This window comes from Mobula hypostoma, chromosome X1, assembly GCF_963921235.1.
Source record: "Mobula hypostoma chromosome X1, sMobHyp1.1, whole genome shotgun sequence".
Taxonomy (NCBI): Eukaryota; Metazoa; Chordata; class Chondrichthyes; order Myliobatiformes; family Myliobatidae; genus Mobula; species Mobula hypostoma.
The window spans coordinates 25,912,899-26,036,554 of NC_086128.1; the positions used below are offsets into that span (position 1 = coordinate 25,912,899).

Consider the following 123,656-nt stretch of genomic DNA (forward strand, 5'->3'; position numbering starts at 1 on the left):
GGGGTCAGGGTTCAGGCCGCAGCTTCTTTGTGCCCGCGTTGCCGCCGCCATTTCTCTCCCGCCTCCCCGAGTCCCGAGTCCCGGCCCCGACCCGACCTCCCCGCCCAGGCCCTCCCCGCCCGGACCTGGAACAGGTGAGGAGGGCTGGGAGGAGTGTGGTGGGTGGTTCGCGGGGTGTATTGAGATATGGAGTGCGTAATTGTGAGGAATGGATCGGACTCCAGGCGGAGGGAAGAGGAGTAGGCCGGAGGCCTGCGAGTGGCGTCACTGCCGTTTTCCCACTGGGTCTCTTCTTGGGAATGAGGAAATAGTGAGGGACGGTGAGAGGGAGGGAATGATGAAGGAATGGCACACGGGATGGAAGGGGAGAGGGTGTAGGTTAAGGGAGTTAGGGAATAGTTTGTGGGGAACAGAATCGTTATTGAGGGGGAGGGGTAGTGGTCTGTAGGAGAGGACGCAAGTGGAGATGCAGAGGGAAGTTTGCGAGCCGCTGGAGAGGAGAGGGGATGGGGGTGTTCTGGTAGACTTATGAGGGTTGTGTCCTGAGGGAGAGAGGCATCACAGTGGGTGGGAGAGATGGAGTGAAAGGGCCAGGGAGGGAGAAGTTGTGATGAAGGGAGGGACAAAAGTGGGGAGGGGGTTTGTAAGGTATGGAAAGATGGAGGCTGGGGTGTTTGTATGGGAGAATTTTGGTTGGATTATCCCATTCCTGAAGTTCCTCTGGTTTAATTCACAGTTCCCAGCCGTCGCTGGTCAGAGCCAGGGTTATCGTTCCAATTCAGTACAACGGTGAGGGGTGGCTGCATCCAATGGAGAGTGGGGGGTCACCACTTCCCCCACTTTCTCGGTTGCTTGTGATGGTTTTTAAGTTCAGTGAAATGAGGATAAATTGGAACTTTTTCTCCTGAGTGTAGGACACTGAGAAGTGACCTTATCAAGCTTTATAACATTGAGAGCATAAAGATAGGGTTACGCATACACAGTAGTGTAGGGTTTTTGCAATTCTCGCTGCTGCCTGTAAGGAGTTTGTACGTTCTCCTCGTGACCATGTGGGTTTCTCCTTTGGTGCCACAGTCGAAAGACATACCAGTGAGGGGTAGTAAGTTGGCATTGGAAGCATGGTGACATTTGCCCACCGCAATCCTTGTTAATTTGTTTGTACGTGTAGGAGTCTAAAACTAGAGAGCACTGGTTTAAAGTGAGAGGGGAGCAATTTAAGGGAAATCTGAGTGGCAACTTCTTCCCAAGGGGATGGATATGTAAACGTGTGCAAGGGTAGGACACACCATGAATGATGTGCTGAGGAACAGGAACTTCGGTATACAAGGGCTCAACACACAGTTAATGGTGGGGAGTGTTGAGTGTTTAGTATACAAGGATAGGGCGTACACTGTGGCAAGTATCAAGGGACAGATAGACATCAGTGTACAAGGGTAAAACGCAAACAGTGAATGGTAGGGTGTGTTGAGCAACGGGGGCTTCAGTGTTCAAGGATGGGACACACTGGTGGGGAGTGTTGAACAGAGGGAGTTCTGTGTAAAAGGGTAAGATATTCGGCATCAAACGAGAAAATCTGCAGATGCTAGAAATCCAAGCAGCACACAAAATGTTGGAGGAACTCAGCAGGCCAGGCAGCATCTATGGAAAAGAGTAAACAGTCAACATTTCAGGCTGAAACCCTTTGGCAGGAGGATATTCAGCATGACTGGTAGTGCCCTTGGGTGTGTTGAAAATTCAGTGTATCGGGTTTATGATCACTGACGTATGTCATAAGATTTGCTGTATCTTGTGGCAGCAGAACAGTACATGAAAAATTTCTATGTTGCAATTTTTTTTAAAAAGTGCAAAAAGGCAGATTGAAGAAGTGTTCGTGGGTTTGTAGATTGTTTGGGAGACGGTAAGAAATTTCCTAAAATGTTGAGTGTCTCTCTTCAGGCTCCTGTATTTGCTCCACAGTGGTCCTAATGAGATGAGGGCATGTCCTGGATGGTGAGGGTCCTTAGTGACAGATGCTGCCTTCTTGAGGCATCGCCTCTTTAAGATGTTCTTGATGATGGTGAGGGTTGTGCCTTTGAGATAATGTTTGGTATTGTCAAGCTACGATTAGTCGAAGTTCAATCTCAGCTCTGATAATAATCAATTGGTAATTCCTCTTTCCCACTCTCCTATCAAATTCCATCTTCCCCAGTGCTTTGCCTTTTTCACTCATCACTTCCCAGCTTCTTACTTCATTCCCCTTCCTCCCTCACGCCCCCCCCATCTTATTCTGGCATCTTCCCCTTCCTGTTCTGATGAAGGGTCTCGGACCAAAACATTAACTGTTTGTTTATTTCCATAGATGCTGCCCAACCTGCTGAGTTCCTCCAGCGTTTTGTGTGTGTTGTTCAGGATTTCATGCAGAATCTTGTGTTTATTCAATTTGTAAGCTTGCTTTTGCATACAGATCATTTAATCGCATCAGCACTTCAATTCACTGTGCAAATTTTTCACTATACCTTCATTCAGGTAACAATAATAAGGGAAAAGCGATAACAATGCAGAATACTGTTAGAGGAATTGCAGCGCAGAGGACATCATAATGAGATGCAGTACTGTGCAAAAGACTTTATGCTATGTCTTTCCAGTTACCAAATAACACTTAACACTACTGAGCTAATACAAAGCTAAGTACTCTTATTTTTTTCTGTTTGCCAAACCACCTTCATGTTGTAACCAGTATACAGTACTGTGTGAAAGTTCTGAACACCCTAGTTATAGATCTTTGCACAGTACTGCAGACTGTGAGGTCAGGAGTTGCAGAGAAGCTGTCCTTGCTTTCAAACTTTCATATCTCCATCCTTACGGGTGGGGACGCAGAGAATACCTGAGCGGTGAGGTCTTTAATGATTCTGGCTGCTTTGCTGAGATAGTGAAGTGTAGACAGAGTCCATGGAGGGGAGGCTGCTTTCCGTGATGTGCTGAGCTGTGCCTATGACTTTACAGTTTCTTCCCATCACAGGCAGAACAATTGTGATGCTTCGTGATAGGATGCTTCCTGTGGTGCTCCAATAAAAGTTAGTGAGAGTCAATGGGGTCATGCAGAATTTCCTGTATCTCCTGTTGCCATTCACTAAGTGACCAGACGACCCTTACAGCAGGGGTGCTATGGGGGAGTAAATGTCTGCAGTTAGCAGGAAGGTTGCTGAAGAAACTATTTTGTGTCACTGTAGGAACATCTCTGATTCACCGGAGAGAGCGTCAGACTCCACCCATTTCGATTCATCGACATGGACCCTGGTGTTGAAGGAGGACTCAACGTCACCCTGACTCTCAGGCTGCTGATGCACGGGAAGGTTTGTGTTTCTCCTTGGTGGGTGAGGTACAGGTGTGCTTAATGGAGGAAGGCTCTGGTTCAGCGAGAGAGGTCACAGGAAAGGTTTGCAGGAATGTTGACTGAACTGGAGGTCTTGAGTCAGGATAGGCTGGGGCTGTTACCCTGCAGTGTAGGGTGACCAGTATGGGGATTATAAAGTGAGGGGCAGCCACAGGGTAGATAGTTGGGGTTTTGTCCCCAGGGGTTGGGAGTCCAAAACTAGCAGGCACAGGTTTAAAGTGAGAGGGGAGAGACTTAAAGGAGACTTAAAGGGCAAGCTTTTCTCACATGGGTATAGAAAAAGGAAGTGCTTAAGGCAGGAACATTAACAGCATTTAGAGGACACTTGGATAGGAAAAGTTTAAAGGGGCATAGGATAAACATGCACGTGAGACTGGCTCAGGCAGGCCCTATGGTCAGCATACACAATGGGCCTGGTTCTGTGCTGTATTTTTGACTGTGTGGTGGTGGGATGGTTCAGAACAGAGAATGCAGAAAAATGCAAGTATGTGGTTCCCTGAAAGTGGAGGCACAGAGTGGTGAAGAAAATGTTTGGCATGCTGGCCTTCAGTCAGGGCACTGACTACAGGGGTTGGGATGTCGTGTTCCAGCTACACAAGACGTTGTTGTGACCTCACCTGGAGTACTGTGTACAGTTCTGGTCTCGCAACGATAGGGTGGATGGGATTGAGCAGGAGAGGGTGCAGAAAAAATTCACAAAGGATTGGAGCTATAAGGAGAGGCTGGAACTGTTTTCCTTGGATTGCAGGAAGCTGAAAGGTGGCCGCCTTGTACCATTTTGAGAGGTACAGTTAGGGTAGGCAGCTAGTGCCTGTTAACCATGATATAAAAACTGAGGGTATAGGTTTAAGGTGGGAAAGCACCTGAGGGGGAAAGTATTTCCACAGTCTGCTTGGGATGTGGAGTCAGCTGCCAATGGAGGTGGTGGAAACAGGAACAGTAATAACGCTTGAAAGGCACTTGGATAGGTGCCTAAATGAGTAGAGAGTAGGGCAAGTGAGATTAATGCAGGCAAGTGGGATTAGTATAGAAAGGCACGATGGTCAGTGTTATGGTAGACCTAAGTGCCTGTTTCTGTGCTTTACTGCACTGACTTGAGCCTTCACATTAGCCATAAATTCCTAAACAAGTGAAGGCAGGTAGGAGTGGGATCTGCCTTTGATTATCTTTTCAAGCAAGTTTGCTCCATTTTGCAAAAGAACATTCCTTGAGTGATTTGTTTCTGTTCTGTTTGCAGGAAGTGGGAAGTATCATTGGGAAGGTTAGTGGCTGTGTGACAGGTAATGTCTTGCATCTTCCTTTTCTCAGTGTTTTGAACAGCAGGTAAACATTTTTCCCTCTTTTCCCTCCTCCCACCAGAAAGGAGAGACCGTGAAGAAGATGCGAGAGGAGGTAAGGACCCATTTTCCAGTCTCAGCAGTTTCTGCTTTCATGTTGGTGCTTAATCTGAAATTTTCTCTTTCACACACAGAGCGGAGCACGAATTAATATCTCTGAGGGAAACTGCCCCGAGCGGATTGTCACTTTGTCTGGCCCTACCAGTGCCATCTTCAAGGCATTCACCATGATCACTCACAAGCTGGAAGAGGTCAGTTTGGGTTGTGGCTAGAGTCTCTGCATGGGTTAGCAGTTGTGCTGGGTTTGAAATTTTGGGAGGCCCCCCTCCCAATCTCTGTCTCTTTCGTACCTGCTATTATCTCCTCTCTGCGGTTGTGTCTTTGGGTTTTCCATCGTTAAAGCACATGTCTGACCATTCCCTGAACCCTTTCTCCTCAGGATATCAACAGTGGCATGGCGAACAGCACTGCCTCCAGCCAGCCTCCAGTCACCCTGCGCATTGTGATCCCAGCCAGCCAGTGTGGATCGCTAATTGGCAAAGGTGGATGCAAGATTAAGGAAATCCGTGAGGTGAGCTGTACAATTGTGTCAGCAAGTGGGGAAGAGAAAGGGACTTGCCGTGTGTACGAGAGGAGGTGAAGTGTAACGTGAACGTCTGTGAGGGCCTAGTCTGTGACGTTGAATGTAAGAGTAAGGAAGTCGTTGCACCATCATTTGGAGTATTTCATTCAGTTTTACTCTTCATCAGGACGCTACCTGGCCCAGAGCACATGAACTGTAGAGTAAGGTCAGACAAACATGAGTTATTATCTCTGGAGTGATGGAGCTGAGGAGAGAGTTGATACAGGTTTAGAAGATTATGAGAGGAATAGATAGGCAGCTAAGATCTTTTCTCCAGGGTTGAAATATTTCCTTTGAACTTACCCCCTTCTCACCTTAAATGCATGGATATTTCAACACTGGTGGGTGCCTGCAGTGTGCTGCCGGGGTGATGGTGAAGAAAGATATGCTGTTAGATAAGTGAATATGTAGCAAATGGAAGGATATGGACATTGTGTAGACAGAAGGGATGAATTTAATTAGCTCAGCACAACATTGTGGGCTGAAGGGCCTGTTCCTATAGTGCACTGTTCAGTGTTCTACGTACAGGTAGGCGGGTTAGGTTTAATTTTGCACTGTTCAGTGTAGCCTGTAGCTATGCTGTTCTGTTCTATGTACACAGAGGTGGGGTTTAGTAATTGTATTGCATTCGGCAGGACCTAATTAGCTAAATGGCCTGTTCCTGTGCTGTTCTGCTCCAATCCATGTGACCGCCTCCCCTCTCTCTGTTTCTCCAGTCAACTGGAGCCCAGGTCCAGGTGGCTGGCGACATGCTGCCCAACTCAACCGAGAGAGCGATCACCATTGCCGGGACCCCACCATCTATCATCGAGTGCGCCAAGCAGATCTGTCTGGTGATCCTGGAGGTACCTGGGGCTTACTGACAGGAAGATGTTGTGGGGTGGGAGGAATTGGGACCTTGGGTGGGGCAGTCGAACCTTTGCTGTTGCTGCCTTCTGGGTAGTGTTTTTGCAAGATGGATGGGTGACCCCAGCCATTATCAATACTCTTTCTGAGATTGTCTGCCTGGCATCAGTGGTCATGTAACCAGGATTTGTGATGTGCATGAGCTGCTCATACAGCCATCCACTACCTACTCCCATGTCTTCTGATCTGGGGATGGGGGTTGGGGGTGGGGAAGAACGTGCTACATCTTGCCCAAGGGTGACCAGCAGGCTAGTGGAGGGAAGGAGCACTTCACATCTCTTGGTAAAGATGTGTCTCTGCTCCACCATCCTAAAACACTTAGATATTCAGTAATAATAATGGTAAATACTGTATGTGGTTTAGAAACAAAATTAAATAGTGCCAAAGTGAGGTCGTGTTCATGGATTCATGGACTGCCTAGAGTTCTTATGGAGGGGAAGAAGCTGTTCCTAAAACATTGTGTGAGTCTTCTGACTTCTGTACCTCCTCCCCAGTGGTAGTAATGAGAAGAGGGCAAGTCCCAGATGGTGAGGGTCCTTAGTGATGGATGTTGCCGCCTTGAGGCACTGTCTCTTGCAAATGTCGTCTGGCGGGTAGGGTTGTACCTGTGATGGAGCTGGCTGAATCTACAACTCTAAGCCTCTTGTGATCCTGTGCATTGGAGCCTCCACACCAGGCGGTGATGCAATCATTCAAAATGCTGTCTACGGTACATCTGGAGAGGATGTGTCTATCAATGGGAGAGCTGTGGATCTAATGGCACAGCCACTGAATGAAGCAACATCCCTTTGGAACTGAGATGCGAAATCCCTTCATCTAGGTGGTTGTTGCAGAGGCTTGTAAACTCAGCCAACTCCATCACATCGAGGACTAGAATTGATTAGAGTGTTTAAGGTAAAAGAGCCCTTGGGGGAAAGTGATCATAATATGACCAAATTCAGCATGAAATTTGAGAAGGACAAGCTCAAGTTAATTGTATCAGTATTATAGTGGAGTAAAGGAAATTAGAGGCATGAGAGATGAGTTGGAAAAAGAACACTGGCAGGGATGACGGCAGAGCAGAAATGGCTGGAATTTCTGGAATCAATTGAGAAGGCACAGAGGAAGAAGAGACAGATGATGCAACCATGACTAACAAGAGAAGTTAAAGCCAGAGAGGGCATATAATCGAGCAAAAATTAATGGAAAGTTAGAGGATTGGGAAGTTTTTACAAACCTACAGAAGACAACTAAAGTCGTTAAGAAGGTAAAGATGGGACATGAAAGTAAGCTAACCAATAATATTAAACCAAAAATTCCTTCAAATACCTAAACTGTAAAAGAGAGGTGAGAGTGGATATCGGAGCACTGGGAAACAATGCTGGTGGTAATGGAGACACTGAAATGGCGGATGAACTGAATCAGTATTTTGCATCAGTCTTCACTATGGAAGACACTAGCAGTATGGTGGAAGTTCCAGATGTTGGGGCATGAAGTGTGTGAAGTTCCCATTACTAGAGAGAAGGTTCTTATGAAACTGTAAGGCCTGAACATAGATAAGTCACCTGGTCCAGATGGTGTACGCCTCAGAGTCCTGAAAGAGGTGGCTAAAGAGATCATGGAGGCATTAGTAATGATCTTTCAAGAATCACTAGGTTCTGGAATGGTTCCAGAGATTGGAAAATTGCAAATGTCACTCTACTCTTCAAGAAGGGAAGCTGTAGGCCAGTTAGTTGACCTCAGTGGTTGAGAAGATGTTGGAGTCGATTATTAAGGATGAGGTTTCGGTACTTGGAGGCACATGAAAAAATAGGTCATAGTCAGCATGGTTTCCTCAAGGGAAAATTTTGCCTGACAACTCTATTGAAATTCTTTGAAGAAATTACAAGCAGGATAAACAAAGAAGAATTGGTTGATGTGTACTTGGATTATCCGAAAGCCTTTGACAAACTGCCACACGTAAGGCTGCTTAACAAGCTATGAGCCCATGGTATTACAGGAAAGATGCTAGCATAGATAAAGCAGTGGCTGATAGGCAGGGGGCAAAGAATGGGAATGAAGGGAGCCTTTTCTGGCTGAATGCTGGTGACTAGTGGTGTTCCACAGGGGTCTGTGATGGGACATATTATTTTTAAGTTGTACAGTGGTGCTGGAAAGCTTGTGAACCCTGTAGAAGCTTTTGTATATCTGCATAAATATGACTCAAAATGTGATCAGATCTTTACGCAAGTCTTGAAGTTAGATAAAGAGAACCCAATTAAGTAAATAACACAAAAACATGTTCATTTATTTATTGAGTAAAAAATGATCCAATATCACATGTGGTTTGTTGGAAAAAGTACGTGAAACTTTGCTTTCAGTAACTGATGTGACCACCTTGTACAGCAATAACTTCAACCAAACACTTTATGTAATTGCTGATCAGTCCTGCACATCAGCTGGCTTTGAGGAATCTTGGGCTATTCCTCCTTACAAAACTGTTTCACCTCTGGGATGTTGGAGGGCTTCCTTGCATGAACTGTTTGCTTCAGGTCCTTCCACAACATTTCTATAGGATTAAGGTCAGGACTTTGACTCGGCCATCCCTAAACAGGGATTTTCTTCTATTTAAACCATTCTATTAATTTACTAGCAGGGTCTCGGCCTCAAACGTCGACTGCGCCTCTTCCTATAGATGCTGCCTGGCCTGCTGCGTTCACCAGCAACTTTGATGTGTGTTGCTTGAATTTCCAGCATCTGCAGAATTCCTGTTGTTTGCTATTAATTTACTCTTGTCTTTCAGATCATTGTCTTGTTGCATTATCCAACTTCTATTAAGCTGCGGGTGATGGACTGCTACCCAGATATTCTCCTGTAAAATGTCTTAATACAATTTTGAATTCATTGTTCCCTCTGTCCAGGCCCCGCTCCTTCCACCACACTTCACAGTTGGGAAGAGGTTTTGGTATTGGTAAGCAGTGCCCTTTTTTCTCCAATTGTGGCAATGTGCATTTCTGCCAAAAAAGTTCAACTTTTGTCCCAGAAGCATTGTAAAACATCCAGGTGGTCTTTTACAAACTTGAGACATGCAGCAATGTTTTTTTTTATTTGAAGAGCAATGGTTTCCTCTGTGGTGTCTTTCCATGAGCACCATTCTTGCTCAGAGTTTTTCTTATAATGGACACACGAACAGAAACTTTTATCAAGTTTTAGAGATTTCTGCAGGTCTTTTGCTGTTACACTTGGACTCTTTTTCACCTCCTTCAGCATTGCATATTGTGCTCTTGGTGTGATCTTTGCAAGACGCCCACTCCTAGGGAGAGTAGCAATAGTAATTGAGTTTTCTCCATTTGTAGACAATTTCTCTTACTGTGGACTGATGAACACTCGGATCTTTAGAAACGCTTTTGTAGCCTTTTCCAGCTTCATGCATCTCTACAATTCTAATCTCCGCTGAAAGTTGTTTTGATCGAGGCATGGTGCACATAAACAGATCTTTCTTGAGAAGAGCAGGCTCTGTCAGTAACCTGACTTTGTCACTTTTTTATAGGGCAGGGCACCTCTACAACCCACACCTCCAATCTCATCTCACTGATTGGAGTACCTGACTCCAAATAGCATTTGTAGAAGGCATTACCCCAGAGGTTCACTTACTTTTTCTAACAAATGCATGTAATATTGGATCATTTTTCTCAATAAACAAGTATGTTTATTGTTATTTAATTGGGTTCTCTTTACCTAGTTTTAGAACTTGCGTAAAGATCTGATCACATTTTAGGTCACATTTATGCAGAAGTAGAAAAAATTCTACAGGGTTCATAAACTTTCTAGCACTGCTTTATGTCAATGGTTGGGATGATGGAATTGGTGGCTTTGTTGCAAAGTTTGCAGGTGATCCAAAGATGGGTGGAGAGGCAAGTAGTTTTGAGGAAGTGGAGGCTACAGAAAGACAGACAGATTAGGAGAATGGGCACAGAAATGGCAGATGGAATACAGTGTCAGGAAGTGTACGGTCATGCGCTTTGGTAGAAGAAATGAATGGATTGTCTATTTTATAAATGGAGAGAAGATTCAAAAAAACTGAGGTGCAAAGGGATTTGGGAGTCCTTGGGTAGGATTCCCTAAAGATTAATTTGCAGGTTGAGTCTGTGGTGAGGAAGGCAAATGTAATGTTAGCGTTCATTTCAAGAGGACTAGAATATAAACTGTTGGCGTGTGGCCAAGTGGTTAAGGCGTTCGTCTAGTGATTTGAAGGTCGCTAGTTCGAGCCTTGGCTGAGGCAGTGTGTGTGTCCTTGAGCAAGGCACTTAACCACACATTGCTCTGTGACGACACTGGTGCCAAGCTGTATGGGTCCTAATGCCCTTCCCTTGGACAACATTGGTGGTGTGGAGAGGGGAGACTTGCAGCATGGGCAACTGCTGGTCTTCCATACAACGTTGCCCAGGCCTGTGCCCTAGAAACCTTCCAAGGCGCAAATCCATGGTCTCGTGAGACTAACGGATGCCTATAAAGAATATAAACTCAAGGATGTAATGTTGAGGCTTTATAAAGCACTGGTGGAGCCTCACTTGGAGTATTGTGAGCAATTTTGGGCCTCTTACCTTGGAAAGGGATGTGCTTAAACTGGAGAGAGTTCAAAGGAGGTTCACAAATATGATTCCTGGATTGAATGACTTGTCACATGAAGAGTGTTTGATGGCTCTGGGCCTGTATTCCATGGAATTCAGAAGAATGAGGGGTGACCTCATTGAATGAGGGGTGACCTCATTGAAACCAATTGAATGGTGAAAGGCCTTGATAAACTGGATGTGGAGAGTCTATGGCCAGAAGACAGCCTCAGGATAGAGAGGTGTCCTTTTAGAACGGAAATGAGGAATTTCTTCAGCCAGAGAGTGGTGAAGCTGTGGAGGCCAAGTCTTTGTGTATATTTAAAGCAGGAGTTGATAGATAGTTGATAGTTGAACACACAATGAACCTGTGAATGCCATCTCAATACTTCTCTCTTTTTGCACTACTTGGTTATCTTTTTTACATAGTTATTTCTTATAATTTATAGTATGTTTTGTGTATTGCATTGTACTGCCACAATGCAACAAATTTCAAATTGTGTATTGGTGGTGATAAACCTGATTCTGGAGAATCTGGGCTGTTGCCACGGAGGATGGTGCGAGGCTAAGACAGTGTGTTTAAGTCAGAGTTGGGTGAGTTCTTAGAGGCTGCGGGGAATCTGGAGCAACAAATCTGGGGGGAATGAGTGGGTCAAGCGCATCTATGGGGATGGGTAGTGGAAGAGGAATTGCCGATGTCTCAGATTAAAGCTTTGGTTCAGGACCAAAAATGCAGACAGTTCTCTTTTTCACCCCCCCCCCCCCCCCCCACAGATGTTGGAAGTCCAGAGCAACTCACATAAAATGCTGCAAGTCAAGTAGCATATATGGAGAGGTTAATGTTAGTGAGTCCTGATAATGAGTTTCAGCCCGAAATGTTGACTGTTGCACTCCATAGATGTTACGTTTTGTGTGTTTATCAACAGATTGTGGTGGAGGGTGCTATAGTTAGGGTTACAGGGAGAACGGAGCTGAGATAAAAGGATGCACCACAGTTGAATGTGTGGAGCAGGGTTGGTAGGCTGAACAGCCTGGTTCTATTTCCTTAACTTGCAGTGAACATGTACCAGCCTTGCATACTGAGTGGGTGGTGGGGGATATCTGACTTGTCTCTCTGTCTTCCAGCAATCTCCACCGAAGGGTATAACCGTGCCGTACCGGCCCAAGCCTGTCTCAGCTCCCGTCATCTTTGCTGGCGGGCAGGTAAGGAAGCTACAGTCTTCCCCAGCCCCCTCGTTTGCTCCTGCTGCTTTGCCAATGGTGATCCTGTTCCTTCCCTAACCCCCCCCCCCCAGAGGTTGGTGGTTTTGTGGATAGTGCAGAACATTATCGTAAGTTTTAACAGGATGCAGAGCTGGGCTGAAAAGTGGCAGATGGAGCTCAGCCGAGAAAAGTGTGAAGTGATTCACTTTGGAAAGTCGAATATGAAGGCGGAATACATGGTTATTGACAGCTTCTTAACAGTGTAGAGGAGCAGAGGGATCTTGAGGTGCACATTGATACATCCCTCAGTTGCTGCAGAAGATGATAGAGTGGTGAAAAAGGCATGTGTTGCCTTCATTGGTCATGGACTGAGTTCAAGAGCTGTGAGGTAATGTTGCAGTTCTATAATACTGGTTAGACTACACTTGGAGTATTGTGTTCGTTCTGGTTGCCTCATTATAGGAAGCTTTAGAGAGGATGCAGAGGAGGCTTTATAAAGGATGCCCTTTGGATTAGAGAGCATGTTTTATGAGGGCAGGGGGAGCAAGCTAGGGCTTTTCAGTCTGGAGTGGAGGAGGATGAGAGGTGCCTTGATAGAGTTGTACAAGATAAGAGGCATCGATAGAATGGACAACCAGTGACTTTTTTCCAGGCAGAAATGGCTAATACCTTGGGACATCTGTTTAAGGTGATTGGTGCAAAGTATCAGACGTAGACGGGGTGGTGGTAGAGGCAGATACATGAGGGACATCTAAAAGATTGTTAGAATGAAGGACTACGTAGAAGAGAAGGGTTAAATTGATCTTGGGTCAGTGCAACATTGTTGGCCGAAGGCCCGGTACTATTCTATTTTTCCTCCCTCCCTGTCTCACGCGGATCAATTAGAGGCTAAGGTGATCCTATCTGAAGCAGCTGAACTGCAGAAATGATCGGGGCTTGCTTGCTCAGCCTTTCAGTGTGGGTTGGGTTGGAGATGGTGGTTGATTCACTTACAGCTTCTTTCTTCCCTCAATCTTATAGGCTTACACCATTCAGGGACAGTTTGCCATTCCACATCCTGATGTAAGTTCCTTTCATTTTTGATTTTTCGAATCTTAGAAGTTTTGCAATATATTTTAAAGGATTTTTTAAGTTCAAACTTTATCAAACGTGGGGTCAGGTTGCATGTGGTTCTTGCTACTCCATTACAACAAGGGTGTGGAGACCTTGGAGAGGGTGCAGAAGAGGTTCACCAGGATGCTGCCTGGATTAGAGAGCATGAGCTGTAATGAGAAGTTCAATAAACTTGGGTTGTTTTCTCTGGAACGGTGGAGGCTGAGAGGAGACCTGATAGAGATTGATAAAATTATGAAAGATTTCGGTTCTTTATTCCAGAGCGAAAATGTCAAATACTAGGGAGTATAGCTTCAAGGTAAGAGTGGGAGGTTAAAAGGAGATGTATGGAGCAAATTTTTATTTGCACAGAGTGGTGGATGTCTGGAACGTACTGCCGGCAGTGGAAGTAGATGTGAAAGCAATGTTTAGGAAACATTTTTAGATTTGTGAACGTGCAGGGAATGGAGATGTAGCATAGACTTGGTGGGCTATAGGGCCTGTTCTGTGGAGAGCACAAATGAGTAAAATGTGTTTTGGAGTGTGGGTTGGAAACAGTGGGTTATTTTAAGAGTGCTATATGTTGGGTTCTTAAAGGCGTAGTTTAAAAATAGAGTTGCTGCAGTTGTATAGGGCTTTGGTGAGGCCATGCTTGAGGTTCGGTACTCAAGTTTTGGTCCCCTGAATTAAACAGGATACACTGACATTGGAAGGAAATTCATCAGGGTAATTTCAGGGTTGAGGTGGATCTCCCGTCAGGAGAGGCTGGACAGTTTGTGTCTATCCTGTGGAGTTTAGAGGATTGAGAGGTGACCTTATTCAGACACCTCCAATCCTGAGTACATGAAAGAGTGCAGAGAAAATTTGCAAGGATATTGCAGGGACTGGAGTTATGGGAAAGGTGGAATAGCTTAGAACTTCATTCCCTGAAGCGTAGGAGAGTGATAGGTTGGCTTCGAGCTATAGAAAATTGAGAGCTGTAGATAAGATGAATGCATGCAGATGTGTTCCTCTGGGTGAGACTAGAACTAGAGGTCAGAGGTTTAGGGGGAATTTGAGGAGGATTCTTCACCCAGTATGGTGAGTGTGTGGAATAAACTGCCAGCAGAAGTGGCAGATATGGGTTTGATTGCAACATTTAAGAATTATGGATGGGGTACAGTTTGAAGGACTATGGTCCGGTTGCAAGTGGATGGGACTAGGCAGAAGGCCAGGCCAACATGCACTGGATAGGCTGAAGGGCCCAATTATGTGGGACAGTGCCATTTATTGAAGGCTGTTGGAGCTCGCTTCCTCGGACAGCAGAGTCTGTGGATGTCTTTGAGGCAGAGGGTGATTGGTTGCCTAGAATAGGGGTTTGCAGTTTAGTTGATTGGGCTGCCACTGTTTGAGGATTCCAGTGTCTGGGATGATAGAGTTGAGAAGGTCTCCACTATCACAGTGGGTCATGCTGGCTTTTGCTAGTTCCTTGCCCCAGGTAGGTATGTGTCGTTAACAGTTGGGCAGGCTAGTATTAGTTTATTATTACCATCTATACCATGATACAGATGTATAACTGTGTATTCACTGTTATTGCTCTCTCCCTTCTGTTCACACAGCTCACCAAGCTCCACCAGTTGGCCATGCAGCAGACACCTTTCACACCGGTGGGACAAACCAGCCCAGGATATTCTGGTCAGTACCTCAGCGTCCAGTAAATGGTGGGTCAGGGATACTGGGTTACACATCATTCCACACTCCCCAGTGATGCCTGGGGATACTGGTCACAGATATTCTAAACCTCGTGGTTACTTGTGTTAGAATCAGAGGAGCTTAATGTCACATCCACAGGTGCAAGGAAAAAACTTAATTGCTGCAGCAGAGTCTCAGGCACTGAGCATTGTTGGAAAAGCATAAGTTAGGCATAAAGCTTACATGATTTTTGTGAGAAAACAATTAGAATAAACGTTGTGCATTTTAGTGCAGAATGATCAAAGTGGTCGTAGTGTTGCTACACTGCAGTGATTAGCGTTTTGCCAGTTGGTTCAGGAACCGAATGGTTGAAGGGAAGTAGCTGTTCCTGAACCTGGTGGTGTGGGACTTCAGGCTTCTGTACCTCCTGCCCGATGGGAGCTGTGAGAAGGTGGGATGGCCCGGATGGTGGGGATCTCTGACGATGGATGTTGCCTTCCTGAGGCAGCACCTCCTGTAGACACTACCAATGGTGGGGAGGGAGGTTGCCGTGCTTCCTGCGGTAACATAGCATGTCCACAACTCACTAACCCCTTTGGACTTTGAGAGGAGACCAGAGGAAGTGATGCATTCACTGAGAACATACAAACTCCTTACAGCAGTGGGAATTGACCCCGGGTTGTTGATGCTATAAAGCATTGCACTAACTATCCTCTGTAAAAGATTTATAAGCCAAGTTTATTTTAAAACAGAGGTAGGTGCCTGGAACATGCTGCTAGCAGAGGTGGTGAAAACAGATGTAATAGAAATAGTTTCTTCCCCTCAGACATTAGTTTTTTGAATGGTCCATGGACACTACCTTGTCATTCCTCCTTTGCATTGCTTATTTATTGTAATTTATGGGAATGTTTGTCTTGCACAGCATTCTGTATGTCAATGATAAACCTAATTTTGAATAGCAACTTTAGAGATCTTTAGACAGGCATGTGAACAGATGCAGAATGGAGTTGTGGGAGGGGGGGCGCGCACAGAGAATACAGACCACATTCAGGTAAGTCGCATTAGGTTAAGCATAGACCAGTTGGGCCAAAGGGCCTGTGTTGTGTTCCTTTGGGTCTTGCACAACTTTTGATGCGATTTTTAGTAACTGGTTAATATCTGTTGTTTCCAACAGGTCTGGACTCCTCTCAAACCAGTTCTCATGAAATTGCCATTCCCAACGATGTGAGTACCTTCTTCCTGCTTTGGACCCCTTCCTTCCTCACCTCACCCCACCCCCACTTCAAGACCTCCCATCCCTGACAGCACCAGAGGGCATTGGGGTGGCCCTAAGTGGTGCTATCATAGACAATTCTGCTCAGTAGGTGGGAGCTCCTTGTTCCATGTCGTTAACTTCATCCTTTCTCCGTGAGACCAGTGCTGCTGAGTTTGTGGATTTCTCCCTCCTGCTGTGTTCTGGCTTGAAAGGGTCAGCTATTCTCCGCACCTCCTTGGTACTTGCTGCCGGTGTTTAAAATATCCCAACAACTCCCTGCCTCCATGACTGGGCCTATGACTACTGTCTACTGTCTCAGCCCTTGGTCACTGTCCCCCCTTCCTTCCAGCTGTTCTGTCTCCCGGCAATAGGTGATCATCTCTGATCCACTTTCCTTTCTGTGTGACACTCAGTGTATATCTCTCTCCTCCCTTCCTTACCAATGACCCCCCCCCCCAAATCTCCTGTCTCTCAGCCCTCAGTGACTCTCCTTGCTCTTTGACTTGTCTCTCTCTCCTCTATGATCTCCATCTCCTGAGGCACCCTGTCTACTCTCCCACATCTGTCTATGGTGCCCCATTTCCCTCTCCCACCAGTCTGTGACACCCCATCTCCCCTCTCTTATCTCACAGCTGATTGGATGCATCATTGGACGACAAGGCAGCAAGATCAACGAAATCCGGCAGATGTCTGGGGCACAGATCAAGATCTCCAACCCTGCTGAGGGTTCAACTGACCGACAAATCACCATTACTGGTTCACCCGCCAACATCAGCCTGGCCCAGTACCTTATTAATGCAAGGTAAGGTGTTCGGGGAGCCGAATCTCAGATTATCTACTCTCCCCCTACAAACCACCCTGACAGGAATTCAACGCAGCTCTGTCCCTGTGGTGTGACTTTTCCCTTCCACCTGTTAACTATGGCGTCCTGTTCAGTGGTTTGCAGGATGGACGTGGATGTAGGGCATAACTACCTCAGTGCACTTAAACAATACCCCAGTCCCTGAGACTGTAACTGGTACAGCTTATGGTTGTCATGGCTTGGGGGGAGGGTGGTGATGGTAGAGGGGATAAACTCCTGCTACCTATTAAATGCTGTCAGTGATGTGTGTTTCATATAGCCTCTGACAACCAAGTCCACCTCCTGGCCTTTGCATTTGGCTTAGCTACTAAGCCAGGTGGAACCATTTCTACTGACAGGAGAACGGGAAAGACAGGCTACTGGCACTTTAAAACCAGTCGCTTTGGGCAGCTGTGGTTGGCAGCTTATCTAGGAAAAGGAAAACTGATCTCAAACTTCCGCTGCTTTGCAGCTATACCCACTCATGGGGAAAGCTTCAGGAGTAAACCCTGAGGAAAAATCTGGAAATGGACTCCCTAAGGCAGTCTTAGTTGAGTTCAACGCTAACTGCCAACTCCTATAATGCTGCTGGTGCCAAGCAGCATTAGTCTCTGCTGTTCCTTCTGATTGATTTACTGCATAGACAACAGCTTGCTCTCCATGTTGTACTTCTCTGGCTTGTGTATGACAACTAGGATGCAATATCCATGATCAACCCCAACCAATGGAGGACCTCAACAACTACACTGCAGTCCTGGAGGCTGTTAACAGAATTTCATTACTATACCTCAGTCCCTGAGACTGTAACTAGGACAATGCAATAGGTTTGACCAGGAGGGAAATTTCAAACTGGAACAGTATTGGATCTCAGACTTGGAAGTCTGTCACTGTGAGGGAAGGGACAGGCAAGCCACCTGTCCTGATGTCTCCAGAACCCCCTCCCCAAACCAGGGCTGGCTGCATTGTATTCCTGTGAGGATGGCAGTTTCCCCACCCGTGCCGGGCCAGGAAAGGGTTTGGGGGTGGTCGTGTCACGCATGTGGGTAGGACTGCTTGTTGGAGTGTGCCCTGACTTCGTGTGTGTATGCCTTTGCGCTTCACTCTGTGTCTGCATATTGTCTGGTTCTATTGCAGTGTGTGCAACTGTACCAGTGTTTGTGTGGGTGCGTGGTTGAATTGCGGTGTATGTATGTGTCTAACTGTACAGGTGTGCTTGTGTGCCTGACTTCACCACCACCACCATCCCTCCCCCTCCCCCTTTCCCCCTCTCCCCACCCAAACAAGTGCCCAGTAGCGTGGCTGTCGCGTGGTATGGTTTATACACCGCTTACACACGCCTTTCTCCTTCATTCCCTGCGTTCTAGGTTGTCTTCCGAAGCGTCGGGAATGGCGAGCCAGTAGTACAGCCCCCTCCGCAATCCTCGACCAGTTCCACGCCCATGCAGTTTGTAAATTTGTACCTGTCACCTGCCTGGCGATTTAACCCCCTCTCTCCTCCGACCGATGCACCCTCACCCAAATCCATATATTTTCCCCCCTTCCCTTTCCCTCTCCTCCTCTCCTCTCTCCCCTCTTTTTATTGTTTACGAGGATTTATTTTTTGGCTTCTGATTTGAAAACCGGCGTTTAAGAAAGAAGGACGAAAGAGAGCGATCTTGGGGACAGTTGTATCCCGAATGGACCGACTTCTCCCCAGTGTCAACCAAAACTCTGTAATGTTGGAATTTTTCTAATAAATGAAAAGACAAGCAGAACTGGGGATCGAATCTGTGCCGAGCATCCTTCCACTGCCTCTGGAGCAGAGTGGGTGGTGGTGGGTGGGGGCGGCAGGGGAGTGGGGTGTGGGTGTCATTGGTGCTGTTTCAGTGCTCCAAAGACCCAGGTTTGATCCTGACCTCCTGTGCTGTGTGTGTATTTGTGCGGAGTGTGAGTGAGTGTGTGTGTGTGTGTATATACATGTTGAGTTTGCACATTCTTCCCTGCACATGCTCGTGCTCCGTTGCTCTCCTAGCCTTATGAGGGGTAGCTGTGTTAATTTGGGACCCCAGACTGGATTAGGGGTAGAAACTGAGAGGGGGGAATATGGGAGAATGGAATAGGACCCTGAGACTGTATTTGGGCCAGTACACAGTCAGTGTACCCCAGCCCCTGAAGTTAGTACACTTCAATTGCACTGCACACCACTCAGTGAGACAGTAACTGGAACAGTACACTAACTACATCCCCACTTGCTGAGGATATATCTGGGACACCACACCCCCAAGACCAAGTGGTGCAACTTGTTGAAACTATGCGTGTGGTTTGTACTTGGGCAGCACATTGTAACCACTGTGCCTTTGAGTTATTGTAACTGACCCAGTGTTGGAGGTGTGTTTACTACCCAGGACACAGTGCTTGTAGCCTACTCAGTAAATGACAGCACAAACAGCCAACTGAAGCAGGTTGTTCAGCCCACCAATGTTCATGCTCCTGTTCCCTGTACCTCAAGTCTCTGAGGGGCTGACCCGAGAGATCAGTCTCCTGACTTGCAATTGGCAATGAAATTAGTCCATGTGTGGGGTCCAGAATAGAAATCATAGGCGCCTTGGGGCAAGGGTTCAGACAAGGAAGGGGTGAAGAGACAACATTCAGGTAGAGTGTGTCATGAGCACAAATACACAGAGGTATAGTCTCAATAAAAAAAAAATTGCAGCACTGTCACAGACAACACAAGGATATAACTACACATCAGTAATACAAAGAAAAAGTAAACTGCAAACAAGTCGCTCGCAAGATTTAAGGGACCTGGGGCAAAGGGTGGAATGAAATGAGCTGCCAGAGGAAGTGGTTGAGGCAGTATCATTTAAGAAGCACTTAGAGTGATATGGGCAGAACACAGGAAATTACGAATAGTGGGGTAGACATCATGGTCAGCATGATCTGGTTGGGCTGAAGGGCCTGTATCCCTGCTGTTTAGGGCCATTCAGCCCATCGAGTGCTCTGCCATTCCATCAAGGCTGATTTATTATTCCTTTCAACCTGTGTGTTAAACATACCTAATGACTTAGCCTCTACAGCCATCTGTGGAAATCAATTCCACAGATTCACCACCCTCTGGCTTCTTGTCTTGTTCCAAAGGGACGTCCTTTTCTGAGGCTCTCTCCTCTGGTCCTAGACTCCCCCACTATAGGAAACATCCTCCCAATCTAGACCTTTCAATATCCTATGGTTTCAATAAGATCTTCTCTTCTGACTCTCCCTCCCAGCTATTTTTCTAAGCTCTAGCGAGTGCTGGCACAGCAATATCAAATGCTCCTCGTATGTTAATCTTTTCATTCCTGGGCACATGCTCATGAACTTCCTCTGAACCCTCTCCAACGCCAGTACATCTTTTCTCAGGTAATGCAAGTGCAAGAGTGGCATTGCTGAGGTGGTGATCAGGGATGTGTTGGTTGTTTCAAGAACTGAATGGAAGTAGCTGTTCCTGAACCCTGTGATGTGGGGCTTCAGGCTCTGTACCTCCTGCCAGATAGGAACTGAGAATATGGCATGGCCCAGATGGTGGGGATTTGTATGATGGATGTTGCCCCCTTGAGGACATGCCTCATAGATACTACCCATGGTGGGGAGGGAAGTACCTGTGACGGATCTTGATGTGTCCATGACACTGCTTTTTCTTGCAGTGGGATTTGGTATACCAGACTGTAATGTAACAGTACATCTGGAGAGGTTTATGGAGTATTTGGTGACATGCCAAATACTCTTCAGCTTCTAAGAAATTACAGGCACTGAGATACCATGGAAAAGCACAGGAACCAGTCTTTCTACCCATAAAATGAGTTTCCTAAACACCTGCATCGTATCTGTGTACACCACCACCTCTGACAGTGCATTCCAGGCACTTGCCACCCACTGTATAATTAAAAAGAAACACTTGCCCTGACCCCTCTTACCTTAATTGCATGCCTCTAGTATAAGGCATATCTACTCTGGAAGCAAAAGATACCAGCTGTCTGTCTATACCTTATAAATAATATCTTCTCTCACCCTCTGCTGCTCCACAGAAAACAACCAGAGTTTGTCCAGCCTCTCCTAGTAGCTCATGCCCTCTCATCCAGGCAGCATCCTGGTGAACCTCTTCTGCATCCTCTCCAAAGCCCTCACACCCTTCCTGTAATGGGGTGACCAGAACTCTAGATAATACCACCTCTGTTGGGTGGAGGTATCTGTCTCCAGTGGTTTCCTGTCTGCAACTGGTATCATACAGCTCAGAAATAGGCCCTTTGACCCAACTCATCCCTACTAACCATTGCCAGAGAGCTAGTCTCATCTGTCCATGTTTGACCCATAGCCCTCCAAACTCTCCTGCCCATGTACTTATCTATATAGCTTTCAAAACATTAACATGCCTGCCTCAGCTGCTATTTCTGGCAGCTCATTCCAAATCTGCAACACCCTTTGTGTGAAGAAGTTGCCCCTGGTGTCCCTTCTAAATCTCCAACTTTTGATCTTAAACTATGCCGTCATGTTTTTAGCACCCCCCCCCCGGGGAAAAGACTCTGCTTACACCCTGTCTATGATTTTATACACTTCTGTCAGGTCACCCCCTCAATTTCCTACATTCCAAGCAAGAAAGTCCCAATCTCCCTGCAAAAAGCAGCATTCTCGTAAATCTCCACTGCACTCTTCCCAGTTTAATGGCACCTTTCCTGCAGCGGGGTGTCCACGGTACCCCCAGTGCAGCTTCACCAGTGTCTTGTACAATTGAACATAACTTCCCAACTCCTGTACTTGTTGCCCTGACTGATGAAGGACAGCTTGCCAAAATACCACCTTCACACCATGACTGCTTTCAGTGAATGATACACTTCTACTCAGAGGTCCCTTTGTTCCACAGCACTCCCGAGGCCTGACCATTGATTGTATGTCCTGCTCTGGTTTTGATCTTCCATACTGAAATACATCACATTCATCTGGATTAAAAAGCCATTGCTAATCTTCAGCCCAGACACTGAGATGATCTAAATCCCCCTGTAATTTTCCACAATGTAGAATCTACAAAATCACCTATTTACTACATCTGTGAACTTAAACACTGTCTCTTGAAAATTCACATCCAAATCGTTGATGTAAATGAATGGCCGAACATTTGCTGCTGCTCCAGTAATTAAGCTTTCAGTGGGCAGGGGATGCATGAGGCATTGGGGGGGCGGGGGTGATGTCTGATTGCCTGTTTGTTCCAGTGTGGCCTGAACAGGGTCAGAGACAAGCCTTTGGTGGAGGGGTCAGATCCCAAACTAGTAAGTCAAATCTGTCTCCAGACCTCCTCCCACCATGATTTCCCCCAACCACCCCCCACATTCCCTTTAACCTGATGTGTAAGGAGGGTTCGTGTCACCTGTGTGATAGGACAGTGTGTTTGAGAATGTGCACACGAACTGAGTGTCTGGCTTGGTGTGTACTTGTGAGCCTAACTGTATATCTGTATACTTCACTGGTGTTATGTGCGTGTGTGCCTCGATGTGCACCTGACTCTGTGTGTGTGTGTCTGTATGTGCATCTGATGCTCTGTGTGTGTATGTGTCTGTATGTGCACCTGACTGTGTATGCCAGAGTCTCTGTGTCTGTATGTGCAGCTGACTCTGTATGTGTGTGTGTGTCTGTTATGTGCATCTGATTCTGTGTGTGTGTATATATATATGTTTCTGTGACTGGTATTGCAGTTTGGGCAAACAAACCAGTGCTATCATAATGAACAGCAGGGCTCAGGCGTGTTGTAGAACAGAGGGAGCTCGAAGTACAGACACACATTGAATGAAAGGGGAGTGTTGTAGAACAGAGGGAGATCAGTAAATGACGGGAGTGTTGTTGAACAGAGGGAGCTCGGAGTACAGATACACAGACAGTGAATGACGGGAGTGTTGTAGAACAGAGGGAGCTCAGGGTACAGGTACACAGAGAGATCAGTAATTGACAGGGGAGTGTTGTAGAACAGAGGGAGCTCGGTACAGGTACACAGAGAGGCTGGTAAATGTCAGGGGAGTGTTGTAGAACTGAGGGGGCTCGGAGTACAGATACACAGTAAATGAAAGGGCAGTGTTGTAGAACAGAGGGAGCTCGGGCTACAGCACAGGTTCCCTGAAATTAGTGTCACATTGGCCATCATCAGTCAGGGCCCTGAGTATACGAGTTCCGATGTTGTTTTGCACTTGTGTGAGACGTTGCCAATCCCCCACAAGGAGAATTGTGTACTGTTGTGGTAGCCCTGCTATTGGGAAGATGCCATTGAGCTGTAAAGAGTACAGAGGGGATTTTAGATACTGCCGTCTGGATTTGAGGTAATGAAGAATTGAGAGTGATTGGGCAGGTTGAGACTATTTCCTGGAGCGCAGGAGATGGGGGTGACCCATCAGAGGCACAGATAGGGTGAATGCACAGTCTCTTTCCCATGGCTGGAGATTCAAGAACCAAAAGCCTCAGTTTTAAGGTGAGAGGCAGGAGATTTAATAGGGACCTGAGGGGCAACTTGCTCACTCAGAGGATGGTCCGTGTATGGAAAGAGCTTCCAGAGGTAGTGGTTGAGGGAGGTATATTAACAACATTGGACAGGAACAGGGATAGGAATGGTTTGGAGCAATAAGGGCCAAAGATGTGCAAGCGGGATTGGCTTAGATTAGAATCTACGTCAGCGTAGATCGCTTGGGCCGACTGTGCTTGTGTGAGTGTGTGTGTGTGTGTGTGTGGGTGGGTGGGTGTAGGCGTAGGGTTGTGTTGCGGATCCTGGGGAGTGTTTCGAACGAGTATTCACCCTTCTCTATCTCCCTTTGATCTGCCCCTCTCCCCCGCTAACTGTTAACCCAGTGATTCTAATGTCAGACTGTTTGTCGTGTCTCTCCCTCCTCCCCTTCCCTCTCTCTCCCACCCCATCCAAACCACTCCCTCTCTTCCCCGCTCTCTCCTCTCTCTCCCACCCTTCTCCCCTCCCCTACCCTCTCCTCTGCCCTCCATTCTCCCCAACCCTTTACTCCCCCCTTCCATCCCCTCTCTCCCTCCTGCCATCCTTTCCCACTCTCTCTTTCTCTTCCAGTTTAGAGAATTCTAAACCCACCAGCCAGAAACCCTCGGCTGCCCCCCTTGGTCTGGACACTCCCGTGGGTGAGGCCCCCAGTCCTGGACCCCCTCAAGAGCCTGCGGAGAGCCTGCCCCAGCCCCTCCCCGAACCCCTTAGCCCCCAGGCTGAGCCGCACCAGCCCCTTAGGGCAGTGGGCTCCTCGAAAGGGGGAGAGGAAGGGACGTCGGCCTCTGTGCTACAGAAGGGGGGTAAGGTCCGTTTCTCCCCTTACTGACACACCCCCACCCCCAGACATGGAAAGGTGGTGGGGGGCGCGCATGCAGACCCTTCAGCTCATTGGGTCTGTGGCTTGAAGGCGGTCCCTCATTAAAGCACTTCAAAGTGCCGATTTTCGAGTGTATCGTTGCGAGCTCCTGCAGGCGTGCAGGAAAGTTATGTCTTTGCAGCAGTAGCTGCCCAGGGTAATGAAAACATAAAGGTCAATTCACAAAGATTGCACGTAACTTACTCAATGTCACGCTGTGAGAGACAGCGGGAGAGAAATTCAGTGCGAGTTCGTGTTGGGGTTCTGCAGGTGGATTCAAGAATCGGTGGCATTGGGGAAAAACCTGTTGTTGAACGTTGAGCTGTGGCCTTCAAGCTCCTGTCTGACAGCAGTATTGAGAAGGGTTAGAGGGTTATAAGCTTATGAGTGGCGTAGATAAGGCAAGACAGACTTTGTCCTTAGCACAACAGAGTACAGTACAAAATATAAGAACAGAACATGACAGTACAGTACAGGCCCTTTGGCCCGTGTAACTGTGGTGACATTTTAACCTATAACTTTAAGATCAAGCTAACCATTCACTCCTACATAGCCCTCCGTTTTTCTATCAACCATGTGTCTATCAAAGTATCTGCCTCTACCACCACCCCTGGCAAAGTGTTCCACACACCCATCACTGTTTTAAAAAAAAAATATATATATATATATATATATATATATATAAAATTCTACTTCTGACATCACCCCCTAGTTTCCTTCAATCACTTTGAAATATGCCCCCTCATATTAGCCATTTCCATCCTGCGAAAAAGTCATTGGCTATTCATTTAATCTATGTCTCTTATTATCTTGTACACCTTGATCAAGTCACCTCTCATCCTCCTTCACTCTAGAGAGAAAAGCCCTAGCTCACTCAACCTATCCTCATAAGACATGCTCTGTAACCCAGACAGCATCCTGGTTAATCTCCTCTGCACCCTCTCTAAAGCTTCCACATCCTTCCTACAATGAGGTGACCAGAACTGAACACAATACTCCAAGTGTGGTCTAACCAGAGTTTTACAGAGCTGCAACATTATCTCACAGCTCTTGAACTCAACCCCCGATTAATGAAGACCAACACACCATACACATTCTTAACCATCTGATAACTTGTGCAGCAACTTTGAGGGATCTATAGACGTGGACCCCCAAGAACCCTTTGTTCCACCACACTGTTGAGAATTCTGTCATTAACCCTATATTCTGTCTTCAAATTCAGCCTTCCTAAGTGAATCACTTCACAGTTCTGAATTGAACTCCATTTGCCACTTCTCAGCCAGAACAACCCTCTGCACTATCTACAATCCCCAACTGTCGTGTCATCTTCAATTACTAATCCACCCTCCCACTTCCTTAACCAAGTTATTTATTAAAATCAGAAAGGGTCAAGATCCCAGAACAGATCCCTGCTGAACACCACTGGTCACCAATCTCCAGGCAGAATACACTCCATCTACAACCACCCTTTGCCTTCTGTGGACAAGCCAATACTGAATCCACACAGACAAGTTTTGCTGGATCTTATGCCTTTTGACTTTCTGAATGAGGCTGCCATGGGGAACCTTCTCAAACACCTCACTAAAATCCATATACACCACATCCACTGCTCTACCTTCAATGTGCTTTGTTACTTCCTCAAAGAATTAAATCAGGCTCATGAGACATGACCTACCCCTCACAAACCCATGCTGACTATCCCTAATCAGACTGTTTTTCCAAATCCTTGTAAATCCTATCTCTTAAGAATCATCTCCAATAGTTTGCCCTCCACTGAAGTAAGACTCACTGGTCTATAATTCCCAGGATTATCCCTACTCCCTTTCTTGAACAAAGGAATAACAGTTGCCACCCACCGGTCATCTGGTCCTAACCCTGTGGCCAGTGAGGATGCAAAGATCGTCAAAGGTGCAGAAATCTGCACACCAGAGATGATCAGGAGCCATTGGATTGTACATTGTGGGAGCAAGTTTTGGAAAAGCCAGTGGGGCCAGTCAGGCCATTTTGTATGCCAGAGATCACAGGGGTAACTAGAGGCTTGGCAAGGGCCAATAAAAAGAAGCTAGGTTTAAGCAGATCGGCCATTCTGGGAGCAGTCATTTTTGGAGTGGGGAGCTTGAGGCTTTGACATGAAGAGGCCTCGTAGGTTTTTGGGTAACTTCCTTTCTTCTTATGGCACAGTCAAAGTAGTGGGAATACCAGGCAGGGTAGAGGAATTTTCCCCATTCAGGATGTAGGAAGGCAGGGAGACCTCCCTTCTCCCTGACGACTACTCCCCAGGAAAAGTATCTGGCTGCAGCGTCTTGCAGACCATGTTAGGGAACTGGATGAACTCCAGATCATTTTGGTTGATTGACAAGTGATACAGAGAGGTAGTTACAACTAAGGTGCAGGACACGGGTAACTGGGTGACTGTTAGGAGGACAAAAGGGAAAAGTGGCGAGTGTGGGGTACCCCTGTGGCCATTCCCCTCAATAATAAGTATACCACTTTGGATACTGTTGGGAGCGATAACCTCGTGGAGGGAAGTCACAGTAACCAGGTCCGGCCCTGAGTCTGGCTCTGTGATAGTAGTGATAGGGGTTTCATTGGTTAGGGGAACAGATAGGAAGTTCTATGAACGAGAATAAAATTCTTAATTGGGAGGGTGAGCAACCAGAGGTTATGCCATGTGCTAGTGAGGCCAGAAATAGGAAGATCATACTGTTTTTACATGTGGCTCAGGAGTTGGTGCAGAAGGGAGGACTTCAGATTTTTGGATCATTGGGCTCTCTTACAGGGCAGGTGGGACCTGGAGGAAGACTAATATCATCGTGGGAAGGTTTGTTAATGCTGCTCTGGGGTGGGGTTAAACTAGAGTTGCAGGGGTATGGGAACCAGAATGCCAGAACAGAGAGTGGAGAGATGGTGGAGACAGGTGTTGTTTAGACTACATGCAAAGACAGGAATCAAAAGGTTGAGTAGGGTGGGAATAGAGTTGTTTCTATTTCAGTGCAAGGAATATTGTAGGTAAGGTGTTGAGCTTAGAGCATGGATCAGCATGTGTAAGTAATGAGTATTTGGCTAGACATGGATAGTCAGCATGGCTTTGTGCATAGTAGGTCATGTCAAACAAATCATAAGAGTTTTTCGAGGGGTTACTAGGAAAGTCAATGAAGGAAAGGCATTGGATGTTGTCTACATGGACTTTGACAAAGTCCTGCATGGGAGGTTAGTCAAGAAGGTTCAGTCGCTTGGCATTCAGAATAAATTGGATTAGACATTAACTTACTAGAGAGTGGTAATAGATGGTTGACTCTCTGACTGGAGGCCTGTGACTAGTGGAGTGCCACAAGGATCAGTGCTGGGTCTGTTGTTGTTTGTCATCTGTATCAACGATCTGGATGATAATGCAGTAAACTGGATCAGCATATTTGCAGATGACACCAAGATTGGGAGTGAAGTGGACCGCAAGGAAGGCTATCATGGCTTGCAGAGAGATCTTGACTAGCTGGAAAAATGGGATGAGAAATGGCAGATGGAATTTAATGGAGACGAGTGTGAGGTGTTGCACTTCGGGAAGACACACAGTAAGTGGTAGGGCACTGAGGAGTACGGTAGAACAGAGGAATCTGGAAATACAGGTCCATAATTCATTGAAAGTGAAGGTTGATATGTTTTTGATTAGTCAGGGCATCAAAGGTTATGGGGAGAAGGCTTGAGAGGGCTAATAAATCTGCCATGATGGAACAGCAGAGAAGTCTCAATGGGCTGAGTTGCCTAATTCTGCTCCCATGTCTTATGGTCTTATGAATGTGCCATCTCAGGTAGACAGGGTCATAAAGAAATCTTTTGGCACATTGGCCTCCATAAATCAAAGTATTGAGTACAGGAGTTTGGATGTTATGTTGAAGTTGCATTAGGTGTTGATGAAGCCTTATTGTGTGCTGTTCTGCTCACCTCCCTACAGGAAAGATATCAATAAGATTGAAATAGAACAGAGAAAATTTTCAAGGATGTTGCCGGGTCTCAAGGCTCCTGAGTTATAGGGGAACGTTGAACAGGTTAGGACTTGGTTTTCTGGAGCATAGGAGAGTGAGGGGAGATCTGATAGAGGTATACAAAACTATAAGTGGTATTGATAGATAATTGCAGGCTTTTTCCACTGAGGTTGGGTTAGACTACAACTGGACATCAAGAGTTAAAGGTGAAAGATGAAATGTTTAAGGAGAACATAACTGGGAAGATTTTCAGTCAGAGGGTGTTGTGAGAGTGGAACGAGCTGCCAATGGGAAGTGGTGAATGTGGGTTCAATTTCCAGACTTAAGAGAAGTTTTGATAAGCACTGTACATAAATGGGAGGACTGGAGGGGCTATGGTTCTAGTGCAGGTTGATGTGACTAGGTAGAATAATAGTTCGGTATGAACTAGATGGACCAAAGTGCCTGTTTCTGTGCTGTAGTTCTCTGACTCTAATGTCTTCTCTTGTTTCCATTAATAACCTGGGCTATATCCCGTCCAGCCCCAGGGTCTTATTTTCCCAAATGTTTTTCAAAAGTTACACACCTTCTTTCTGCGTCGACAAGTTCCAGCCCATCAGCCTGTTCTATGCTACACAGTCGTGTGTAGAGAATAGAGCAGGGGTTGTGTTTAGAACAAACAATGCAGAGGAGTTGGTCCTTTGACCCGCAATGTCTGTGCCAAACACAATACTGAATTAAATTAGATCTCTTCTGCCTGTGCATTTCTACATTTCTCCATTCCTGCACATCCATGTGGCTGTCCAACAGCCTCTTAAACACCTCAATCATATCTGCCTTCACCACCATTCCTGGCAGTACATTACAGGCACCCACTTCGCTCTGTGTGGAAAATTTGCCCTGCTCATCTTTAAATCCACTCTCTCTCACCTTAAATGCATTCTCTCTGGGATTAGATATTTCCACTCTGGGGTAAAAAGATACCGACCGTCCAGTCATAGTCATAGTCATACTTTATTGATCCCGAGGGAAATTGGATTTTGTTACAGTTGCACCGTAAATAATTAAATAGCAATAAAACCATAAATAATTAAATAGTAATATGTAAATTATGCCAGGAAGTAAGTCCAGGACCAGCCTATTGGCTCAGGGTGTCTAACCCTCCAAGGGAGGAGTTGTAAAGTTTGATGGCCACAGGCAGGAATGACTTCCTATGACGCTCTATCAATGCCTCTCATAACCTTACAAACCTTTCTCAGGTCTCCCCTCAGCCACCACTTCTCCAGAGAAAACAACCCAAGTTTGTCCAGCCTCTTATTATAGCTCATGCCCTTTAATCCAAGTGCAACACACACCCCAGAATGCTGGAGGAACTCAGCAGGTCAGGCAGCATCTATGGAAATGAATAAACAGTTAACATTTCAGGCTGAGACCCTTCATCAGGACTAGAAAGGAAGGTGGTAGAAGCCAGAATAAGAAGGTGGGGGGAGGGAAGGGAGGACAAGCTGGAAGGTGATAGGTGAAGCCAGGTGAAGAGAAAGGTGGGTGGGGGAGGAAGGAATCTGATAGGAGAGGAGAGTGGACCATGGGAGAAAGGGAAGGAGGTGAGACACCAGGGGGAGATGATAAGCAGTTGAGAAGAGGTAAGAGGCCAGAGTGGGGAATAGAAGAAGTGAGGAAGTTTTTTTTACTGGAAGGAGAAATTGATATTCATGCCATCAGCTTGGAGGTTACCCAGACAGAATATAAGGTGTTGTTCCTCCACGTGAGTGTGGCTTCCTCTTGGCACAAGAGGAGGCCGTGGACCGACATGTCAGAATAGGAATCTGAATTGAAATGTCTGGCCACCGGGAAGTTCTGCTTTTGGCGGATGGAATGGAGGTGCTTGACGAAGCGGTCCCCTAATTTATGATGGGTCTTACCAATGTAGAGGAGGCCGCATCGGGAGAACCAGATGTAATAGGTGACCCTAGCAGATTTGTAGGTGAAGTGCTGCCTCAGCTGGAAGGACTGTTTGGGGCCCTGAATAGAGGTGAGGGAGGAGGTGGACGAGCAGGGGTAGCACTTTGGACACTTGCAGGGATAAGTGCCAGGATGGAGATAAGTGGGAAGTGACAAATGGACAAGGGAATCTCAAAGGGAGCGATCCCTGCAGAAAATGGAGGGGGGTGGGTGGTGAGGTAAAGATATGCTTGGTAGTAGGATCCCTTTAGAGATGGCAGAAGTTGCGAAGAGTGATGTGTTGGATGGGGAGGCTCATGGGGTGTTAGGTAAGGACAAGTATCCTGTTGAACAACTTCTGCACCCTCTCCAAGCTTCCACACCCTGTGATGGGGTGACCAGAACTGCACACTACATTCCAAGTGTAGCCTGACCGTAGGGCAAGTGTGCCTGTACACCTTCTTTACCACCCAATATAATTGTGTGGCCTCTTTCAGGAAGCTGCGGACTTGGTCCCCAATGTCCCACTGTACATCAACGCTGTTAAGGGTCCTGTCATTAACTGTGTACTTTCCCTTTATATTTGACCCTGAAAGTGCAACAGCTCACACTTGCCCAGCTTAAACTCCAGCTGCCGTTTCTCTGCCCATGTCTATAAATGATTTATATCCCTTTGATAATCTTCTACACTGCCCACAACACTACCAATGTTTGTGTCATATGCAAATCTACTACCCCACCGATCTACGTTTTCATCCAGGTCATTTATATACATCACAAACAGCAGGTCCTAATATGGATCCCTGCGGAACATTGCTAGTCACAGACCTCCAGCCAGAATAAGTCCCATCAAGCACTACCCCTCTGTCTTCTGTGATCAAGCCAATTCCGAATCCCAATGGCCAAGTCACCATTCTAATCTTGTTAATTAACCTACTGTGCCTTGTCATCAGCATCCCTTAGAGTCATAGAAAAGCACAGCACAGAAACAGGCCCTTCGGCCCATCTCGTCCATGCCGACTAATTTGAACTGCCTATTCCCATCGACCTGCACCAGGACCATAGCCCTCCATACCCCTTCCATCCAGGTACCTATCCAAATTTCTCTTAAACATTAAAATCGAGCACACATACACCACTTGTGCTGGCAGCTCGTTCCACACTCTCACAACTCTGAGTGAAGAAGTTTCCCCTCATGTTTCCCTTAAACTGTTACACCTTTCACCCTTAGCCCATGACCTCTAGTTGTAGACCCACACAACTTCAGTGGAAAACGCCTGCTTGCATTTACCCTCTCTTTACCCTTCATAATTTTGTATACCTCCATCAAATCTCCTCTCAATCTTCTATGTTCCAAGGAATAAAGTCCAAACCTATTCAATCTTTCCTTATAACTCAGGTCCTCCAGACCCGGCAACTACTGTACTGTTTCAACCTTATTTACATCTGTCCTATAGGTAGTTGACCAAAACTGCACACAATACTGTGAATTAGGCCTCACCAATGTCATGCAATTTCACCATTACATCCCAACTTAAACATAACATTCCATCTCCTGTACTCAGTAGTTTGATTTATGAAGGCCAATGTGCCATAAGATTTCTTTACGACTTTATCAACCTGTGACGCCACTTTCAATGAATTATGGAACTGTATTCCCAGATCCTTTTGTTCTACCACACTCCTCAGAGCCCTACAGTTCACTGTGTAAGACCTACCCTGGTTGGTCCCACTGACGTGCAAAACCACACACTTGTCTGCACTAAATTCCATCTCCCATTTTTCAGTCCCTTTTTCCAGGTGGTCCAGATCCCACTGCAAGCTTTGATAGTGTTTCTTGTCCACTACACCCCCAATCTTGGTGTCATCCACAAATTTGCTGATCCAGATTACCACATAATCAGACAGATCGTTGATACAGATGACAAACATCAACGGACCCAGCACCAATCCCTGTGGTACTCCAAGTGTCACAAGCCACCAGTCAGAGAGGCAACCTTCTACTACCACTCTGGCTGCTCCCATAAAGCCAATGTCTAATCCAATTTACTACCTCACCTTGCATGCCAAACGATTGAGCCTTCCTGACCAACCTTCCATGCGGGACCTTGTCAAATACCTTACTAAAGTTCATGTGGACAACATGCAGAGCCTTGCCTTCATCAACTTTCCTGGTAACTTCCTCGAAAAATTCTATAAGATTGGTGAGACACGACCTACTACAAACAAAGCCATGCTGACTATCCCAAATCAGTCCATGTCTATCCAAATACCCAAGACAGGATTTAATTGCTTCAGGTGTGATAGAATCGGAGGGACAAGAGGGGAAGTGTTGCATTGCTTGTCAGAGAAAATATTACAACGGTGCTCTGGTAGGATAGATTAGAGGGCTCGTCTAGAGAGGCTATTTGGGTGGAATTGAGGAATGGGAAATGTGTAGTAACTCTTATGGGGGTGTATTATAGACCACCTAATGAGGAGCAAGAATTGGAGGAGCAAATTTGTAAGGAGATAGCAGATATTTGTAGTAAGCACAAGGTTGTGATTGTGGGAGATTTTAGTTTTCCACACATAGACTGGGAAGCCCATACTGTAAAAGGGCTGGATGGTTTGGAGTTTGTAAAATATGTGCAAGATAGTTTTTTGCAGCAATACATAGAGGTACCAACTAGAGAAGGGGCAGTGTTGGATCTCCTGTTAGGGAATGAGATAGGACAGGTGACAGAGGTATGTGTTGGGGAGCACTAAGGGTCCAGTGATCACAATGCTATTAGTTTCAATATAATTATGGAGAAGGATAAGTCTGGACCCAGGGTTGAGATTTTTGATTGGAGAAAGGCTAACTTTGAGGAGGTGCAAAAGGATTTAGAAGGAGTGGATTGGGACAAATTGATTTATGGGAAGAATGTAATAGAGAAATGGAGGTCATTTAAAGGTGAAGTTTTGAGAGTACAGAATCTTTATGTTCCTGTGAGGTTGAAAGGAAAGGTTAAAAGTTTGAGAGAGCCATGGTTTTCAAGGGATATTGGAAACTTGGTTCAGAAAAAGAGAGATATCTGCAATAAATATAGGCAGCATGGAGGAAATGAGGTGCTTGAGGAATATAAAGAATGTAAAAAGAATCTTAAAGAAATTAGAAAAGCTAAAAGAAGATGTGGGGTTGCTTTGGCAAGTAAGATGAAAATAAATCCAAAGGGTTTCTACCGTTATATTAATAGCAAAAGGATAGTGAGGGATAAAATTGGTCCCTTAGAGAATCAGAGTGGACAGCTATGTGTGGAGCCAAAAGGGATGGGGGAGATTCTGAACAATTTCTTTTCTTCGGTATTCACTAAGAAGAATATTGAATTGTGTAAGGTAAAGGAAACAAGTAGGGAAGTTATGGAAACTATGCTGATCAAAGAAGAGAAAGTACCGGAGTTTTTAAGGAATATAAAAGTGGATAAGTCTCTGGGTCCTGACAGGATATTCCCTAGGACCTTGAGGGAAGTTAGTGTGGAAATAGCAGGGGCTCTGACAGAAATATTTCAAATGTCATTAGAAACGGGGATGATGCCGGAGGATTGGTGTATTGCTCATGTTGTTCCATTGTTTAAAAAGGGTTCTAAGAGTAAACGTAGCAATTATCAGCCTGTGAGTTTGATGTCAGTGGTGAGTAAATTAATGGAACGTATTCTTAGAGATGGTATATGTAATTATCTGGATAGACAGGGTCTGCTTAGGAACAGTCAACAGATTTGTGCACGGAAGGTCATGTTTGACAAATCTTATTGAATTTTTTGAAGAGGTTACTAGGAAAGTTGACGAGGGTAAACCAGTGGATGTTGTCAATATGGACTTCAGTAAGGCCTTTGACAAGATCCCACACTGAAGGTTGGTTAGGAAGGTTCAGTCATTAGGTATTAATATTGAAGTAGTAAAATGAATTCAGCAGTGGCTGGATGGGAGATGCCAGAGAGGTGGTGGTGGATAACTGTTTGTCAGATTGGAGGCTGGTGACTAGTGGTGTGCCTCAGGGATCTGTACTGGGTCCAATGTTATTTGTCATATACATTAATGATCTGGATGATGGGGTGGTAAATTGGATGAGTAAGTATGCAGATGATACTAAGATAGGTGGAGTTGTGGATAATGAAGTAGGTTTTCAAAGCTTGCAGAGAGATTTAGGCCAGTGAGAAGAGTGGGCTGAAAGATGGCAGATGGAGTTTAATGCTGATAAATGTGAGGTACTACATTTTGGTAGGACTAATCAAAATAGGACATACATGGTAAATGGTAGGGCATCGAAGAATGCAGTAGAACAGAGGGATCTAGGAATAATGGTGCATAGTTCCCTGAAGGTGGAATCTCATGTGGGTAGGGTGGTGAAGAAAGCTTTTGGTATGCTGGCCTTTATAAATTAGAGCATTGAGTATAGGAGTTGTGATATAATGTTGAAATTGTACAAGGCATTGGTGAGGCCAAATTTGGAGTATTGTGTACAATTTTGGTCACCGAATTATAGGAAAGATGTCAACAAAATAGAGAGAGTACAGAGAAGATTTACTAGAATGTTACCTGTGTTTCATCACCTAAGTTACAGAGAAAGATTGAACAAGTTGGGTCTTTATTATTTGGAACGTAGAAGGTTGAGGGGGGACTTGATAGAGGTATTTAAAATTATGAGGGGGATAGATAGATAGAGTTGACGTGGATAGACTTTTTCCATTGAGAGTAGGGGAGATTCAGACAAGAGGACATGAGCTGCGAGTTAAAGGGCAAAAGTTTAGGGGTAACATGAGGGGGAACTTCTTTACTCAGTGGTAGCTGTGTGGAACGAGCTTCCAGCAGAAGTGGTTGAGGCAGGTTCGATGTTGTCGTTTAAAGTTAAATTGGATAGATATATGGACAGGAAAGGAATGGAGGGTTATGGGCTGAGTGCAGGTCGGTGGGACTAGGTGAGAGTAAGAGTTTGGCATGGACTAGAAGGGCTGAGATGGCCTGTTTCCGTGCTGTAATTGTTATATGGTTATATATATTTGGTCTCTTAGAATACCTTCCAATAACTTTCCCACAACTGATGTCAGACTCGCTGGCCTATAATTTTCTGGTTTATTCTCAGAAACTTTCTTAAACAGTGGAGCAACTCTGGCTCTCCTCCATTCCTCTAGAATCTCACCTGTCACTAAGAATGATTTACATATCTCTGCTAGAGCCCTGACAATTTCTATGTTTGCCTCTTACACCATCTTGTCAGACCCTGGGGATTTATCCACCCTAATTTGCCTCTAGACAGCAACCACCTCCTCCTTTGGAATCTGTATGGAGTCCATGAAGTTGATTCCATTTTGCCTTACTTCTATAGCCCCTTTGTCCGTCTTCTGCGTAAATACAGATGCAAAAAAAAAAAAATCAATTTTAGATCTCCCTCATATCTTTTGGCTCCACACATGGATTACCATTCTGAAGTTCCAGAGGACCAATTGCTGGATGCACTTCTCACAGGTGTATTCGTCAAAGACACTGGAGGTCTGCCTACTTTCCCATATCCCGTAAGAGGAGCATTCCACTATCCTGTCTGACATCTCTACTGTTCCTAACTGAGCAACTATAAAGAAGGAGAAACAATAAACTGGGGCAGAAAATAAAATTCTACCTACTGCTTTTTTTGCCTTCCCTGACTGAAGCCTCTGCTTGCTGAAGCCTCGGAGCGCTAAAGCCTCAAAAAATCCCACTCCAATGATGGCCACTCCGCTTGCCCCTGCCTTACTTCAATTCGTTCTTGTCAATCGTTCCCAAACACCGATTGCTCAAAGCTCAAAGCTCCAAACTGCTGCAAGTTGCTGCCTCTTTCTACTCAGTCAGAGGACCTGAGTGAGCTATGTCTACCCAGGATTCTGATCTCTGATCTGCTGCTGCTCAAAGCTCCAAAATGCCGCGAATTACTGCCTTTTTCTACTCAGTCAGAGGACCTGAGTGAGCTATGTCTACCCAGGATTCTGATCTCCAATTTGCCGCTGCTCAAAGCATCAAACTGCCGTGAATTACTGCCTTTTTCTACTCAGTCAGAGGACCTGAGTGAGCTATGTATACCCAGGATTCTGATCTCCAATCTGCCGCTGCTCAAATCACCAAACTGCCGCGAATTACTGCCTTTTTCTACTCAGTCAGAGTACCTGAGTGAGCTATGTCTACCCAGGATTCTGATCTCCAATTTGCTGCTGCTCAAATTACCATACTGCCGTGAATTACTGCCTTTTTCTACTCAGTCAGAGGACCTGAGTGAGCTATGTCTACCCAGGATTCTGATCTCCAATCTGCCGCTGCTCAAAGCATCAAACTGCCGCGAATTACTGCCTTTTTCTACTCAGTCAGAGGACCTGAGTGAGCTATGTCTACCCAGGATTCTGATCTCCAATTTGCTGCTGCTCAAAGCTCCAAACTGCCGCAAATCACTACCTTTTCTACTCAATTGGCGAACCTGAGTGAGCTACGTCTACTCAGGCTTCTGATCTCTCCAATTTGCCGCTGCTCAAAGCGCCAAGCTGCCACAAAGCGCTGCCTTTTTCTACTCAGTCAGTGAACCTGAGTGAGCTACATCTTCTCAAGCTTACAATCTCCGATTTGCTGCTACTCAAAGCACCAAGTCGCTGCCTTTTCGACTCAGTCAGCAAACCTGAGTGAGCTACGCTTTTTCAGGCTTCTGATCTCCGATTTGCTGCTGCTCAAAGCTCCAAACTGCTGCAAGTCACTGCGTTTTCTACTCAATCGGTGAACCTGAGTGAGCTCTGTATTCTCAGGTTTCCAATCTCCGATTTGCTGCTGCTCAAAACACCAAACTTCTCTGAGTCGCTGCTTTTTTGAATCAATCGGTGAACCTGAGTGAACTACGTCTTCTGAGGCTTCTGTTCTTCAATTTGCTGCTGCTCAAAGCACCAAACTTCGCAAGTTACTTCCTTTTCCACTCAGTCAACAAACCTGAGTGAGCCATGTCTTCTCAAGCTTCTGATCTTTCCAATTTGCTGCTGCTCAAACCTCCAAACTGCCGCGAATTGCTGCCTTTTCTACACAATTGGCGAACCTGAGTGAGCTACCTCTTCTCAGGCTTACAATCTCCAATTTGCTGCTGTTCAAAGGCCTTGTCAAAAGCCTTATGCTGTTCCTATGTTCAGGAAAGGTAATATGGATAACCCTGTGGATTATAGACCAGTGAGTCTTTTGGTAGCAGTGGGCAAATTATTGCAGAGGATTCTTAGAGACAGGATTTACAAGCATCTGTTGAAGTATAGTCTGACTAGGGTTGGTCAGCATGGCTTTGTGAGGGGCAGGTCATGTCTCATGGTCCTGATTGAGTCCTTTGAGGAGTGATGAAGGTAGAGCAGTGGATGTGGCATATATGGATGTTACTAAGGTGTTTGACAAAGTTCCCCATGGTCGTTCAGAAAGTTTGAAATTTTTGGACCTAGTGATCATAATTCCATTAGTTTCAGGGTAATTATAGAGAAGGATAGATTTAGTCCTTGGGTCAAAATTCTAAATTGAAGAATGCCCAATTTTGATGGTATCAGTAAGGATCTGACAAGTGTGGATTGGGATACTTGTTTTCTGGGAAATGTGTGTTTGGTAAGTGATTCGCCTTCAAAAGTCATCTTTATCAACAATCTAGATGATAACCTGGTAAACTAGATCAGCAAATATGCAGATAACATCAAGGTTGGGGTGTAATGACAACAAGTTAGATTATCAGAACCTGCAGCATGATCTGGACTAGCTGAAAAATGGCAGTTGAAATTTAATGCAGACAAGTGTTGCACTTCGGGAAGACGAACAAGGGTAGGACTTAGACAGTGAATGGTAGAGCACTGAGGAGTGTGCTAGAACAGAGCGATCTGGAATACAGATCCATAATTCATTGTAAGTGACATCACAGGTATATAGGATTGTAAAGAAAGCTTTTGGCACATCTGCCTTCATATATCAGGATATTGAGTACAGGAGTTGTGTAAGATGTTAGTGAGGTCAAATTTGGAGAATTGTGTGCAGTTCTGGTCACCTACTTACAGGAAAGGTATCAATGAGATTGAAAGAGTACAGAGAAAATTTACAAGGATGTTTCCAGGACTTGAGGACCTGAGTTACAGGGAAAGGTTGAGTAGGTTCGGACTTGATGGACATATACAAAATGATGAGGGGCAGATATAGACAGGGTAAATGCAAGCAGTCTTTTTCCACTGACTTTAGGAGAGACTAGAACAAAACGTCATGGATTAAGGGTGAAAGGTGAAATGTTTAAAAGGGATGTGAAGGGGGACTTCATGCAGAGGGTGGTGACAGCATGGAAGTGACAGATGTGGATTCATTTGCAACATGTAAGAGGAATTTGGATAAGTACATGGATGGGAGGGATATGAAGGTCTATGATCCAAGGACTTGGCAGATGAACACTTCAACATGGACTAGATGGGCCGATGGGCCTGTTTTTGTGCTATAGTGCTCTACAACTCTATGACCGAAATTTGTAAATGTCACTCCATTGTTGAAGAAGCAAGGGAGGCAAAAGATGGAAAATTATAGGCAGGTGATCAGATGACAGATCCTGATGACGCCCGGTGTTACATCCCACCTGCTCAGCTTCGGCTCCCTCTTCTCTTCTCACCTCACGGCGTTCCAGCAAGTCTCCCAGAGTGTCGAAGTCTGCCGGTCTGGAGCACAGACCCCTCTACACACCCAGTCTCGCACTCTCCCCACCATTTCCCGTGTATATGAAGCCCTCCTCCTCCCCGCCATCCTTTAGATGCTTCCCTCCTCTATCATTAGAGAAATTACTTTCCCTCCTGATGTAAGAACATAGAACAGGACCTTCACCCCACAGTGTCTGGGTGTTTAAGGCATATGCTGTGTTGGTCCTCATTATTCAGGGGATTGAGTTCAAAAGCCACAAGGTAACGTTGCAGTTCTATAAAACTCTGGTTAGACCACATTTAGAATATGGGGTTCAGTTCCAGTTGCCTCATTTTAGGTAGGATGTGGAATCTTTAGAGAGGATACAGAGGAGATTTACCAGGATGCTGCCTGGATTACAGAGCATGTCTTATGAAGACAGGTTGAGTGAGCTCGGGCTTTTCTCTGTGGAGTGAAGGAGGATGAGAGATGACTTGGTAGAGATGATCAGAAGCATAGATCGAGTGGACATCCAGAGAGTTTTTCCCAGGGCAGAAATGGCCAGTACCAGAGTTTATCCATTTAAGGTGATTGGAAGAATGTATGGGGGGAAAGTCAGAGAGTGACAGGTTGCACTACCATGGGTGGTGGTAGAGGCACATTAGGGACATTTAAGAGACTCTCAGACAGGCACAAACGTGAAAGAAAAATAGAGGGCTAGAGAAATAGTGTTATAGAACAGAGGGAGCTCGGGGTACAGGTACACAGAGAGACTGGTAAATGACAGGGGAGTGTTGTAGAACAGAGGGAGCTCGGGGTACAGGTACACAGAGAGACTGGTAAATGACAGGGGAGTGTTGTAGAACAGAGGGAGCTCGGGGTACAGGTACACAGAGAGACTGGTAAATGACAGGGGAGTGTTGTAGAACAGAGGGAGCTCGGGGTACAGGTACACAGAGAGACTGGTAAATGACAGGGGAGTGTTGTAGAACAGAGGGAGCTCGGGGTACAGGTACATAGAGAGACTGGTAAATGACAGGGGAGTGTTGTAGAACAGAGGGAGCTCGGGGTACAGGTACACAGAGAGACCGGTAAATGACAGGGGAGTGTTGTAGAACTGAGGGAGCTCGGGGTACAGGTACACAGAGAGACCGGTAAATGACAGGGGAGTGTTGTAGAACTGAGGGAGCTCGGGGTACAGGTACACAGAGAGACCGATAAATGACAGGGGAGTGTTGTAGAACAGAGGGAGCTCGGGGTACAGGTACACAGAGAGACCGGTAAATGACAGGGGAGTGTTGTAGAACAGAGGGAGCTCGGGGTACAGGTACACAGAGAGACCGGTAAATGACAGGGGAGTGTTGTAGAACAGAGGGAGCTCGGGGTACAGGTACACAGAGAGACCGGTAAATGACAGGGGAGTGTTGTAGAACAGAGGGAGCTCGGGGTACAGGTACACAGAGAGACCGGTAAATGACAGGGGAGTGTTGTAGAACAGAGGGAGCTCGGGGTACAGGTACACAGAGAGACCGGTAAATGACAGGGGAGTGTTGTAGAACAGAGGGAGCTCGGGGTACAGGTACACAGAGAGACCGGTAAATGACAGGGGAGCGTTGTAGAACAGAGGGAGCTCGGGGTACAGGTACACAGAGAGACCGGTAAATGACAGGGGAGTGTTGTAGAACAGAGGGAGCTCGGGGTACAGATACACAGAGAGACCGGTAAATGACAGGGGAGTGTTGTAGAACAGAGGGAGCTCGGGGTACAGATACACAGAGAGACCGATAAATGACAGGAGAGCGTTGTAGAACAGAAGGAGCTCGGGGTACAGATACACAGAGAGACTGGTAAATGTCAGGGGATTGTTGTAGAACAGAGGGAGCTCAGGGTATGGGTACACAGAGATATCAGTAAATGACAGGGGGGTGTTGTAGAACAGAGGGAGCTCGGGGTACAGGTACACAGAGAGACTGGTAAATGACAGGGGAGTGTTGTAGAACAGAGGGAGCTCCGGGTACAGGTACACAGAGAGACCGGTAAATGACAGGGGAGTGTTGTAGAACAGAGGGAGCTCGGGGTACAGGTACACAGAGAGACCGGTAAATGACAGGGGAGTGTTGTAGAACAGAGGGAGCTCGGGGTACAGGTACACAGAGAGACCGGTAAATGACAGGGGAGTGTTGTAGATCAGAGGGAGCTCGGGGTACAGGTACACAGAGAGACCGGTAAATGACAGGGGAGCGTTGTAGAACAGAGGGAGCTCGGGGTACAGATACACAGAGAGACCGATAAATGACAGGAGAGTGTTGTAGAACAGAGGGAGCTCGGGGCACAGGTACACAGAGAGACCGGTAAATGACAGGGGAGTGTTGTAGAACAGAGGGAGCTCGGGGTACAGGTACACAGAGAGATTAGTAAATGACAGGGGAGTGTTGTGGAACAGAGGGTACTGCGGGTACAGGTACACAGAGAGACCGGTAAATGACGGGAGTGTTGTAGAACAGAGGGAGCTCGGGGTACAGGTACACAGAGAGACTGGTAAATGACAGGGGAGTGTTGTAGAACAGAGGGAGCTCAGGGTACAGGTACAGAGAGAGGGAAGCTGAGGAAAAGAAATTATAGAACAGCTTGGCCTCAGTGGTTGGGAAGATGTTGAAGTCCATGAAAAGATGAGGTTTTAGGGTACTTGGAAGCACATGATTAAATTAGGCCAAAGTTCTCATGGTTAATTATTAGTTTAATTAGTTAGGCACAACATTGTGGGCTGAAGGGCCTGTTCCTGTTTTATGTTATATACTTTATGGTGCCCCTTGCTCCTTATTGTCTGCCTGCACTGCACTGTCTCTGTAGCCGCAACACTTTATTCTGCATTTGGTTTTCTTTTTTACACTTGTGATGTCTGTTACGTTAGGCATGATCTGCCCGAATGCTTTTCACTGTTTCTCAGTACACGTGACAATAATAAACCAATACCAATACCAGTTCGGACCAGGTCAGAAAGGCACCATAGTCGGCATGGGCAAGTTGGACCGAAGAGCCTGTTTCCATGGTAAAGAACTTTGCCTCATTGGGACACTTCATACCACACCTTGTTGACTGAACCTGTCCATACACACATTAACAAAGAGACAGGTTGTGCTGTATAAAACTCTGGTCAGGCTGCAGTCGAGATGGAGTACTCCACTCAATTCTGATCACCCAGACTTCATGGAAAGATGGAATACGAAGGTAAGCTAGCCAAAAATCAAAGCGGATACCAGATTTTTCAGATATATAAAGTGTAAAAGAGAGATGAGAGTAGATATTGGACCACCAGAAAATGTCACTGTGGAGGTAATAATGGGGAATAAGGAAATGTCGAGTGAACTGAATAAATATTTTGCATCAGTCTTCACCATGGAAGACACTAGCAGTATGCCAGAGGTTCGAGAGTGTCAGGGAGCAGAAGTGAAGGCAGTTGCCTTCATAAGGGAGAAGATGCTTGTGAATCTGAAAGGTCTGAAGTCACCTGGACCTGATGGACTACACCCCAGTGTTCTGAAAGAGGTAAATGAAGAGATAGTGGAGGCATTAATAATAATCTTTCAAGAATCACTAGATTCTGGCATGGTTCCAGTGGACTGGAAAATCGCAAATGTCACTCCACTCTTTAAGAAGGGATGGAAACAGAAGAATGAAAATTATTCCTTAGTGGCCGGAGCAATGTTGGAGTCGATTGTTAAGGACAAAATTTCATGTACTTGGAGGCACAAGGTAAAATAGGCCATAGTCAACATAAGGGAATAATAGGCATGATAAAGAAGAGTAAGTGGATGTTATTTACTTGGGTTTTCAGAAGGCCTTTGACAAGGTGCCATGCATGAGGCTGCTTAAGAAGAGCCAGTGATATTACAGGAAAGACACTAGCATGGATAGAAGATTGGCTAACTGGCAGAAGGCAAAGAGTGGGAATAAAGGTGCCTTTTTCTGGTTGGCTGCCAATGACTAATGGTGTTCTGCAGGGGTTGACATTGGGACTGCTTCTTTTTATGTTGGTATGTCAATGATTTGGATGATGGAATTAATGGCTTTCTGGCCAAGTTTGTAGACTATACGAAGAGAGGTTGGCAGGTAGTGTTCAGGAAGCATGAAACTGCAGAAGGAAGTCACCAAGAAAGTGGATGAAAGCAAGGAGCAGATTTTGTCTACATGGACTTTAGCAAGGCATTTGACAAGGTCCGACATGGGAGGTTGGTGAAGAAGGTTCAATCACTCAGCATTCAGAGTGAGGTAGTAAATTGGATTAGACATTGGCTTTGTGGAAGAAGCTACAGTGGTAGTAGATCAGTAGATGATTGCCTCTCCGATTGGAGGCCTGTGACTAGTGGTGTGCCGCAGGGATCGGTTCTGGGTCCTTTGTTGTTTGTCATCTATGATAATAGGGTTAGCTGGATCAGCAAGTTTGCAGATGTCACCAAGATTGGGGCTGTAGCGGACAGTGAGGAAGCCTGTCATGGCTGCAGAGGATGTTGGAGAAGGTTTTTTTTGTCCAATGGCCTTCATTAGTCAATGCACTGAGTACAGGAGTTCAGATGTTACGTTGCAGGTTGTATGAGATGTTGGTGAGGCCACACTTGGATTATTGTGTGCAGTTTTGGTTACCATGCTATAGGAAAGATACCATTAAGCTAGACAAAGTACAGGGATTTACAAGGTTGTCGTTGGGACTTGAAGGACTGAATGATGGAGAGAGGATGGCAGGTTGGGACTTTATTCCTTGGAGCGTAGAAGACTGAGGGGTGTCCTTATGGAGGTGTACAAAACCATGAGGGGCACAGATAGGGTGCTCTCTTCCCCAGGGTTGAATGCAGAGGACATAGTTTTGAGGTGAGAGTGGGAAAGAGATTTAATAGGGACCCGAGAGCAGACACAGGAGTGTAAGGGGCTGATGTTTACTTGAATTTTCAGAAGGCCTCTGACAAAGTGCTGTATATCTTGCTAAGCAGCCTCATAAGAACCCATAGTATTACAGGAAAGATACTAGCATGGATAGAGCATTGGTTGATTGGCAGGAGGCAAAGAGTGGGAACAAAGGGAGCCTTTTCTGGTTGGCTGCAATCAGAGCCTCAGTGGAGGGGTAGGAAGTGTTGAGGAAGCAGGGAAGCTGCAGAACGACTTACACAGATTAGGAGAATGGGTAGAGAAGTAGCAGATGGAATATAGTGTAGGGAAAATTATGGTCATGCACTTTGGTAGAAGGAATAAAAGGGTAGGCTTTTTCTAAAGGGAGAAATTCAAATTCCGAACTAGCAAGGGGCTTGGAGTTCTTGTACAGGATTCCCTAAAGGTTAATTTGCAGGTTGAGTCGGTGGTGAAGAAGGCAAAAGCAATGTTAGCGTTCATTTCAATAGGACTAGAATATAAAAGCAAGGATGTACTATAATGCTGAGGCTTTATAAGGCATTAGTCTGACTATAGCTTGAGTATTCTGAGCTGTTTTGGGCCTTTTGTCTAAGAAAGTATGTGCTGCCATTTGGAGAGGGTCCAGAGGAGGTTGATGAAAATGATCCCGGGAATGAAAGGCTTTACATATGAGGAGCATTTGATGGCTCTTACTCACTGGAGCTTAGATAAATGAGGGAGGGTCTCATTAAGTGTCGAGAGGCCTCAGAGTGGATGTGCAGGGGATGTTTCCTATGGTGAAGAAGTCTAGGACCAGAGGGCACAGCCTCAGAATAAAGGGACAGAGATGAGGTGGAATTTCTTTAGCTAGGGAGTGGTAAATCTGTGAAATTCATTGGAACAGGCACCTGTGGATGCCAAGTTACTGGGTACACTTTAAGTCGAAAGCTGATAGGGTCTTGATTAGTCAGAGAATGAGAGGGAAATGGATCAGCCATCATCAAATGGTGGACCAGACTCGATGGGCCAAATGGACTAATTCTGCTCCTATCTCTCATAGTCAGCAAAGGTATTGTACTGTTCCATGATCTACGGTCTCCCCCGTGCTCTCCCTCATCTCCTCCACCCCGCCACTCATACAGAGACATCACACACCACATGTTTGTCTAAAATTCTCGCATTTATTTTGTGTGTGTGTGTTGTGTGCGTGTGGAGAGACAGCAGCCTCTCTCTCGCTTCTGTCTGTCTCTTTCTCACACTTCTCTCTCCCTCTCTCAGTCTCCCCCTCTCACTCTCCCTCCCCCTTTCCATGTGAAGGAGTGTTATCTGTCCAATGCATCTCCCCCTCTCACACACAGCCACACACACACACACACACACACACACACAGTGCCACACACACACACACACACACACACACACACACACACAACCTGTGTGTATGGATTGGGGCTGTTGAACTTAGCACCTAAAATATATTTGTGTCCTCGGTGAAGAGATCGGGAGGGCGTCAAGTCCACGGCAGGTGGTGTGATCCCTGATTACACGCGTGTGGAGTGCTCTGTTCCGTCTCCATTCCAGCATTGGAAGCACGCGATAAGGTGGATGGTGTGGGGAAGGGAATAGAGGAGAAGAGACGGAGCAGTTCCATCCCAAACTTAAGTATATATAGGCCAGCCATTCCAGAGGCTACCATGAGGCGGAACTCCGGGGCTGAAGCAGCGTATCCACGGAAAGGCTGCTGTCCATGTCAGGCACACCGCAGTCCGAGTCCTCGCTGGGAGCAATGCCCTGTGGAGGAGACACCAGGATCAGTTTACAACACCGAGACAGAGACAGCCCTTTGACCTAATCCATCCACGATGACCCAGATCCCCATCCAAGCCAGTCCATTTGCCAGCGTTTGTCCCACGTCTCTCCAGGAGTTCCCAACCCGGTATTAAAAAGGTTGGGAAACCCTGATGTAAAGTTTTCCATTCACATCCTGTATGAGTGCCTTTTAAATGTTAATACACAGTCTGAGTCTCAGAGTAGAACAGAGATGAGGAGGAATTTCTTTAGCCAGAGGGTGGTGAATGTGTCAAATTCACTGCCACAGGCGGCCATGGAGACCAAGTCGTTAGGTCTGTTTAAAGCGGAGGCTAATAGGTTCTTGATTAGTCAGGGTGTCAAAGGTTATGGGGAGAAGACAGGAGAATGGGGTTGAGAGGGAAAATAAATCAGCCAGGATGGAATGGTGTAACAGACTAGATGGATTGAATGGCCTGATTCTGCTCCTTATGTCTCTGGCAGCTTGTACCATATGAAAAAAGTTGCCTCTCACGTTCCTATTAAATTTTCCATCTCTAGTTCTTGATTCTCCACCCTTGGGGAAAAAGACTGTGCATTCACCCTATTGATGTCCCTCATAGTTTTATACACTTCTGTCTCCCACAAGGAATAAACTTCCAACCAGCCTAACTTCTTCATAAATCTCCTTCCTCATAAATCTCTTTCCTATAGCTGGGTCACCAGAGCTGAACACAGTACTGAAAATGTGACCCCTGCCCCCACAACATCTGGGCAGAGATACAGTTTAAACCCAGCAAGCGTGAGGTGATAAACACAAGAGATTCTGCAGGTGCAGGGAATCCAGAGTAACACATAAAATGCTCACAGAACTCAGCATCGGTGGAGACAGTCAACGCTTTGGGCTGAGACCCTTCATCAAGACTGGAACTCCAAGTGTGAGGTGTTGCACTTTGGGAGGTTAAATATAAGGGGAGAAGTTATAATTCATAGCAGGATCCTTAACAGCACTGATGTACAGAGGGATTTTGAACTCCAAGTCCACAGCTCCCTGAAAGTGGCCATGTAGGCAGGGTGTACAGCATGCTTGCCTTCATTGGCCAGGGTGTTGAATGTGGAGGAGATGGGGTATTACATTGCAGTTGTACAAGATGTGGGTGAGGCCGCACTGGGAGTATCGTTTTGATCACCCTGTTATAGGAAAGGTCTTAACTGGAAAGAGTGCAGAGGAGATTCATGAGGATGTTGCTGGGACACAAGGGACTGAGTAATAGAGAGGGGTTGGGACTTTATTCCTTGGAGCATAGGAGATCGAGAGGGGTAGATTTAATGGGAACCTGAGGGCAACCTTTTCACCAAGCTATAAGGAGAGGTTGGACAAACTTGGGTTGTTTTCTGCAGTGGTAGAGGCTGAAGGAAGATCTGATAGAGGTTTATAAGACTTTGAGAGCCATTGGTAAGGTGGACATACATTTCCCCAGCAGGTACATTGACAACATTTAAAAGACACTTGGGCAGATATATATAGGATTATGGGCCAATCATGGGAAATGGGATTAACAGTTGGGAATCTGAGCTGGCATGGAGCAACAGGGCTGAAGGGCCTGTTCCCATGCTGTGTGACTCTATTAACATCTAAAAGAGGGTGTTGAATATAACAGTCAGGAAGTCCTGTTGCAGCTCTCTACCTCCCTCTCCTACCCTTCCCTTCACTCACTCCTCTCTATTCCCCTCCTTCCTCACCTCCTCACTTCCACCATCCTCTCCAGCATCCCACCCAGGATCCTGTCAGTCTCTGTACCCTGGGAAAAAGGCCCCAGGACCTACCTTAGGGAGCAGGGAGTCAGGGCAGATCCGGGAACAGTCGTGGTGGAGGACAGTCCCCCTCTCGGACAGACCGTCGGACAGAACTTCAGAGCCCAGGGAGTGGGGTTCATCTGATCTCTCCTCTCCCCTCTCCTCTGTGTGGGCGCCAGGCAGTTCAGGGGAGAGTTCACTGCTGTTTCCCTCATCTGAGACTGAACCGTTCTCTAGGCTGCAGGTGGAGAGGGAGGGGCAGGCACTGAAGTCGTGGTGGAGTCTGTGGGGTGGAGTCATGAGGGAGAAAGTGAGTGGATGTTTGAATCCCCATCCCCTTCCTCCCACTTTGCCACCATCACCCCTCACGCCTCCTGATCCCCATCTACACACTCCTCCCCAACCCGCAATCTCCTCCCTCCTTCCTTCTTTACCATCACTCCTCACAGCCACCATTCCCCCTCCCTACACACTCCATCCCTCTCACAGACCACTCCCTCCCATCTCTCCACAAATAATCCCTCAACACACACACACACACACACACACACAGCGGCCGGTGTTAGAGATCTCCCTCCCCCTCACCAAAAACACAGGGCAACCTCTCACCTCTGTCTCCGTGGAAACTCCATCTCGCTGTCAACCTCTCCTTCCTCTTCCTCAGACGAGCAGAGTCTCTGCCAGAAGTTGGGGGAGAGGGTGGGGGTGTAAAGTGAGGGATATTCTTCATTGCTGACTCGACTTCTAACATCTGACACACTCCTACATCACCACCCACCCCAAGGTGTCTGGAGATAACCAGAGGGGATCACAGAGATAGGGAGGGTTCATATCCCTCCCTCCCACATCACCACCATCCCTCTATCCCTCTCCATGCCTCAACTCCCCTTCCCCTCCTCTTCCCATTCCCACTCCCCCTGCCCCCTTCCCACCCCTCCCTCACCCACTCCCATTACCTGTTTCCTTGATGTTGGGTCCTCGCCCCGGCCTGGCCCCTGGGCCTCGTTGCATCTGCCGGTGCCGGTAGGTTCCTGCCTCAGGCCTCCGTTGTCTCCCCCTCCCTCCAAGGCACCAGGGCTACCTTCCATACGCCCGTCCTGCTCTGTAGCCTGGTTCCTGGGCCCGGGCCCGGTCCCACTACCCAAGGCCTGGGCCCCCTCCTTGGCATCAGACCTGGAGCTCGGCTGTGGACCCAGGCCCTGGAGCCTACCACAGGCCGCAGGGCCCAAGGCCCCCCACAACAAGTCGGGGCTGGAGGAATGCAAGGACCCAGGGAGGGGGCGCTGAGCGGGAGCCCTTGGGCATGGTGCAGGGGGAGGGGACAGTTTGGAGGAGCAGGGGCAGGACGAAACCCCCAGGCCTCCACAGAGTTCGGCCTCCCCTCGGCTGCCTCTGGTTGCCCCCCTCCGGCAGCGAGAGTGGGGCCTGGGCCGGGTCCGGCCCCTGCCCGGGGAGCCCCCCTCTCCCCCATCCACCCTACCAGCTACAGACCCCCCTGCCCTTCTCCAGCGGCCCTCCGGCTTCGGCAGTGTGACCTCCGACCTCAGCAGGTCTGGCCTGAAACAGAGCAGAGAGCGAGAAGGTGTTAGGGTCAGAGGTCAGACTCAAAGACTTGCTGGGGTCAAAGTCCAGGTGGTCCCAACCTCTCAGCAGAGTAGGAGTGGCAGATAAAGTCAAGGGTCCCGGTCTGAGGTTGGGACTATAATGGAGGGGGCAAAGGTCAGGATCAGAGAGCCTGGTCTCTTAATGGGTGAAAGGTCCGAATGTGTGAGTGTCACGTCAGAAGTCAGGGGATTCTGGCCTCCAATGGGGAAGGAAGGGAGTGTTAGGGCCAAAGATCAAGGTTGGAGGTCCAGCCTAAAATGGAAAGTAAGAGAGTCAAGTTCAGGAGGTTAGGCCTGCAGCAACAGGGCGAAGGTCAGGATTGGAGTTGGGTTTAAGTCAAAGCCCGTCCTGGGGGAGGGAGGTGTAATGAGCTTTGTCCCCTACATCCGCGCCCCCAACCCCCTCCTGAACCCTGACCAGTTGTAACCCCTTTTTTCCCTCTGACCCCTGACCTCCTCCCGTAACCACAACCCACTCACTCCAACCTGTCGATCTTCTGCTGTGAACCCTGAACCTCTGATTCCCCAACCATGCCTTCTGGGTGATGATCTTTGCTGTAACCCCTGAACCTTCCTCCAGCCCAATGTCCTCCCCCCAAGCCATGACCCTTGATGCAGTGAACCTAACAGCTTTGACCTGACATCTTGTGACCCTGAACCTGCTGATGTACTTTGACCTCCAGCCCACTGGCCCCTTGCTGTGACCCTTGACCCACTGACCTCTGCCGTGCTGAGTTCAGTGCACTGACCTCTTGCTGTGCGTCAGGTGATGTTTCAGCAGAAGTTTATCAACAGAATTGGTCGGGCGGAGGTGGGGCGGCCGGAAAACCTTGGGATGTGTCTGGTCCAGAGCTTCCTCTCTCCTAAGGAAGGGGAGAGGGAAAGAACTTTAATATGGTGCTGGAGGGTTGTGGATGGAGAGAAGGGGAAGACAACGTGGAATTATGACATGGAAGCCATTAGTAAGACTTGGTTGCAGGAGGGGTAGAACAGGCAGCTCAATGTTCCAGGGTTCCATCAGCTTAGAGGGAGAGGCATTAAAGTAGTAGGGGTTATATTATTAGATAAAGATTCGTGTCAAATCAAACCAATGAGGATTGAGCTGGTGTCATCATGTTTCCAGCTCCAAAACAGCTTACCCACAACTGACTAACCCTAAATCATATGTCCTTGGAATGTGGGAGGAAACCGGAGCACCCAGAAGAAAATTTCATGGCACAGTGAGAACGTACAAATTCCTTCCAGACAGTGACAGGAATTGAACTCCGATCTTAGAGTTGGCTCCTGTAAATTTGTAGAGAAATAGCAGATAGAATAAAGCTTGTGATAGTAGGTGATTTTAACTTTCCACATATTGACTGGGTATCAGAAAAGACCTGGCAAGTGGATTGAGGCAGGTTGTTGTCTGGCAGAGACATGCTTGGTACAGTACTAATACAAAGTATTCAACTCCCCCCCACCCCCTGGGAAGTTTTCATGTTTTATTGTTTTACAACATTGAATCACAGTGGATTTAATTCGGCTTTTTTGACACTGATTAATAGAAAAAGACTTTCATGTCAAAGTGAAAACAGTGAAAACATCTCTACAAAGTGATTTAAATTGATTGCAAATATAAAACACAATATAATTGATTGCATAAATATTCACCCCCTTCAAGTCAGTATTTAGTAAATGCATCTTTGGTAGCAATTACAGCCTTGAGCCTGTGTGGATAGGTCTCTATTAGCTTTAGATATCCGGACACTGCAATTTTCCACATTCTTTTTTACAAAACTGCTCAAGCCCTGTCAGATAACATGAGGATCGTGAGGGAACAGCCCTTGAAGTCCAACCACAAATTCCCAATTGGATTGAGGTCTGGATTCTGACTTGGCCACTCCAACATTAACTTTGTTGTTTTTAGCCTTTCCTGTGTAGCTTTGGCTTTACGCTTGGGGTCATTGTCTTGCTGGAAATCAAATCTTCTCCCAAGTCACAGTTCTCTTGAAGACTGCATCAGGTTTTCCTCCAGGAATTTGCTGCATTCATTTTGCCCTCTACCTTCACAAGCCTTCCAGGGCCTGCTGCAGTGAAGCATCCCCATAGCATGATGCAACCACCATGCTTCACAGTAGGGATGGTGTATTTTTGATGATGTGCTGTTGTTTGGCTTACACCAGACATAGCATTTAACTTGATGGCCAAAAATCTCAATTTTGGTTTCAGACCATAGAACCTTCTTCCAGCTGACTTCAGAGTCTCCCACATACCTTCAGGCAAACTCTAACTGAAATTTCAAGAGTTTTTTTCCAACTCTTTTCCAACAAGAGTTTCTTTCTCTTTGCCACCCTCCCATAAAGCTGCGACTGGTGAGGCACCCAGGCAACAGTCGTTGTTTGCGCAGTCTCTTCCATCTCAGCCACTGAAGCTTGTAATTCCTCCAGAGTTGTCATACGTCTCTTAGTGGCCTCCCTCACTAGTCCCCTTCTTGCACGGTCACTCAGTTTTTGAGGACAGCCTGCCCTAGGTAGATTTACAGCTGTGCCATATTCTTTCCATTTCTTGATGATTGACCTAACAGTATTCCAAGAGATATTCACTTGAAAAATTGAATGGAAAATTTTCTTGCATCCATCTCCTGACTTGTGCTTTTCAATAATCTTTTCACGAAGTTGCTTGGAATGTTCTTTTGTCTTCATGGTGTAGTTTTTGCCAGGATACTGACTCACTAGCAGTTGGACCTTCCAGACACACATGTATTTTTACTACAATAAATTGAAACACCTTGACTGCACAGGGGTAATCTCCATTTAACTAATTATGTGACTTCTAAAACCAATTGGCTGCACCAGTGATGATTTGGTGTGTTATATTAAAGGGGGTGAATACTTATGCAATCAATTATTTTGTGTTTTATATTTGTAATTAATTTAGATCACTCTGTAGACATCTGTTTTCAGTTTGACTCGAAAAAATTCTTCTTTTGATCAGTGTCAAAAAAAGCCGAATTAAATCCACTGTGATTCAATGTTGTAAAACAATAAAACATGAAAACTTCCAAGGGGGATAAATACTGTTTATAGGCACTGTAAGTGAGAGGCCTTCAAAAGTGAAATATTGAGAGTACAAAGCTTTTATGTTTCTGTCAGAATAAAAGGCAAGGCTAATAGGTCTTGGGAACCTTAGTCTGAGAGATCGTGAGACCCTGGTTTGAGAAGAAGGAGGTGCATAGCAGGTGTAGGCAGCAAGTGGAAAATGAAGTATTTGAGGAATACAAGAAATGCAAGAGAACACTTTAAGAAAGAAATCAGGAAAGCTAAAAGAAGGAATGAGGTTGCTGTAGCAGACAAGGTGAAGGAGAATCCCAAGGGCTACTTCAGATATATTAAGAGCAAAAGGATAGCAAGGGACATAACTGGTCCACTGGAAGAATAGAGTGATTACCTATGTGCAGAGTTGAAAGAGATGGGGGAGACCATAAGTGGATTTTTTGTACCTGTATTTACTCAGGAGACAGACACAGAGTCTATAGAAGTGAGGTGAAATAATAATGAAGTCATGGACCATATACAGATTACAGAAGAGGAGGTGCTTGTTGTCTTGAGGCAAATTAAGGTGGATAAATGCCAAGGGCCTGGCAAGGTTTCCCCATGAACTTTGTGGGAGGCAAGTGCAGGAACCCTAGCACAGATATTTAAAGTGTCCTTAGCCACTGACGAGGTGTCGGAGGGTTGGAGGATAGCTAATGTTCTGTTGTTCAAGAAAGGCTCTAAGTATAAGTGGGGAATTTATAGGCTGGTGAGTCTGACATCAGTAGTTGGTGAAGGCAGGGCCATGGATATTGTCCACATGCACTTTAGTAAGGCATTTGACAAGGTCCTGAATGGGAGGTTGGTCAGGAAGGTTCAGTCACTTGGCATTCAAGATGAGGTAGTAAACTGGATTAAACTTTGGCATTGTGGGAGAAGACAGAGAGTGGTAGTAGACGCTTGCCTCTCTGACTGGAGGCCTGTGACTAGTGGAGTGCCACAGGGATCGGTGCTTGGCTCGTTGTTGTTTGTCATCTAAATCAACGATCTGGATGATAATGTGGTTAACAGGATCAGCAAATTTGTGAATGACACCAAGATTGAGGGTGTACTGGACAACGAAAAAGACTAATCAGTGGGATCTTGACCAGCTGGAAAGATGGCAGATGAGATTTAATGCAGACAAGTGTGAGGTGTTGCACTTTGGGAGGACCAACCAGAGTAGGTCTTACACTGTGAATGGTAGGGCACTGAGGATCTGGGAATACAGGTACATAATTAGTTGAAAGTGGTGTCACAGCTAGATAAGGTTGTAAACAAAGCTTTTGGCTCATTGGCCTTCATAAATCAAAGTATTGAGTACAGGAGATGGGATGTTATATTGAAATTGTATGAGGGCTGATTTGGAGTATCGTGTGCAGGTTTAGTCACCTAACTACAAGAAAGATGTAAACAAGGTTGAAAGAGTGCAGAGAGGGGAAACATCCTCACTCAGAGGGTGGTGCAGGAGTGGAACGAGCTGTCAGTGGAAGTGGTGGATGCGGGTTCGATTTCAACATGTATGAAAAGTTTGGATAAGTACAATGGGTGGGTGAGGGCAAGGAGAGAGGTGGGAGAGGAGGGGTAGAAGAGGAAAAGAGAGTGTTTTAGTATAGTGGCGAGGGTGAGGGGCAGAGCAGGTGGGGTTAAGGGTCAAGCAAAGAGTGGTGAGTGGGTGAGAGAAAGAGCTGAAACAGCTGGGGTAAAGGTGGGGGCGGGGGGGCAAGGATGGGTGGGGTAAAATCAGAGCAGAAGATATAAAAGAAAGAGAAATGAGGGTGATGTTTAGTGAGGAGGAGGACAGAGATGAGGGGGAGAAGGAGTATGAGTAAATCTCTGAACATCTCACAACACATCAACATTATTCCTTCAGTAAGGAGACTGATAGTTATGGGCAGAGTTGGCAAAGTTGAGGGATGAAGTACATCCCAAAAATTTCCACCTTTTGGGTTGGCTTTGTACACCATCCCCCAAATGTATTCAGCCAGTCCCGACTAGGGCACCCAATCCAGGGTCTATCCTGACACCAAGATATTTTTCAATGTTGCCGGGACTTTTAAATGAAATTTTCTTCCATTACGACTCCAGTTATTGATGGAATTAAAAATAAAAGTTTTATTTTTACATTCCATACAAAATCCTGCAGTCTTATTCCTAGGAGCATAGGAGACTGAGGAGTGACATTGAGGGACATAGATAAGATGCCTTTTTCCAGGGTTGGAGAATCAAGAACCAGAAGGCACAGGTTTAAGGTGCTCGAGGATTATAAAGAATGTAAAAAGAATCTTAAGAAAGAAATTAGAAAAGCTAAAAGAAGATATGAGGTTGCTTTGGCAAGTAAGGTGAAAATAGATCCAAAGGGTTTCTACAATTATATTAATAGCAAAAGGATAATGAGGGATAAAATTGGTCCCTCAGAGAATCAGAGTGGACAGCTATGTGCGGAGCCAAAAGAGATGGGAGAGATGTTGAACAATTTCTTTTCTTTGGTATTCACTAAGGAGAAGGATATTGAATTGTGTAAGGTAAGGGAAACAAGTAGGGTAGTTATGGAAACTATGTGATTAAAGAAGAGGAAGTACTGGCGCTTTTAAGGAATATAAAAGTGGATAAGTCTCTGGGTCCTGACAGGATATTCCCTAGGACCTTGAGGGAAATTAGTGTAGAAATAGCAGGGGCTCTGACAGAAATATTTAAAATGTCATTAGAAACGGGGATGGTGCCGGAGGATTGGCGTATTGCTCATGTTGTTCCATTGTTTAAAAAGGGTTCTAAGAGTAAACCTAGCAATTATCAGCCTGTGAGTTTGACGTTAGTGGTGGGTAAATTAATGGAAAGTATTCTTAGAGATGGTATATATAATTATCTGGATAGACTGGGTCTGATTAGGACCAGTCAACATGGATTTGTGCATGGAAGGTCATGTTTGACAAATCTTATTGAATTTTTTGAAGAGGTTACTAGGAAAGTTGATGAGGGTAAAGTAGTGGATGTTGTCTATATGGACTTCAGTAAGGCCTTTGACGAGACTCCACACGGATGATTAGTTAGGAAGGTTCAATCGTTAGGTATTAATATTGAAGTAGTAAAATGGATTCAACAGTGGCTGGATGGGAGATGCCAGAGAACTGTTTGTCAGGTTGGAGGTCGGTGACTAGTGGTGTGCCTCAGGGATCTGTACTGGGTCCAATGTTGTTTGTCATATACATTAATGATCTGGATGATGGGGTGGTAAATCGGATTAGTAAGTATACAGATGATACTAAGATAGGTGGCGTTGTGGATAATGAAGTAGGTTTTCAAAGCTTGCAGAGAGATTTAGACCACTTAGAAGAGTGGGCTGAAAGATGGCAGATGGAGTCTAATGCTGATAAATGTGAGGTGCTACATTTTGGTAGGACTAATCAAAATAGGACATACATGGTAAATGGTAGGGCATTGAGGAATGCAGTAGAACAGAGTGATCTAGGAATAATGGTGCATTGTTCCCTGAAGGTGGAATCTCATGTGGATAGGGTGGTGAAGAAAAATTTTGGTATGCTGGCCTTTATAAATCAGAGCATTGAGTATAAAAGTTGGGATGTAATGTTAAAATTGTGCAAGGCATTGCTGAGGCCAAATGTGGAGTATTGTGTACAGTTCTGGTCACCGAATTATAGGAAAGATGTCAACAAAATAGAGAGAGTACGGAGGAGATTTACTAGAATGTTACCTGGGTTTCAGCACCTAAGTTACAGAGAAAGATTGAACAAGTTGGGTCTTTATTATTTGGAACGTAGAAGGTTGAGGGGGGACTTGATAGAGGTATTTAAAATTATGAGGGGGATAGATAGATAGAGTTGACGTGGATAGACTTTTTCCATTGAGAGTAGGGGAGATTCAGACAAGAGGACATGAGCTGCGAGTTAAAGGGCAAAAGTTTAGGGGTAACATGAGGGGGAACTTCTTTACTCAGTGGTAGCTGTGTGGAACGAGCTTCCAGCAGAAGTGGTAGAGGCAGGTTTGATTTTGTCTCTTAAAAAAAACTGGATAGGTATATGTACAGGAAAGGAATGGAAGGTTATGGGCTGAGTGCAGGTAGATGGGACTAGGTGAGAGTAAGAGTTCGGCACGGACTAGAAGGGCCGAGATGGCCCGTTTCCGTGCTGTAATTGTTATATGGTTATATGGTAAGGTGAGAGGGGAGAGGTATAATAGGAACCCAAAGGCCAATGTCTTCACCCAGAGGGTGGTCTCTATATGGAACGAGCTGCCAGAGGAAGTGATTGAGACAGGTACATTAACATTTAGAAGGCACTTGGACAGGTACATGGATAGGGAAAGTTTAGAGGGATACGGGTTAAACACAGGCAAATGGGACTGGGTTAGATGGAATCTTGGTCATCATGGACCAATTAGGCCAAAAGGTCCGTTTCTGTGCTCTGTAACTGTATAGAGTGTAATACAGTCCACATTGCTCCAGACATGGTCTCAACCACCCACCCATCTCAGGAATGGACCCAGCATTCCCTCAGCAAGAAGATGCACCCTCCCTTCTTGTCTCACAAGACTTCTGCAATCAGTTCCCATCACAGGGGCAGTCCCACTGCCCGTGTGGGACCCCCTGTACGTGGGATAGCTCGGCTCATCCAAGAGGGATGGGGCATCCAGCCAGATGTCCCAAGAATACTCCATCCTAGCACAGGATGGGATTTGGCCCCAGGAACCACCACGTTACCCGCTTCCCCACTCAAGCTCTGACCTGAGTAACTCCCTCTCCTTTAGCTCCAGTTGCAACATGACGGCGTTGAGCTCCATGTAGAGATTGTTGGCTCGTTCCAGCTTCCGCTCATAGTGTTCACGGATGTCCAGGGCATGTCTTCAGATCAGGAAAAGAGGGGAGAGGTGATCAGAGATGGAAACACTGTGCCATATAAGCACCCAGTCACATAAAGATCCTGATCACATCACCTCATGTTGTACTGTGTACTGCATCTGCCCTGCATTATGCTGCGTAATGTATAACACAGTCACCCCCTCCACCCCGTTCTACGTCTGGCAGCTGGCACCTGGCCTGTGTTGTACTATGTAACGTGTCACCCACCCCACCATGGCAGGCTGAAACCTGAGGATCCACCTGAGCTCTTCACGCCTCCTGCGCACCAGTTCCTCATCCAGCCGGTGAAGGCACGTCCCCTCGGTCTTGATCTTTTCAAAATGCTGCTTCACCTCCTGTCGCCACTCGGCCTGGGGACGGGGAGGGGCGGGGGCAGAGGGATTAAAGATAAAAGATGAGCTCTATTTGTCACACGTACATTGAAACATACAGTGAAACATACAGCGCATCAACCGCCAACACAGTCCGAGGATGGTGCTGGGGGCAGTCCGCAAGTGTCGCCACGCTTCTGGTGCCAACAAAGAATGCCCACAACTCACTAGCCTAACCCGTACGATTTTGGAATGTGGGAGGAATCCCACACAGTCACTGGGAGAGCGTACAAACTCTTTACAGACAGTAGAGGGAACTGAACCCGGGTCTCTGGCGCTGTAAAGCAGTACGATAACTGTAACGTCCTCTTCTCCTCCCTCCACCTCTCCCCGCTCTAACCCTTCTCTCCTCCCCTCCTACACCCTGTACCTGGGACTGGAAATAGGTCTCCTGTGGGGTGCCCAACACGTCAGCCGAGGCGATGTCGAGGTGGAGGAGAATCTGGCGGAAGGAAGGTCGATTCCTCGGCTTCCCATTCCTGCAGTGGCGAGGAGGGAGGATTCAGTGGCGTGGAGGGCAGACTTAAAGAGAAGGGGTGGAAAGGGGAGGAGTGGTATCAGGGGTGGTTACTGCAGGTAGGGGGCAGGGATGGTGAGGAGGGGCAAGAGTGAATCAATGGAGAGGGAGGGTAGGGTGGTGAGGAGGGAGGAGAGGAGTATGATGAAGGACCACCACACCGAGAGATGAGACTCACCAGCACTGCGTCAGGAGCAGTTTGAATCCATCAGGACAGCCCGTGGGGACAGGAAGGTGGAGACTGTTGCTGCCAACACCCCAAATGATGGCAGACGAATCAACGTCCTTGTAGGGGATCTCCCCCGTCAGTAACTCCCATAGAACCACACCAAAAGACCTGCGGACAGTGAGGTCCATCACACCAACAACAAATAAGTCTCCCTATCCCTGGGTCAGACCCACACTGGGAGCACCGTGCATAATTCCTGTCTCCCTATCTCTGAGTCAGACCCACACCGGGAGCACCGTGCACAGTTCCCATCTCCCTATCCCTGTGTCAGACCCACACTGGGAGCACCAAGCACAGTTCCCATCTCCTTATCCCTGGGTCAGACCCACACCGGGAGCACCGTGTACAGTTCTGGTCTCCCTATCCCTGGGTCAGACCCACACCGGGAGCACCGTGCATAGTTCCTGTCTCCCTATCTCTGAGTCAGACCCACACCGGGAGCACCGTGCACAGTTCCCATCTCCCTATCCCTGTGTCAGACCCACACCGGGAGCACCGTGCACAGTTCCCATCTCTGGATCCCCAGATCAGACCCACACTGGGAGCACCGTGCACATTTCTCAATGTCATAGGTGGGAAAAGGGAGGAGGTCCTGAAGGGAGAATATTGGGAGCTAGGTAGGAAGCTGAAAAACAGAACCTCTGGATTACTATCTGTGCTATGTGCAAGTGAGGGTAAGAAAAGGACAATTTGGCAAATGAATGTGTGGCTGAGGAACTGGTGCAAGGGGTAGGGCTTCAGATTTCTGGATCATTGGGATCTCTTTTGGGGAAGATATGACCTGTACAAAAAGGATGGGTTCACAACTACTTGAGGGGGACCAATACCCTTGAAGGCAGGTTTACTAGAGCTGTAGGGGAAGGTTTAAACTGGAAGGTTTGATAGGTGGACGGGAACCAGAGTGATAAGTCAGTTGTTGGGGCAGTTGGTCTATAGGCAGGTGCAGCCTGTAGAGAGACTGTGAGGAAGGATAGAAAGTTAGCAGGGCGAAACCGCAGTCAGTTGGGATGGTTTGAAGTGTGTCTATTTTAATGCAAGTGATGGACTTAGAGCACGGGTCAGTAGCTGGAGCTACAATGTTGTGACCACTACAGAAACTTGTCTGTACAAGGGCAGAAAAAGCTGCCAGATCTTCTGGGGTTTAGATGTTTCCAAAGGGACAGGGAGGGAGGTAAAAGAGATGGGGGAGTGCCGTTGCTAATCTGGAATAGTACCACAGATGCGGAAAGGGAGGACATCCTGGAGGGATTGTCCACTGTACTAGGTCAGTGTGGGTGGACGTCAGAAACAGGAAGGAACAATCACTGTTGGGAGTATTCCATAGACATCCCAATAGCAACAGAGACACTGAGGAGCAGATAGGGAGGCAGATTTTGGAAATGTGCAAAAGTAACAGGGTTGTTGTCATGGGGGACTTCAACCTCCCAAATATTGATTGGCACATCCTTAGTGCAAAAGGTTCAGATGGGGCAGAATTTGCCCCATTCCTGACACAATATATGGACAGGGGACTATAGGAGAGGCCATTCTACATCTGGTGCTAGGCTCACACCGGGAGCACAGTGCAATTTCAGTTTGCCTCCTCCACTGCACCACCACCCCCCGCCCCCATCCTCCACTGCCGGTGACCCTGGTCCAGGCTGATAAGACTGCTCCAATGATCTCCCTTCTCTGGTGACCTCTGTTCCATCAGATTTTGCACAAGTGACCTCCCATCCACAGTGACCCCATTGCCTTCCCCTCTCTGGCATTTGCCACTCACCAGATATCCACCTTCTCTGATACTGGCTCATTGCGAATCACCTCGGGAGCCATCCAGGCCACAGTGCCGGCAAACGACATCTTGGTGCTCTTGTCACTCAGCTCTTTGGACGTTCCAAAGTCGGAAATCTTCACCACATCGTCGGAGGTGATCAGCATGCTGTGGCAAAGAGGGCAGGTTTGGTAATGGGGTCAGTAACGGGGACTGTAATGAGGCCCCTAACAGGGTTTGTAATGAGAACTGTAACAAAGTCTGCAAACAGGCTCTGTAATGCAAGGGGAAATTGGGTCAGTAAGTAATGAGGGACAGTAACTGGGATGAAGAGGGTCAGTAACAAGTACAGTATTAGGAATGGGGCACAACACACTTCACTACTCTCCTGCTCCCCCTCACTCATCCCTCGGATGCTCCTTGGGAACAATCCCCCAACCATCCCTCCCCAACCCCAGGCATTTGTCTGTCCCTGGTGATGTTTACATCTACCCCCCCCCCACCACCCTTCTTCCCTGTGTCTGTCCATGGGAACTTCCCTCCACCCTCCTGCCTCTCAACCTGTCCCTGCAAATCATCCTCCCCACCCTCCTGTTCCTCGGTCCAATCGTAGGGACTATATACCCACCCCAATGTTGTGCCTGTTCCTGGCAACCGTCCAACCCCACCCTTCGGTCCCCAGAAACTTTCTCCTCTCCCCCAACCTCCCTCCCCCTCCTTGCTCCACCTACTTGGGTGACTTGAGGTCTCGGTGGATGATCTTGTGGAGGTGCAGATAGTTCATGCCTCCAGCGATCCCCATCGACCAGTCGACCAAGAGGGAGGGGGCGACCTTCCTGCCTGCCCTCAGCACCTCGTAGAGCTGCCCCTGTGCACAGTACTCCATGATGATGCAGTAACAGGGGGCCTGGGTGCACACACCCCTGCGATAGAGACGGAGGGGCAACAGTCAGCGTGTGCGTGAGAGACAGAGGGAACCGTGCATGCTATTGCGGGGGAGGGAGTGTGCAGGAGAGAGGAGGGGGCACCCATGCAACAGAGGGAGAGGGGAGAAGAGGGAGTGGGGTGACACAGAGGGAGGATAGAGGGTTACGTTGAACGTACTTGAAGGTGATGATGTTGGGGTGCTTAAGCTTGCGGAGATGTTTGATCTCCGTCTCCTTCCGGTCTCGGACCTTCTTCACGGCGACCTCCTCTCCGCGGAAGCGTCCCAGGAAGACAGCTCCCTGTGCCCCGCTCCCCACCCACTGCAGCTCCGAGATCTCTTCGAAGGGAACTTCCCAGCATTCTGCTGACATGAAGCAATTGGTTACTGCAGGGTGGGAGAAAGGGGGGGTGAGAACAAAGGGGCAGACAGTGCGCGGGATGGGGAGACAGAGAGAGTGGGGTGTTGGGGAGACAAAAATTGGGGGAGATGAGAAAGCAGGGCAGTGACATTTTGTGCGCCACAGTTCCTGAGGAGACACTGTATTGTGTAGAAGGAGAGAGAGTTTAAAAGAAGTGTGTGGGGGCAGTTGGTACATTTTGCGTGCCACGGTTCCCAAGGAGACTTTGGAGTGCGTAGAGGGAGAGAGAGCTTAAAGGAAACGAACGGGTGCAATCAGCACATTTTGCACGCCACAATGCCCAACAAGACTTTGGATTGCGTTGAGGGAGAAAGAGTTCAAAAGAAGCCAGCGGGGGCAGTCAGTACATTTTGCACGCCACAATTCCCAAGGAGACTTTGGATTGCGTTGAGGGAGAATGAGTTCAAAAGAAGCCAGCGGGGGCAGTCGGCTCATTTTGCACGCCGCAGTTCCCCAGGAGACATTGGATTGCATAGAGGGAGGAGGAGTTTAAGTGAAGTGAGCAGGGGCAGCCAGTACATTTTGCGCACCACAGTCCTGAGGAGATGTCATATTGCGTAGACGGAGAGAGTGTTTAAAAGAAGCAAGCGGGGACAGTCAGCAAATCTTGTGCGCCACAGTCCCAGAAGGAGACTTTGGATTGCGTAGAGGGAGAAAAATTTTAAAAGAAGCGAGCAGGCCACATTTTGCATGCTGCAGTTCCTGAGGAGACTATGGATTGCGCATAATTAGGCATTTGACAAGGTCTAATAAAAAGAAGTTAGGTTTAAGTGGAGCGGCCATTGTGAGAGTGGGCCAGAGTTAAAGTGGGGAGTTGAGACATTGGCTCATTGAGGCTTCAACAAGGAGAGGCATAGGCCATATTTTTTTTTCCATTACTTATTCTTTCTTTATTTCTTACTGCACATTTAGAGCAGAGGGGATGCCAGGCAGGTTAGAGGAATGCTCCTCTTGCAGGATGTGGGAAAGTAGGGAGACCTCCAGTGTCCCTGACCACTACACCTGGAAGAAGTGCATCCATCTGCAGCTTCTAACAAACTGTGTTGAGAAGCTGGAGCTGGACCTGGATGAACTGCAGATCATTCAGGAGGCTGACAGGATGATAGATAAGACATACAGGGGGGTAGGTGCACCCAAGGTGCAAGACACAGGTAACTGGGTGACTGTCAGGAGAGGGAAAGAGGAGAGGCAGCCAGTGTCAAGTACCCCTGTGGCCATTCCCCTCAAGTAATAGGTATACCGCTTTGGATACTGTTGGGGAGGGAGTGTGGATGACCTGGCAGAGGAAAGCCATAGTGTTCAGATCTCTGACACCAAGTCTGGCTCTGTGGCTCAGAAGGGAATGGGGAGAAGAGGTGAGTTGTAGTGAAACGGGATTCATTGGTTAGGGGAACAGTAAGGACGTCCTTCCCAGATGGTATGTTGCCTCCCGGGTGCCAGTGTCCGGGACATCTCTGATTGAGTCCTCAGCATTCTTAAGTGGGAGGGTGAACAGCCAGAGGTCGTGGTCCACGTTGATACCAATCAGATGGTTAGTAAGATTGAGGAGGTCCTGCAAATTGAGTTCAGGGAATTTGGTGCTAAATTAAAGGGCAGGATTTCCAGGGTTGTGATCTTGGGATTGCTACCCTGGCCACATGCTAGTGAGACCAGAAATAGGAAGATTATACAGTTTAACACGTGGCTGAGGAGATGGTATAGGAGGGAGGGCTTCAGGTTTTTAGATCATTGGGCTCTTTCCCAGGGAAGGTGGGACCTATACAGAAGGGACAGTTTGCACCTGAACTGGAGGGGGACTAATATCCTAGCAGGAACGTTTGGTAGTGCTGCACAGGGGGTTTAATCCAGAGTCATAGGGGTACGGGAACCAGAGCAGAACGGATGGTGGAGAGGTTGTGGAGAAAGATGTTATTAGGCCTACAGTACGTACAAGGTCAGGAATGAAGAGGTTGGGCGTGGTGGGACTAATGTTCTGAGCTGCGAATATTTCAATGCAAGGAGTGTTGCAGGAAAGGTGGATGAGCTCAGGACATGGATCAGCACGTGGAATTATGACATTGCAGCCATTAGTTAGATTTGGTTGCAGACGGGACAGGACTGGCAACTCAGCGTTCTGTGGTTCCGTTGTTTTAGACGTGACAGAGCAGGAGGGATTAAAGGGGGAGGGAGGGATGGCATTACTAGTCAGGGAAAATGTCACAGCAGTGCTCAATCAGGACAGACCGGAGAGCTCAACTAATGATTTATGGGTAGAACTGAGGAATAGGAAAGGTATGACAATGTTAGTGGGATTATATAACAGACCACCCAATGGTCTGGGGGATTTAGAGGAACAAATTTGTAGAGGGATCGCAGACTGTTGGAAAAAACATAAGGTTGTGATAGTAAGTGATTTTAACTTTCCACATATTGACTGGGACTGTCATACTGTAAAAATGACTGGATGGGACAGGGTTTGTCAAATGTGTACAGGGAAGTTTCTTTAATCAGTACAAAGAAGTCCAAACTACAATACTAGAGAGTGCAATACTAGATCTCCTATTAGGGAATGAGGCAGGCAAAGTGACAGAAGTTTGTGTAGGGAAACACTTTTCATCTCGTGACCATAATGCCATTAGTTTCAAGTTAAATATGGAAAAGAATAGGTCTGGTCCTTAGGTTGAGATTCGAAATTGGAGAAATTAATGGTATCAGAAAGGATCTGTCAAGTGTGGACCGAGACAAGTTGTTTTATGACAAAGGCATACTTGGTAAGTGAGAGGTCTTCAAAAGTGAAATTTTGAGATGCAGAGTTTGTACGTTCCTGTCAGAATAAAAGGCAAGGATAATAGGCTTAGGGAACCTTGGTTTTCCTGAGATATGGAGGACCTGGTTAAGAAAAAAAGGAGGTGCATAGCAGGTATAGGCAGGTAGGAACAAATGAGTTCTTTATGGAGTGTAAGAAATGCAAGAGCACTCTTAAGAAAGAAGTCAGGAGGGCTAAGAGAAGACATGAAGTTGCTGTAGCAGTCAAGGTGAAGGAGAATCCTAAGGACTTCTACAGATACATTCAGAGCAAAAGGATAGCAAAGGACAATGAATTTTTTGCATCTGTATTTACTCGGGAGACAGACAGAGAGACTGTAGAAGTGAGGTAACACAGCAGTGAGGTCATGGACCCTATACAGATTACAGAGGTGGTGTTTGCTGTCCTGATGCAAATTAGGGTGGATAAATCCCCAGGGACTGACAAGGTGTTCCCTCGTACCCTGTTGGAGGCTAATGCAGAAATTGCAGGGGCCCTAGCAGAGATTTTTAAAACATGACGTGCCAGAGGATTGGAGGATAGCTAATGTTGTTCGGCTGTTTAAGAAAAGCTCTAAGGAAATTATTGGCCAATGAACATCAGTAGCAGGAAGGTTATTTGAAGGTATTCTAAGGGACCAAATATATATGGGTATTTGGATAGACACAGATTGATTGGGAATAGTCAGCATGGCTTTGTGTGTAGTAGGTCATGTCCAAGCAACCTTAAAGAGTTTTTTCAGGAAGTTACCAGGAAAGTGGATGAAGGCAAGTCAGTGGATGTTGTCTACGTGGACTTTAGCAAGGCATTTGACAAGGACCCACATTGGAGGTTGGTCAAGAAGGTTCAGTCGCTCGGCATGCAAGGTGAGGTAGTAAATTTGATTAGAGTCCTGATGAAGGGCCTTGGCCCGAAATGTTATGAGAATGCAGGATGTTATGAGAATGCAGGATGACTTGGACAGGTTGGGTGAGTGGGCAGATGCATGGCAGATGCAGTTTAATGTGGATAAATGTGAGGTTACCCACTTTGGTGGCAAGAATAGGAAGGCAGATTACTATCTGAATGATATCAAGTTAGGAAAAGGGGAAGTACAACGAGATCTAGGTGTTCTTGTTCATCATTCACTGAAAGTAAGCATGCAGGTACAGCAGGCAGTGAAGAAAGCTAATGGTATTGTTGGCCTTCATAACAAGGGGAGTTGAGTATAGGAGCAAAGAGGTCCTTCTGCAATTGTACAGGGCCCTGGTGAAACCACACCTGGAGTATTGTGTACAGTTTTGGTCTCCAAATTTGAGGAAGGACATTCTTGCTATTGAGGGAGTGCAGCGGAGGTTCATGTGGTTAATTCCCGGGATGGCGGGACTGTCATATGTTGAAAGATTAGAGCGACTGGGCTTGTATAAACTGGAATTTAGAAGGATGAGAGGGGATCTGATTGAAACGTATAAGATTATTAAGGGATTGGACATGCTAGAGGCAGGAAACATGTTCCTGATGTTGGGGCAGCCCAGAACCAGAGGCCACAGTTTGAGAATAAGGGGTAGGCCATTTAGAAGGGAGTTGAGGAAAATCTTTCTCACCCAGAGAGTTGTGGATCCGTGGAACGCTCTGCCTCAGAAGACAGTGGAGGCCAATTCTCTGGATACTCTCTAGAAAGAGTTAGATAGAGCTCTTAATGATAGCGGAGTCAAGGGATATGGGGAGAAGGCAGGAACGGGGTACTGATTGTGGATGATCAGCCATGATCACAGTGAATGGTGATGCTGGCTTGAAGGGCCGAATGGCCTACTCCTGCACCTGTTGTCTATCGTCTATTGAAATGTCGACCGTTTACTCTTTTCCATTGATGCTATCTGGCCTGCCGAGTTCCTCCGGCATTTTGTGTGTGCTCTGAATTCCAGCATCTGCAGATTTTCTCTTGTTTGAAATTGGACTAGACATTGGCTTTGTGGGAGAAGCCAGAGAGTGGTAGGAGAGTGTTGCCTCTCTGATTGAAGGCCTGTGACTCGTGGAGTGCCACAGGGATCGGTGCTGGGTCCATTGTTGTTTGTCATCTATATTAGTGATCTAGATGATAATGTGGTAAACTGGATCAGCAAGTTTGTGGATGACACCAAGACTGGGGGTGTAGTGGGCAGTGAGAAAAGCTATCATGTCTTGCAGCGGGATCTGGACCAGCTGGAAAAATGGGAGATGGAATTTAATGCAGACAAGTGCGAGGTTTTGCACTTCAGTGGGACTAACCAGGGTAGGTCTCACACAGTGAACTGTAGGGCTCTGAGGAGTGTGGTAGAACAAAGGGATCTGGGAATATAGTTCCATAATTCATTGAAAGCGGCAGCAGAAGTAGACAGAGTCGTAAAGAAAGCTTTTGGTGTTTTGGCCTTCATAAATAAAATTAATTAAATAAATTAAAGTACAGGGAATAGGATTATCATGTTGAAATTGCATAAGACATTGGTGAGAACTAATTAGGAGAATTGTGTGCAGTTCTGGTCAACTACCTACAGGAAAGATATCAGTAAGATTGAAAGAGTACAGAGAAAATTTACAAGGATGTTGCCAGGACTTGAGGACATGAGTTGTAGGGAAAGGTTGAATAGCTTAGGACTTTATTCCTTAGAACGTAGAAGATTGAGAGGAGATTTGAGAGAGGTATACAAAATTATGAGGGGTATAGACAGGGTAAATGCAAGCAGGCTTTTTTCAGCAAGGTTGGTTGAGGCTAGAATTAGAGGTCATGGGTTAAGGGTGAAAGGTGAAATGTTTAAGGGGAACATGAGGGGAAATTTCTTCACTCAGAGGGTGGTAAGAGTGTGGAATGACCTGCCAGCACAATGGGTGGATGTGGGTATGATTTCAACATTTAAGAGAAGCTTGGATAGGTACATGGATGGGAGGGATATGGAGGGCTATAGTCCCAGTGCAGGTCGATGAGAGTAGACAGGCTGTAGTGTTTTCTGTTTCTGAGGGAGAGTGAGAGTGAGAGAGAGAGAGAGAGAGAGAGAGACAGACAGACACACACACACACACACACACACACACACACACACCAGGGAACTAAAAAGTGCATAGGGGGTGGGGGAGAAAAAGCATGGGGGATAGAAGGAGTCTTGGAGGAGATTTGGGGAGATAGGGTATTGGGAGGGAGGGAGACAGAGAGAGGTAGAAAGAATGCATGTTGGAGAGAACAAAAGGGCAATGGGGGTGGGGTATATGGGGAGAGAGCAGGTAGGGAGGAGGGGGGGTGTGGGAAGTGAAGAAGTAATGGAGAGAGCAAGGGGGGTAGTGAGAAAGAGTAGGCAGGGAAGTGAGTGAAGGCTCGAGTGTTCATGACTGCAGGAGGAAAAAAGGGTCCAGGGCAGGGGAGAGGGGTGGATGTTACAGCCGCAGAGGAAAGAAAAGGAGGATGAGACCCAGAAAGCTGTACATCCTCACCCTCACCCCCTCCCTCATTGGGGAGATGGAGTGATGGAGGAGGTGAAGAGGGAAGGAAGAGGTTCCTGGAAACTTTCAGAGGGTCCATGAGTGAGGAAGGTTGGTCCCAGAGATATGTAGATGGCTTTGATGGGTTTACACTCAACCTCAGCCTGCACCCTTTGGCTCACATTAGGCCTCATTGATGGGGTAAGGGAGTGAGGGAGTGAGGGAGTTTCCCGATGTGAGGAGGGAGAGATTCGGAGGGTCCCAGATGGAGAGATTTGGAGGGTTTTGAAGGGATCTGGAGGGTTTTCACTCACCCTCGGCCTGGAGCTTGTGCTCGCTGGAGTAGGCCTTGCCCAGGATGCTCCAGACGGGCCTGAGGCAGCCGAAGAGGCCCTCGAGGAAGCCGGGCCCCGGATGGACACAGTGGGGCCTGGTGGGTGGGCGGAGATGGGGTGGATGTCCAGCCCGGGGTTCCCTGCGGCCACCCCCCTCACAACCCCCTGCCCCTCCACCCCCAGCTGCTGCACCCCCCTCAGCCTCCTGCAGCCGCAGCACACAGCGGGTAAAGGCCTCGCGAGGGGAGTCCTCACTGCCGTCTGTCATGGTGGGGGGGCTGCCCCCACCTTGCAGCGCGCACTGGGTGGGTGACATCGCTGCCGGTGACTGCCCTGAACCCCCTGGGTCCTCAGGCGGCTCAGGCAGTCGCCTGGATGCCCCGCACAGGCCCAAGCCCAGGCCCAGGCCCGGCGATGGGGTCCTCCTCTCTTGAAGACAGGCCATGGTGACCAGGGGGTGGGAGGGGAGGGTCAAGAGGCAGTATTAGGATCACTCCTGGTGATGAAAGGTCATGGGGTCAAGAACGGGGTTATGGATAGAGACAAGAGATCAGTCCATGCCTGGGGTTCAGGAATCAAAGGTCAGTGTCACAGATCAGGGGTGAAAGGTCACTCTGTACCTGGGAGTCAGGGGTCACTGAAGTGTCCAGGGTTTGCGGTCGGGTTGTGTGTTGGGGAGAGGAGGTCACTGTGAGCCCAGGTAAGTAGGTGAGACTGTCAGTCAGTCAATGCCTGAAGGTCACTCAGGGTCCAAACATCATGGATGGGGGCATTGGGGGGGGGGTAAAAGGTCGCTCAGTATCCAAGATGCTCCCCGTGGCCAGTGGTCATTACTGGGGTGACCGCAGTTACCCGAGTGTCAGAGGTCGCAGGCTGCAGACGAAAGGTCGCTCTGGAAAGTGAAAGAGAGGTCAAAGTATCAGGTCATTGAGGTTCGGTGGGGTGCCCCTTCATCACCCCCCTCCATCCCAATCCCCACCACCTAGCCTCCCCTGTCTTAGGACATCACTAGGGCTGCAGGGACTAGAATCTGTGGGCTCACATCCACTCAAGGGATGGTGACTAAACACACACACACACACACACACACACACCTCTGTCACAGCACAATCTGGCCAATGAACTGATCCACAAATACATATCTCCAGCCTGAGAGCTCTGCTCTGCACTCCCTGCTGATACCTCAACTCATATAGCCACCTCCAGAGCCTGGATCCTTCCTCTCCTGCCCTCACCCCTACCTGTTCCACATCCCACTTACCCCCAACTCCTCTTCTCCAAGATCCCACTCCTCCAGAATCCAGATCCCCTCTATTCACCTCACCAACTCCCATCTACTCTTCTGCAGCTTCCTGCGCCTCTCCCACCCTCCTACATCTTTCTCCCTTTATTCACTCCACAAGCTCTCCCCCACACCAACCACTCTCTCCCTCACATCCAGTGTAACCTGCCGTGGGTGCTGTCCCCACTGAGCCATTCCTGAGCCCAGCACAGATAGAGTAGACAGCTGATATCTTTCTACCCCAGGGTCAAAATCTCCAAATCCAGAGGGCATGCACTTAAGATACGAGGTGAGAGTTTAAAGGAGGTGAGCAGGGCAAGTATTTTTCAAACACTTAGTGGGTGATGATAATGTGCTGCCAGATCAGTGATCGAGGCAGATACAACAGAGAATGTGCAGGCACTGGAGGGATGCGGACATGGTGTTGCCAGCAGGGATTGGTTGAGTTTGGTACCATGGTGATCACAGGCTTGTTCCATGTTAAAAGGGGTTGAGGGCTATGCAGGAGAAAGTGGGAGGGAAGCACTGAGAGAAAAAATGCTTGGAATAAGATGTGAGGCTTGATAGACAAAATGGCCTGGCACAGTTCCTACACTTTTGGTCTCAAGCACCAACACAACTTGGGCAAAGTGATCGGTGGGGCCGAGGGTGTGGGGAATGGGAGTCGTGGATGTATTAAATCAGTGCAGGAGTTAAACAGTGAACAGCAAGGCACTGGGGACCATTGTAGACCAGAGGGAGCTCAGGGTACAGATACACAGAGAGACTGGTAAATGACAGGGGAGTGTTGTAGAACAGAGGGAGCTCGGGGTACAGATACACAGAGGGACCGTTAAATGACAGGGGAGTGTTGTAGATCAGAGGGAGCTTGGCATACAGGTAATCAGAAGACCCATAAATGATAGGGGAGTGTTGTAGAAGAGGGAGCTCAGGGTACAGGTACACAGAGAGACTGGTAAATGATTGGGGAATATTGTAGAAGAGGGAGCTTGGGGTACAGGTACAGAGAGAGACCGATAAATGACAAACACACACACTCATATTCACAGCCCCTCTCTCTCACTCACTCACACATACACACGTAGTGCAGAAGTTCTTCCTGGTGGCATTCTGCTCCCTTGAGAAGTAGACCAATTCCTTGCACATTCCTCCAAGTAATGTCTCCCAGTAAATAACCAAACGGCTTTCTTTTGTTTACCGCGCCTTATAGGCTGTTGAGTCACACACTCCGGTTTTCCCTGCCTCTCACCTCGTGTTGCACTCACTGAGTCTTTGTGGCTGCTCTGGGTGATTTTGTTCCCCGACACCCCCCCATGTGTGGATGGTGTGCGACTTGGTCCCTCTCGAATGGTGTTGAATGTGTAGACTTTGGGGTGGGACAAAAACAGGGAGGGTGTTTAGCAATATCCATCATCAAAATGATCCCCACCATCCGGGCCATTGCATCTTTTCACATCTCTTATCGGGCAGGAGATACAGGAGCCTCAAGTCCCACACCACCAGGTTCAGGAACAGCTCCTCCCCTTCAATCATTCAAATTTAACCTTAATCATGACCTCAGTATTGCAACTAAGGTGAAGTTAGTTTTTGTTCCAATTGTGTTTTTTCCTGCAAAGTTCAGGTATAAATTAATTTATGTTTCCTTGTGAATGTTGTGTCTCTAATGCTCTGTGCCAGTGATGCTGCTATAGGTAAGTTTTTCACTGCACCTGTACACACAGCGACTTGTACAGGTGACAATAATCTTTACCTAGAGTTGACTTTGTCTTCATTGGCTGAGGCATTTACTACAAGTTTTGGTACGTTATTTTCCAGCTGTGCAGGATGTTGGTGAGCCCAACCTGTAGTTCTGAGTACAGTTTTGTCACCCAGAGATAGGAAGGATGGGATTGAGCTGGAGAGAGTGCAGAAACGATTCACCAGGATGTTGCCAGGACTGGAGGGTTGAGTTATCAGGAGAGACTGGACAGGCTGGGACTGTTTTCCTCAGAGTGAAAGAGGCTGAGGGGTGACCTGATAGAGCTTTATAGAAACACGAGGGGTGTAGATAAAGTGGGTGGTCACAGTCCTTTTTATCCAAGGGTAGGAGCATCTAAAGCTAGAGGACTCAGGTTTAAGGTGAGAGGGGCGAGCTTTAGTTGGGACTGACAAGCATCTTTTTCACCCAGAGAGTGGTCAGTACATGGAACGAGTTGCCAGAGGAAGAGGCAGGTACGTTAACAACATTTAAAAGACATTTGGACAGGTACATGGCCCAGATAGGTTTAGAGGGATACGGGACAAAGAGGTCTGTGTCCAGTTCCATCACGGGCACAACCCAGCCCACCATCAAGGACATCTTCAAGAGGTGATGCCTCATGAAGGCAGCATCCATCATTTACGACCTTCACCACTTAGAACATCCCCTCTTCTCATTAGTACCATCAGGAAATAGGTACAGAAGCCTAAAGACCTGCACTCAACAATTCAGGAACAGCTTCTTCCCGTCTGTCATCAGTTTCCTAAACAATCCATGAACCTGTCAACAAGACCTCACTATTCTTCACTTTCTTGCATGATCTTTTTGTAATTTATAGTAATTTTATGTCTTTGCACCACACTGCGACCAGAAACACAGCAGATTTCTCATCACATTAAGTTGCCACTGCTAAACTGACTGAGACATGAGCAAACTGAACTGGCTTACAGGGGCATCTCGGATGGCATGGACCAGATGGGCCAAAGGACCTTTTTCTGCGTCATGTGGATCTGTGGCTCCCTCCCTGGAAATCCAGTCCCCCAAAAGGTACTCTCATATCCAGGGAAATCAGAGGAGGAAGTGGACTTGAATCTCATAGGAATGGGGTAGCAGCACTGGTGGGGCCGAATGGCCCTCCTCCTGTTGATGGTAGGTCTTAGGATGATTCTGACAGTCCCTGCCTCACCTTCCCTTCTCTTGACCTCAACCCCCACCATTTCGCTCCACGCCCAGCTTACCCCCTTCAACACTCCCACCCCCTGCCTCCTACTTGAACCCCTCCACAACCCTCCACTTCCCACCTGCCCTCACACCAATCAGGAGCAGAGAAAGCAGGAGGCTGGAGTTGGGGGGGGGGGTTCCCAGGGCGCAGATCACATCAGTCACTGAGCAATGAGGTAAGCAGCTAAGATTAGCTCTGACTGCACATTACGGGAACGTGTGTTCAGTGAGGAAGGCAAGGCTGGTTCGATTAGCTCTGTACAGGCTGGCAGGGAGGGAGGGAGGACAGAGAGGGTGTGGAGATATAGGAGAGATGGAGAAAGAAAGAGGGGGAGGGATGACAGAGGGAAGGTGAAAGACACACACACACACACACACACACACACACACACACACAGGGAAAGGAGGGGTGAAAGTACGGGGAGGGAGGATGGGAGGTAGAGGAGATGGAGTGGAGATGGGGAAGTGCAAGGGAGGGGGAAGTAGTCGAGAGGGAGACTTGGTGGGGGGAGAGCAAGAAAAGGCAAGTGGGGGAAGCAGCACATGAGAGAGATAGGTGGAAAGAGTAAGAACGAAGTGGGGAAAGAGGGAAGGGAAGGGGGAGTGAGAGAGGAGAAGACAGTGTGTGTCTGTGTGTGTGTCTCTCTCTCTCTTTCTCTCTCTCTCTCTCTCTCTCTCTCTCTCACTCACTCTTTCTCACTCTCCCACCATGTCAGGGTCTCTCTTCCCTGTCTCTCCCGTGCTCTCTCTCTCTCCACCTCTCTGCTTCCTGCAGCTCTCCAGTTACCTCCCTGGAGACGCAGGCAACAAACAATGGCAATTCCCCCTCCCCCTTACCCTGGGCTGATCCACACATCTATGCAGCCCACCAGGGTCACTGCCTTATTCTCTCTGTACCCACCCCTCTGGGACAGCAACCTGATAACACCCCTAGCACCAGGAGTCAGGGGCACTCAGCTTGACGGGTGAAGTACACACCTCTGTCTCCAGAGGCACAAGAATTGTTGTCCTTCCCCCTCTCCCTACTCTCCAAAACACATTCCCTCTTGATTTCTCCCTCTTTCTCTTCCTCTCCTCCATTCCTCTCTCCTCTCTCTTCATCCTCACTTCCCCTCACCTCTTCCCCTCCCCATCCTCTCCTCACCTCACCCTTCTCTCTCTCTCTCTTTCTCTGCCCTCCGCCATTCTGTTTAAGCTTCTCCCCCCCCCCGCCCTAATGTCTCTTCACCATGAGTGGTATCTCAGCACCCCACTCCCCACCTGAGTTTAACATGGGTTCAATAGGACCCTTTGGTGGGGTGGTCTGTGGGGGGGGCGGCGGGAGACAAGTGGAGCAGGGAACTGTTGCCGACGCTGGGAAGGGGACACAATTAATCCATTGGCTGAGAAATCAGTCGAGGTCCTGGGATGAGCAGCAGGCAAAACTGCATGTCACTGCAGGAGGCAAGTACAGGCACACTGTACCACAGTGAAAGGGGGAGGGTGTAGAGGGGAGAAAGGTTGGGGGAGGGGGCAAAAGGGGATACACTTAGAGGAGACTGGTGGGAGAGAGGTTTGCAGAGCCTCTGATCCACTGGAGACGAGGAACTGGAGCTGGGTCATGGGTCCAGGGTCCACACCCACATGCACCTCAAACTGAGACCCTCTTGGGGGACTGAGGGAGGGGATGATGGGGAGGATTGAGGAACAGGAGAAGCAGTGGTGTCTGTTATCCAGGCACACTGAGTGGAAGGTGGGGTCAGGAGTCACATGAAGAATTTTACATTCTCACTGAATAACTCCAATCCTCATTTCCCATTCATCTAGGAACAATCCCAACCCAGTCCGAGTGTCCCCATCCAATCACACTCTCCCTGTCCGATCTCAATCTAATCCTGTCCTCCATCCAAATCCATTCCAATCTCGCTCTCCAATCCCAATCCAGACCAATCTGCAGCTCCTAGTCCAATCTCAGGATGCAACACCAAACCCAGAAACAATCCAGACCCAACCTCCCAGCTGAGTCCTAAGCCCTGGATCTGCTCCTGACCCTTCACTTCCTTCATTCCTGTCTACTCCCACTCTCTGGATGTCATCCCATTCTACTCCCAGTTTCTGCTCCTTCTGAGGTGTTCCCAGAGTGACCCCACCTTCTTGGCCCACTGCCAGACCTCCTGACATACTCCAAACCCCACACTTTGTAGGAAATTGTAGAGAATCGTGGACTTTGCCCTGTAAATACATCATGGACACATCCCTCCCTCCCCACCATGGGTAGTGTCTACAGGAGGTGCTGCCTCAGGAAGGCAACGTCCATCATCAGAGATCCCCATCATCCGGGCCATCCCATCTTCTCACAGCTCCCATCGTGCAGGAGGTACAGAAGCCTGTAGTCCCACACCACCAGGTTCAGGAACAGCTCCTTCCCTTCTTTGGGAAACTGAAGAAATTCAGTATCTTCATCTTTACCACTCCTTCCCCATTTAAATCCCAGCATGGTGACATCTGCATTGCACTACAATGGACTTTTGCTTTTGTTCTGTGTTCTTACTTGTAAAAATGTGTCTATAGTTTATGCTTAATTGATGTTTTCCTTGTGAATGTTGTGCCTCTGATGCTATGTGACTGTGATAAAGCTGCAAGTAAGTTATTCATTGCCCCTGTGCATACATGGACTTGTGTGTGACAATAAACTCCACTTTCCCTGTCTAGGTCCCTTCTCCGTCCTCTGCCACAGTCCAGCTTCAATTCCATTCCCAGGAATCCCACACCCTCTCCCAACCAAACTCAGAGAACAGAACTGAACACCAACCTTCTGAACTGACCCACACAATTTCCCCAGGGATTAATAAAGTATGACTATGACTATGACAAATCCCCATCCACCCTCCCTCAGAATTCCAGGAACTGGCCCCCAACCCACACCACTCCCCTCCTCACCTGACTCACCTCCCTGACCCCCTCCCCCACCTCCTCCCCTTGCTTTCCCCTCTCCCCGGTCCCCTCCACGACTCTTCCACCTCCCCCTTCCCCCTCCACCCTCCTCTCCCCACTTCCTCCTCCCCCAATGTTTCCTATTGGATGAGCTGTTTTTCCTCTCCAACTCCACTCCTGATCCATGTCCTGCCAAGGAATTATACCTGTTCCCATCTACATTTCCAACCCTCTCATTCCCCCACACCTCCCCTCTCCCTGCACACCCTAACACTCTCCATGGTCCTGCTCCCCCTCCTGGTCACAGATCCACATAGCACTGAAACAGATCCTTCAGCCCAACTGGTCTGTGCTGACCCAGATTCCCATCTAAGTGAGTCCCATCTGCCCATATCACTAAACCTTTCCTATCCCTGTACCCGTCCAGTGTTGTTAATATACCTGCCTCAATCACTTCCTCTGGCAGCTAGTTCCACACTCAGACCACCCTCTGGGTGAAAAAGTTGCCCCCAGGTCCCTGTAAGTCTCTCCCCTCTCACTTTAAACCTGTGCCCTCTAGTTCTAGCCTCCACAACCCTGGGGGGAAAAGACTATGATCACCAACCCTATCTACATCCCAGTTTTATAAACCTCAGCCTCCTTTGCTCCAGGGAAAACATTCCCAGCCTGTCCAGTCTCTTCTTGTAACGCAAGCTCTCCAGTCCTGGTATCATCCTGGTGAATCGTTTCTGCACTCTCTCCAGCTCAATCCCATCCTTATCACTGGGTGACAAAACTGTACTCAGGACTACAGGTGCGGGCTTTTCAATGTCTTGTACCGCTACAACAGACCTCTTGTCCCTCTCTCCAATCCCAGAACTTCCAGAGATCCTCTCCCGCTCCCTCATCCCATTCCTTACTCCTCCTGATCCAGATCCCACTCCTGATCCAGTACTGGTCCTGATGCTGATTCCGGAGTTGATGCAGGAACCTCTCCTTCCTCTGCTCCAGGTGACGGCCCCCCTCCTCCCTATTCCCGATCTCGCTCTCACTGCGGATCCTGCTCCCATCCACGAGCCCCTCCCTTGTCCCTGGTCCAGGCGATGCTCCCTGCTCCCGCTCCTGATCCAGTCCTGGTCCTGATGCTGATCTCAGAGTTGATGCAGAAGCCTCTCCCTCCCTCTGCTCCCGGCCTCCCTGCACTGGATCCCGCACCCGAACCGGATCGCACACCTGCTCCGCTTCTCGCTGCAGGTGGGGTCGCCCCCCGGGTCCTTCTGTCCACCGCTCCCGCGATCCTACCAGCGCCCCCGCCGCTCTCACCTCCGCTCCAAGCCCCGGCCGCTGCTGCTGCCGCGCTCCCGCTCCGGCAGTGGGCGCGCCCTCGACGCGCAGACACGCCCTGAGCACCGTCCGCGCTCCCGCCTTAAAGAAGCAGGCGTGCTCTACTCCAGAAGGAGGGGGAAGGATTCATCACTTAAAGGGACGGGCGCACATAAACATCGGGGAGTGGGGGTCTGGATCCTCTGTTTTATAGGATCTGCTGCATAAAGGTTTAGGGGAGATGTCTGCTCCTTAAAGAGGGACCTACCACTTGAAAGGGGAAGCAGACATAAAGACAGATTTACTGCTTAAAGGGCAATTCTAGATTCATATTCATATTTATGTATGACAGGTACATCAAAACACAGTGAACAGTGTTTTTTGTGTGAACAACCAACAAAACGAAAGGATGTGCTGGGGGCAGCCCGCAAGTGTCGCCACACACAGCATACCCACAATGTTCAGTAGAATAACACAAAACACAACAGAACAACAAGCCCCTTTCCCTGCTCCCACACTGACAGTCCACCAACTGCTGGCACAACCTTTGTGACAGTGATCGAAGTCGCTGGGAGACACTGAAGCTGGTCATATAGAGCCTTTATGCATCAGGACAAGCAGACATCATTCTGGAGACACTCTTGGTAGAGGCTCACAAACCCAAAGATCAAAGGTAACAACAGGTGATTCAAGCAACACACATCAAAGTTGCTGGTGAACGCAGCAGGCCAGGCAGCATCTCTAGGAAGAGGTACAGTCGACGTTTCGGGCCGAGACCCTTCGTCAGGACTAACTGAAGGAAGAGTTAGTAAGAGATTTAAAAGTGGGAGGGGGAGGGGGAGATCCAAAATGATAGGAGAAGACAGGAGGGGGAGGGATGGAGCCAAGAGCTGGACAGTTGATTGGCAAAAGGGATATGAGAGGATCATGGGACAGGAGGCCCAGGGAGAAAGACAAGGGGGAGGGGAGAAACCAGAGGATGGGCAAGGGGTATAGTCAGAGGGACAGAGGGAGAAAAAGGAGAGTGAGAGAAAGAATGTGTGTATAAAAATAAGTAACAGATGGGGTACGAGGGGGAGGAGGGGCATTAGTGGAAGTTCGAGAAGTCGATGTTCATACCATCAGGTTGGAGGCTGCCCAGACGGAATATAAGGTGTTGTTCCTCCAACCTGAGTGTGGCTTCATCTTTACAGTAGAGGAGGCCAGGGATAGACATATCAGAATGGGAATGGGATGTGGAATTAAAATGTGTGGCCACTTGGAGATCCTGCTTTCTCTGGCGGACAGAGCGTAGGTGTTCAGTAAAGCAGTCTCCCAGTCTGCGTCGGATCTCACCAATAGGTGATTCAATACTGTGCATTGGTCTTCATCAACCATAGGATTGAGTTTCAGAGCCAAGAGGTAATGTTACAGCTATATAGGACCCTGGTCAGACCCCACTTGGAGTACTGTGTTCAGTTCTGATCAACTCACTACAGGAAGGATGTGGAAACCATAGAAAAGGTGCAGAGGAGATTTACAAGGATGTTGCCTGGATTGGGGAGCATGCCTTATGAGAAAAGGTTGAGTGAACTTGGCCTTTTCTCCTTGGAGTGGCGGAGGATGAGAGGTGACCTGATAGAGGTGTATAAGATGATGAGAGGCATTGATCTTGTAGATAGAGGCTTTTTCCCAGGGCTAAAATAGCTAACACAAGGGGACACAGTTTTAAGGTGCTTGGAAGTAGGTACAGAGGGGATGTCAGAGGTAAGTTTTTTTATGCAGAGAGTGGTGAGTGTATGGAATGGGCTGCCGGTGACGGTGGTGGAGGTGGATACGATAGGGTCTTTTAAGAGACTCCTGGACAGGTACATGGAGCTCAGAAAAATAGAGGGCTATGGGTAACCCTAGGTAATTTCTAAAGTAAGTACATGTTCGGCACAGCTTCGTGGGCTGAAGGGCCTGCATTATGCTGTAGGTTTTCTATGTTTTATGTCTCTAATACAATTTCAGTTACAATGACATTGTTTTCTGCAATACTTTGGGTTGCAAATGGTTCCTCTGAGATACACATCTACAGTGTGAGACAGCGCTGAATGTTCAAACACACCTGCTGGGACAAACTAATTGACAAAGGTATTCTAAAAACTTCTTAAGACAGAGAGCTTGACACCCAAGATTAGTGTCTGTGTGAGATGATTCTCTAAGTACACAATAGATCAACTTAAACACGAGGAATTCTGCAGATGCTGGAAATTCAAGCAACACACATCAAAGTTGCTGGTGAACGCAGCAGGCCAGGCAGCATCTCTAGGAAGAGGTACAGTCGACGTTTCGGGCTGAGACCCTTCATCAGGATAGTTGTTAGTCCTGACAAAGGGTCTCGGCCTGAAACGTCGACTGTACCTCTTCCAATAGATCAACTATTTGATGAGCTAAGTGATAGAATCAGTCTGGTCTGCAAACTTGCTTGAACCTGCAAATGTAAGTAATTTGCAATGGTGCAAATTACTTAAACCCATAGTTGCCTGGTTTGATGCAGGCTAATTAACACAACCCCATTGTCTTAACTTTTGGCTGATGCATATGCAAAAAACATATTCTGGTCACCATTTTGCAAAGCACATCTCTTAGTCTGTGGGCCAGCCTGTGCTTTTAACTTCAATTTACAGCTTGCAATTTATATTGAGAACTGAAGACTTGTTCTTGTAACTCCAGAATACTCCCTAACAACCCACTCCACTATTAATGACATCTTCAAAAAGCAGTGCTTCAAGAAGGCAGCATCCATCATGAAGGGCGCCACTCTTTGTGATGCAAACCTGTGATGCCAGGAGGTACAGGAACCTGAAGATACCTACATAAAGGTTCAACAACAGCTTCAAAGCATGTATCCATATACAGCTCTGAAATTTGTCTTCTCTAGATATCCACAAAATTAAGAAAAAACATGAAAGTCGTTCAGTGAGAAACATCAACCTCCTCCCACTACACATACAAGAAACAGCATCCAGATGATCAACTCCCCTCCCTCTGTGGAACGGGATCATCGACCGCCCAAAAACAACCCCTCTCCCGCACAAAAAACTACAGAACATCAATCCACAAACCCCCTCCCCTTGCACAACAAAGCGGAAAAGGAACGGGCAATAAAAAAAACAGAATATAAAAACTATGAGTCTGAAAAAGTCCACAGTTCATAAACGTAATAATCCAATCCATAAATGCTGAACCACGATACCATCCTATGATATCACCAACATTAATCGAAAGAGAGGGTCACCACATGAGACAGTAAGGCCTACCTGCCAGCCACAGTGAGCCACACAGCGGTAGGCCACTCACAGATTCCTTCTCCGGCAGCAGTCAGAAGGCAGGCAGTCGGTACTGAACTCTTACTCGCCTTCCACGTTCACCTCAATGTCTCAAGCATCCTCAATGCTTTAATCGGTGTTTAATCCATACTTTAACCAGCAAAATTTAACTTTATGCTAAGTTACGTTTGAACTCGCCTTATTGTTGATGTACAGGTACACAGAGAGACTGGTAAATAACATGGAAGAGTTGTAGAACAGAGGGAACTCAGGGTACAGATACAAACAGACACCGGAAAATGAGAGGGGAGTGTTGTAAAACAGAGGGAACTTAGAGTAAAGCTACACAGAGAACGGTAAATGTCAGGGGATTGTAGTCAAATTGACGGAATTCAGGGTAGAGGTACACACGGAGACAGGTAAATGTGAGGGATTGGAGTAGAATTGAGGGAATTTGGGGTAGACATGTACACAGAGATACCGGTAAATGTCAGGGGATTGGAATAGAATTGAGGCAATTTGGGGTAGAGGTCCACACAGAGAGACTGGTGAATGTCAGAGAATTGTAGAATTGAGGGAATTCGGGGTGCAGCTAAACAGAGAGACTGGTAAATGTCAGGGGATTGTACAATTGAGGGAATTGGGGGTTCAAGTACACAGAGAGAACGGTAAATGTCAGAGGATTTGGAGGAGAAGTGAGGGAATTCGGGGTACGTGTACAGAAAGAGACCAGTAAATGTCAGGGGATTGGAATGGAATTGAGGGAATTCGGGGTACAGGTACACAGAGAACGGGAAATGCCAAAGGATTGGAGTACAACAGAGGGCATTCAGGGTACATGCATAGAGCAAGACCATTAAATGTCAGGGGTCTGGAGTAGAATTGAGGGAATTTGTGGTACAGGATCTCAGAGAGACTGGTAAATGTCAGGGGATTGGAGTAGATTTGAGGGAATTCAGGGTACATGTACAGATACAGACCAGTAAATCTCAGGGGACTGGAGTAGAATTGAGGGAATTCGGGGTACAGGTACACAGACTGATTGGAAAATATCAGGGGATTGGAGTAGAATTGACGGAATTCGGCATATAGGTCCACACCGAGATACCGGTAAATGTCAGGCGATTGGAGTTGAATTGAGGGAATTTGGGGTACAGGTACACAGAGAATGGGAAATGCCATGGGATTGGAGTAGAATTGAGGGAATTCAAGGTGCATGTACAGACAGCGACTGGTAAATGTCAGGGGATTGGAGTGAAATTGAGGGAAATCAGGGGACATGTACAGAGAGAGACCGGTAATTGTCAAGGGATTGGAGTAGAACTAAGACAATTCGGGGTAGAGATCCACATAGATTGACCTGTGAATGTCAGTGGATTGGAGTAGATTTGAGGGATTTCAGGATACAGCTACACAGAGAATGGTAAATGTCAGGGGATTGGAGTAGAATTGAGGCAATTTGGGATAGAGATCCACACAGAGAGACTGGTGAAGGTCAAGGGATTGGAGTAGAACAGAGGCAATTTGGGGTAGAGATCCACACAGAGAACGGTAAATGTCAGGGGATTGGAGTAGAATTGAGGTAATTTGGGATAGAGATCTACAGAGAGAGAGAGAGAGACCGGTACATGTCAGGGGAATGGAGTAGAATTGAGGCAATTTGGGGGAGATTTCCACACAGAGAGACTGTTAAATATCAGGGGATTGGAGTAGAATTGAGGGAATTCAAGGTGCATGTACAGACAGCGACCGGTAAATCTCAGGGGATTGGAGTAGAATTGAGGGAATTCGGGGTACAGGTACACAGAGTGATCGGAAAATGTCAGGGGATTGGAGTAGAATTAAGGGAATTCGGCATATAGGTCCACACCGAGATACCGGTAAATGTCAGGGGATTGGAGTTGAATTGAGGGATTTGGGATAGAGATCTACAGAGAGAGACAATGAGACTGGTACATGTCAGGGGATTGGAGTAGAATTGAGGGAATTTGGGACACAGGTATATAGAGAATGGTAAATGCCAGAGGATTGGAGTAGAATTGAGGGAATTCAGGGTACATGTACAGACCGCGACCAGTAAATCTCAGGGGATTGGACTGAAAACTGAGGGAATTCAGGGGACATGTACACAGAGAGAGACCGGTAATTGTCAAGGGATTGGAGTAGAACTGAGACAATTCGGGGTAGAGATCCACACAGAGTGACCTGTGAATGTCAGTGGATTGGAGTACATTTGAGGGATTTCAGGATACAGCTACACAGAGAATGGTAAATGTCAGGGGATTGGAGTAGAATTGAGGTAATTTGGGGTAGAGATCCACACAGAGTGACCGGTGAATGTCAGGGGATTGGAGGAGAATTGAGGGAATTCGGCATATAGGTCCACACCGAGATACCGGTAAATGTCAGGCAATTGGAGTTGAATTGAGGGAATTTGGGGTACAGGTACACAGAGAATGGGAAATGCCATGGGATTGGAGTAGAATTGAGGCAATTCAAGGTGCATGTACAGACAGCGACCGGTAAATGTCAGGGGATTGGAGTAGAATTGAGGGAATTTGGGGCACAGGTATACGGAGAATGGTAAATGCCAGAGGATTGGAGTAGAATTGAGGCAATCTGGGGGAGATATCCACACAGAGAGACCATTAAATGCCATGGGTCTGGAGTAGAATTGAGGGAATTCAAGGTGCATGTACAGACAGCGACTGGTAAATGTCAGGGGATTGGAGTAAAATTGAGGGAATTAGAGGGTATATGTACAGATACAGACTGGTAAATCTCAGGGGATTGGAGTAGAATTGAGGGAATTCGGGGTACAGGTACACAGAGTGATCGGAAAATGCCATGGGATTGGAGTAGAATTGAGGGAATTCAGGGTACATGTACAGACAGCGACTGGTAAATGTCAGGGGATTGGAGTAAAATTGAGGGAATTAGAGGGTACATGTACAGATACAGACTGGTAAATCTCAGGGTATTGGAGTAGAATTGAGGGAATTCGGCATTATAGGTCCACACCGAGATACCAGTAAATGTCAGGGGATTGGAGTAAAATTGAGGTGATTTGGGGGAGATAGCCACACAGAGAGACCGTTAAATGTCAGGGGTCTGGAGTAGAATTGAGGGAATTCTGCATATAGGTCCACAAAGAGTGACTGGTAAATGTCAGAGGAGTGGAGTAGAATTGAGGTAATTTGGGGCACAGGTACACAGAGAGACCGGTGAATGTCAGGGGATTGGAGTAGTTGTGATCGAGTTCAGGGTACGTGTACAGATACAGACCAGTAAATCTCAGGGGACTGGAGCAGGATTGAGGGAATTCGGGGCACAGGTACACAGACTGATCGGAAAATGTCAGGGGATTAGAGTAGAATTGAGGGAATTCGGCATATAGGTCCACACCGAGATACCGGTAAATGTCAGGCGATTGGAGTAGAATTGAGGCAATTTGGGATAGAGATCCACACAGAGAGACTGGTGAAGGTCAAGGGATTGGAGTAGAACAGAGGCAATTTGGGGTAGAGATCCACACAGAGAATGGTAAATGTCAGGGGAGTGGAGTAGAATTGAGGTAATTTGGGATAGAGATCTACAGAGAGAGAGAGAGACCGGTACATGTCAGGGGAATGGAGTAGAATTGAGGCAATTTGGGGGAGATTTCCACACAGAGAGACCGTTAAATGTCAGGGGATTGGAGTAGAGTTGAGGGAATTCAAGGTGCATGTACAGACAGCGACCGGTAAATCTCAGGGGATTGGAGTAGAATTGAGGGAATTCGGGGTACAGGTACACAGAGAATGGGAAATGCCATGGGATTGGAGTAGAATTGAGGGAATTTAAGGTGCATGTACAGACAGCGACTGGTAAATGTCAGGGGATTGGAGTAAAATTGAGGAAAATCAGGGAACATGTACAGAGAGAGACCGGTAATTGTCAAGGGATTGGAGTAGAACTAAGACAATTCGGGGTAGAGATCCACACAGAGTGACCTGTGAATGTCAGTGGATTGGAGTAGATTTGAGGGATTTCAGGATACAGCTACACAAAGAATGGTAAATGTCAGGGGATTGGAGTAGAATTGAGGCAATTTGGGATAGAGATCCACACAGAGAGACTGGTGAAGGTCAAGGGATTGGAGTAGAACAGAGGCAATTTGGGGTAGAGATCCACACAGAGAATGGTAAATGTCAGGGGATTGGAGTAGAATTGAGGTAATTTGGGATAGAGATCTACAGAGAGAGAGAGAGACCGGTACATGTCAGGGGAATGGAGTAGAATTGAGGCAATTTGGGAGAGATTTCCACACAGAGAGACCGTTAAATGTCAGGGGATTGGAGTAGAATTGAGGGAATTCAAGGTGCATGTACAGACAGCGACCGGTAAATCTCAGGGGATTGGAGTAGAATTGAGGGAATTCGGGGTACAGGTACACAGAGTGATCGGAAAATGCCATGGGATTGGAGTAGAATTGAGGGAATTCAAGGTGCATGTACAGACAGCGACTGGTAAATGTCAGGGGATTGGAGTAAAATTGAGGGAATTAGAGGGTACATGTACAGATACAGACTGGTAAATCTCAGGGTATTGGAGTAGAATTGAGGGAATTCGGCATTATAGGTCCACACCGAGATACCAGTAAATGTCAGGGGATTGGAGTAAAATTGAGGTGATTTGGGGGAGATAGCCACACAGAGAGACCGTTAAATGTCAGGGGTCTGGAGTAGAATTGAGGGAATTCTGCATATAGGTCCACAAAGAGTGACTGGTAAATGTCAGAGGAGTGGAGTAGAATTGAGGTAATTTGGGGCACAGGTACACAGAGAGACCGGTGAATGTCAGGGGATTGGAGTAGTTTTGATCGAGTTCAGGGTACGTGTACAGATACAGACCAGTAAATCTCAGGGGACTGGAGCAGGATTGAGGGAATTCGGGGCACAGGTACACAGACTGATCGGAAAATGTCAGGGGATTAGAGTAGAATTGAGGGAATTCGGCATATAGGTCCACACCGAGATACCGGTAAATGTCAGGGGATTGGAGTAGAATTGAGGCAATTTGGGATAGAGATCCACACAGAGAGACTGGTGAAGGTCAAGGGATTGGAGTAGAACAGAGGCGATTTGGGGTAGAGATCCACACAGAGAACGGTAAATGTCAGGGGATTGGAGTAGAATTGAGGTAATTTGGGATAGAGATCTACAGAGAGAGAGAGAGAGACCGGTACATGTCAGGGGAATGGAGTAGAATTGAGGCAATTTGGGGGAGATTTCCACACAGAGAGACCGTTAAATGTCAGGGGATTGGAGTAGAATTGAGGGAATTCAAGGTGCATGTACAGACAGCGACCGGTAAATCTCAGGGGATTGGAGTAGAATTGAGGGAATTCGGGGTACAGGTACACAGAGAATGAGAAATGCCATGGGGTTGGAGTAGAATTGAGGGAATTCAAGGTGCATGTACAGACAGCGACTGGTAAATGTCAGGGGATTGGAGTAAAATTGAGGGAAATCAGGGGACATGTACAGAGAGAGACCGGTAATTGTCAAGGGATTGGAGTAGAACTAAGACAATTCGGGGTAGAGGTCCACACAGAGTGACCTGTGAATGTCAGTGGATTGGAGTAGATTTGAGGGATTTCAGGATACAGCTACACAGAGAATGGTAAATGTCAGGGGATTGGAGTTGAACTGAGGGAATTTGGGGTACAGGTACACAGAGAGACCGGTGAATGTCAGGGGATTGGAGTAGTTTTGATCGAGTTCAGGGTACGTGTACAGATACAGACCAGTAAATCTCAGGGGACTGGAGCAGGATTGAGGGAATTCGGGGCACAGGTACACAGACTGATCGGAAAATGTCAGGGGATTAGAGTAGAATTGAGGGAATTCGGCATATAGGTCCACACCAAGATACCGGTAAATGTCAGGCGATTGGAGTAGAATTGAGGCAATTTGGGATAGAGATCCACACAGAGAGACTGGTGAAGGTCAAGGGATTGGAGTAGAACAGAGGCAATTTGGGGTAGAGATCCACACAGAGAATGGTAAATGTCAGGGGAGTGGAGTAGAATTGAGGTAATTTGGGATAGAGATCTACAGAGAGAGAGAGAGACCGGTACATGTCAGGGGAATGGAGTAGAATTGTGGCAATTTGGGGGAGATTTCCACACAGAGAGACCGTTAAATGTCAGGGGATTGGAGTAGAATTGAGGGAATTCAAGGTGCATGTACAGACAGCGACCGGTAAATCTCAGGGGATTGGAGTAAAATTGAGGAAAATCAGGGAACATGTACAGAGAGAGACCGGTAATTGTCAAGGGATTGGAGTAGAACTAAGACAATTCGGGGTAGAGATCCACACAGAGTGACCTGTGAATGTCAGTGGATTGGAGTAGATTTGAGGGATTTCAGGATACAGCTACACAAAGAATGGTAAATGTCAGGGGATTGGAGTAGAATTGAGGCAATTTGGGATAGAGATCCACACAGAGAGACTGGTGAAGGTCAAGGGATTGGAGTAGAACAGAGGCAATTTGGGGTAGAGATCCACACAGAGAATGGTAAATGTCAGGGGATTGGAGTAGAATTGAGGTAATTTGGGATAGAGATCTACAGAGAGAGAGAGAGACCGGTACATGTCAGGGGAATGGAGTAGAATTGAGGCAATTTGGGAGAGATTTCCACACAGAGAGACCGTTAAATGTCAGGGGATTGGAGTAGAATTGAGGGAATTCAAGGTGCATGTACAGACAGCGACCGGTAAATCTCAGGGGATTGGAGTAGAATTGAGGGAATTCGGGGTACAGGTACACAGAGTGATCGGAAAATGCCATGGGATTGGAGTAGAATTGAGGGAATTCAAGGTGCATGTACAGACAGCGACTGGTAAATGTCAGGGGATTGGAGTAAAATTGAGGGAATTAGAGGGTACATGTACAGATACAGACTGGTAAATCTCAGGGTATTGGAGTAGAATTGAGGGAATTCGGCATTATAGGTCCACACCGAGATACCAGTAAATGTCAGGGGATTGGAGTAAAATTGAGGTGATTTGGGGGAGATAGCCACACAGAGAGACCGTTAAATGTCAGGGGTCTGGAGTAGAATTGAGGGAATTCTGCATATAGGTCCACAAAGAGTGACTGGTAAATGTCAGAGGAGTGGAGTAGAATTGAGGTAATTTGGGGCACAGGTACACAGAGAGACCGGTGAATGTCAGGGGATTGGAGTAGTTTTGATCGAGTTCAGGGTACGTGTACAGATACAGACCAGTAAATCTAAGGGGACTGGAGCAGGATTGAGGGAATTCGGGGCACAGGTACACAGACTGATCGGAAAATGTCAGGGGATTAGAGTAGAATTGAGGGAATTCGGCATATAGGTCCACACCGAGATACCGGTAAATGTCAGGCGATTGGAGTTGAATTGAGGGAATTTGGGGTACAGGTACACAGAGAATGGGAAATGCCATGGGATTGGAGTAGAATTGAGGGAATTCAAGGTGCATGTACAGACAGTGACTGGTAAATGTCAGGGGATTGGAGTAAAATTGAGGAAAATCAGGGGACATGTACAGAGAGAGACCGGTAATTGTCAAGGGATTGGAGTAGAACTAAGACAATTCGGGGTAGAGATCCACACAGAGTGACCTGTGAATGTCAGTGGATTGGAGTAGATTTGAGGGATTTCAGGATACAGCCACACAAAGAATGGTAAATGTCAGGGGATTGGAGTAGAACAGAGGCGATTTGGGGTAGAGATCCACACAGAGAACGGTAAATGTCAGGGGATTGGAATAGAATTGAGGTAATTTGGGATAGAGATCTACAGAGAGAGAGAGAGAGACCGGTACATGTCAGGGGAATGGAGTAGAATTGAGGCAATTTGGGGGAGATTTCCACACAGAGAGACCGTTAAATGTCAGGGGATTGGAGTAGAATTGAGGGAATTCAAGGTGCATGTACAGACAGCGACCGGTAAATCTCAGGGGATTGGAGTAGAATTGAGGGAATTCGGGGTACAGGTACACAGAGAATGGGAAATGCCATGGGGTTGGAGTAGAATTGAGGGAATTCAAGGTGCATGTACAGACAGCGACTGGTAAATGTCAGGGGATTGGAGTAAAATTGAGGGAAATCAGGGGACATGTACAGAGAGAGACCGGTAATTGTCAAGGGATTGGAGTAGAACTAAGACAATTCGGGGTAGAGGTCCACACAGAGTGACCTGTGAATGTCAGTGGATTGGAGTAGATTTGAGGGATTTCAGGATACAGCTACACAGAGAATGGTAAATGTCAGGGGATTGGAGTTGAACTGAGGGAATTTGGGGTACAGGTACACAGAGAATGGGAAATGCCATGGGATTGCAGTAGAATTGAGGGAATTCAAGGTGCATGTACAGACAGCGACCGGTAAATGTCAGGGGATTGGAGTAAGATTGAGGGAATTTGGGGGACATGTACAGAGAGAGACCGGTAATTGTCAAGGGATTGGAGTAGAACTGAGACAATTTGGGGTAGAGATCCACACAGAGTGACTGGTAAATGTCAGTGGATTGGAGTAGATTTGAGGTAATTTGGGGTAGAGGTCCACACAGAGAGACTGGTAAATGTTAGGGGATTGGAGTAAAATTGGGGGATTTCAGGATACAGCTACACAGAGAACGGTAAATGTCAGGGGATTGGAGTAGATTTGAGGCAATTTGGGGTAGAGATCCACATAGAGAACGGTAAATGTCTGGGGATTGGAGTAGAATTGAGGTAATTTGGGATAGAGATCTACAGAGAGAGAGAATGAGACTGGTACATGTCAGGGGATTGGAGTAGAATTGAGGCAATTTGGGGGAGATTTCCACACAGAGAGACCGTTAAATGTAAGGGGTCTGGAGTAGAATTGAGGGAATTCGTGGTACAGGATCTCAGAGAATTCGGAAAATGTCAGGGGATTGGAGTAGAATCGAGGGAATTCAGGGTACATGTACAGATACAGACCAGTGAATGCCAGGGGATTGGAGTAGAATTGAGGGAATTCGGGGTACAGGTACACAGAGAGATCGGAAAATGTCAGGGGATTGGAGTAGAATTGAGGGAATTCAGGGTACATGTACAGATACAGACCAGTGAATGCCAGGGGATTGGAGTAGAATTGAGGGAATTTGGGGTCCAGGTACACAGAGATATTGGAAAATCTCAGGGGATTGGAGTAGAATTGAGGGAATTCGGCATATAGGTCCACACCGAGATACCGGTAAATGTCAGGCGATTGGAGTTGAATTGAGGGAATTTGGGGTACAGATACACAGAGAATGGGAAATGCCATGGGATTGGAGTAGAATTGAGGGAATTCAAGGTGCATGTACAGACAGCGACCAGTAAATCTCAGGGGATTGGACTGAAAACTGAGGGAATTCGGGGGACATGTACAGAGAGACCGGTCATTGTAAAGTGATTGGAGTAGAACTGAGACAATTTGGGGTAGAGATCCACACAGAGTGACCTGTGAATGTCAATGGATTGGAGTAGATTTGAGGGATTTCAGGATACAGCTACACAGAGAATGGTAAATGTCAGGGGATTGGAGTAGAATTGAGGCAATTTGGGGGAGATATCCACACAGAGAGACCATTAAATGTAAGGGGATTGGAGTAAAATTGAGGGAATTTGGGGTAGAGATCCACACAAAGAACAGTAAATGTCAGGGGATTGGAGTAGAATTGAGGCAATTTGGGGGAGATATCCACACAGAGAGACCATTAAATGTCAGGGGTCTGGAGTAGAATTGAGGGAATTCAGGGTACATGTACAGACAGTGACTGGTAAATGTCAAGGGATTGGAGGTGAATTGAGGGAATTCGGCATATAGGTCCACACCGAGATACCGGTAAATGTCAGGGGATTGGAGTTGAATTGAGGGAATTTGGGGAACAGGTACACAGAGAATGGGAAATGCCATGGGATTGGAGTAGAATTGAGGGAATTCAAGGTGCATGTACAGACAGCGACTGGTAAATGTCAGGGGATTGGAGTAAAACTGAGGGAATTCGAAGGGACATGTACAGAGAGAGACTGGTAATTGTCAAGGGATTGGAGTAGAACTAAGACAATTCGGGGTAGAGATCCACACAGAGTGACCTGTGAATGTCAGGGGATTGAAGTAGATTTGAGGGAATTCTGCATATAGGTCCACAAAGAGTGACTGGTAAATGTCAGGGGAGTGGAGTAGAATTGAGGGAATTTGGGGCACAGGTATACCGAGAATGGTAAATGCCAGAGGATTGGAGTAGAATTGAGGGAATTCAGAGTACATGTACAGAGACAGACCGGTAAATCTCAGGGTATTGGAGTAGAATTGAGGGAATCCGGGGTACAGGTACACAGAGAACGGTAAAGGCCAGAGGATTGGAGTAAAATTGAGTTGATTTGGGGGAGATAGCCACACAGAGAGACCGTTAAATGTCAGGGGTCTGGAGTAGAATTGAGGCAATTTGGGGGAGATATCCACACAGAGAGACCATTAAATGTCAGGGGATTGGAGTAAAATTGAGGTGATTTGGGGGAGATAGCCACACAGAGAGACCGTTAAATGTCAGGGGTCTGGAGTAGAATTGAGGGAATTCGGGGTACTGGTGCACACAGAGATCGGAAAATGCCAGGGGATTGGAGTAGAATTAAGGGAATTCGGCATATAGGTCCACACCGAGATACCGGTAAATGTCAGGCGATTGGAGTTGAATTGAGGGAATTTGGGGTACAGGTGCACAGAGAATGGGAAATGCCATGGGATTGGAGTAAAATTGAGAGAATTAAATGTGCATGTACAGACAGCGACTGGTAAATGTCAGGGGATTGGAGTAAAACTGAGGGAATTCGGGGGACATGTACAGAGAGAGACTGGTAATTGTCAAGGGATCGGAGTAGAACTGAGACAATTCGGGGTAGAGTTCCACGCAGAGTGACCTGTGAATGTCAGGGGATTGGAGTAGATTTCAGGTGATTTAGGGTAGAGATCCACACAAAGAGACTGATAAATGTCAGGGGATTGGAGTAGAATCGAGGGAATTCAGGGTACATGTACAGATACAGACTGGTAAATCTCAGGCGATTGGAGTTGAATTGAGGGAATTTGGGGTACAGGTGCACAGAGAATGGGAAATGCCATGGGATTGGAGTAAAATTGAGAGAATTAAATGTGCATGTACAGACAGCGACTGGTAAATGTCAGGGGATTGGAGTAAAACTGAGGGAATTCGGGGGACATGTACAGAGAGAGACTGGTAATTGTCAAGGGATCGGAGTAGAACTGAGACAATTCGGGGTAGAGTTCCACGCAGAGTGACCTGTGAATGTCAGGGGATTGGAGTAGATTTCAGGTGATTTAGGGTAGAGATCCACACAAAGAGACTGATAAATGTCAGGGGATTGGAGTAGAATCGAGGGAATTCAGGGTACATGTACAGATACAGACTGGTAAATCTCAGGGTATTGGAGTGGAATTGAGGGAATTTGGGGTACAGGTACACAGAGAATGGTAAATGCCATGGGATTGGAGTAGAATTGAGGGAATTCAAGGTGCACGTGCAGACAGCGACTGGTAAATGTCAGGGGATTGGAGTAAAATTGAGGGAATTCGGGGGACATGTACAGAGAGAGACTGGTAATTGTCAAGGGATTGGAGTAGAACTGAGACAATTCGGGGTAGAGTTCCACGCAGAGTGACCTGTGAATGTCAGGGGATTGGAGTAGATTTCAGGTGATTTAGGGTAGAGATCCACACAAAGAGACTGATAAATGTCAGGGGATTGGAGTAGAATCGAGGGAATTCAGGGTACATGTACAGATACAGACTGGTAAATCTCAGGGTATTGGAGTGGAATTGAGGGAATTTGGGGTACAGGTACACAGAGAATGGGAAATGCCATGGGATTGGAGTAGAATTGAGGGAATTCAAGGTGCACGTGCAGACAGCGACTGGTAAATGTCAGGGGATTGGAGTAAAATTGAGGGAAATCAGGGGACATGTACAGAGAGAGACCGGTAATTGTCAAGGGATTGGAGTAAAACTGAGACAATTTGGGGTAGAGTTCCATGCAGAGTGACCTGTAAATGTCAGGGGATTGGAGTAGGTTTGAAGAATTTCAGGATACAGCTACACAGAGAACGGTAAATGTCAGGGGTCTGGAGTAGAATTGAGGGAATTCTGCATATAGGTCCACAAAGAGTGACTGGTAAATGTCAGGGGAGTGGAGTAGAATTGAGGGAATTTGGGGCACAGGTACACAGAGAGACCGGTGAATGTCAGGGGATTGGAGTAGAATTGAGGGAATTTGGGGCACAGGTATACGGATAATGGTAAATGCCAGAGGATTGGAGTAGAATCGAGGGAATTCAGCGTACACGTACAGATACAGACTGGTAAATCTCAGGGTATTGGAGTAGAATTGAGGGAATCCCGGGTACAGGTACACAGGGAACGGTAAAGGCCAGAGGATTGGAGTAGAATCGAGGGAATTCAGGGTACATGTACAGATACAGACCGGCAAATCTCCGGGGATTGGAGTAGAATTGAGGGAATTCGGGGCACAGGTACACAGACTGATCGGAAAATATCAGGGGATTGGAGTAGAATTGAGGGAATTCGGCATATAGGTCCACACCGAGATACCGGTAAATGTCAGGGGATTGGAGTTGAATTGAGGGAATTTGGGGTACAGGTACACAGAGAATGGGAAATGCCATGGGATTGGAGTAGAATTGAGGGAATTCAAGGTGCATGTACAGACAGCGACTGGTAAATGTCAGGGGATTGGAGTAAAACTGAGGTAATTTGGGGTAGAGATGCACACAGAAAGACCGGTAATTGTCAAGGGATTGGAGTAGAACAGAGACAATTCGGGGTAGAGATCCACACAGAGTGACCTGTGAATGTCAGTGGATTGGAGTAGGTTTGAAGAATTTCAGGATACAGCTACACAGAGAACGGTAAATGTCAGGGGTCTGGAGTAGAATTGAGGGAATTCTGCATATAGGTCCACAAAGAGTGACTGGTAAATGTCAGGGGAGTGGAGTAGAATTGAGGGAATTTGGGGCACAGGTACACAGAGAGACCGGTGAATGTCAGGGGATTGGAGTAGAATTGAGGGAATTTGGGGCACAGGTGTAGAATCGAGGGAATTCAGGGTACATGTACAGATACAGACCGGTAAATCTCCGGGGATTGGAGTAGAATTGAGGGAATTCGGGGCACAGGTACACAGACTGATCGGAAAATATCAGGGGATTGGAGTAGAATTGAGGGAATTCGGCATATAGGTCCACACCGAGATACCGGTAAATGTCAGGGGATTGGAGTTGAATTGAGGGAATTTGGGGTACAGGTACACAGAGAATGGGAAATGCCATGGGATTGGAGTAGAATTGAGGGAATTCAAGGTGCATGTACAGACAGCGACTGGTAAATGTCAGGGGATTGGAGTAAAACTGAGGTAATTTGGGGTAGAGATGCACACAGAAAGACCGGTAATTGTCAAGGGATTGGAGTAGAACAGAGACAATTCGGGGTAGAGATCCACACAGAGTGACCTGTGAATGTCAGTGGATTGGAGTAGGTTTGAAGAATTTCAGGATACAGCTACACAGAGAACGGTAAATGTCAGGGGTCTGGAGTAGAATTGAGGGAATTCTGCATATAGGTCCACAAAGAGTGACTGGTAAATGTCAGGGGAGTGGAGTAGAATTGAGGGAATTTGGGGCACAGGTACACAGAGAGACCGGTGAATGTCAGGGGATTGGAGTAGAATTGAGGGAATTTGGGGCACAGGTATACGGATAATGGTAAATGCCAGAGGATTGGAGTAGAATCGAGGGAATTCAGCGTACACGTACAGATACAGACTGGTAAATCTCAGGGTATTGGAGTAGAATTGAGGGAATCCGGGGTACAGGTACACAGGGAACGGTAAAGGCCAGAGGATTGGAGTAGAATCGAGGGAATTCAGGGTACATGTACAGATACAGACCGGTAAATCTCCGGGGATTGGAGTAGAATTGAGGGAATTCGGGGCACAGGTACACAGACTGATCGGAAAATATCAGGGGATTGGAGTAGAATTGAGGGAATTCGGCATATAGGTCCACACCGAGATACCGGTAAATGTCAGGGGATTGGAGTAGAATTGAGGGAATTTGGGGTACAGGTACACAGAGAATGGGAAATGCCATGGGATTGGAGTAGAATTGAGGGAATTCAAGGTGCATGTACAGACAGCGACTGGTAAATGTCAGGGGATTGGAGTAAAACTGAGGTAATTTGGGGTAGAGATGCACACAGAAAGACCGGTAATTGTCAAGGGATTGGAGTAGAACAGAGACAATTCGGGGTAGAGATCCACACAGAGTGACCTGTGAATGTCAGTGGATTGGAGTAGGTTTGAAGAATTTCAGGATACAGCTACACAGAGAACGGTAAATGTCAGGGGTCTGGAGTAGAATTGAGGGAATTCTGCATATAGGTCCACAAAGAGTGACTGGTAAATGTCAGGGGAGTGGAGTAGAATTGAGGGAATTTGGGGCACAGGTACACAGAGAGACCGGTTAATGTCAGGGGATTGGAGTAGAATTGAGGGAATTTGGGGCACAGGTATACGGATAATGGTAAATGCCAGAGGATTGGAGTAGAATCGAGGGAATTCAGCGTACACGTACAGATACAGACTGGTAAATCTCAGGGTATTGGAGTAGAATTGAGGGAATCCGGGGTACAGGTACACAGGGAACGGTAAAGGCCAGAGGATTGGAGTAGAATCGAGGGAATTCAGGGTACATGTACAGATACAGACCGGTAAATCTCCGGGGATTGGAGTAGAATTGAGGGAATTCGGGGCACAGGTACACAGACTGATCGGAAAATATCAGGGGATTGGAGTAGAATTGAGGGAATTCGGCATATAGGTCCACACCGAGATACCGGTAAATGTCAGGGGATTGGAGTTGAATTGAGGGAATTTGGGGTACAGGTACACAGAGAATGGGAAATGCCATGGGATTGGAGTAGAATTGAGGGAATTCAAGGTGCATGTACAGACAGCGACTGGTAAATGTCAGGGGATTGGAGTAAAACTGAGGTAATTTGGGGTAGAGATGCACACAGAAAGACCGGTAATTGTCAAGGGATTGGAGTAGAACAGAGACAATTCGGGGTAGAGATCCACACAGAGTGACCTGTGAATGTCAGTGGATTGGAGTAGGTTTGAAGAATTTCAGGATACAGCTACACAGAGAACGGTAAATGTCAGGGGTCTGGAGTAGAATTGAGGGAATTCTGCATATAGGTCCACAAAGAGTGACTGGTAAATGTCAGGGGAGTGGAGTAGAATTGAGGGAATTTGGGGCACAGGTACACAGAGAGACCGGTGAATGTCAGGGGATTGGAGTAGAATTGAGGGAATTTGGGGCACAGGTATACGGATAATGGTAAATGCCAGAGGATTGGAGTAGAATCGAGGGAATTCAGCGTACACGTACAGATACAGACTGGTAAATCTCAGGGTATTGGAGTAGAATTGAGGGAATCCGGGGTACAGGTACACAGGGAACGGTAAAGGCCAGAGGATTGGAGTAGAATCGAGGGAATTCAGGGTACATGTACAGATACAGACCGGTAAATCTCCGGGGATTGGAGTAGAATTGAGGGAATTCGGGGCACAGGTACACAGACTGATCGGAAAATATCAGGGGATTGGAGTAGAATTGAGGGAATTCGGCATATAGGTCCACACCGAGATACCGGTAAATGTCAGGGGATTGGAGTAGAATTGAGGGAATTTGGGGTACAGGTACACAGAGAATGGGAAATGCCATGGGATTGGAGTAGAATTGAGGGAATTCAAGGTGCATGTACAGACAGCGACTGGTAAATGTCAGGGGATTGGAGTAAAACTGAGGTAATTTGGGGTAGAGATGCACACAGAAAGACCGGTAATTGTCAAGGGATTGGAGTAGAACAGAGACAATTCGGGGTAGAGATCCACACAGAGTGACCTGTGAATGTCAGTGGATTGGAGTAGGTTTGAGGTAATTTCGGGGAGAAGACCGGTAAATGACGGGAGAGAATTGACGAACTGAGGGAGCTCGGCGTACAGTTACTCAGAGAGACACGAAAATCACGGGAGGTTTTTGTCGAACTGAGGAAGCTCCGGGTACCCAAACGCAGAGAAAGTGGTCAATGACGAGAGAACGTTGACTAACAGCCGGCACCATACGTCTCGTGACGATTTGTCGTTTTCCGCCCGATCTGTGCTGACCTGCCAGTCAAGCAGTTTCCCTCCGCTGATTGGACTACCCGTTCCGTAAGTTGTTCCCAACTGGTCCCTTCACTTCTTTGCTGAATTTTGATTCGTTGAGTCCCTGACGCAACGTAGTCCTTTATTTTGCTCATTTTGATTGGATGTAATTTTCCGGTCTTTTGGCTGGGTGTTGCCAAGATCGCTTGGGCATTTGTTGGATCGTTGGGGAACGTAGGAGCAGACGTGTCTGTGATTGGCTGGCTGCTGGAGAATTAACCTGCTGATTGGATATTTGCGCTGCCGGAGGTTTGTCTTTGAAGCAGAGGGTGACGGACGTTTGAGGCCTGAAGCGGGAACGGAGGTGTGGAGGCAAGAAAAGAAAAAGAAACTGGTCAGAAAAAAGGAAAGGTGAGGGGAAGGGCAAATGGGAAGTGGGGGAGAGAGAGAGACGGTGGAGGAGGAAAGGGGAAGATGGCTGGTGTCGAGAAGGAGGAAGTGAAGATGCGTGTGGTGTGAAGGGACGGAATTATAGGAGTGGAGAGAATGGATGGGGAAATCATAAGTTGAAGAGGTATGGAAGCGATGGAGACAGGTGGTGGTTGAAAGCAAGGGCGGGCAGGAAGTACAGTGAGAGAGAGAAGAAAGGACGCTGGGCTGGGGTAGGACTTTGTGTGAAGAATGAGGGAAGGAAGGAGTGAGCTGCAGTGAGGGAGGGATAATGAGATCAGACAAAGATGGAGGTGGAGTGAGCGATGGATAGCTGGAGTTATGGAGAGAAAGTGAGGAGGGAAGGATAGTGAGTAGAGAAAGGGAGGATAGTTGGGAGACGTGGGGAGGGGGAGGGCAGAGGGAGGGGAAGGTGGGTGGGGAGGGGGAGAGTAGAGGGAGGGGAAGGTGGGTGGGGAGGGGGAGAGCAGAGAGGGGAAGGTGGGTGGGGAGGGGGAGAGCAGAGGGAGGGGAAGGTGGGTGGGGAGGGGAGAGCAGAGGGAGGGGAAGGTGGGTGGGGAGGGGAGAGCAGAGGGAGGGGAAGGTGGGTGGGGAGTGGGGAGTAGAGGGAGGGTTTTTGGGTGGGGAGGGGGGAGTGCATGGAGGGGAAGCTTGTAGGGGAATACAGGGAGGGGAAGGTGTTGTGGGAGGTGGAGAGCAGAGGAGGGAGGTTGGGAAGTTCCATCAGTTCCCTGCTTTTCCACTCACTTCAGCTTCCCACACTTGGACGGCCGTTCGCAGGATGATCTCCCTTGCCCTCTTCCCTCCACCTACCTGTGGTGTCACTCTGTATGAGCTCAACAACGAGTTGGTCACCGGCACACAGTCTGACGAAGACTTACACAACTTCCACACTCAGGTAAGGCACAGATGCATGGAGAGGAAGATGGTCCTGGAATTGGGAACAAGATACAGGGAGTGAGTGCATGAGAGGGGGTGGAGGGACCATAGTGTCTGTACTGAATTAAACTGATCCCTTTGACCTCCACAATGTCCATATCCCTCCACTCCCTGCACATCCATGTGCCTGTCTAACAGCCTCTTAAGACACCTATTATTGTCAGAGAGGTATAGGAAGGGAAGGAGGGGTGGATGGAGGTGTTGGTGGGAAAATGAGTACAGAGGATGAGTGGAAGGTGGGGGATGGAGAGAGAGGGAGTATCTGTTGGTGATGAGGGAGGAGCAAATAAACACCTCTATCATATCTGTCTATACCATCTCCCCTGTCAGCAGCACATTCCAGGCACACATCACTCTGTGTAAAATAAAAACTTGCCCTGCACATTTCCTCTGAAATTAACCCCTCTCATCTTCAATGTACACCCTCTGGTATTAGACTTTTCAATCCTGGGAAACAGTTTATGACTGTCTATGCTTCTGCTAATTTTATAAACCGCTATCAGATCTCCCCTCGGCCTCTGACACACCAGAGAAAACGACCCGTTTCTCCAACCTGTCCTGAAAGCTGATACGATCTCATCCTGGTGAATGTCTCTGCACTCTCTCCAAATCCTTCAGTATCCAGTTTATTATCACTGACATACGTGGTGAATTGTTGTTTGATGACAACAGTTTAGTGCAAAACACTAAAAATACTATAAATTACAAAAAATAAATAGTGCAAAAGAGGAATAGTGAGTTGGCGTTCATGGACTGTTCTGCAGTGTCTTGTGATCCTTGGCATTGGAGCCTCCACATCAGGTGGTGATGCAACCAGTCAGAATGGTCTCCACCGTACCGCAACAGAGGTTTGTAAGTGTCTTTGGTAACAGACCAAATAGCATCAAACTCCTAATCAGAATCGGAATCCTTTATTATCGCCAAGTATGTGGACACATACAGGGAATTTGATGCTGGTTTCCCTGAGCTCTCGCTGTACAGAATCAAAAAGCAAACAAAACAATAGTGCAAATAATCGTGAACTATATACAATGAGGTATACCTGTGTATGTACAGGTGGACTTGGTTTATAATAGACTGAAATTCAAGTGTTCATAAGACTGATGGCATACGGAAAGAAACTGTTCTTTTACCTATTTGTCCTGGCATACAGTGATCTAAAGCGCCTCCCAGAAGGAAGGAGTTGGAACAGGTGATGTCCTATTTCCTGTAATAGGGTGATCAGAACTGCACACAATACCCCAAGTATGACCCACCTGGAGTTTTATACAACTTTTATACTGAATGTCGAACTGATAAAGGCTAATGTTGTTCCGTTGTTCAAGAATGACTCTTAAGAATATGCAGGAAACTATAAGCCGGTGAGCCTGATGTCAATAGTGGGTACGTTGTTAGAAGATATTCTGAGGGACTGGATGTACAAATATTTCGATAGACAGGGTCTGATATGGTAGAATCAGCATGGCTTTGTTCTTGGGAGGTTGTGTCTAACTAATCTTATGGAAGTTTTTGAGGAGGTTACCAGGAAAGTTGGTAAAGGAAAGGCAGTGGACATTGTCCCATGCTGTGTTCATGAATTCCATCTTCTGCATTACATTGACTGCTTCATGCACCCATGCTGAGCTCATCTATTTTATCAACTTTGCCTCCAACTTCCACCTAGCCCTTAAATTCATTTGGTTCACTTCTCACACCTTTCTCGATCACTCTGTATCCATCTCTGACGCAAACTGCCTACTGACAACTTTTATAAATCTATGGCTCTTCCCACCCTGTCTCTTGTAAAAATGACATTCCTTTTTCTCAGTTCCTTTGTCTCCTTTTCTCATGGTGGTGCTTTCCCTTCCAGAACATCAGAGATGTCCTTCAAAGTACAGGGTTTTCCTTCCTCCACTGTTGATGCTGCCCTCACCTGCATTTCCTCCATTTTCTGGACATCCACCCTCACTCCGTCTTCGCATTGCATTAACAGGGATAGAATTCCTTTTATCCTACCAGTCCATGACCCTCCACATCCAGCACGTTATTCAATTTCTGCCATCTTCAATGGGGTCCTACCACCAAACACATCTTTACTTCTCTTCCCCTCCCCCTTTCTACTTTCCACAGGGATCGCTCTCTCCATGACTCCTTTGTGCAATCATTCAATCAATCGCTTGGCATTAGGGATGAGGTAGTAAATTGGATCAGACATTGGCTTTGTGGGAGAAGCCAGAGAGTGGTAGTAGATGGTTGCCTCTCTGACTGGAGCCCTGTGACTAGTGGGGTGCCACAGGGATCGGTGATGGGTCTGTTGTTGTTTGTCATCCAGATAATTCATAGAGATGACAATGTAAACTGGATCAGCAATTTTGTGGATAACCTCAAGATTGGGAGAACAAACCAAGGCAGGGCACTGAGGAGAGTTGTGGAGCAGAGGGACCTAGGTATACAGATCCATAATCCCGTGAAAGTGGTGTCATGGGTCGATAGGATCATAAAGAGAGCTTTAAGAACATTGGCCTTCATAATTCAGCGTATTGAGTTGCAATGTTATGTTGAAGTTGTTTTCAGATGTTGGTGAGGCCAAATTTGGAATATTGTGTGCAGTTCTGGTCACTTATCTACAGGGAAGATATCAATAAGATTGAAAGAGTACAGAGAAAATTTACAGGGATGTTTCTGGGACTTGAGGACCCGAGTTATAGTGAAAGGTTGGATAAGTTTGAACTTTATTTTCTAGAGCATAGGAGAATGGAAGGAAGATTTGATAGAGGTGCACAAAATTGTGAGGGATAAAAGTAGGGTAAATGCATGTGGGTTTTTCTTTTTACTGAGGTTGGGTGAGACTAGAACTAGAGGTTATGGGTTAAGGGTAAAAGGTGAAATATTTAAGGGGAACCTGAGGGGGAACTTCTTCACTCAGAGGCTCCTCCACATCATCCCACCACACACTCCTGCGGTCAGACAGTGAAGCTCCCTCCACACACAGATTGAAACTCTGATTCCTCTTTGTTGCCCAGGTTCTTGGATTTGCCCCAGTGACCATCCATAGGGAGTGCCTGAAACCTCACGGCCGGTCTGAGCACAGTGCCAAGGCAGCATTCCTCTCCCACAGCGAGCCGGTGTGGAAACGCAGCGCCAATGCCTGGTGAGAGGTTTGGAGGGGGTGGGGGCACTGCAAGGCTGGAGCCCTTCTTGATTGTGGGAGTTGCAGGAAGCTTCAAGGTGTGCACTCTGCTGATCTGACTCTGTGTATATGTGTGTCTTGCAGGCATGATTCTGGAATCTATGAACTTCTGGAGGAGGTGAACAGATCTGCTGATGAAGGTACTGGAGCTGATTGAGGAGAGGGCAAAGGGAACAGAAAGCTGTAGGTCCTCCCACCTTCCATCATAGTGCTTCCTCCTCACCCTTCACTGCCCCTCCCGTGGTACTTCCTCTTCATTATCCCTCTCTCCTTGCTGTAGTGCCCCCTCCTTGCCTCCCCATCACTCGCTCTCAGTCACTGTCTCGTCACTCACTGCTTCTTCTCCCTCTACATCTTCCCCTCTTCCCCCCCCACCCCACGCCTCTCCTGCTTCCCCCTGGGCAATGTTCCTGGTATACCAGGGGTCGCACGACCACCACACCCCAGCCGGTGGAGCTGCTGCTAACTGCCCTGTGCTTATCTACCTGCAGTGCCGCACGTGCTGAGGACGGTGTCTGCGTTTGCTCTGACCCTCTGCCACTGGGTATCATCGCTCTACGGGTCGCTGTCTCCCCACCTCAGGGTAGGTACTGGGGTCAGCAGTCGGGGAGGTCTATAGCTTGCAAAGGGTGGGGGGGGTCAGTGTGTTAGGGGTAGGGGTCAGTGGATTGGGGGAGGGTTCAGTGGGCACTGTTCCCTTTGATCTGTGCAGGTGCACAGCCGCGCAGTAACTGAAATGATCCCGTGCACATAGCCTTTGTTGCCCTGTGGCTGGAATTTTCTTTTGTGTAATGTTAATTTTAAAAGCATGGTAATAGAATTTTAAAATCTATGTTAATATAATTGTGAGATCTCTGTAATTATTTGTTAGTGGATATAGTCCATGAATTTCTAAATAATAAGCGTATGCAACCTTTACTTCAAAACATTTTAGAGTTTCAGCAAATTAAAATTGTCGGCGTTTCAAGCTACAACGCTGTTAGAAATTGTAACAATAAACAAGAATGAAAGTTGGTAGCTCACTTCCTCCCACCCCTGCGAAATAAGGTTTAAAGTACGGTACAGTTTTCAGCCTGTGTTTATATTTAAAAAAATAATTAATTAATTTCCTGCTCAGAGCAATGGTTGGTCCATGCAGCTGTTTTAAAAAAAAAAATTAGAGAGAATATTTTCAGGGGGTGAAGGGGGCTGCTTAGGGGTTTGGCGGGAGGGTAAGTGGGTTTTGGGAAAGGGGTTGGAGAGAGGTCAGTGCGGTTGGTGGGAAGGGTCATTGAAATTAGGTAGGATCATTTGAGTCGGGGGTACAGTTTAGTAGGTCAGATATAGAGAATGTGGTTTTGTGTGACTGGTCAGTGGGGTCGGGCATGAGGTTAATCTCTGGACAGTGCGGGGACTGGGGTTGGGTTGGGGAGGAGTCACTCTGGGTCAGATATTCGAGACACTATGGGATCGGGTTGGGGAGGGGTCAGGTATTTCAGATACCTTGGGGTCAGGGGTTGGGGAGGGGTCAGGTATTTCAGATACCTTGGGGTCAGGGGTTGGGGAGGAGTCACTCTGGATCAGATATTCTAGACACTATGGGATCAGGGGTTGGGGAGGGGTCAGGTATTACAGATACCTTGGAGTCAGGGGTTGGGGAGGGGTCAGGTATTTCAGATACCTTGGAGTCAGGGGTTGGGGAGGGGTCAGGTATTTCAGATACCTTGGGGTCAGGGGTTGGGGAGGAGTCAAGTATTTCAGATACCTTGGGGTCAGGGGTTGGGCAGGAGTCACTCTGGGTCAGATATTCGAGACACTATGGGATCGGGTTGGGGAGGGGTCAGGTATTTCAGATACCTTGGGGTCAGGGGTTGGGGAGGGGTCAGGTATTTCAGATACCTTGGGGTCAGGGGTTGGGGAGGAGTCACTCTGGGTCAGATATTCTAGACACTATGGGATCAGGGGTTGGGGAGGGGTCAGGTATTTCAGATACCTTGGAGTCAGGGGTTGGGGAGGGGTCAGGTATTTCAGATACCTTGGGGTCAGGGGTTGGGGAGGGGTCAGGTATTTCAGATACCTTGGGGTCAGGGGTTGGGGAGGGGTCAGGTATTTCAGATACCTTGGGGTCAGGGGTTGGGGAGGGGTCAGGTATTTCAGATACCTTGGGGTCAGGGGTTGGGCAGGAGTCACTCTGGGTCAGATATTCTAGACACTATGGGATCAGGGGTTGGGAAGGGGTCAGGTATTTCAGATACTTTGGGGTCAGGGGTTGGGGAGGGGTCAGGTATTTCAGATACCTTGGAGTCAGGGGTTGGGGAGGGGTCAGGTATTTCAGATACCTTGGAGTCGGGTTGGGGAGGGGTCAGGTATTTCAGATACCTTGGGGTCAGGGGTTGGGGAGGGGTCAGGTATTTCAGATACCTTGGGGTCAGGGGTTGGGCAGGAGTCACTCTGGGTCAGATATTCTAGACACTATGGGATCAGGGGTTGGGGAGGGGTCAGGTATTTCAGATACCTTGGGGTCAGGGGTTGGGCAGGAGTCACTCTGGGTCAGATATTCTAGAGACTATGGGATCAGGGGTAGGGGAGGGGTCAGATATTTCAGATACCTTGGGGTCAGGGGTTGGGGAGGGGTCAGGTATTTCAGATACCTTGGGGTCAGGGGTTGGGGAGGAGTCACTCTGGGTCAGATATTCTAGACACTATGGGATCAGGGGTTTGGGAGGGGTCAGGTATTTCAGATACTTTGGGGTCAGGGGTTGGGGATGGGTCAGGTATTTCAGATACCTTGGGGTCGGGGTTGGGCAGGAGTCACTCTGGGTCAGATATTCTAGAGACTATGGGATCAGGGGTTGGGGAGGGGTCAGGTATTTCAGATACCTTGGGGTCGGGGTTGGGCAGGAGTCACTCTGGGTCAGATATTCTAGAGACTATGGGATCAGGGGTAGGGGAGGGGTCAGGTATTTCAGATACCTTGGGGTCAGGGGTTGGGGAGGAGTCACTCTGGGTCAGATATTCTAGACACTATGGGATCAGGGGTTGGGGAGGAGTCACTCTGGGTCAGATATTCTAGACACTATGGGATCAGGGGTTGGGGAGGGGTCAGGTATTTCAGATACCTTGGAGTCAGGGTTTGGGGAGGAGTCACTCTGGGTCAGATATTCTAGACACTATGGGATCAGGGGTTGGGGAGGGGTCAGGTATTTCAGATACCTTGGGGTCAGGGTTTGGGGAGGAGTCACTCTGGGTCAGATATTCTAGACACTATGGGATCAGGGGTTGGGGAGGGGTCAGGTATTTCAGATACCTTGGGGTCAGGGGTTGGGGAGGAGTCACTCTGGGTCAGCTGTTCTGGACACTATGGGATCAGGGGTTGGGGAGGGGTCAGGTATTTCAGATACCTTGGGGTCAGGGGTTGGGGAGGAGTCACTCTGGGTCAGATATTCTAGAGACTATGGGATCGGGTAGGGGAGGGGTCAGGTATTTCAGATACCTTGGGGTCAGGGTTTGGGGAGGAGTCACTCTGGGTCAGATATTCTAGACACTATGGGATCAGGGGTTGGGGAGGGGTTCAGGCATTTCAGATACCTTGGGGTCAGGGGTTGGGGAGGAGTCACTCTGGGTCAGATATTCTAGACACTATGGGATCAGGGGTTGGGGAGGGGTCAGGTATTTCAGATACCTTGGGGTCAGGGGTTGGGGAGGAGTCACTCTGGGTCAGATATTGTAGACACTATGGGATCAGGGGTTTGGGAGGAGTCACTCTGGGTCAGATATTCTAGACACTATGGGATCAGGGGTTGGGTAGGGGTCAGGTATTTCAGATACCTTGGAGTCAGGGGTTGGGGAGGTGTCAGGTATTTCAGATACCTTGGCGTCAGGGGTTGGGGAGGAGTCACTCTGGGTCAGATATTCTAGACACTATGGGATCAGGGGTTGGGGAGGGGTCAGGTATTTCAGATACCTTGGGGTCAGGGGTTGGGGAAGAGTCACTCTGGGTCAGCTGTTCTGGACAGAACCCCTTAAGCCTCTGTTGTTCCACAGCTGAGCACCGAGGAACTTCTTGCACAGTTCACACAGGTCACTGATTGGTGAGTCCATTCAACCACATGGGGGAGAATGTGGGGTGTGGTCTCTGGGATGATCGGGAAATTGTAGGGATCACTTATAAAATGGGTGGAGTCACGAAGTCATACAGCACAGAAATGGGCCCTTTGGCCGAACTCGTCCATACTGATACTGATACTGATCCTGATCCTCACCCAAGCCAGTCCCATTTGCCTGCATTTGTCTCATGTCCATTTTTCTACCATCTATCTGTCCATTTCCTTTCAGAGTTTGTTAATGTACCTGCCTCAACCACTTCCTCTGGGTGGAAAAATTGCCCCTCAATTTCCTATTAAATCTCTCCACTCACTCCTTAAACCTGTGCCCTGTAGTTCATGATACCCCAACCCTTGGAGGAAAAAAAAACTGCGCATTCACCCTGTCTGTGGCAACCTGGATTTGTACACCTTGCTAAGGTCAACCCTCAGTCTCCTACGTTCCAAGAATAAAGTTCTGACCTCCCTAATCCCTCACCATGATTGAATCCATTGAGTCTTAGCAAATATTCATAAATCTCTGCACTCTTTCCAGCTTAATGGCATCTTTCCTATCAGCATGACCAAATCAGTACACGCTACTCCAAGTTCAGCTTGATCAACATCTTATACATTACAACTGCAATGTAACATCCCAACTCCTGTACCCATTATTCTGACTGATGAAGGTCACCGAACTAAATGCCGCCTTCGCTATCCTGTTCACCTGTGACAACACTTCGGGGGACTTCTGTTCTACAACATTCCCCTGTCATTTACCAGTCCCCCTGCGTACCTGTACCCTGAGCTCCTTCTGTGCTACAACACTCCTCAGTGCCCTACTGTTCACTGAAATTCCTTCCCTCATAGTGATAAAGGCAGATACATTAACAATGTCTAAAAAGCAATTGAACAGGTACGTGGATCGGAAACGTTTGAAGGGATGTGGGTAAATGGAATTAGCACAGGTAGACACCTTGTTCGGCAGGGATGAGTTAGGTTGCAGGTCCTGTTTCTATGCTGACTTACTCCAGCACTCTGTGTGTTACTCTGGATTCCAGCATCTGGTGTCCCCGGTGCCTGGCCCGCCTGATTTGTTAGTCCATCTGACTTGACCTCTCACCTGCTTTGAGGAAGTGCCTGCGGTAACCCTGGGAGTTTTCGTAATCAGAATCAGGTTTATTATCACTGACATACTGTATGTCCTGTTTTGTGGCTACAACGCATAGAATTACAGTAAATCTCACTTAAAATGAAATAGATAAATTGTGTGAAAGTGAAATAGCAATTTAGTGTTCATGGGTTCGTGAGCTACTCAGAAATCTAGTGGAGGTGAAGAAGCTGTTTCTGAATCATTGAGTGTGTGTCTTCAGGCTCCTGTACCTCATCCCTGATGGTAGTAATGAGAAGAGGGCATGTCCTGGGTGGTGGGATGGATGGTGCCTTGAGGCATTGCCTTTTGAAGATTACCTCAATGCTAGGAGGCTAGTGCCCATGATGGAGCTGGCTGAGTTTACAACTTTCTGCAGCTTTTCTGATCCTGTGCAGTGGTGCCTCCGTACCAGATGGTGATGCAACCAGTCAGAACCGTATAGCTGTAGAAATCCTTGGTGACGTACCAAGTCTCCTTAAACTCCTGATGATATATACCTGCTAGAGTGCCTTCTTTGAAATTACATCAATGTGTTGTGCCCAGGATAGATCCTCTGAGATACTGGAGCCCAGGAAATTGAAACTGCTCACCCTTTCCACTGCTGACCCCTCAGTGAGGACTGGTGTGTGTTTTTCCCAATGTCCTGAAATCCACAATCAGAATGCATAATAAAGTGCAACAGTCCCTGGAGAGAGTCCATAGGAGGCTCACTAGAACAATCCCAGGAAGAAAAGCTTTTTGTATGAGCAATGTTTCACGTCTCCAGGCCTGTGCCCAATTGAGGTCAGAAGAATTGGGGAGAAAGGATAGTGAGGTGGGATCTCATTGAAACCTGGATGTTGAAAGGCCTGGAGAATGGGTATAGAGAGAACATCTCCATCAATGGAAGAGTCCAGGATCGGAGGGCATGACCTGAGAATTGTGCGCCATCTCTTTGGAACTGGGGCAAGGACGAGGATCAGTCAGAGGGTGGTGAATCTGGAATTCATTGCCACAGAGGGCAGTGCAGGCCGAGTCATTGGGTATGTTGAAGGCAGAGCTGGGTGGGCTTCTGATTGATGAGGGGGTTAAGGATGACAGAGAGAAGGGGATTGAGAGTAAGAAAAAAAAAATCAACTTTATTTGAATGGGAGAGCAGACGCAATGGGCTGAATGGCCTTATTCTGCTCCCAGTGCCGCAGATCTGATGCAGGATAGGTGCAGATGGATGAAATAGCATGGTGGTTTAGAATAGGGAGTGGACTGGAAGAGCTGAATGGCCTGTGGGATGGGGAAGGATCAGCCCTGTTCTGACAGACAAGAGGAGGTGTTTCTATCTCCCCCCCCCCCACCCTCCCATTCTCTAATGGCTGCCACTCACTCTCTCTTTCCGTGTTCCCAGGAAGGAGGGTTGTCTCCGTGCCTTCGCCTGGCACCCCCACACTAACAAATGCGCCCTCGCACTTCTTGACGACTCCATACGCATCTATAGGGCCGGCAGGTAGGAAGATATTGCCTCTTCTCCTCCCCCCTCCCTTCCCTCCCACTCACTTGAGGGTACAGTCTGATGTGGGAGGAGTGGGTGGGGCACATCTGACTGTAGAGCCGGGGGTGGTGGGGCCCGTCCCACTGTGGTACTGATCTCTATCCTCCCCCCTCTCTCCCTTGTCCCCTTGATGACGCTAAGCTCTCTCTTGCAGTGACACAGTGCCCACGCTCAAACACCGGCTGCAGAGGAGTGTGGCGTGTGTGTCCTGGAAGCCTCTCTGTGCCTCGGTCCTGGCTGCCGGCTGTGACAGCGGTGTGCTGGTGTGGAACGTGGACCCCAACTCCCTCTCTACCAGGTAACGGGGGAACACATCTCCTCACTGGGATCCTCAGTAACTACAGAGGCCACAGACAGGAAGAAGGCATGGCTTGTAGGGAAGGGGGAGGAGGGAGGTGAGGAGAGTGGGTGGAGTGACAAAGAGGGAGAGGGGGAAGGAGTTCAGCAGGGATCGGCAGCAAGGAGGGAGAGGCAGAGTGGTAAATTGGCTTATTATTATCACATATACTGAAGTACGGTGAAAACTTTGTGCTGCATGCCATCAACACAGATCATTTCACTACATCAATATATTGAGGTAGAACAAGGTAAAATAATAACAGAATGCAGAACAAAGTGTTACAGTTTAAGTTGAGAGGGGGGAGATTTAATAGAGACCTGAGGGGCAAGATTTACTAACCGCAGCCCCCAAGTTGGTGGTGGGGGATGTTCTAGTCCAAAAGTAATCTTCCTTTTCCCTCTCTCAGACCCTCATCAGGTTGTGCCCAGGTTCTCACCCATCCCGGACACAGCCCTGTTACTTCCATAGCCTGGTGCCCACGGGGAGACCTATTGGTCACCGCTTCACCCTTGGACACCTCCATGTTGGTAAGTTCAGAACAACACAGCATGGACACAGGCCTTTTGGCTTATCCACTTCATGATGGCCCTTCTTACCCAACCCCCTGTTCTTACCCCCCATCCCACATTCTTCCTTCTCCCCTCCGTCTGCAACTGTATCTTAACAGTACTATTGTACATGGCTCAACCATATACTCTGGCATCTTGTTCCATATACTCACTGCCCTCTGTGTGGGGGAAAAAAAAATTGTCCCCCTCTCCCTTATCCTAAGTTGGAATTGGTTTATTATTGTCACATGCACTGAGATACTGTGAAAAGCTTGTCTTGCACACTGTTCATACCGATCAGATCATTACACAGTGCATTGAGGTAAAACAATAACAGAATGCAGAATAAAGTGTCACAGTTACAGAGAAAGTGTGTTGTAGGTAGACAATAAGGTGCAAGATCATAATGATGTAGATTGTGAGGTCAAAATTCCAACTTGGTGTACTAGGGGCTGTTTTATTATGGTCTTGAACAGTGGGGTAGAATCTGTCCCTCTCCTGGTGCCTGGTGGTATGTGCTTTCAGGCTTTTGTTTTTCTGGCAGATAGAAAAGGAGAGAGAATGGGTGGGGTGATGATGGAGGCAGCTTCACTGAGACAGTGAGAAGTGTAGGCAGAGTCCATGGAGGGGAGACTGGTTTCTGTGATGTGCTGAGCTGTGCCCACAACGGTAGTCAAGTGTAGAATGGTGGCCGTGCCCAGCTGCGATGTAGCCGCATAGGAAGCTTTCAATTTTAAATTTTAACAAAATTGGTGAGGGTTGAGAGGGGCATGCAGAACTATAGACTCCTGAGAAAGTAGAGGCCTTGATCAGCTTTTTTGCCCTTGGTGTTTGTGTGCAGTTTATTGGTGATGTTCACTCCTAGAAATTTGAAGCTTTCAACCTCAACACTGTTGGTGTAGACAGGAGCATATACACAATCTCCCTTCAACGAAGTCAATGACCAGCTCTTTTGTTGATATTGAGGAAAAGGTTGTTATGAGGGTGCAGAAGAGGTTCACCAGGACACTGCCTGGATTAGAAAGCATGAGCTTTAACGAGAGCTTGGACAAACTTGGCTTGTTTGAAATATCTGTCTATATATCCTTTTTTTTTCTTTCTTTCTGGCGGGAATTCAACCCTGACACTTTACAGCACCAGTTGATCACTGAACGGGGTTCAATTCCCACCGCTGTTTATAAAGAGTTTGTACGTTCTCCCTGTGACCTCATGGTTATCCCCAGGTGCTATGGTGTCCTCTCAAATTCCAAAGTGGGTTGTGGGTATGCTATGTGAGTTGTGGCGCTGGACTTGTGATGACACTTGTGGGCTGCCCTGGCACAATCCTCAGACTGTTGATTGTTGACACAGTGATGCATTTCACTGTATGTTTTAGTGCGTATGAGAAAAATAAAGCTAAGCTTTTCTTTCATCTTTCTTTCTTTCCTGCTTTCTTTTCTCCTATCCTTATTTTTTTAGATTGTAACTTATAGTAATTTTTATGTCTTGCGCTGTGCAAGTTTGACATACTGTATGTCAGTGCTAATACACCTGATTCTGATATTTTTCTCTCCTGGTGACCCCTGTAAACATCAATCATCTCCCTGTGATTTTTCTTTCCCCTTCCATAAACAACTGCCCCTCTCCTTGAAATTAAGATGGATTCAGACAGACAGCTGAAACTCTTCCTGTGCTGCTTCATGGTCTGTGGTGGGGATGGAGTTAGTGTGGGGAGAGGGAGGTTTTGGGGCAGTGCACAGAGGCATGGGGGGGGAAGGGCGTGTGTGTGCGTGGTAGGTTTGAAGGGTAGGGGTGGGGTGTTGGGAAGGAGAGGTAGAAGTGTGGAATGGGGGTGAAATGTGGCAAGGGAGGGGGTTTAGGCAGAAATGTTCGAGGGGTGGTGTCAAGATTTGGGGGGTCTGAGTAGGTGGGGATCGGTTGGGAGAGGATGTCGAGAACAGGTTTGGGGTGTACTGGAGGCTGTGAGGGGCTGTACATGCAGTGACCCTTTCCCTCTGCCCAACCCATCCCCTTTCCCTATCATCCATCCTTCCCGCCCTTCCCTTTCCCTCTTTCTCTCTCCACCAGGTGTGGGATGTTGCCATAGAAAGCTGTGTCCCCCTGCAGCGGGTTGGAGGAGGGGGTGTCACCTTCCTGGCCTGGTCCCCCGACAGCAGCAGGATCCTGGCTGCCACCCCCGCTGCTGTTTTCAGGTGGGTGTCTGTGGGGGAGGAATGGGTGAGAGGGGTGACGAGGGTAAGGTCCCGGGGTTGAGGAATCAAGAACCAGAGGGTCCAGGTTTGAGGTGAGAGGGGTGTGATTTAAAAGGAAATGGATAGGCAACTTCTATACCAGAGGGTGGTCTGTATATGGACTGAGCTTCCAGAGGTACATGAACAACATTTAAAAGGCACCTGGACAGGTACGTGGATAGGAAAGGTTTAGAATGATATAAGATACAGTGTAAAGCTGTTCACACAGATCAGATCATTACACAGTGTATTGAGGTAGAACAAGGTAAAATAATAACAGAATGCAGAATAAAGTGTCACAGTTACAGAGAAAGTGCACTACTGATTAAATGTAAAATGCAAGATCAGAAATGAGGTAGATTGAGAGTTTATCTTGTACCAGCAGATGATTCAATGCTCTGATAACAGCAGGGTTGAAACCATCCTTAAGCCAGATGGGAGGGAAGAGAAGAGGGAATGTCCAGTGTGGGTGGGGTATTTGATGATTCTGGCTGTTTTACTGAGACAGTGAGAAGTGTAGCCAGTCCGTGGAGGGGAGGCTGGTTTCTGTGATGTGCTGAGCTGTGTCCACAAATCTCAGGTCACAGATATAGGAATTGACCACAGAGAGTTGTGGACACATCATGGAAACTGGTGTATAATTGGTACTTGTGGAATCACAAGGCAAGAATTGGTTACAGGATCCGGTGTGAATTAGTGAGAAGCCCTTTGCACCAAGACTGTTGTTGCTCCTGGACCCTCATTATCTCCCCTCTCTCTTTCCTTCAGGGTGTGGGAGACTCGGACGTGGACCTGTGACCGATGGCCCACACTGAAGGGCAGGTGTCAGGTATGTAACAGCAAACCAGTTCGGGTGACAGGGCAGGATCGACAGAGGGGGAGATCTGGGTGACAAAATGGTTCAAAGTAAATTGATCAGCAAAGTACATAGGTGTCATCATATACAACTCTGAGATTAATTTTCTTGTGGGCATTCACAGTAAATGTAAAGAAACAATAGACTCAAAGACCGACAACCAATATGTAAAAGACCCAACAAGTTCTGCAAATTAATACAAAAAAATTTAGACAGTAAGGAATAAATCCTCAGAATAAGGTGTAGAGTCCTTGAAAGTGAGTCCAGAGAATGTGAAATAAGTCCAGAGCTGAGGTGAGTAAAATTATCCGTGCCTGATGACAACAAGGACAATACTATTAAAGTGAACAGCAAGGTCCTGCAGAGTGCTGCTGAACAGAGGGAGCTCAGGGTACAGGTACACAGAGAGACCGGTAAATGACAGGGGAGTGTTGTAGAACAGAGGGAGCTCGGGGTACAGGTACACAGAGAGACTGGTAAATGACGGGGGAGTGTTGAAGAACAGAGGGAGCTCAGGGTACAGGTACACAGAGAGACCGGTAAATGTCAGGGGAGTGTTGTAGAACACGGAGTTCGGTGCAGGTACACAGACAGACTGGTAAATGACGGGAGTGTTGTAGAACAGAGGGAGCTCGGGGTACAGGTACACAGAGACTGGTAAATGACAGGGGAGTGTTGTAGAACAGAGGGAGCTCGGGGTACGGGTACACAGAGAGACTGGTAAATGACAGGGGAGTGTTGTAGAACTCAGGGTACAGGTACAGAGAGACCGGTAAATGACAGGGGAGTGTTGTAGAACAGAGGGAGCTCGGGGTACAGGTACACAGAGAGACTGGTAAATGACAGGGGAGTGTTGTAGAACAGAGGGAGCTCGGGGTACAGGTGCACAGAGAGACTGGTAAATGACAGGGGAGTGTTGTAGAACAGAGGGAGCTCGGGGTACAGGTACACACAGAGACCGGTAAATGACAGGGGAGTGTTGTAGAACAGAGGGAGCTCGGGGTACAGGTACAGAGAGACTGGTAAATGACAGGGGAGTGTTGTAGAACAGAGGGAGCTCGGGGTACAGATACACAGAGAGACCGGTAAATGACGGGGGAGTGTTGTAAAACAGAGGGAGCTCAGGGTACAGGTACACAGAGAGACTGGTAAATGACGGGGGAGTGTTGTAGAACAGAGGGAGCTCGGGGTACAGGTACACAGAGACCAGTAAATGACAGGGGAGTGTCGTAGAACAGAGGGAGCTTGGGGTACAGGTACACAGAGAGACTGGTAAATGACAGGGGAGTGTTGCAGAACAGAGGGAGCTCGGGGTACAGGTACACAGAGAGACTGGTAAATGACAGGGGAGTGTTGTAGAACAGAGGGAGCTCGGGGTACAGGTACACAGAGAGACTGGTAAATGACAGGGGAGTGTTGTAGAACAGAGGGAGCTCGGGGTACAGGTACACAGAGAGACTGGTAAATGACAGGGGAGTGTTGTAGAACAGAGGGAGCTCGGGGTACAGGTACACAGACAGACTGGTAAATGACGGGAGTGTTGTAGAACAGAGGGAGCTCGGGGTACAGGTACATAGAGATTAAAAATGATGGGGGAGTGTTGTAGAACAGAGGCCTAGGGTACAGGTACAGAGAGACTGATAAATGACGGGAGTGTTGTTGAACAGAGGGAGCTCGGGGTACAGGTACACAGAGAGACTGGTAAATGACAGGGGAGTGTTGTAGAACAGAGGGAGCTCGGGGTACAGGTACACAGACAGACTGGTAAATGACGGGAGTGTTGTAGAACAGAGGGAGCTCGGGGTACAGGTACATAGAGATTAAAAATGATGGGGGAGTGTTGTAGAACAGAGGCCTAGGGTACAGGTACAGAGAGACTGATAAATGACGGGAGTGTTGTTGAACAGAGGGAGCTCGGGGTACAGGTACAGAGAGACCGGTAAATGACGGGGGAGTGTTGTAGAACAGAGGGCGCTCAGGGCACAGGTACACAGAGAGATCAGTAAATGAGACGGGAGTGTTGTAGAACAGAGGGAGCTCGGGGTACAGGTACACAGACAGACTGGTAAATGACGGGAGTGTTGTAGAACAGAGGGAGCTCGGGGTACAGGTACATAGAGATTAAAAATGATGGGGGAGTGTTGTAGAACAGAGGGAGCTCAGGGTACGGGTACACAGAGAGACTGGTAAATGACAGGGGAGTGTTGTAGAACAGAGGGAGCTCGGGGTACAGGTACACAGAGAGACCGGTAAATGACAGGGGAGTGTTGTAAAACAGAGGGAGCTCGGGGCACGGGTACACAGAGAGACCGGTAAATGACAGGGGAGTGTTGTAGAACAGAGGGAGCTCGGGGTACAGGTACACAGAGAGACTGGTAAATGACAGGGGAGTGTTGTAGAACAGAGGGAGCTCAGGGTACAGGTACACAGAGAGATCAGTAAATGACAGGGGAGTGTTGTAGAACAGAGGGAGCTCGGGGTACAGGTACACAGAGAGACCGGTAAATGACAGGGGGGTGTTGTAGAACAGAGGGAGCTCGGGGTACAGGTACACAGAGAGACTGGTAAATGACGGGGGTGTTGTAGAACAGAGGGAGCTCGGGGTACAGGTACACAGAGAGACTGGTAAATGACAGGGGAGTGTTGTAGAACAGAGGGAGCTCAGGGTACAGGTACACAGAGAGATCAGTAAATGACAGGGGAGTGTTGTAGAACAGAGGGAGCTCGGGGTACAGGTACACAGAGAGACCGGTAAATGACAGGGGAGTGTTGTAGAACAGAGGGAGCTCGGGGTACAGGTACACACAGAGACTGGTAAATGACAGGGGAGTGTTGTAGAACAGAGGGAGCTCGGGGTACAGGTACACAGAGACTGGTAAATGACAGGGGAGTGTTGTAGAACAGAGGGAGCTCGGGGTACAGGTACACAGAGAGACTGGTAAATGACGGGAGTGTTGTAGAACAGAGGGAGCTCGGGGTACAGGTACACAGAGAGACTGGTAAATGACAGGGGAGTGTTGTAGAACAGAGGGAGCTCGGGGTACAGGTACACAGAGAGACCAGTAAATGACAGGGGAGTGTTGTAGAACAGAGGGAGCTCGGGGTACATGTGCACGGACAGACTGGTAAATGACAGGGGAGTGTTGTAGAACAGAGGGAGTTCGGGGTACGGGTGCACAGAGAGACTGGTAAATGACAGGGGAGTGTTGTAGAACAGAGGGAGCTCGGGGTACGTGTACGCAGAGAGACCAGTAAATGACGGGGGAGTGTTGTAAAACAGAGGGAGCTCAGGGTACAGGTACACAGAGACTGGTAAATGACGGGGGAGTGTTGTAGAACAGAGGGAGCTCGGGGTACAGGTACACAGAGAGACTGGTAAATGACGGGGGAGTGTTGTAGAACAGAGGGAGCTCGGGGTACAGGTACACAGAGAGATCAGTAAATGACAGGGGAGTGTTGTAGAACAGAGGGAGCTCGGGGTACAGGTACACAGAGAGACCGGTAAATGACAGGGGAGTGTTGTAGAACAGAGGGAGCTCGGGGTACAGGTACACAGAGAGACCGGTAAATGACGGGGGAGTGTTGTGGAACAGAGGGAGCTCAGGGGTACAGGTACACAGAGAGACTGGTAAATGACGGGAGAGTGTTGTAGAACAGAGGGAGCTCGGGGTACAGGTACACAGAGAGACCAGTAAATGACAGGGGAGTGTCGTAGAACAGAGGGAGCTCGGGGTACAGGTACACAGAGAGATCAGTAAATGACAGGGGAGTGTTGTAGAACAGAGGGAGCTCAGGGTACAGGTACACAGAGAGATCAGTAAATGACAGGGGAGTGTTGTAGAACAGAGGGAGCTCGGGGTACAGGTACACAGAGAGACCGGTAAATGACGGGGGTGTTGTGGAACAGAGGGAGCTCGGGGTACGGGTACACAGAGAGACTGGTAAATGACGGGAGTGTTGTAGATCAGAGGGAGCTCGGGGTACAGGTACACAGAGAGACTGGTTAATGACAGGGGAGTGTTGTTGAACACAGTGAGCTCGGGGTACAGGTAAACAGAGAGACCGGTAAATGACAGGGGAGTGTTGTAAAACAGAGGGAGCTCGGGGTACAGGTATACAGAGAGACCGGTAAATGACAGGGGAGTGTTGTAAAACAGAGGGAGCTCGGGGTACAGGTACACAGAGAGACCGGTAAATGACAGGGGAGTGTTGTAGAACAGAGGGAGCTCGGGGTACAGGTACACAGAGAGACTGGTAAATGACAGGGGAGTGTTGTAGAACAGAGGGAGCTCGGGGTACAGGTACACAGAGAGACTGGTAAATGACAGGGGAGTGTTGTAGAACAGAGGGAGCTCGGGGTACAGGTACACAGAGAGACTGGTAAATGACAGGGAAGTGTTGTAGAACAGAGGGAGCTCGGGGTACAGGTACACTGAGAGACGGATGAATGTCAGGGGATTGGAGTAGAATTGAGATAATTCGGGCTGGAGATCCAAACACAGAGAGACTGGTAAATGTCGGGGGATTGGAGTGGAAATGAGGGGCCTCGGAGTGCAGGTATGCAGAGAGACTGGTAAATGACTGGGGAGTGTTGTAAATAGAGGGAGCCTGGGGTGTAGGTACACAGAGAGACTGGTAAATGACAGGGGAGTGTTGTAAAACAGAGGGAGCTCAGGGTACAGGTACACAGAGAGACCGGTAAATGACAGGGGAGTGTTGTGGAACAGAGGGAGCTCCGGGTACAGGTACACAGAGAGACTGGTAAATGACAGGGGAGTGTTGTAGAACAGAGGGAGCTCGGGGTACCGGTACACAGAGAGACTGGTAAATGACAGGGGAGTGTTGTAGAACAGAGGGAGCTCGGGGTACAGGTACACAGAGAGACCGGTAAATGACAGGGGAGTGTTGTAGAACAGAGGGAGCTCGGGGTACATGTGCACGGACAGACTGGTAAATGACAGGGGAGTGTTGTAGAACAGAGGGAGTTCGGGGTACGGGTGCACAGAGAGACTGGTAAATGACAGGGGAGTGTTGTAGAACAGAGGGAGCTCGGGGTACGTGTACGCAGAGAGACCGGTAAATGACGGGGGAGTGTTGAGAAACAGAGGGAGCTCAGGGTACAGGTACACAGAGAGACTGGTAAATGACGGGGGAGTGTTGTAGAACAGAGGGAGCTCGGGGTACAGGTACACAGAGAGACTGGTAAATGACGGGGGAGTGTTGTAGAACAGAGGGAGCTCGGGGTACAGGTACACAGAGAGATTGGTAAATGACATGGGAGTGTTGTAGAACAGAGGGAGCTCGGGGTACAGGTACACAGACAGACTGGTAAATGACGGGAGTGTTGTAGAACAGAGGGAGCTCGGGGTACAGGTACACAGAGAGACCGGTAAATGACGGGGGAGTGTTGTAGAACAGAGGGCGCTCAGGGTACAGGTACACAGAGAGATCAGTAAATGAGACGGGAGTGTTGTAGAACAGAGGGAGCTCGGGGTACAGGTACACAGACAGACTGGTAAATGACGGGAGTGTTGTAGAACAGAGGGAGCTCGGGGTACAGGTACACAGAGATTAAAAATGATGGGGGAGTGTTGTAGAACTGAGGGAGCTCAGGGTACGGGTACACAGAGAGACTGGGAAATGACAGGGGAGTGTTGTAGAACAGAGGGAGCTCGGGGTACAGGTACACAGAGAGACCGGTAAATGACAGGGGAGTGTTGTAAAACAGAGGGAGCTCGGGGCACGGGTACACAGAGAGACCGGTAAATGACAGGAGAGTGTTGTAGAACAGAGGGAGCTCGGGGTACAGATACACAGAGAGACTGGTAAATGACAGGGGAGTGTTGTAGAACAGAGGGAGCTCAGGGTACAGGTACACAGAGAGATCAGTAAATGACAGGGGAGTGTTGTAGAACAGAGGGAGCTCGGGGTACAGGTACACAGAGAGACCGGTAAATGACAGGGGGGTGTTGTAGAACAGAGGGAGCTCGGGGTACAGGTACACAGAGAGACTGGTAAATGACGGGGGTGTTGTAGAACAGAGGGAGCTCGGGGTACAGGTACACAGAGAGACTGGTAAATGACAGGGGAGTGTTGTAGAACAGAGGGAGCTCAGGGTACAGGTACACAGAGAGATCAGTAAATGACAGGGGAGTGTTGTAGAACAGAGGGAGCTCGGGGTACAGGTACACAGAGAGACCGGTAAATGACAGGGGGGTGTTGTAGAACAGAGGGAGCTCGGGGTACAGGTACACAGAGAGACTGGTAAATGACAGGGGAGTGTTGTAGAACAGAGGGAGCTCGGGGTACAGGTACACAGAGAGACTGGTAAATGACAGGGGAGTGTTGTTGAACAGAGGGAGCTCGGGGTACGGGTACACAGAGAGACTGGTAAATGACGGGAGTGTTGTAGATCAGAGGGAGCTCGGTTTACAGGTACACAGAGAGACTGGTTAATGACAGGGGAGTGTTGTAGAACAGAGGGAGCTCAGGGTACAGGTACACAGAGAGACTGGTTAATGACAGGGGAGTGTTGTAGAACAGAGGGAGCTCAGGGTACAGGTACACAGAGAGACTGGTTAATGACAGGGGAGTGTTGTTGAACACAGTGAGCTCGGGGTACAGGTAAACAGACCGGTAAATGACAGGGGAGTGTTGTAAAACAGAGGGAGCTCGGGGTACTGGTACACAGAGAGACTGGTAAATGACAGGGGAGTGTGGTAGAACAGAGGGAGCTCGGGGTACAGGTACACAGAGAGACTGGTAAATGACAGGGGAGTGTTGTTGAACAGAGGGAGCTCGGGGTACGGGTACACAGAGAGACTGGTAAATGACGGGAGTGTTGTAGATCAGAGGGAGCTCGGTTTACAGGTACACAGAGAGACTGGTTAATGACAGGGGAGTGTTGTAGAACAGAGGGAGCTCAGGGTACAGGTACACAGAGAGACTGGTTAATGACAGGGGAGTGTTGTAGAACAGAGGGAGCTCAGGGTACAGGTACACAGAGAGACTGGTTAATGACAGGGGAGTGTTGTTGAACACAGTGAGCTCGGGGTACAGGTAAACAGACCGGTAAATGACAGGGGAGTGTTGTAAAACAGAGGGAGCTCGGGGTACTGGTACACAGAGAGACTGGTAAATGACAGGGGAGTGTGGTAGAACAGAGGGAGCTCGGGGTACAGGTACACAGAGAGACCGGTAAATGACAGGGGAGTGTTGTAAAACAGAGGGAGCTCGGGGTACAGGTACACAGAGAGACCGGTAAATGACAGGGGAGTGTTGTAGAACAGAGGGAGCTCGGGGTACAGGTACACACAGAGACTGGTAAATGACAGGGGAGTGTTGTAGAACAGAGGGAGCTCGGGGTACAGGTACACAGAGACTGGTAAATGACAGGGGAGTGTTGTAGAACAGAGGGAGCTCGGGGTACAGGTACACAGAGAGACTGGTAAATGACAGGGGAGTGTTGTAGAACAGAGGGAGCTCGGGGTACAGGTACACAGAGAGACTGGTAAATGACAGGGGAGTGTTGTAGAACAGAGGGAGCTCGGGGTACAGGTACACAGAGAGACCAGTAAATGACAGGGGAGTGTTGTAGAACAGAGGGAGCTCGGGGTACATGTGCACGGACAGACTGGTAAATGACAGGGGAGTGTTGTAGAACAGAGGGAGTTCGGGGTACGGGTGCACAGAGAGACTGGTAAATGACAGGGGAGTGTTGTAGAACAGAGGGAGCTCGGGGTACGTGTACGCAGAGAGACCGGTAAATGACGGGGGAGTGTTGTAAAACAGAGGGAGCTCAGGGTACAGGTACACAGAGAGACTGGTAAATGACGGGGGAGTGTTGTAGAACAGAGGGAGCTCGGGGTACAGGTACACAGACTGGTAAATGACAGGGGAGTGTTGTAGAACAGAGGGAGTTCGGGGTACGGGTGCACAGAGAGACTGGTAAATGACAGGGGAGTGTTGTAGAACAGAGGGAGCTCGGGGTACGTGTACGCAGAGAGACCAGTAAATGACGGGGGAGTGTTGTAAAACAGAGGGAGCTCAGGGTACAGGTACACAGAGAGACTGGTAAATGACGGGGGAGTGTTGTAGAACAGAGGGAGCTCGGGGTACAGGTACACAGAGAGACCAGTAAATGACAGGGGAGTGTCGTAGAACAGAGGGAGCTCGGGGTACAGGTACACAGAGAGATCAGTAAATGACAGGGGAGTGTTGTAGAACAGAGGGAGCTCAGGGTACAGGTACACAGAGAGATCAGTAAATGACAGGGGAGTGTTGTAGAACAGAGGGAGCTCGGGGTACGGGTACACAGAGAGACTGGTAAATGACGGGAGTGTTGTAGAACAGAGGGAGCTCAGGGTACAGGTACACAGAGAGACTGGTTAATGACAGGGGAGTGTTGTTGAACACAGTGAGCTCGGGGTACAGGTAAACAGAGAGACCGGTAAATGACAGGGGAGTGTTGTAAAACAGAGGGAGCTCGGGGTACAGGTATACAGAGAGACCGGTAAATGACAGGGGAGTGTTGTAAAACAGAGGGAGCTCGGGGTACAGGTACACAGAGAGACCGGTAAATGACAGGGGAGTGTTGTAGAACAGAGGGAGCTCGGGGTACAGGTACACAGAGAGACTGGTAAATGACAGGGGAGTGTTGTAGAACAGAGGGAGCTCGGGGTACAGGTACACAGAGAGACTGGTAAATGACAGGGGAGTGTTGTAGAACAGAGGGAGCTCGGGGTACAGGTACACAGAGAGACTGGTAAATGACAGGGGAGTGTTGTAGAACAGAGGGAGCTCGGGGTACAGGTACACTGAGAGACGGATGAATGTCAGGGGATTGGAGTAGAATTGAGATAATTCGGGCTGGAGATCCACACACAGAGAGACTGGTAAATGTCGGGGGATTGGAGTGGAAATGAGGGGCCTCGGAGTACAGGTATGCAGAGAGACTGGTAAATGACTGGGGAGTGTTGTAAATAGAGGGAGCCTGGGGTGTAGGTACACAGAGAGACTGGTAAATGACAGGGGAGTGTTGTAAAACAGAGGGAGCTCGGGGTACAGGTACACAGAGAGACCGGTAAATGACAGGGGAGTGTTGTGGAACAGAGGGAGCTCCGGGTACAGGTACACAGAGAGACTGGTAAATGACAGGGGAGTGTTGTAGAACAGAGGGAGCTCGGGGTACAGGTACACAGAGAGACTGGTAAATGACAGGGGAGTGTTGTAGAACAGAGGGAGCTCGGGGTACAGGTACACAGAGAGACCGGTAAATGACAGGGGAGTGTTGTAGAACAGAGGGAGCTCGGGGTACAGGTCCACGGACAGACTGGTAAATGACAGGGGAGTGTTGTAGAACAGAGGGAGTTCGGGGTACGGGTGCACAGAGAGACTGGTAAATGACAGGGGAGTGTTGTAGAACAGAGGGAGCTCGGGGTACGTGTACGCAGAGAGACCGGTAAATGACGGGGGAGTGTTGTAGAACAGAGGGAGCTCAGGGTACAGGTACACAGAGAGACTGGTAAATGACGGGGGAGTGTTGTAGAACAGAGGGAGCTCGGGGTACAGGTACACAGAGACCAGTAAATGACAGGGGAGTGTCGTAGAACAGAGGGAGCTTGGGGTACAGGTACCCAGAGAGATCAGTAAATGACAGGGGAGTGTTGCAGAACAGAGGGAGCTCGGGGTACAGGTACACAGAGAGACTGGTAAATGACGGGGGAGTGTTGTAGAACAGAGGGAGCTCGGGGTACAGGTACACAGAGAGACTGGTAAATGACATGGGAGTGTTGTAGAACAGAGGGAGCTCGGGGTACAGGTACACAGACAGACTGGTAAATGACGGGAGTGTTGTAGAACAGAGGGAGCTCGGGGTACAGGTACATAGAGATTAAAAATGATGGGGGAGTGTTGTAGAACAGAGGCTCAGGGTACAGGTACAGAGAGACTGATAAATGACGGGAGTGTTGTTGAACAGAGGGAGCTCGGGGTACGGGTACACAGAGAGACTGGTAAATGACAGGGGAGTGTTGTAGAACTCAGGGTACAGGTACAGAGAGACCGGTAAATGACAGGGGAGTGTTGTAGAACAGAGGGAGCTCAGGGTACGGGTACACAGAGAGACTGGTAAATGTCAGGGGAGTGTTGTAGAACAGAGGGAGCTCAGGGTACAGGTACACAGAGAGACTGGTAAATGACAGGGGAGTGTTGTAGAACAGAGGGAGCTCGGGGTACGGGTACACAGAGAGACTGGTAAATGACAGGGGAGTGTTGTAGAACTCAGGGTACAGGTACAGAGAGACCGGTAAATGACAGGGGAGTGTTGTAGAACAGAGGGAGCTCAGGGTACGGGTACACAGAGAGACTGGTAAATGTCAGGGGAGTGTTGTAGAACAGAGGGAGCTCAGGGTACAGGTACACAGAGACTGGTAAATGACAGGGGAGTGTTGTGGAACAGAGGGAGCTCGGGGTACGGGTACACAGAGAGACCGGTAAATGACAGGGGAGTGTTGTAGAACAGAGGGAGCTCGGGGTACAGGTACACAGAGAGACCGGTAAATGACAGGGGAGTGTTGTAGAACAGAGGGAGCTCGGGGTACAGGTACACTGAGAGACTGGCAAATGACGGGAGTGTTGTAGAACAGAGGGAGTTCAGGGTACAGGTACACAGAGAGACCGGTAAATGACAGGGGGGTGTTGTAGAACAGAGGGAGCTCGGGGTACAGGTACACAGAGAGACTGGTAAATGACAGGGGAGTGTTGGAGAACAGAGGGAGCTCGGGGTATAGGTACACAGAGAGACTGGTAAATGACAGGGGAGTGTTGTTGAACAGAGGGAGCTCGGGGTACGGGTACACAGAGAGACTGGTAAATGACGGGAGTGTTGTAGATCAGAGGGAGCTCGGTTTACAGGTACACAGAGAGACTGGTTAATGACAGGGGAGTGTTGTAGAACAGAGGGAGCTCAGGGTACAGGTACACAGAGAGACTGGTTAATGACAGGGGAGTGTTGTAGAACAGAGGGAGCTCAGGGTACAGGTACACAGAGAGACTGGTTAATGACAGGGGAGTGTTGTTGAACATAGTGAGCTCGGGGTACAGGTACACAGAGAGACTGGTAAATGACAGGGGAGTGTTGTAGAACAGAGGGAGCTCGGGGTACAGGTACACAGACAGACTGGTAAATGACGGGAGTGTTGTAGAACAGAGGGAGCTCGGGGTACAGGTACACAGAGATTAAAAATGATGGGGGAGTGTTGTAGAACAGAGGCTCAGGGTACAGGTACAGAGAGACTGATAAATGACGGGAGTGTTGTAGAACAGAGGGAGCTCGGGGACCGGGGAGTGTTGTAGGATGTTCACAGAGGGGGATGGTAACGGGGAGTGTTGAAGTAGGGGTCAGGGGTGAGTCGGGTCCGGGGAGTGTTGTAGGATGTTCACAGTAACGGGAACAGTGGTGCCGGGGAGTGTTGTAGGATGTTCACAGTGAACAGTCGGGCCCCCGGGGAGTGTTGCTAGGATGTTCAGAGTGAACAGTCGGGGTCCGGGAGTGTTGTAGGATATTCACAGTGAACAGTCGAGGGGCCGGTACTGTTGTAGGATGTTCACAGTGAACATGACCGGGGAGTGTTGTAGGATGTTCACAGTGAACAGTCGGGGTACCGGGGAGTGTTGCAGGATGTTCACAGTGAACAGTCGGGGCCGGGGAGTACAGGGTGACACGGTTCGCTCAAGTGAACAGTAGGGGGTATGGGGAGTGTTGTAGGATGTTCACAGTGAACAGGGGGCCGGGGAGTACAGTTAGAGATGTTCACAGTGAACAGTCGACCGGGGAGTGTTGTAGGACAGTTCACAGTGAACAGTCGGGTCGGGGAGTGTTGTAGGATGTTCACAGGTGAACAGTCGGGGCCCCGTGGAGTGTTCAGAGGTGTTCACAGTGAACAGTACAGGTTTGCCCGAAAGGGGAGTGTTGGAGTTCTCCGGGGAGTGTTCACAGTGAACAGTCGGGGTCCGGGGAGTGTTGTAGGATGTTCACGTGAACAGTCGGGACCCCGGGGAGTGTATACAGGATGTTCACGGTGAACAGTGGCATTCCGGGGAGTGTTGTCGGATGTTCACAGTGAACAGTGGGGAGTGGTACACGGAGAGATACAGACAGGGGAGTGTTGTAGGATGTTCACAGGGAAACAGTCGGGGCCGGGGAGTGTTGTAGGATGTTCACAGTGAGACCGGGGGGTCCGGGGAGTGTTGTAGGAACAGAGTGAACAGTCGGGGTACAGGGACACAGAGGGGGGGGTGAGGGAGTGTTGTAGGATGTTCACAGTGAACAGTCGGGGCCGGGAGAGACCCAGGGGTGGGATGTGTTCCCTGAAAGAACAAGGGGGGGACCCTCGAGATGTTGTGGATGTTCACAGTGACAGGAGGGTCCGGGGAGTGTTGTAGGAGTTCACAGGTGAACAGTGGGGTCCGGGGAGTGTTGTGGATACACAGAAAACAGTCGGGGCCGGGAGGGTATGAGGGGTTCACATGAACAGTGGTGAGCCGAGGAGACTGGTAAATTGACCCCGGGGAGTGTTGTGAACAGAGGGAGCCGGGGAGTGTTGTAGGATGTTCACAGTGAACAGTCGGGGACCGGGGAGTGTTGTAGACAGAGGGATACAGTCGTGGCCGCGGACCGGGTACGGGGACAGTCGGTCCCTGAGTGGGGAGACCGGTGAACAGGTGGCAGGGGAGTGTTGTGGAACAGAGGGGGGGTGAGTCGGGTACGGGGAGCTTGTAGGGTATGTTCACGGGTGAGACAGCGGGACCAGGGGAGTGTTGTAGAACAGA

At 47.9% G+C, this 123,656-nt stretch overlaps 3 protein-coding genes across 9 annotated transcripts in view; 2 read left to right on the forward strand and 1 right to left on the reverse strand.

Moving 5' to 3' along the window:
* Positions 1–24,348, forward strand: part of pcbp2 (poly(rC) binding protein 2) — a 24,588-nt gene extending 240 nt beyond the window's left edge. Inside the window, exons 1-13 of one of the 4 annotated variants that reach the window (XM_063037464.1) lie at positions 1–134; positions 3,210–3,332; positions 4,611–4,634; positions 4,733–4,765; positions 4,845–4,961; positions 5,150–5,281; positions 6,049–6,177; positions 11,932–12,009; positions 13,030–13,071; positions 14,700–14,775; positions 15,947–15,996; positions 16,660–16,829; positions 23,935–24,348. The exon at positions 1–134 is cut by the window's left edge and continues 19 nt beyond it. In XM_063037464.1, the coding sequence (XP_062893534.1) occupies positions 3,267–3,332; positions 4,611–4,634; positions 4,733–4,765; positions 4,845–4,961; positions 5,150–5,281; positions 6,049–6,177; positions 11,932–12,009; positions 13,030–13,071; positions 14,700–14,775; positions 15,947–15,996; positions 16,660–16,829; positions 23,935–24,193 (1,176 nt within the window). In that variant the 5' untranslated portion in view covers positions 1–134; positions 3,210–3,266 and the 3' untranslated portion in view covers positions 24,194–24,348. Of the gene's footprint in view, positions 135–2,400; positions 2,422–3,209; positions 3,333–4,610; positions 4,635–4,732; positions 4,766–4,844; positions 4,962–5,149; positions 5,282–6,048; positions 6,178–11,931; positions 12,010–13,029; positions 13,072–14,699; positions 14,776–15,946; positions 15,997–16,659; positions 16,830–18,232; positions 18,628–23,934 lie in introns of those variants that run through there. The other 3 variants (XM_063037468.1, XM_063037465.1, XM_063037466.1) reach the window with 3 other exon arrangements.
* A 16,701-nt stretch (positions 24,349–41,049) lies between these two features.
* Positions 41,050–76,020, reverse strand: LOC134340336 (mitogen-activated protein kinase kinase kinase 12-like). Of its 2 annotated transcripts, none has more exons than XM_063037452.1 (14): positions 75,891–76,020; positions 67,504–68,416; positions 60,734–60,917; positions 60,361–60,552; positions 59,639–59,797; positions 57,826–57,984; positions 57,501–57,609; positions 57,000–57,109; positions 56,625–56,741; positions 49,583–49,696; positions 48,186–48,786; positions 47,839–47,906; positions 47,260–47,512; positions 41,050–45,435 (listed from the first exon to the last, which is right to left on the reverse strand). In XM_063037452.1, the coding sequence occupies exons 2-14, from the start codon at positions 67,967–67,969 to the stop codon at positions 45,334–45,336; spliced, it is 2,634 nt and encodes an 877-aa protein (XP_062893522.1). In that variant the 5' UTR covers positions 67,970–68,416; positions 75,891–76,020; the 3' UTR covers positions 41,050–45,333. The 2 variants fall into 2 exon arrangements, with proteins under 2 accessions (XP_062893522.1, XP_062893523.1); XM_063037453.1 differs by having other exon boundaries at positions 75,981–76,007.
* A 19,786-nt stretch (positions 76,021–95,806) lies between these two features.
* Positions 95,807–111,108, forward strand: aaas (achalasia, adrenocortical insufficiency, alacrimia). Of its 3 annotated transcripts, none has more exons than XM_063037471.1 (11): positions 95,807–95,964; positions 96,784–96,901; positions 99,945–100,072; positions 100,196–100,251; positions 100,603–100,694; positions 104,135–104,181; positions 106,707–106,805; positions 107,005–107,148; positions 107,597–107,717; positions 109,806–109,930; positions 110,738–111,108. In XM_063037471.1, exons 2-11 carry the CDS (start codon positions 96,785–96,787, stop codon positions 110,859–110,861), a joined length of 1,053 nt encoding a protein of 350 aa, XP_062893541.1. In that variant the 5' UTR covers positions 95,807–95,964; position 96,784; the 3' UTR covers positions 110,862–111,108. The 3 variants fall into 3 exon arrangements, with proteins under 3 accessions (XP_062893541.1, XP_062893539.1, XP_062893540.1); XM_063037469.1 differs by having other exon boundaries at positions 95,811–95,964; positions 96,756–96,901; positions 110,738–111,100; XM_063037470.1 differs by lacking the exon at positions 95,807–95,964 and adding an exon at positions 96,016–96,127 and having other exon boundaries at positions 96,756–96,901; positions 110,738–111,106.
* The last annotated feature ends 12,548 nt before the right edge of the window (positions 111,109–123,656 follow it).

Bases quoted from the DNA above. Each gene is read 5' to 3' on its own strand.
- LOC134340336 (XM_063037452.1), bottom strand. From the start codon at position 67,969: ATGGCCTGTCTTCAAGAGAGGAGGACCCCATCGCCGGGCCTGGGCCTG. The intron at 59,798-60,360 runs GTAGGTGGAGCA...TCTTTGCCACAG, and splicing joins CGAGACCTCAAGTCACCCAA to CATGCTGATCACCTCCGACG. The intron at 57,610-57,825 runs GTGAGTCTCATC...TCGCCACTGCAG, and splicing joins CTGCTCCTGACGCAGTGCTG to GAATGGGAAGCCGAGGAATC.
- aaas (XM_063037471.1), top strand. From the start codon at position 96,785: ATGATCTCCCTTGCCCTCTTCCCTCCACCTACCTGTGGTGTCACTCTG. The intron at 106,806-107,004 runs GTAGGAAGATAT...TCTCTCTTGCAG, and splicing joins CGCATCTATAGGGCCGGCAG to TGACACAGTGCCCACGCTCA. The intron at 109,931-110,737 runs GTGGGTGTCTGT...TCTTTCCTTCAG, and splicing joins ACCCCCGCTGCTGTTTTCAG to GGTGTGGGAGACTCGGACGT.